The sequence below is a fragment of the Neofelis nebulosa genome, chromosome 13, assembly GCF_028018385.1.
Source record: "Neofelis nebulosa isolate mNeoNeb1 chromosome 13, mNeoNeb1.pri, whole genome shotgun sequence".
Classification (NCBI taxonomy): domain Eukaryota; kingdom Metazoa; phylum Chordata; class Mammalia; order Carnivora; family Felidae; genus Neofelis; species Neofelis nebulosa.
The window spans coordinates 23,328,391-23,472,569 of record NC_080794.1 but is presented as its reverse complement, the minus strand read 5'-3'; the positions used below and the strand labels follow the sequence as shown (position 1 = coordinate 23,472,569).

Genomic DNA, 144,179 nt, shown 5'->3' with positions numbered 1-144,179 from the left:
AAAGTGGCTGGTGGAGGAAAACCTGGGGTCACCTGGCATCACAGCGAGGGCCTTGGCACACGTGGTCCGATGGCAGGTGAAGGCCAGAGGGACGTATAGGAGTGCTTCCCGGTCAGTTGGGCAGGAGGTGGTGCAGACACGCTGGATGACAGCTTGACTGGGGGCAGGCGCTGCTCCACCTCGGGGACGTCTGGGCCGCGGGGATGCGTTGCACCTGCTGGGCCCGGGAGACCCTGTCTCCACAGGACCCGGCTAGCGGGCTTGCACTGGAGCCAGGGGCAAGGATGCCTTCCTTGGAGACCTTTTTCTGTGACCTCATTTTCCTAATTGACGGGTTTTGGCCTGGCTGACAAAGTCCCCTTTTCTTTAGATAACAACCTCGGTGTGTGTGTGCGTGTTTGTTGATTGTTTCCCTCCGTATTTCAGGCGGACGCACGTCAGCAGCATCCCAGCTTCCAGGTTCCGTCTGGCGGACAGCCCCACGGATGCCAGCAGCAGCAGCAGCAGCAGCGCGGTGTTGCAGCGCCGCCGGAAAGGCCGTGTGGCCCGTCTGCGACATGAGCCTTCCAAGGCAAGGACCTCCATCCTCTGGGGGCTCTCGTGGGACCCACCTGCCAGCTCCAATGTCACCTGCCTTTTCCTGTCTGTGAGGCTCTTCTGGAACTAAAGGACTGATAGGCTGCTTTCTCCTTGCTACTTCCCCCATTCTTCTTTTGCTGCCTTAGAATTTACTTTTGAGAGCTTTTGTTCTTTCTTTGTATCAAGTAGCAATGTGGATTAAGATAGGACCTAGTGTTAAGTACAGCACAATGCAAATTAGTAAGGGTTTGAAACGCTAATGAAGGTTAAATGAACACGTGTATTCATCCTTAAACAACAAAGAATTCACCTTTGGAGTCTAAGTACTTTTGTCCTTTGTCTCTTCGGCTGCGTATATTTTTATATATTTGTGTAAGTTGTGAGCACCTGTAGTCATGGAACAAGTTTGGTGCAGACATCGTCCCAGAGCTAGGGTGCAGCATGACTGAAAAACCCAGATGAGGGGCGTCGGGTGGCTCAGTCGGTCAAGCGTCCGACTGCTGATTTCTGCTCATGTCACGATCTTTGGGTTTGTGAGATCGAGCCCCAGAGCCCCGCAGCCCCGCATGGGGCTCTGCGCTGACCGCGCCTAGAGCCTGCTTGGGATTCTCTCTCTCTCCCTCTCTCTGCCCGTCCCCCACTTGAAATAAAACAAAGAAAGCAATAAATAGATAAAAAGTCAGAGGAGAGGCCTGCACCCCTATGTGTGCACAGTGTAGTGAGAAGAGACCAGCAGCGAAAGGGAAGTAAGGCGATATGTGTGTTAGTAATCTATTTCTGTTTGACAGATGATTGACAAGTCCCTAGGTGGGCACCTGTGGATAGCCCCAGAGTCCAAGGGTGGCTCTCTGGGCACTGCCCAGTGTGGCAGTGGAGAGAGACACAGAACTGGCAGAGACCAAGCGGTCACGACAAGGTGGAAGGAGCTCAGTGAGCCAGGTGCTCAGGGAAAGGGAGAGCGGTGGCCTGGTCGTGCTGGGTGGGGCCAGGCAAGGTGGAGGCCGAGGAGCACGGTGGTCTGGTCCAGGAGCCCTTGCGCTAAAACCCACTCGCCAGAGTTCCAGAGTCTGTGTAGACACAGTAGGTGCAGCTTTCTGGAGGACTTGAACTCTGGTTGGGAGCAGAGACGCAGTGCTAGCTGGAAGGAGACACAGGGTAAAAGTTCTGTGGTTTGTGTTTTGTCAGTTTGCTGTTTTGCCATGGAGCGTCTGTGGTCAGTCGTGGCTGGCTCGTGTTGTTTCTCCTGTATCTTCATTTGTCAGTAGATAGTCGGGTTTTGCCCCAATAGTGATAAATTGTCATTAGCGTATCACTGTATAGTACAGGTGGATACGGGTTTGATCTAGGTAATAATCTGTAAACGAAGTGTTTCTTCAAAAGACATAAGGCACTGAGCATAGCTGAACGGAAGCTCGATACAGACAGTACGCTTTGCGGAGCCGACGCTCGTGTTCAGGACTCCAAATCTCATGGGCTTACTGAGCACAAGTACTGCCTTCTACACTGAAACTCAGGACTCCTACAAGTGAAGCTGTCACCTGCCCCTAAGCCCGTTTTTATCACGTACCTGCCCAGGGCACCCTCCTGTAACCAGCACAGTGATTTGTGAGAGGTTGTCACTCAAATTCTAGGTCAGGATTTCACATTCATGTCCAGCAGGGCATTAACAGAGTGGGTTTCTTTGGTGTTATACAAGGTGTTGCGGGAACTTCGGCATCCCCTAGGGTGATACTGTAAAGGTGTAACTTGGTTTTCAACAAGGAGAACAGTTACAGGAAAGTTTAGAATAGGCACCTGTTAGATGTCTTTGTTCGGCAGGATGCCATGTTTTAATGAGTTGTGTATGTTGTAATGGAGTTTTACGTCCCTGAGTGATAATTGGTAGCGTCTCTGGTAAACACACGTTTACATGTGTGGTGGCACAAAGTTCTGCTTCCAGTCGTGGTTGTTTCTAAATCTTCTCTCAATTATATCCATCCTGTTGTTCTCTTTAAAATATGTTTGCTCGTTTTGTCTTGGAAATTTTAACTTCCTAGTGTGCAGTAAATCTGATTTCTCTTCCTTTCTTTGCATGCCTCTGTCAGCCTAGTGATGTAAGGAAGCATCGGAGGAAGCGAAAGGGTTTCGTAGTGTAACCTAGCCGTGTTTGTCTGTGGTGTGGGGGAGAGTGCCCGTCTCTTCACAGTGAGCACCACAGCTGGGTAAGGACGAGCGGCTGGCGTGTGCGGGGAAGTACAGGAGCCACTGGGGACTCGAGCGTGGCGGCCGGTTTCCACGGTACCTGCGACGGCCACCAGAGCTCGCCGTTGTCTCTCGTTTGTGTCTTGCTCGCTGCGCTGCGTACTTAGTTCCATGAGACATAGAAGTTTCTAGGAAGAGAAATTACTGAAGCAGAGCCATAGAGTTTCGACTTCGGGATAACCGCTTTTGACAGCCGTAGCCGGTAGCATTCAATGAGCTCTTCGGGTTCGCCACCTGGTGTGTGCAGTGGTTTAGGATCCTGTTACCTGGCCCTCACAGACATCCTCGCGAGCCACAGCTTGTGTGGTTAGCCCATTTCCAGATGTGCAACCAGAGCCCGAGAGCCCGGGTCCTGTGCATGAGGACACTTTGCAGGGCAAACACTGGCCAAGAAACCACTCTGCCACATACCCCACCTTTGCTCGGGCACCCTTCTCCCATTTACAGTGCCCCTCACTGGGACAGGACACCTCCTGTGTCCAGGGGACAATGATGTGGGTGTGCCCATTCTCAGGGGAAGCGCCGTGCCTCGGGTCGGAACCCTCGACCAGAGAGTCCGCATCATAACTGGGATGCCTTGCTTCCTGGATCGTACCCCCATCCCAGACCTTCCCAGCCATGTGCTGACAGGGCCGTGCCTCTGATACAGAGCTGGGCGGCAGCTGGGGGAGCCCCTCCACTGCAGAGATGGTGTGTCCGTTCAGTTGAATTCTCGCGTTCAAGTGCCAGTTCGGTCACTGGTGGTTTTGTGACCGGGGTGTATTAATCACCGTCTTTTTCTCCTGCCTTGCCTTCCTGGTAAGTGAGGACAGCGAAAGAATCATGGCCCTTGGGGTGTCCACACACTGCCCATCGGTGCACGGTCCTCAGAGATCAGGAGCTCACATCGGCGACGGGGCACAGGGCACGCCCTGCGTTCTGCTGGCTCGTGCTGCCTTTTCCTCTGTGGCAAGCCTTTCTCAAGGAACAGAGGGTCGTGTGATGAACACCCAGGCAGGACGGCCTGCTCCCCCAGCTCACTGATGGCTACTTGGAGGGCTCTTTGGAGGTTTTGGGGGATGAAGTCTAGGTGTATGTGCAGTGGGAGTCAGGTCCATGCGGACAGGGCCAGCACGGGCATTGCACTTCCCAGCTTTGCAGGAGTCTCCCGTTTTGGCTGAGACTGAATTGGCCCATAGGCACAAGTCTGGCAGGACCCAGTGCTGGGCGGGGGCCTGTGTGTGGACTGCGCTGCGACACAGGGGAGGGTGTGCTCCCGGAACCCTCCGTCTCTGCTCACCTCATAGCCTGGTCGCTAGTGTGGCTGCCTGTACTGTTCCGTTTTGGCGTTTGTTTTCTCCATATACTTGCTTCCACCTGGGTATGAAATCTACTTGCGTGAAGCAAGTAGCAAGCAAACCCTGTTTGGATTTCTGTGGATAATTTGTAGCCTGTTAAGGTAGCCTTTTGTTGTCTGATGATTCTCATGGAAATCAGGAGAGGAGGCAGGTGTCTGTAATTGTTGGTTATGCTTGTGTCTTCCCTGAGCTCAGCTCCACTTGGTGCTGACCGCCATGGGTGTCCCGAGCCCCATGCAGCTTCGGAGGTCCTGGTACAAACCCAGTTGGCTGTGCCTGTCTCGCCTGTCCTACACGTGTGTCTCATGAGATCCGGCCCTGCCTCACCACCAGGACCTGTCAAGGGTCATAACGCTGGCGGGTCCGTGGCCCCACGGTCCTTTCCAGGGCCCACAGCCACATAGCCGCAGACCCACAACCTGTGACAGAAGGAAAAATGGAGTCAGAAGGGGTTCATTTGTCGTGACGGCAGCCAAGGGACACTGTGTCTCCACCGTGTCGAGCAGACTGTCTGTAAGCTGCCGATGAGTCCGTCAGTTTGTAACCTCAACCGAAATGTCCCCGAGAAGCAGAAGTCAGACCCGAGTGTGGGGTCAGGGGGTTGGGTGCCTTGTCATTTTACACACGTCCCTGTAGATTCCAGCCTTGCATCGCTACCAGAAGTGACAGTGGATTAGGCCACAAGCTCGCTCCATTTCCCCCAAACAAAGAGCTTTGCACAATCGTGCATGGGAGGGCTCCGTGCTCACCAGGGTTTGCCCTGAATGGTGTCAGGAAACAAGCACCTTCCTTCTCAGCTGGCCGTGGTGTATGGTGACATGGTCTGGGTCTCCGCCTCTACCTTCTGTGGCCGGGCTCCTGGTGGTTGGAGGTCCTGGGGAGGGTACACCCCTCGGTGCAGATGGGCTGGGGGTCTCAGTGGGCCCACTGCCCGGACGCGAAACCACCCTTTCCCTGGCGTTAGGCCGATCCTAGGAAGTCGTTTTGGACGCTGCACAAAGCACAGCTCATAGCTTTTCAAATGAGTTGCTGGCTGTCATTTCAGGGTCGTGTGCTCCTCTGTCTGGGTGCACGGTGAACTCATGTCAATCTCCTCTCCACCCCACAGTTGCTGCCTTTGGAGGAAGAGTCACAAGATAGTGTGGCAAGGACATGATGTGAACCATCAGCTCCTTCTTCCCAGAGGTCCCTGAGCTTGGACAGGCTGCAGCAAGGGGCACTGCCCAAGGCCAGCCACGAGGACATCAGGGACGCCACAAAGTAAGGGGCACAGGCATCGTAGGAGATATGCCTGTGGGCTGGTTTTCAGCTCTGAGAACCCTTTGATCTCTCCATGGGGGAGAAAGGGTCGGAACAGCGATTCCAAAGAAAGGCCAATGAACTGAGTTTACGTGCACGGTGTTCTTGGGATACCTGCCTGGGTGCCCTGGGTGTGGCCAGCAGGGCAAAAGGCAGGTGGGAAAGACCAGAGTCTTGTGATGCTGGTGGCTGTAGGGCAACCTCGTTTGCTCAGATCCTACACACCAGCAGTCCTGAGACCTGCCTTTTCCTCCCGGTGGATCCTGGGTGACATGCTCCCTAGGGCTCCTCTCCTGGGCTGCACTGTGCCCTGTGGGGTTGTCAGGAGCCATGCTCTCTTCCCCCCACCCCCACCAGGCAGCTTCAGCAGCCTCTCTGTTACTCGCACCATGTCCTGGGGTGGCTCAGGTGTGCATGTCCTCCGTGCTCCCGGGTAACGGCCAGGGAGGGGTGCTGAGCGTTCTCCACCCAAGGTGCTTGGACTCCAGATATACTTGGGAGGGAGACAGTGTCAGCTCCCAGGGCGCAGCCCTCCCTAGAAGCTGGGGGATTGTGCTTCTAATCACGTGGGGCGGTTGTCGTGCGACGAGCACACGTGGAAGATGCTCTCCTGTGCGTCCCCCAGATCCACAGCCTCTCAGGATGGCCCCTTGAGCAACCTCAGCAACACTAGGAATAACGAGGACTCACTGAACAACGCCCCCAAGAAGAAGGGCGTGTTTGCAGCGTGTGGGTGGTCTTACTGGCCTCATTCCTCTAGATCCGTGGTGTCTCTGCCTGCAGACCCCTCCCCGTGTCGGGAGACCTCCCGTGGCCGTTGACACCCCCCACCTCCCATTTCATCACTCTGCTTCCCCACAGCCACTGAATTGGAGCCACTGAATTGAAAACCCTCCCAAGGTGCCCTGGGACTCAGAAAATTGGGCAGACAAGCTGAAAAACACCAAAAACTTTAAAAAATAAGCATTGTGTTTCTTGTCACCTTGCTGAGCACTTTTCAGCTGTACCTGTTTTGAAAGCAGTAGCTGTTTGTTTGCTCAATATAGTCTATAGCTGCCAAGCAGTATTATGTCCTCCACGCTGAACCTGAGGCTCCTCTGAAACTGTGGGTCCTGGAGGACGTAGAGCACGTATGAAATCTTGAAGGGTCTCGCATGGATTCCCAGTGTACCTTGAGAAGTTGTGCAGGGAGGATATGTTGTGGCTCACGTGAGGGTGTGGCCCCAGAGCACTTGAGTCTGAGCCTGGCTCCTGCACAGTTGGGTTTGGGGCTCTGGGGAAAGTCCAGATTAGCATTCCTGTGCTTCCGTTTTCTCACCTGTAACTCGGAACAGTGGGAGCACCTCCGTCACATGGCTTTCAGGAGTGTCTGCATCTAAATATCCACGAGATACTTGCAACACAGAAGCTGCATCACATTATGTGTAACTGCAGCCCCTGTGAGGACCTGGTCACCAGCATTCAGAACCTGTCCTTCATGCTGGTGACCTCTCTGGCGCACTCACTAGGCTGCCCCTGTGTTTCCTTCCCCTGTAGTGTTTGAGTTTCTCTTAAATAGACTCTGACCTTTGCAGTCTAATCAGTACATCTTATTTTCAACTGGTCTCGATTCTGACAACGAGTAACAGCAGTGGGTTTCATTTGCTACCAAGCAGCTGAGGCGCTGTGATGCCCGGGATGGGGGCCCAGAGGAGTGGTGCGGGCATATCTCTCTGGGACTTTCCACTGCAGATCATGTCACACGTGGGTTGACCGTGTCCCAGAGCTGAGTTAAGTGGGTGAAGGAGGCAGGTTGAAACCATATCCCAGTGATCTGACAACTGATAAATAAAAGTGAGCTCTTTTCAACAGAAGAGGTGGTTTGCAGGCTAGCGGGGTGGAGCAGGAGGTGGGCCAAGGGGGCACATTGGGGATGGTGGGACGACGGGACGGGGCCTTGAGCCAGGGCTGAAGTCAGTGGGCTCTGTGATACACCGGACATTAGGCAAGGCGTGTGGCCACTCTTCAATGCCCTGAGAGCCTGCGAGGTCTGGAGTGGGGTGCCTCAAGTCCACACTGGGCCCACAGAGCCCCTCCCCGTAGAGGCCGTTTCCGCTTCAGCCCCCGGACATGTCCGTTGGTTTCTTTCCGTCTGCCTCAATGTAGTCTCCTTCTCAGAACTCATAATAAGGATCATGACCGGCACGCTGTCAGTTGTAGTTCAGGTGAATTGCCGTTATTTCTGTTATTGCTCACAATTCCGTAGGAACCCTCAGGCTTTTGGTTCCCTGGGAATGGAAATTTGTAGAAACTGTTTAACAGTGGTCTGATTTGAATGTCCCTATGTTTGAAGTGTATAAAAGTGTTTTACACTAACTTGGATAGTTGCCACCTGGCTGTATGCAATTTGATACTGAAAGTAGACCTTTTGCTCCTAGAACCATGCTGGGAAAATTCTGTCCCTTAGATGTTGCTGATGTGTTTTCTTTCACATCCTTATATTTTCTGTAATGAAAACACTAATATTTGTGGTAGTGCCTTCTGGTTCTCCCACCCCAGTGCTCCCCGAAATGTGTATTTTTGTAAGTTCAGAGGTAACAAAAAGTGTGGGTTGGCTGCTTTCTGCGTGGAGCCTGCTTTGCGTCGTCATCCTCCTTTCTCTCTGCCCCTTTCTCCTCATACACACTTGTTCTCTCTCTCTGTCTCTCAAACTCTAAAAACAGGGGCGACTGGGTGGCTCAGTCAGTGAGGCATGTGAGTCTTGGTTTCGGCACAGGCCGTGTTCTCACACTTGGTGAATTTGAGCCTCGCGTTGGGCGCAGTGCTGACAGTGGGGAGTTTGCTTAGGATTCTCTCTCCCCCTCTCTCTCTGCCCCTGCTCCACTCTTGCTGTTTCTGTCTCTTTCAAAAATGAAAAAAGAACTATAAAAAAATAAATAAACCAATTAGCTATTGAGACACCAATAGTTTCACAGAGATGAGGAGTTTGGTTTCTTTCATTTTTGCTATTTGACACGGATAGTCTTCAGAAATGTTTTTGACATAACACGTTGGCTGCAGCCTGGGAATAGAGCCTGTAAGTTGTGTTTTGGGGGTAGCCGGATATCTCACTGCAATCCAGGGCCCTGTGCTCTGGAGGAATGTTTCAGTTAATTATTTGAAACGACGCAAAACGTTGCATTCTCCTTCTACAAAACCAGGACTGATTTACTCCCACACCACTACTTAAGACTGTCGTGGTTGCCATAAGAATGAACACATGCTTGTGAGGAGAACAGGGCAAGGGAAAGGGTGCTGTGGGACTGTCCCAGCGTGTGGCACAGTCTGCAGCTTAAAGACTATTTGGAAAGCGAAAAGGTAGTCTCTTCTATGGCAGGAAGGTGATTTCACATAGACAGTGGAGCAGGCCCAGGCAGCCCAGGACTCTGTTGACTTGTGCCCGGTCAGGGTCCTGGCACAAGTGTGGTGGCCCTGTCTCCCTTTACCCCCTGGGACTGCCTTCTGGGCAGGGGGCCCGATGGCTGTCAGGAATGTGGGTAAATACCTGTAAACAAAATTGCAGAGCGAGGTCATTTTAAAGGGCTGGTAACTTTAGTATACACTTTTGTTTTTTAATTTCCAATCAGTCTTGATTTCTGGAGGATGACAAAACTTTAGGAAGGCACCTTCTTGGAGAAAACAGTGTAGACCCAAGGACATTTGTGACTTAGCTGCTGGGTCAGCAGAGACTCTCCCTGCAGACTTCTGGGCCACTTCCTCTCTGTCCTCTATGCAGCCAAAGAAGATGCAGCTGGTCGTCGGTCCGTGACATGCTGACCTGCCCCAGCCCCTCGGCGACGGCGCCACGGGAGGCTCTTTGACTGGAATGTGAACAATGGTGGAGAATGGCCGACTTCGTATGTAACAAGGCTGTGGCGCGCTCAGACTTCAATGATCTATGATGACTCCTAACTTCTGCTTATCTGCTTGAATATTAGTGTGCTCTTCCACCTACTACAGCTAGGCATCGTGGGTGTCCTCAGTGCGTTGGCTCTATCAGAGCCTAGTCCTGGGGGCCTGGGCAGCTTGCCTGGAGTGACCCGCAGAACCTGGGAGCTGATGCTGCGGCAAGCCTGTGCGGGGGGGGACCTGGGCCAGTCCTCCCCCCACCCCTGCCCCACGCCCACCCTGAGCTCCCTGGCACCACAACTCTCAGAAGACCAATCAGGAAGCACTGGGCTCCCACCGCGGGGCAGAGTGCTGGGTGTGCACCCAGGAGGAAGACGCGAGACCCTGGAAATAATGTAGTGCAACTCTAATAAAGGTCTTACAGTTCTTACGGAAATCAACTTTTTACATTTGTTTGTGAACAAGCTTAAAGAGTGGACCTCATTCCCCATTTGTAGATTTTCCTTACGTTTTTTATGTTTATTTATTATTGAGAGACAGAGAGACAGAGCATGAGCATGGGAGGGGCAGAGACAGGAGAAGACACAGATTCCGAAGCAGCCCTCACGAGGCCAACTCAGGAGGCTGTGGCACAAGATCCCTCATAGCTCAGGCGACTCTGGGATGGTTCCTTCCCTCCCCGCCACAGAGAGCTTATGGCCATTGGGTCAAGGGATGGTCGCCCTGACCCGTGGGCCTTGTGTGGAGGGCACAGCTGACAATCGCTGGGATTTCCTCTTCCTGTACTGTCTCTCCCGCCAGGGCCGATCGTTTACTAACTGTGAAGGACACATAGTTACTTTCTGTGGTGTAAGACTTCCCTTCTCCTTTCTGTCAGGGCATAGTTAGGTCATTCTGTGTCTTCCTGTTGAGAACCTTTGCTGGCTGATCGTTAGTTTCTGCACTTCCTGGTCCTTAGTGTTAAGTGTGAGGTTTGGAACAAGAAAGTGCTTCCCTGCGTTTTCCATCTAAGCTTCTGTTTTTTTCCCCACCAAAGCTGGGCAAGCCTTCGGCATCTGCGAGTTTCCGGAAACAGACCAATTCCCCACAGGTACATTAGGTTGCACGCGGTTATTAAAACTTGATTTGGTGAATCCAATGATGCTGAAAAAAGAAATGTCAGTTGAGAAACACACCAAGCACCGAGCAGATGTCCGAGGGGTGTGGCCTCTCTGAGAACACGCGTTAGCCATCCTTGGCTGTGCTCGCCCCATACTGAATGTTCCAGGGCTTGCAGGCCTTTCCACAGACCCGCCAGGTCCCACCGAATACCCTTGACTCTCCTACCGCTACACACTCCTCCTTGAGGCCTCTCTACCCTCATCACTGCTGCCCCTAAGGTCCTTTCTTGTGTGTCACGTCGAGTGTTCCGAATGCAATTGTGACTTCACACTTTCCTCCTCGCCTTTTGTTGGCCGAGTCCTGCTACCTCCCAGGTGGGTGTTCCGTGGTACCGGGAGGGGTCTGTCCCCATGGCCTCTGCAGAGGGGCAGCAGGCGCATGCTCAAGAGGGATTGTTGCCTCCTTCCTGATGATGTGGCTTCACTTGATGGTGTTTCTCAACATCCCTGACGTTCTGCTTTCTCTTACCCCCCTGTCGCTTGAGTCCTCGGTGGGAAGAAGTGGCGTGGATTCTTCTGATTCTCCTCCTTGTCTTCCTGTGGCACCTTTCCCCGTCCTGACTTGAGGCCAGCGCTGTGTCCACACCACCGGGTGCATGGGCAGATTTCAGCGGGAGCAGGGAGGCTCCACCCTGCCCGGCTTTGGTGCTTGCTGGGCCCCATGCCCTGTCCCTTCTCGGTGGATCTTACCTGACTCCTCTTTTAAGAACATTCATCCGTGTACTCCCCAGGCCCCTCCCCAGGGAGTCCAGGGTGGTCTCCAGGTCCTCCACGTAGCTGCACTTACAAAGCCTGCTTTTCCAAATAAAGTCACGTGCACAGGTTCCAGAGATTTGGACATAGAGGGACCATCTCCCCAGTCCACCCGTTTCTGGAGAAGGCCTGCTCTGCCTAGTCCTACCGCGGAGGCATCAGGGTGGAGAGGACGGGCCCAACCCTCCCACGGGGAAGAGGACTCTCGGGTCACATGACAGGCCCTAGACTATCCAGGAAGAAAGCGGAAGATGGAAAATGGTCAAGAGGACCTCTGGCGTGCATCAGGATTACTGCCGGTTGATCTTCTCACTCGAGTGTGGTGTGCCTCTCCTAGCCACGAGCGTGCATGTGCCTGGTGGGGGTGAGTGTTCTCTGCTTTGGTAGAAGGCACTTTCAGGGACCCCTGGACAGGAACCACTCTGGAAAGGCACTAGGACGTGCGGGGGAGACAGTGATGCAGGAGCAAACCATCCTGCCCACACGTGAGAGGAAGCAGCATCAGGCCTGGACGCCAGGATGCCAGCCAGGCTGGGCTGTGGTGAGGGCCAGGTGCAGGGAGGCCTGTGTCCCACTGTGCCGCCTCCAAGGCCCCCGTCCGCTGTGAGCCATGGGCATGGTGGCCGCCCACAGGGTTTCAGGGCACACACACCAGAGCACATCCAGCAGTTAGAGGGTAGGTCAGCCTCGCCTGTGCAACCGGTGGCTGCTGTCCCGCTTGCTTGGATTGTTTTCAGTGCGTCCGGCCAGCCATCCTTAGAGGAGGCGAACAGAACCTTTCTCCCCTGGTGCTGAGGGGAGGCCCACAGCCTAGTCTCTGTGCTTCAGGGCCATGGCTCTGGTTTTCAGGCCAGGATGCTCTCGGAAGCTTAAGTTAAAGCTATTTGTAAACATTTTCAGGAGAATAAAATAATGTCCATTAATTTAAAATTTTTTAATTAGGGTAGCCTGGGTGGCTCAGTTGGTTGAGCGTCTGACTCTTGACCTCGGCTCAGGTCACGATCTCACGGTTTATGGGTTTGAGGCCCGCCTCGAGCCCTGGGCTGACAGCACAGACCCTGCTTGGGATTCTCTCTCTCCCCTCCCCCACTCATGCATGTGCTCTGTCTCCAAGTTATAAAAATAAAGTTACAAAAATTAAAAAAATGTTTCAGTTGTAATTAAAGCAGTGAGTAAGGCATTGTCACATAGCAAAAATAGAGGGCTAAGGTTGTCTTAGTCTCCAACATCTTATTTTCTTTTTTATTCATGTTAATTTTTAAATTTCAAAAATGATTTCTTTTGAGAGAGAGGAGAGGGGAGGAGGGTCAGAGAGAGGGAGAGAGAGTCCCAAGCAGGGCCTCCAATGTCAGCACAAACCTGATATGGGAACTTTTTCACCAACAGAGAGATCATGATCTGAGCTGAAATCAAGAGTCAGGTGCTTAATTGACTGAGCCACCCAGGTACTCCTACTTTCGACTTATTTTTAAAGATGTTAAGTAACTTCTGCACAGACCCACGACCCAGGTATCAAGAGTTGTATACTCCCCTGACTGTGGCAGCTGAGTGACCCTGGTTTTTGTTTCTTTTACATTTTTTAATGGTTATTTATTTTTGACAGGGAGAGAGAGACACACACAGAGCGCAACTGGGGGAGGGGAAGAGAGTCAGGGAGACACAGAATCCGAAAAAGGCTCCATGCTCTGAGCTGTCACCAAACAGCCCGACCTAGGGCTTGAACTCATGAATCGTGAGATCATGACCTGAGTCGAAGTTGGACACTCAGCCAAGGGAGCCACCGAGGTGCCCCTGTTTTTCATGTTTTGCTCAAAGTGCCACCACACACATCATTTCAAGGAAAACTGTGGCCGAATTGCCCCCACCCTGGTTCTTACTCCCCTCCCTTCCCCATGCGATAGTATTCTAACCGTTTTGTCCCCTTACTTACCTGCTAACTCATGTGTGCTCAGTGTGAGCCCTGGCACATCCACTTCAGATTTACCCAGTGGCATCTAGGTACTAAAGCGATATTTATTGCTCAGCCACGTGGATTGCAAGGAGGACAACACAAAGGGCTCACGGTGCCACCTTATGCTCCGGGATTGACACGTGAACTCACCCACCCTCTGGGAATTCTACGCCCTGGGTTAGGTCAGGGTATGCATCAATGATTAAGTGACCATGTGGGTTGATACTGGTGGAAGATGGGTGATGCATTCATGAGGGTTTACTGTACATCTTCCTTTGGCATTTGTGCAGAAGTTTCTAGAATAGAAAACGTTAGTAGCTGTTCAGGGATCCCCTCCATGCGATAGATGGTCTCAGCCTGGCCCTCACTTTGGATGCTCCCTGGCCCTCACTTTGGAACGTAAGGTAGCCCGGGTTCAAACTTTGAGCTGCACCGGCAGCGGAGACACGTCTCCCATCACAAATCAGCGTGCAAGTCCTACACGTCACGATTCCACCTTGACCTTGCTTTCACATTTTGATTCGTGTGACATCAGGATGCTTCCTACAAGTGGTGATGTCTTAGACCTGCTGAAACGTGGCCTATGATGACATCAAAGTCACGATGGGAGGTAGTTGCTTGTCTCCAACTCCCTTTGAGAGGTGGAGTCTAAGGCCTCCCCTTGAGCCTGGGCCGGCCTCAGTGACATGCTTGACCAAATGGATGTGTAGATGGGATGCTCCGGGAACCTGTGGTTCTTGAGTGTGACAGAGTTGCTCACAGATGGAAGCGGTGCGTGCTTGGCACTGGCTTGTTTCTAGGGGAAGAGAGGACTTGATTTCTCTACTCTGTAATTCCTAACAATGCAGTGCCTGTCGAGGTTGGTGTATCATTTGTGGGAGTCGGTGGCTTGATGAATTGGTGTCTTGGTCTCTCTGCAGTCGCAGTGACCGTTCATGAGAAGTGCAGCTGGCTTCTCCCTTGTTCCCCGAGTCACCCTGCTCTAATCCAGACAGCAGTCCCTGTGCTGTGCTTGTCTCTCAGCTTCATCACAGTCCCTTCAGAGAGGTTTCCTTGGGTTATTTATATATTTTTTCATGTCTATTTATTTTTGAGAGAGGGAGATAGGATGTGAGAAGGGGAGGAGCAGAGAGAGAGGGAGACACAGAATCAGAAGCAGGCTTCAGGCTCCCGGCTTACAGCCCAGAGGTGGACGCAGGGCTCGAACCCACAAACCTCGAGATCATGACCTGAGTCGAAAGTTGGACGCTTAATCTGGTTAGTCACGCAGGTGGCCCTTTTGTGTGTGTTTGGGCGGGGGGTGGGGTGGGTGGGTGTGTGTGGATGTGTGTGTTTGCGAGTGTGAGTATGTGTTTAACTTACAGTAATAGATTTTTTTCACTTGTAGCAAAGTCCTCATTTACAAGGAACAAACATTGGAGGCCATGAGAAGATGTATGCTGGCAGGTTGCAGTAATGATTTCTGTTGGCACGAAGAGAAAACTTTATGCAGCTATAAATCTTTGGAAGCTTGTTATTTTCTGTATTTTCTCAATGTGTCTGAAAACCAGTTGAGCTATTTCGTTAGCCAAATGCACTTCCTCCTTCCCTCCTTCGGATTTCTTCACAAAGCCGTGTGAAGTGTGAAAGGATGTCCTGGAGTCCTGGAAAGGTCTGCACGCCTGACGACTTGCCCTGGCGGCAGACGTCCTCCTGACGTTTTTACTCTTCATCGTGTTACACACGGATCCCTCCAGATGCCTGGGAGTTCCTCAGTGGATCGCTGGGTTTCAGAGAGAGACCTGTGAGCAGCCTCTCACCTTCCGCCGGGAAGAAAGGTCTGTGCCTTATCAAAATGAATCAAATCTTGCCATTTGCAGTTACATGCATGGAACTGGAGGATATTATGCTAAGTGAAATTAGTCAGAGAAAGACAAAAATCATATGACTTCACTCATATGAGGACTTCAAGAGACAAAAGGGATGAACATAAGGGAAGGGAGACAAAACTAATATAAAAACAGGGAGGGGGACAAAACAGAAGAGACTCATAAATATGGAGAACACACTGAGGGATACTGGAGGGGTTGTGAGGGGGGGATGGGCTAAATGGGTAAAGGGCACTAAGGAATGTACTCCTGAAATCATTGTTGCAGTATATGCTAACCAATTTGGAGGTAAATTATAAAACAAAACAAAACAAAACAAAAACAGAAAATTAAAACAAAAAAGAAAAGTCTGTGCCTTGTCACCATGGTATTCCTTCCCCTCAGACCACAGCAGTGAGTCCCTGGGCAAGGATGGGGAGGGGATTCTCCCTTTGGGTGTGCGGAGATCAGATCAGGATAGAAATTTTTTCTGGGAGGATATTTTGTTGTTTATAAGGTAAAGTCAAGAGGGCGCCTGGCTGGCTCTGTTGGACCAGCATGTGACTCTTGATCTCGGGGTCACAGGGTCGTGAGATTGAGTCCCACGTTAGGTGTAGAGATTACCTATCAATCAATCAATCAATCAATCAATCAATATAAATAAATGACATTTAAAAAATCCAGCTCCGTTTCCTCTGTTGCCTGTGGTTTTCAAAGAGAACTCAGGAGCTGGGGAGCAGGAGCATATGGACTGTGGGCATGGCTGCCAGGAAGGATGTGAGGAATCAGGCACAGGTGCTCACCCTGCCCTCTGATGAGGCTGGCTTCCAGAAGGGCCAGGAATGGTGTGGCCTTGCCGAGATTTCCTCATGAGTCTAGAACAACAGGCAAAGCCCTCTTTCACCTTTACCCTCCGGGAGATTTAGCCTCACCGGCCCTCCCCAGAGACCCTGTCCTTTTGTGTGACAGTTTCCCCTGGTCCGAACTGCAGGCAGCTTAAGTCGTGCATGCAGTTGGGTGGCCTCTTCCCAGCTCGGGGCCATGGGGCACACTTGACTGGAGAGGCAGAGACTGTGTACAAATCACACAACTTCCGGTCTGCCATTGTTTCGTTTGTGAATGGGCGCCCCGGCGAGACACTGCCTGGTTTCCCCTCCCAGGACTGAGATTTGAGTCTGATGTTTAAAACCGCGTCCACAGTAGATTGCATCTGGGAAATTCGTGCCAGGCTTAGGATACCTAGAGAGACGGGAGCGAGATTTGAGGTGGCCTTGAAGGGACAGTGTGGATCCTGCCTTACCTGCTAGCAAACTGTTGCCCTTTCAGGGCACAGTGACAGGGGTCGCATCTGGGCACTTGAGAGCTGTGCCCTGATTTGCCCCTCGCTGCCATCCCGGATTTGGACTTGAGACCCAGTAGAGCTGGAGGGGGCGGGTCCACACAGGCTTTTGTTCTGGCTGAATTCAAGCCCCAGGAGCACCCCAGTGTGGCACCCCAAAAAGCACCCACTGGGTGTCCCCAGTTGAGACACATGGGTGTAGTTTCCCCTTGATCGACTTAAAATAGTGTTTCATTTGCTTCCTGGCCCAGGTGAAGTCTTACTAGTACTGGTGTGGAAAACGAGTCGGTTCTCATACATAGTTTCTCTTGAAACCCGTGAAAGTTCGATTTTACATTTGCGGGTGGGAAGAGTCTTGTCCTGTTCAGGTGTGAGTCTGCTGTCCTTGGTCTCGGTGCCAGATGGACCCTTCTAGCACTCATGTGCTGGAGGTGGAGGGGACAGCACATCCTCTGAGATTCCCAGTAGGAGAAAAGTCCACATTGTACCAGCCAGATATTTCCCCCGCGAGGTGTGAAGCAGCCCTCCAAGAAATCACTTGAAAAAACGGACACGATTGTCAGAGCCTGAGTTAGGGATGTCACTATTACCCTTCCAGGAAGTACTTGAAATCAAAATGATTCCTGTTGTTTCTTTGAAGTGAGAAAGTCCATGGAACCGAGGAATCGCTCACGTTGTTGGGCTCCTTCATGTTTGGACAACACTATTGTCATGACTTAGTGAAGGCATGTTTTCTTTCTTACTTGCTTGCTTTCTTTACTTTATTGATGTTTATTAATGAGAGAGAGAGAGAGAGAGAGAGAGAGAGCCACAACGGGGGAGGGGCAGGGAGCGAGGGAGACAGAGGATCCAAAGTGGGTTCTGCACTGACAGCGCAGACCCAATGTGGGGCTGGGACTCATGAGTGGCAATATAATGACCTCAGCCAAAGTCGGATGCTTAACAGACTGAGGCCCCCAGGTGCCCCTGGATGGGTGCATTCTTAATGGATGACTTAACTGCATGGGTGACTTTTTGTTTTCCAGAACATTTTCTTAACTGAATTGAAGCCGGAATGTTTCTGATGGTCTCAGATGCCCTTTGAAAGCAGTGTTAGAAATGCCACATGATGTTTCTTTTGTGTCTGATGTAGTCATTCCTGCACGGGGTTGTGGGTGGGCATTTGGTGGCCCGGCTGCCCAGCCCCCCCAAGCTTAGAGCTGTCACACTGTGGCCAGAGAGCTTGTTGTGGCCTCTGAGAGCCGTTCTCCCAGGTGTCCCTGACCCCGGGCCCTGCTCTTTCAGATGTGGAATCTTAGGAAGGCCACACCATGTCCATTCCCCAGGGAGAGGGGGTGCTGATGAGACCCATGGGAGACTGACCCTATTTTGTGCTATGAGTCACCAGTGTCCTTCTGTCTCCTTTTTCCCAAAGGTGATTTTCCTCTTGTTTTCATTTGGGTTTTGTGTTTCTTACAATCCCCTGTGTGGGCTTCACTCCTCATTGACTACACTTTTCTGAATGATGTAAGTGGAAAGGAGCAGAGATGGGGGCCAAGACCGTGAAAGTTTCTGGGCACCATGAGCACATCAAGGAAGAGACTATCTTAATGCTGGTGTGAAATTGGTCTTTTGAAAGGCAGAGACACAGACCAGGGGGACACAGCTTTCCTGTGAACCCACACTGGCACGACTTGGTCTGTCTTGGGAGCTGATGTTCCCACAACACATGACTCTGTGCTTCTATACATGTGTTCGCGTAGGTACGTGGTGGCTTAGAATCTCCCATCACAAACAATATTGATGATTCCAGCATCTTGTCTTCAAGAGGGGAGATTTCATCAAGGACTCGTTCACCTACGCTCTCTGCAAGTGGGTGTTCCTGCCACACACCATGTCTTTGAATACTTTCGAAGTTAAACTCCCCTCCACGACTCTAATTTTCCTGCTTTGTCACTGCACGTGGGGTATACTGGGGAGCTGCTTTCTAAGTCCCATATTCTCATGAGAGGCCCCAAATAGGAGAGCCGAGGGATTGTCCCATGGGAGAGCGGGCCCTGCACCTGACTCGGCATGGCCTTACGCTGCCACCTCTCCCGGTGGTGTTTCCTAGTCAGGAAGTGTAGGTAAAAGGAACCTTGAAACTGTGCTCAGACTTTTCTTTAGGCTGCACCGACTTCCGATTGGACCTTCCCGTCCCTACTGTGAGGGACCATCCCTCTGATCTGTTTGGTCACCTGTGGTGCTTGACTTCCTTGGCCCCAATATCTTTCAGGAAAATGAAGCTGTTCTTGGCTGAGGCAGAGCCAGGAAATCATCCACAAAAGAGTGCGAAGTCTGTCGTGTGGGTATTTTAGACACAAGTGTAGGTTCCTCCCTGACTTGCTGAGCCCACACCTCCACAGAAGCCACGTGAGAATGTGGAGGCCTTGGGAGCTGACTCCCGAGCCGGTGAAGTCACCATTGCTCTCATCGTCATTTCTGTTCCCGTGGCTTTGAAACATGCTGGATGTTGGGAGAACCCCTGGGACAGTTGTGGGCACCCTGTGGCCGTTCCAGGTGTTGGAGCCGGTTCTACCCCCATCACCATTCCCAAGGACACTGGGCAGTGGCCAGGGCTCGTTTGCTTTTTCGCTATACCCTGGGATTGCCATCCAGATGTGTGGACGTGGTGACCCCTGGACAGCCCTGTGGGGTGGTCTTTGTGCCATTTTGTGGTCCCCTGATTGTGACAGCTCTAAAGGCTTCTTGACATGCCATATTTTGACCACAGCTTGGGATCTGCTTCACTATTCCCAGTGTTAAATGTAGAAAGGGGCTTTAGATGATAAATTCTGATAGTCTCTTAGGTCACCTTCGAATATGTAAGAATATGTAAACCCAGTAGTACTTCAAGTAAAGAGATGCTGTCTAAACATTTTGCCTCACTGTCTTTGACTAGTGTCCTCAGAGTCTCTGCGATGTGGGATTGTTGACTTGCTTTCCCCCTCTGCTATGAGCTGAGGCTTGCAAAGTGCTTCTCCTAATCCCGCTACCTGATGAAAGAGAACCTTTTCTCCATAAGAATATAGAAAATTCCCATTTTAGTACAGCTACTCTTGGATTTGGGATGACTCCCTCTGTGCTCCGGGCGGAGCACATTAGTTTCTGTTTTCCCTGTAAACTTGCCTCTGAGTCCTACTGACAAGATGGGCCTGGCAGACTAAGGGGAGACTGGCAAAGGCAGGGACTGGGGGTGTGGAGGAATGGGGCCTAGTGGTGTAGAGATCCCACCACGTGACCTCACGTGTCATCTTAGAAGGCACCGACAGCCTCCCACCTTCCCAGTTCTGTCTCTTCTCTTCTCTTCTTCTCTCTTCTCTTCTCTTCTCTTCCCTTCCCTTCCCTTCCCTTCCCTTCCCTTCCCTTCCCTTCCCTTCTCTTCTCTTCTCTTCCCTTCCCTTCCCTTCCCTTCCCTTCCCTTCCCTTCCCTTCCCTTCCTTCCCTTCAAGCATACAGAAGTTGAGAGAGAATGATTTTTAAGAACACCAGACCCTCAAGGAAAAGAGCTTGAAAGAGGAACAAAAGCCTCTCATGGTTATGGCAGGAAGTTCGGCATGTGGCAGGACTGGATGGACAAGGTCAGTGTTGGCATCATGTGCCTTTTCACTGCGGGCACAGAGTTGGCGAAGTGGGGGCTCAGACTTCTTGCAGAAGAGCGTTGAGTCCATGCGCTGAAGGTGAGATCCTCCTCTGTTGACTGACCTTTCTCATGAGGTGTTCCTGCATTTTAGAAGCTCTTTTAGGATTCTCATGTGTGCCGGGGTGTGGGCAATGTGGCAGAAGGCCTTACTGGGGGGTGGTGGGGGGGCTCTGGGTGGAGGACAGAAGCCCAGAAGCATCTTGAGTGTGGGTGTTGGTGTCACTGCTGCCCCCAGTTCACCACGAGCCTAATCTGTGCCAGTCTGTAGACCAGAACCAGATCAGAGACTCTCCTTCACGGCATAGGAGAGCCTTCAGCCAGCTGGTGCCAGAACCAGACCTGGGGCTGTCCTTCAGTGTGCGGGCGAGGCTTCAGCCAGCAGGTGCTTTGCTGTCCTTCAGGCAGTGACGACCTTGACAGAACAGTCTAACCTGGCCCTCTGTGTAGAGTCACTTCCCGTGAGTCCAGGAGAGAGCACTCACTGAGGACAGTGGGCGAGCCTCCTCTGCCATCCAGCTATAGGGCTCAGCATGGTTGACTGCACACATCAGCCTTTGGTGGCACTTTGCATCCTCTGTCCTGAGACACCCGGAGTTCGTCCGCTCTATTCCACGCCACATGCAAGAGACTACGGTGTAGCGGGGTGATGTGTTACATGTTTCTCCAGGGAGGTACCTGTATACATTTGCAGACCTCCCTGTAGATGTGAATTTCCCAGTTTGAGCAGTGTCTCTTATTCGGACCCAAGAGATGTCTGCCTCTGTTATGCATAGAAGGGAAGCCATCAGCTGATACGGAAGTTCTGGTCTATAATTCTCACCTATCCCTTGTAATTCCAGATGCTGCTCAGATTGGACTCAGTGTTGAGCCAAGTGCAGAACTGCACCACTGGGTCACAGTGAGCCACGCTGAACTGTGTTCACACAGAGCAGATATTTAGGGGGTCCTAAGGGCACCGAACACCAGGTCTGGAATTTGCCTACGCTGGGGTTGGACCAAGAGTGAGCTACAGGAAACAGACAGGGACGTTTCCTGGTGTGACTGTCATTCCCGGAGATACCTAGACAGGCAGAGTGGGGAGTGGAATCATCTTTGGATTCTACAAAGTTGCCTGGTTGCCTTTTGCAGTACAAACAGACAACCCGTCACCGCCCGTGTGCTTGGGACAGTGAGAGAAACAGGTAGAGGCCTTTCCTTCCTGAAACAAAGCCTGTGCCCATGGGGTTGTAGGGATTTGAAACGGAGAGAAATTCATGGTCTGTCTGGGTCTCTAGCTCTGGGTTGGCAAAATGACACATTGGGGCAAACAATGAATCTATCAAGGAGAAGCTTGATGGCAGTAACAACAAAGCTGTCACTGCTGGCTTCTCTGCTTCTGTTGTCCTCTCAACACCTTGGGCTCTGTCCTTACTGGGCCCCGAAGCTTCCCTGAGGAGCCCTCCTTCCCGCCAGCCTGTCTCCAGCTGCCTTTCCCCCGTGTCTTCTGCCTGTGGTCCTTCACTCACCCTGGACATTACTGTATTTCCGTGGAGGCTCTCTGGGGCTGGGGCCTGTCCTCCTTACCTCGTGCCTGGCCTGGCACCGTGCAGGCGCTCAGCGATATCTCATGAGTTACCAGCCGCTTCGGTGATGGTACCCAGACAGCTGACGGAACTGCCCAGGTGTCTACACCTGGTATAGTGGGGAGACTGCCCTTACAGATGAATTTGGTGGGGTGCTGCCATGGGCTCACAGCCCCTCTCTCCGTGCCTCCCTGCACCTGTAGGCAAGTTGGCTTCCAGCTCTTCCAGATTGGACCAGCTTGTCAGAAATCTAGGTGGCTCAGTCTATTATGTGTCTGACTCCCGGTTTCGGCTCAGGTCATGATCTCACGGTTCCTGGGTTTGAGCACTGCATCGGGCTGTCTCCTGTCAGTGCAGAGCCTCCTAGGGATTCTCTCTCTCTCAATATCTCTGCACTCCCTGAAATGCTGTGTCTTTGTCTCAGTCAAAATAAAAAATAAAGTTTAAAAAATGAGATTCAAAAACACATATCTCTGAAGTTCTTTGTAACCTGTCCTCTCTGAGTTGGAAAGAGCCCTGAGATCCCTGTGTTAAGATTTGAGGAGAATGTGATGGAGTCTTGGAGAGGAAAACTCTGCTCAGGCAGGCACTGTTCGCACGAGTGTGGCCTGGGCAGGTGTGGCAGCCGCCAGGCCCAGTGTGCACTGCTGTCTGGCATCCTACCCTTGTCTGCGGGTGAGCCAGTGAGGTGGACCTCATTCCTGCTCTCGCTCCTCGGCTCGTTCCTGGCCTCAGCCAAACCTGCTGCCTGGGCCATGAGACTAGGCTTCCAGACCACGCCCTCCCTGGTGCTGATGCCTAGTTATAGGCATGATTTTCTCAGTTGGATCAACCTGTTTTGATTAAAGAAAAAACTTGGAAAAATTGCCACTCTGCCTGTCTGGCAGTACTCTTAGAAAAGCTCTCTTACAGCTCCTTTCTGGTAAGTTTTGTGCTGGGGAGTCCCTTCCGCAGGCTGTCCTCCAGGAGAGCTTTGTCAGCACTTTTGAGTAGAAACCCAGAGGCTGTGGGAGGCCAGTGTGCCTCAGGTCTCCAGGCAGGATGGACATCAGAGCAGAGCCGGGGAGGGGAGAGAGTGGCAGGGCTCCGAAGTTTGGAATAAACCTCGCCACTCTCTCCCTTGAACTGTGCTGAGAAGGGCCTCTTGATTTCCTCTTCACCCCGGCCTCTCCTGACCCAGGTATCTTGTACAGCCCTGGAGAGACCAGGTGGAGGGGTGTGTATGTGCCGTGTCCCAGGCAGTAAGAGGGAAGGTTCAGATGCCCGCACTGGGTCACACGTCTGGGCCGTCCACACTGGGGACAGAGCCTGGTGTTGGGAGGCCAGGCAGGGCCGGGGGCTGCCTGGGAGCTCGGTAGTCCATATTTTCAGCTTTGGAGGATGTGGGACATCTGGCATTTACTGAATTTGGTGGGCAGATCTCAGAAACGGGCTTGTATATAAATGCTCGGTGGGGGCTGCATTCCAGAAGCTTTGTTTGCAAAGTGCTGTGATGCCCGGGTAGCTGGTCCCACCGAGGCCAGAGTGGCGGGAAGCCTAGACTTTCCTGCGTGGCAGACCCTGTATGTGGATAGAGCAGGCGTTGCAATTGCAGTTTCTCTGTAGAGTGGTGGAGTGCATGGTGTCACCAAGAGCGTGAGTCTGTCTCCGCCTGTCGCCGCAAATCTCTGGTCCTCATTCCTATGCCACACGGTGGCCAAGTGCCTCGCTTTACAGAGCTAGCGATTGTATCGCCATCTGTGGGTGCCAGGTGTCAGACTCAGCTGGGGAGGGTCCCGGCCTCGTGGCCCTTTCCCCACGCCCCTCAGATCACAATCCCCCCCTGGTAGGGTCTTGGCTGGCTTCGGGGATCCTTCCTCCACCAGCTTGCACACAGAGCCTGTTCCCAGGAGGAGCCCTGGTGTGGACAAAGGTGGGGGCCTGTTCCCCGAGGACCATGCCCGGGGGTGTCTGATACAGCTGCTATGCCCGGCAGCTGACACCTTTGCTCTGTGACCTGTTTCAGTCAGCTGTCGGCCACGAGTATCAGTCGAAGCTCTCCAAGCACTCGTCCCAGGTCCAGTCCATCAGGGGCATTGGAGGCAAGTTTGGTGTCCAGGTGGGCAGAGTTGACCAGGTGAGTGAGGCGTCATGGGAACCAGAGTGCAGGTGACGGAGCCCCTCCCTCTAGACCAGGGAATGCACTGGGCCTCTCGAGATAGCACCTCGACTCAGGCCTGTGGGGTGCCGTCCAGGTGCAGAGCTTCTAGAAGCCCCCCGCCCCAGTCCCTGACTCAGATGATGTTCCAGGTTAACAAGTGAGAAGAGGAACACTGTTTCTTGTAAAAATCCCCCACATTGGTATCTACAGATCACATAGACCAGGGACAGACAGCCTTCCACTGCCTAAGACCGTGCCCGTGGGGACCATTTCTAACCAGGCTCCCTGCATGGGTATCACTGTGACCCGGTGGTGTTCAGGGCAGACATGGCAGAGTGCCGCACACATGCCCGTTTCCAGGGCTAAGGCCCGGTGTCCTGGCGCCTCTGGGCCTCAGTCTCTCAGTCTCTGACTGAGGGCCGTGTATACCCTGTTTTACATCACAGCAGTTGGGTTTTGGAGTTAACCCTCTGTCTGCATTCAGGCTTTACCACATGTCAGCTGCGGTTCTGCGTTACCTGCCTGTAAAACGGGGCGACGGGGATTCATGTCTCCTAGGGCCGTGTGCGCAGATGCCCCCCCACCATGCCCGTTGTGGTTACTGATGATAGTATTGTTCTTGGAAGAGCTCATGGAAAAGCAGGTGTGCTTGTGGCGGGAGGGGGTCGCCGAGGGTTGGCATTGCGGGGCTGAAGTCCACGAGCACAACTTGCCGTGCAGGGCCTGCAGGTGGCTACCGGTCCACCCGCACTGCCTACTGGGCGTTGCAGAATGTTTCCTGGCCGAAAGTTTCCATCCCCAGAGCTTTGCGCGTGAGGTAGGCCTGCCCATGTCTTAGGAAGGCAGAGGTCAAAAAATAACACGGTTTGTGGTTTCAAACCTTTCACACGCATTCTGGGATCAGATGACCTGTTTTGGAGACCTCTAAAAACGTGTTTCCCTTCTTGTGGTAATTGCACTCTGTTGTGGGTTTTGAATACCAGGGGAAAACTGAGAAACACGCCTCTCAGAAAGCTAAGGCCTGAGGCCAGTCGAGCAGGGGGAGAAGCCAATGTCCCCGGAGGTGGTTTCCTGGGGAGTGCGGTGTCTCCTCTGGGGGAGACTGTGCTCTCCGGGTGCGTGGGTCCTGTGTCACCGCCACGGAAGCTGTCTTTCTGAGCAGTGTTCCCTGGACAGTCGGCTCTGGGGCCTGGTCAGTGAAGAGCTATCTTCTCCCCTAACAGTGTAAACCCGAGCCTTTCAATTAATGATGGTTCACTTTTACTGGACACGGGTGCTCTCGAATACGTCACTGGCTGACCTTTCAGTTGTGCCCATGTTGTAGAACCTTTTTTACCAATGAAAGAGTGTCACCTTCTCAGAGGACTTGATGTGTCTTGAGCAAGCCGGTTTCTTCCGCCTCTTGCTTGTCATCAGATGAGCCAGGGCGCGGGTGCTGTGGCCAGGTGTGGGCATTTCCTGTCCCTTTGGAAAGGGATGGTAAGTGAGTAGCTTCCAAAGGGTTAGTTTCCCGAGTGGGAACGCGGCTCGTTTCTGCCCCAAGAAGCAGGTACCCATCACAGGCTTGGGGTCCTCGCTGCCCAGGGCACAAGTTGTAGGCCGAGGCCGGCTCACTGATGTGTGACCGTGGGTGGTGTTTTCATACGTGTGCGTCATGTCCTGGTGACTCCTAATTCCGGAATGTTGCTGTCGTGAGTGATAGACGAGAGACCAGTCCATCGTCGGTCTTTGTCCCCGACCCCTGTCCAGTCCCCTCAAATTACTCGAGCGACTTTGGCATCAAGTACAGCCTCAAGGCAAAGCACGTGGACAAGAGTGTCGTGGACTTCAATTTCCAGGGCATGACCGAGAGACACGAGTCACAGAAAGGTCAGCCTATGGCAGCACGTCCTCACTGCTTGGGGCCCCGTCGTGTGGGACGCCTCCTGCGTCCCCAGAATAGGACCCGGGGAGACAGGCCCACATTACACTCCCAGCCTTTTTACCTGAACATGTGAGAGCACTCCTGTCTCTTCCATGGGTTTAGGGGGATTGTCGTCCTTCGGATGCCAGCTCAACCCCAGTCCCGTGAAGGGCCCAAGTCTCCCAAGCTACTTCCTTCTTCTCTGGACCATGGGATCCAGGCGCTATGCAGTTTTTGAAGTTAAAAACCTTGTTCTCTTGTGTCATAGACATTAGTGATTATTAAGAAGCGTAAATTCCTAGAAAAGGAACTGCCGGGTCACGGAAGGTGGAATGTAAAATTTTGGTGGATGCTGCCAGATTGTCCCTGCAGGCCCTGCTGGTTTTCCTGTCCCTCGTTAAAATCCCTGCCAGGCATCAGTTATACACTGATGTGTGCATGCGGGGTGTGTTAGAGACGCAGTACCCTCCCGCAGAGGCTGCAGATTGTTGGCTCTTTTGCAATGTTTTATTTCGCGTGCATGTTACAAATGTTCATAAAGATTTTATCTTTTTGAAGTCATCCGTACACACGTGTGCTGCTCAAACATACAACCCCTATATCACAAGTCAATAGCTCGCACACCTGAGTCACCAGGAGTTCATGCACGTTTAAATTTTTGTGTGATTTTCTTCATTTATTTCTTTCTTTGTTTGTTTATTTATTCATTTATGTATGTGTGTATGTGTGTATTCATGCATGTATTTATTTATTTATTTATTTATTTATTTATAATAAACTGGGAAGCGGCAGAGAGAGGGAGAGAGAGATTTCCAAGGAGGCTCCACACTGTCAGTGCAGAGCCTGACGTGGTGCTTAAACTCACAAGCCACGAGATCATGACTTGAGTGAAACCAGGAGTCTGATGCTTCACCAAATGACCCACCCAGGTGCCCGTGCACGTTTCAGATTTTGAAAATCATTGCCAACCGTTAACAATAGAGAGCTCACGTATGAATTAAAAACCCAGAGATCTTTAAAAGATGAATTAAACCCCACGACTGGAAACACCACCAGCTCGGCATTTGCCCAGGGAAGCTGCTGGTGCTCCCGCGGGACACTTCCTGTCACTGGCCTGCCCGTCTGTCGTGAGGCGGTGGACTTGGCCCTGGAGTGCGCACCCCCTGCCTGCTACCCACGCCCCTCTGCCCGCCGTGCACCCTGCTGATCAGGGCCTTGTCTTGGATCTTCTTCAGTGCTGTTCAGACTCTCTCCCCGACGCGGCATGTAGGAGCAGAAACCGCCTGTGTAAAATACACCACACCATGTCACTGCATTGTTTCTGACAATGAGTGGAAGCTGGGCTTGCTGCCTTGGTTGGCTAGACTGTTCTGTGGCAGACAGTCATTCGAAAGACACGGCAATAGCAGCATCAAAGGTCTGTAGGGCAGGAACCACACAAGCTGCCTGAACCTCGTGGGCACAGACGGCACACTGGGCTGGAGTCAAAATGAGGCTCATGAGAGAGCCCCAGTCCGGGCCACGTGGAGTAAGTAGCACGAGTATTTTTTAAAAGTGCCCGTGGTAAAAGGGCTGTGATGGACATGCAGCTGAACTGATTGTTGCCATTCTTTTCCTATCGGAAAGAGCAGGCCTTCACGGACCTATTGCCCATGTTGCTTGACGACGGAAACAGCTGGAATTGACCAGCCTTATGGGGTTCCTTCGTGCGTTCTCTTCTGCATGGGGGCGAGGACTTTGTCAGAACTGCTCGGTGAGGTTTTTAGAGGCTCCACATCCTCCCACCCTTTGAGGGAGGGAGAGTGTCTCTTGTCTGCAAAGGCACCAAAGGCACAGGCTGACTGTCCAAAAGCTCAGGTCTTTCCTCTATTCGGGGTAATTTGACATCTGTATAGACATCCTGTGAACGCAAGGGGAGGGGTCAGTGTCAACAATGGACCAAGCGAGGATGACCTCAGGGGGAATGTTACCCCCTCAGAATGCCCAGCTTTAAATGTTTTCCCTACTTGTTCCCAATTGTTAAGACCACAAGTTCCTTGTGTGGGGAACCAAGGGCAGTATTGCTGGGTAATCATTAATGATTCCAGGATTGCTTTCTGATTGGGGATAGTGTTGGCCACATTTTCCAATGTCTGTAAAATACGAATGAATTGTTTCTGTTGTGGGGAGAGACAGTTTCCGTAATGAATTTCTCAAAAGTCCGTGGCAGTGAATCCTAATAGAGTTTCAATTTATCCCTTACCTTTTCCCTGTGCTTCTTTGTTTCTTCAGTTCTACATATGAGTGGAAGTATTGCATGGGATTTGTCTTTTTCTCACAGACTTATTTCGCTTAGCAGAATACTAACTACTTCAAACATGTCCCTGCAAATGGAAAGTATTCATTCCTTGTTTTTGCTGATATATATACATATATATGTATATATATGTATATATATCACTGATATACATGGATATATATATATCACTGATATATATGGATATATATATATATCACTGATATACATGTATATATATACATGGATATGGATATATGGATATATATATGGATATATATGATTGATATATATATATTCATATATATGTCTGTATATATCCATATACATGTACTTATATATATATATATCAAAATATATATCCATATGTGTATTCATTTATATCCAAACATATGTGTATATATATATTTATATATCCACATATACCCATATACGTCTTTACATATTTATATACATAATTACATACCTATACATATATATCCATGAATATATCCATGAATGTATCTACATCTCTATATGTTTATATGAATCTATAGATATATAGATATATGTAAACATATACATTTATTCATATATCAATATATATCGATTATATAGATATAGATATAGATTTAGATATTGATATAGATATACATCCAACTATAGGACCCAGATGGAGGTAGAGAATATGATGGTATGGGAAAGAAGTCAACCAGAAAAAGGCAAGTACCATCCAGTAATTTTACTCATATGTTTAATTGAAGTAACAGACAAGCAAACGGAAACACTGAGAGACAGAGTGAGACAGAGAGAGAGAGAACAGACAATGAAGAAACAGACTCTTAAGATTAGAGAACAATCTGATAGTACCATAGGGGTGGTGGGATGCACTGGGGGGTGGTGAAATCGGTGATGGTGTTTGAACGGTGTCCTTGTCATGATGAACACAGAGTGATCTATGGAATAGTTGACCTGAAAGTAATATAACTCTTCATATTCACTAACTGGCATTAAAGAAACAAAAACAGAAAAGACACTGTGAAAAAGCAAGACAATTAAATGAGGACCTATCCACTCATTGACTAGGTGAATTACATGAGATCTTAGCTATGGCACTCTTGCCATGCCTGCCGTGGCCTAAGACTAACTTGGAGGAAGTGACAGTGTCTTCTAAGGCACATAGGGCTTTGACACTGCTATTGTGGTGTCTTTGGAATGACCGTCGGCTACAGGGCAGTATTCCCAACCAAGGCAGCAAGGCCAGCTTCCAATGATTGTCAATAAATCCATGCACTGAAATTGGGCGGTGTATTTTCCACAGGCCATCCACGATATAGGGACTCTGACTCTCTCTCTCACTGTTTCTCCCTATACACTCTGCTTACTGTACCTATATGTGTGGGCTTCTCTCTCATTCATTCCCTGGATTAAGAACTAGGATGATGAGAGCAAATGGTCTCTGGCTACTCTACCTCCGGATGAAGATTTGAAGGAAACTTCCCAAGCTGCTGCCGAAACCCCTTTTGTTTCAGGGATCTTCCCTGTCTTCTCTGGCCTGACATGGACTGCCTAATTTGCCTTTTGGAAAACCAAACCAAGCCAAACAAAAAAACAAAACATGGTGTCTGCTCATCTAACTGAGCTGACACGCTTTAGAACCACGTGAACTCTTTTCTCTGCCCTCTGTGCCTCTGTTGGCCTTCAGGCAGACACCTCACCTTTTCTGCCTTCTCTTTCCCCCTCCTCCTGTTTCTGCACCACCTGGGGTGCAGCCTGCCCTGCAAACCAGCCTGCAAACCAGCCCTGGCCACTGCCCAGTGTCCTTGGGAATGGTGCTGGGGGTAGAATCGGCTCCAACACCTGGAACGGCCACAGGGTGCCCACAACTGTCCCAGGGGTTCTCCCAACATCCAGCATGTTTCAAAGCCACGGGAACAGAAACGACGATGAGGGCAACGGTGACTTCACCAGCTCGGGAGTCGGCTCCCAGGGCCTCGACATCCTCACGTGGCTTCTGTGGAAGGTGTGGGCTCAGCAAGTCAGGGAGGAACCTACACTTGTGTCTAAAATACCCACACGACAGACTTCACCCTCTTTTGGGGATGATTTCCTGGCACTGCCTCAGCCAAGAACAGCTTCATTTTCCTGAAAGATATTGGGGCCAAGGAAGACAAGCACCGCAGGTGACCCAACAGGTCAGAGGGATAGTCCTTCACAGTAGGGACGGGAGGCAAAAAACGGGAGCTGGTGCGGCCTAAATAAAATTCTGAGCACACTTTCAGGGTTCCTTTTACCTACACTTCCTGACTAGGAGACACCACCGGGAGAGGTGGCAGCGTAAGGCCATGCCGAGTCAGGAGCAGGGCCCGCTCTCCCAGGGGACAATCCCTCGGCTCTCCTATTTGGGGCTTTTCATGAGAACACAGTACGTAGAACCCAGCTCTCCAGTATACCCCATGCTCAGTGACAAAGCGGGAAAATTAGAGTCGTGGAGGGGTGTTTAAGTTCGAAGATATTCAGAAACATCGTGTGTGGCAGGAGCCCCCGTTGCAGAGAGCATAGGTGACCACGTCCCTCGATGCAATCTCCACCATTGAAGACAAGATGCTAGAATCGTCAATACAGGAACTGTTTGTGATGGGAGATTCTAAGCCTCCACGTACCTATGCAAACACACGTATAGAAGCACGGAGTCGCGTGTTGTGGGAACATGAGCTCCCAAGACAGACCAAGTCGTGCCCGTGTGGGTTCACAGGAAAGCTCTGTCCCCCCTGGTCTGTCTCTGCCCTTCAAAAGACCAATTTCACACCAACATTAAGAGATGTGCTTCTGGTGCCCAGAAACTTTCACGGTCTTGGCCCCCATCTCTGCTCTTTTCCACTTACATCATTCAGAAAAGTGTAGCCAATGAGGAGTGAAGCCCACACAGGGGACTGTAAGAAACACAGACAACCCAAATGAAAACAAAAGGAAAATCACCTTTGGGAAAAGGGAGACAGAAGGACACTGGTGACTCATACCACAAAATCGGGTTGGTCTCCCAGAGGTCTCATCGGCATATCCATCATCCTGGGGTTTGGACACGGTTTGGCCTGCCAAAGCTTTCCACATCTGAAAGAGCAGGGCCCAGGGTCAGGGACGCCTGGGAGAAGGGCTCTCAGAGGCCACCCAACAAGCTCTCTGGCCACAGCTTGTCAGCTCTAAGCTCGGGGGGCTGGGCAGCCGGGCCAGCAAATGCACACGCACAACCCTGTGTGGGAATGACTACATCAGACACAAAAGCAACATCATGTGGGATTTCTAATACTGCTCTCAAAGGGCATCTGAGACCATCAGAAACATTCCAGTTTCAATTCGAGTGGGAAAGTGTTCTGGAGAACAAAGAGTCACCCGTGCATTTAAGTCATCCATTAAGAATACGTCCCTCCGGGGGAACCTGTGAGGCTTGCTCTGTTAAGCGTCCAACTTGGGCTCAGGTCATTATCTCGCCAATCGTGAGTCCTAAGCCCCCATCGGGCTCTGTGCTATCAGTGCAGAACCCACTTCAGAGCCTCTGTCTCCCTCTCTCTCTGCCCCTCCACCGTGTGGTGCTCTCTCTCTCTCTTTCTCTGTCTCTCTTTCAAAAATAAATATTCAAAAAGAAAGGAAAGCAAGAAATCAGCAAGGAAGAAAGCAAGCAAGAAAGCAAGAAAGCAAGAAAGCAAGCTAGCAGGAAAGAATTCACGCCTTCACTATGTCCTAACAACAGTGTTACCCAAACAGGAAGGAGCCCAACAACATGAGGGAATGCCAAATTACATGGCCTTTCTCACTTCAGAGAAACAACAGGACCCATTTTGATTTCAAGTACTTCCTGGAAGGGTAATAGTGACGTCCATAACTCGGGCTCTGGCACCTCCATTGTTTCAAGTGATTTATTGGAGGGCTGCTTCAACACCTCTGGGGAAATATCGGGCTCGTACAATGCAGACTTTTCTCCTACTGGGTAGCTCAGAGGATGGTCTGTCCGCTCTCCGACCAGCACATCAGAGCTGGAAGGGTCCATCTGGCACAGAGACAAGGGACAGCCGCCTCACACCTAAACAGGACAAGACTTTTCCCACGCGCAAATGTAATATCGAACTTTTAAGGGTATCAAGAGAAGCCTATGTATGAGAACCGACTCGTCTTCCACACCAGTGCTGGTAAAATTCCACCGGGGCCAGGAAGCAACTGAAAGTCTATTTGAAGTCGATCAAGCTGAAGCTCCACCCACGTGTCTGATCCGGGGACACCAGTAGGTGCTTTCTGGGGTGCCACACCTGTGCTCTGGTAGTTTGAATTCAGCCAGAACAACAGCCCGTCTGGACCCACCCCCTCCAGCTCCACTGGGTTTCCAAGTCCAAATCCGGGATGGCAGCGAGGGGCAAATCAGGGCTCAGCTGTCAAGTGTCCTGGTGGGACGTCTGTCACTGTCCCCTGAACGGGCAACAGTTTGCCAGCAGGTAAGACAGGATCCACACTGTCCCTTCAAAGCCACCACTTCAATGCTCCACTCTGTCCAGGTGCCCCAAGACCAGCAAGAATTTCCCAGATGTAATCTGCTCTTGCCGCCTTTTAGACAGCCAACAGACTCAACTCTCAGCCCTGGGAGGGGAACCCAGACAGTGTCGTCCCAGGGAGCCCGTTCGCGAATGAAAGAACGGCTAACCGAAAGTTGTGTGATTTGCCCACAGTCTCTGCCTCTCCAGTCAAGTGGGTCCCACGGCCCTGAGCTGGACAGAGGCCACCCAACTGCAGGAATTCAGCCACCTGCAGTTCGGGCCGGAGGAAACGGTCACACGAATGGACAGGGGGAGCACCTGTGCCTCCTTCCTCACACCCGGCCTGGCAGCCCTGCCCACCGTCCACATGCTTCCTGCTCCCCAGCTCCAGAGTTCTCTTTGGAAACTACAGGCAACACTGGAAACCGGGCTGGATTTTTTAAATGTGATTTAATTAATTAATCATTTGTTTTATTTATTTATTTACTAAATTCATACGTAATCTCTACACCTAACGTGGGGCTCAAACTCACGACCGTATGACCCCCAAATCAAGAGTCAAGGCTGTTCCAGCAGAGCCAGCCAGGCGCCCTCTTGATTATACCTTCCAAACAACAAAATGTCCTCCCAGAAAATTTCTGTCCTGATCTGATCTTCGCACACCCAAAGGGAGAATCCCCTCCCTTTCCTTGCTCAGGGACTCACTCCTGTGTTCTGGGTGGAGGGAACACAATGGTGACAAGGGACATACCTTTCTGTTTTCTTTTTTGTTATAATTTTATTTTTTTTATTTTTGAAAATTTACGTCCAAATTGGTTAGCATATACTGCAACAATGATTTCAGGAGTACATTCCTTAGTGCCCTTTACCCATTTAGACCATCCCCCCCCTCACAACCCCTCCAGTATCCCTGTTTGTTCTCCATATTTATGAGTCTCTTCTGTTTTGTCCCCCTCCCTGTTTTTATATTATTTTTGTTTCCCTTCCCTTATGTTCATCCCTTTTGTCTCTTGAAGTCCTCATATGAGTGAAGTCATATGATTTTTTTCTTTCTCTGACGAATTTCACTTAGCATAATATCCTCCAGTTCCATCCATGTAGCTGCACATGGCAAGATTTCATTCATTTTGATAAGGCACAGACCTTTCTTCCAGGCGGAAGGTGAGGCTGTTCACAGGTCTCTCTCTGAAACCCAGCGATCCACTGAGGAAATCCCAGGCATCTGGAGGGATCCGTGTGTAACACGATGAAGAGTAAAAACGTCAGGATGACGTCTGCCGCCAGGGCAAGTCGTCAGGCGTGCAGAACTTTTCAGGACTCCAGGACATCCTCCCACACTTCACACGGCTTTGTGAAGACATCCGAAGGAGGGAAGGAGGAAGTGCATTTGACTAACGAAATGGCTCAACTGGTTTTCAGACACATTGAGAAAATACAGAAAATGACACGTTTCCAAAGATTTGTAGCTGCATAACGTTTTCTCTTCCTGCAAACAGAAATCATTGCTGCAACCTGCCAGCATACATCTCCTCATGGCCTCCAGTCTTTGTTCCTTGTAAATGAGGACTTTGCTACAAGTGATAAAATTCTATTACTGTGAGTTAAACACATACTCACACACGCAAACACACACACACACACACGCACACACACACGCACCCACACACACACAAAAGGGCCACCAGGGTGGCACAGTAGGTTAAGCGTCTGACTTCGACTCAGGTCACGATCTCGAGCCCTTCGTCCAGCTCTGTGCTGTAAGCTAGGAGCCTGGAGCCTGCTTCTGATTCTGTGTCTCCCTCTCTCTCTGCTCCGCCACTGCTCACACCCCATCTTCCTCTCTAAAAAAGGAACAAACATTAATAAATAAATGAATAAATAAATAAATAAATAATTACATAACCCAAGGAAACCTCTCTGAAGGGACCGTGTTGCAGCTGGGAGACAACCTAGCACAGGGAATGCTGTCTGCATGAAAAGCAGGGAGCTTCTGGGAGCAAAGGGAGAGGCCGGCTGCAATTCTAATGAATAGTAATGGTTACTGCCCAGAGATCAAGACACCAATCCGTCAAGCCACCGACTCCCCACCAACTCCCAGAAATGATACAGCAGCCTCGACAGGCACCCCACGGTTAGACATTACAGAGCAGAGAAATAAAGTGCCCTCTTTGCCTAGAAACAAGCCAGTCTCAAGCATATGCCACTTACATCCACGAACCACTCTGTCACACACAAGAACCCCAGGGTCCCCGGCATCCCATCTACACATCCATGTCGACAAGCACATCACTGACGCTGACCCAGGCTCAAGGGGAGGCCTTAGACTCCACCTCTCAAAGGGAGTAGTAGCGAAGCCCCTACCTCCCATCGCGACGTTGATGTCATCATAGGCCACCTCTCAGCAAGTCTACCATGTCACCACTTGTAGGACGCATCCTGATGTCACAGGAATCAAAATGTGAAAGCAGCGTCAAGATGGAATCGGCACTTGCACGCCGGTTTGTGATGGGAGACGTGTCTCCGCTGCCGGTGCAGCTCAAAGTTTGAACCCGGGCTACTTTACGTTCCAAAGTGAGGGCCAGGGAGCAGTCATTCCAGGCTGAGACCATCTATCGCACGGAGGGGATCCCTAAACAACCACTAACGTTTTCTATTCTAGAAACTTCTGCACAAATGCCAAAGGAAGATGTACAGTAAACCCTCATGAATGCATCACCCATCTTCCACCAGTATCAACCCACAGGGTCACTTAATCATTGATGCATACCCTGACCTAACCCAGGGCGTCGCATTCCCAGAGGGTGGGTGAGGTCACGTGTAAATACTGGGACATACGGTGGCACCGTGAGCCCTTTGTGTTGTCCTCCTTGCAATCCACGTGGCTGAGCAATACATATCGCTTCTTTACCTAGATGCCACCGGGTAAATCTGAAGTGGATGTGCCAGGGCTCACACTGGCCACAAATGAGTTTCTAGGGAAGCAAGGGGAGGAAACGGTTAGAATACTATCACATGGGGTAGGGAGGGGAGTAAAAACCAAGGTGGGGGCAGCCACAGTTTCTCTGGAAATAATGAGTGTGGTGGCACTTTGGGCAAAACGTTAAAAACAGGGGCCCCTGGGTGGCTCAGCTAGTTGAGTGTCCAACTTCCGTTCAGGTCATGATCTCACCATTGGTGAGTTCAAGCCCTGCGTCAGGCTCTGTACTGAAAGCCAAGAGCATGGAGCCTTTTTTGGATTCTATATCTCCCTCTATCTCTGCCCCTCCCCCAGTCGCATTCTGTGGGTGTGTCTCTCTCTCCCTCTCAAAAATAAACAAACATTAAAACATTTGAAAAAGTAAGAAAACCAGGGTCACTCAGCTGCCACTCAGGGGAGTATACAACTCTTGTAGGAGGGTCATGGGTCTGTGCAGACGTTGCTTCAAATCTTAAAAAATAAATCGAAATTAGGGGCACCTGGGTGGCTCAGTCTGTTTAGCTTCTGACTCTTGATTTCAGCTCACATCATGATCTTTTTTGTTGGTGAGAGTTGTGTCCCATGTCGGGTTTGTGCTGACAGTGAGGAACCCGCTTGGGATTCTCTCTCCCTCTGTCTCTGCCCCTCCTCTCTCTCTCTCTGTCCCTCTCAAAATGAACACAACTTTTACAAAATTTAAAGGTAACATAAAAAAGAAAATAAGGTGTTGGAGATGAAGACATCCTCAACCCTCTATTTGTGCAATGTGACAATCCTTTAGTCACTGCTTTAATTACAAGTTAAATTTTTTTATTTTTTTACGTTCATTTTGAGAGCAAGTACTTGCGTGAGCGGGGGAGGGGAGAGAGAGAATGCCAAGCAGGGTCCGTGCTGTCAGCGCAAAGACCGATGCCATGCTCAAACCCCACAAACCATGAGACTATGACCTGAGCCGAGATCAAGAGGCAGATGCTCAACCAACTGAGCCACACCGGCACCCCTAGTTAATGATTTTTAAAGCAACTTCCATTATTTAGTTCTCATTATAAGTTTAAAAATAGCTTTTACTTAATTTTCCAAGAGCATCCTGGCCTGGAAACCAGAGCCATGGCTCTGAGGCCTGGAGGCTAGGCTGTGGGCCGCCCCTCAGCATCAGTGGAGAAAGGTTCTGTTCGCCTCCTCTGAGGATGGCTGGCCGGACACACCAAAGACACTCCAAGCCAGTGGGACGGTGGCCACCGGTTGCACAGGAGAGGCCAACGTACCCTCTAACTGCTGGATGTGCCCCGGTGCGTGTCTCCGAAACCCCGTGTGCAGCCTCTCCGTGGCGGGGAGGGAAGGAACCGTCCCAGGGTCGCCTGAGCGACAGGGATCTTGTGCCAGAGCCTCTTGAGTTGGCCTGGTGGTGGCTGCCAGCCCCCAGTGCGGGCAGACCCTCCCGCCTGCCACACTGGCTGGTATAAGACTCAGCACTGGGTCTGAGCTTCGGGAGAAGCAGCCTAGTGGGTTCCAGGGGCTGAGACGATGGGGAAGGATGCAGCCCTGGGCACTTCTTGGGACCTTGAGAGGACAGCAGCAGGACAGGAAAGCCCACACAGAGGGTGGAAGAGGAGTGGAGACTGGGCGGAAAGCACGCGCCTGTACACACATGCGCACACGCACACACTCCAGTCTCCTGGGGTCCTGGAGGAAGAGCAGCCTCAGCTGGCCCTGACCGTGGAAGAGTCGCCCTGCCCTGTTGGCCTATTGCCTGGGCCCCCGGCTGCACTGATTCCGGGGCCGCTACCCTGGGGTCTGGACACTTGGCCCTCCTGTGGAGGACACCCCTGTCCTGAACTGCCACTTCCAGCTGTGGTATTCTATCAGCTGGTTTCCACACTACTACTTCCACGTGGCAGAAGTGCCTTCATGGCCCCGAGCACCAGAGAAAACCACGGCAGCCACTTCTCAAGTCAATGGCAGCTTATTCTCACTAGTCTTTATTGGCAGTGAGAAACGCTCCACTACTGCCTTGAAAGCCAGCAATAAATAATGCCGTGATAAAAATAGTTCAAAGTAGACGGTACCTACTCTGTCATACAATCAGGAAGTTCACCAAAGATGAATAGAAAACACAGGGAAACTGTCAAACGTCCAATGAAAAGCAGAAACGACATGTAAAGAGACGTGTCGTTTCTATCTCTGTCCCAGCTGCATAAGAAATAAGGCTCCATGATCTGAGCACATTCCTTGGTGGCTTTTTTATATGCCACCTCAAAATTATAAGTTACGTTGGCTACTCTAACCTGAAATGGCTGTCTCCTCAAAATCTACACATGGAGATGGGGCGCCTGGGTGGCTCAGTCACTTACGCGTCCGACTTCAGCTCAGGTCATGATCTCACAGTTCGTGAGTTCGAGCCCCACGCCCGGCCCCGTGCTGACAGACAGCTCAGAGCCTGGAGCCTGCTTCGGATTGTGTGTCTTCTCCTGTCTCTGCGGCATCCATGCTCATGCTCTGTCTCTCTCTCTGTCTTTCAATAATAAAGAAACATAAAAAAAATTAAATAAAATCTACAAATGGAGAATGAGGTCCACTCCTTAAACTTGTTTACAAACAAATCTAAACAGCTGATTTCCGTAAGAACAATAAGGCCTTTATTAGAGTTGCACTCCATTGTTTCCAGGATCTTGCATCTTGCTCTGTGCTGAGCACCCAGCGCCCTGGCCCGAGGTGGGAGACCAGTGCACCCTGATTGGTCCTCTGAGAGTTCTGCTGCCAGGGGTCTAAGGTTCGGGCTGGGGGAGAGAAGGGGGTGGGCAGGGTTCCGGGGAAGAGGTGGCCAGGTTGCCCCACCCAGGCTTTCTGGGGCCTCGGCTCCCAGGTTGTGCGGGTCACTCCAGGCAAACCGCCCAGGCCCCCAGGGACCAGGCTCAGAAAGAGCATACCGGCCCTGGGAGATTTTCACAGTGTTTCAATCAGCTTTCCACTCCAAGTTTCTTTAGCTGATAGTCAACACCAGATATTTTTAATCTCTTCACACTGCACAAGAAAGCATTTCTTGCTAGAAAAAGTGTAGTTAAGGTGAGTCGTTAAAATACAGCGACAATTGCTGCAAATTAAGTCTGCTTATATCAAAACCATGGTTGTAGAGCTAAGGGACATTCGTAAAGGATAATGCAGGCTGTGTCACGGTGATTTTACAAACATGGTAAAATCCTTTTCTCTGTCAGGGTTTCTTAACAAACAATTAAACAATGATAATTACAATACATGCACAGGTTATAAAAGACCGTATTTGTCGTAGGATTCATACATACAGCCATGACAGTACATTCATTTGAAAGACTAAACTGAGATATAAGAACATCAATTGATTCCAAAGGATATTTATAGCCCGGATATACATGAAAGTCAGGAACTCTCTATAGGGAGTGACAAATTTACAGAAATGTACGAAACATTAAATGCTAAATGAGTTTCTCTATCCTATTCACGAATTTTTCAGTAATCAAACACTGTAATAAAATATCTCAGGGTCCATATAACAAGGATTAACAGATGAAAGATCTGGTTGAAGTTTCAAATGTAGTCACTGCTGGGCTCAGCGTGCTGCAAGACCATCGGGAGAAGCAGTGTGGGTAAACTGCAAGATAAAAGGAAAGAATCAGTCTTAAGACAGCCCGAAAAGCACCTTCCGGGGCCCCAGGTGGGGCCTAGCGCGTGTCCCCCCTCCCCAAAGACCTTCCTGGCTGAAGAGATTTGAGAATCTAGAGAAAATATGAAGCATTTTGCATTATCAATGAGAATTATTCGATTGAGTTCCTACTGGCTTAAGACTGAAAGTTCCCAAATTAAAAAAAACAAGATGAAGGAATCAATCAACTATTCTTTTATTTTGTCAGGATTTTAAGTAATCTCCACTCCAAAATGGGGCTCAAACTCACTACCCTAAGTTCAAGTGTCATAGGCTCCACCTGGCCTCCAGCCAGGAGCTCCCAACAATCAAACACTGTGGCTGAGACAGGAAAACAGGATGAGAGCAGAACAAAGCCCACCCCTGGAGGTCCTCAGAGCAGGGAGAAGAGGGCCGGGCTCCGGGGCCCACACCCGAAATCTCCATGTTCAAACTCAGCGCCTCAGAGGGCAATGTGCTTCCGCTTTCAAAAGCTAATCTCTCAACTGAGAGGCCACCAGTGTCACTCATGTGAGGACGAGAATCCTCTTGGGCCTGGTCCATTCAAGAAGGTGTGCGTAAAACAAGCCAGCCAGGGCCTGTTGACCCGGGAGCTCCACCAGACCAGGCAAAGGCCAGTGCCACTTGCTCCCGAACGACCGGGAAGGTCAGCTCAGACCTGGAAAATTTCCTACTGCTCCAACAGCAATCCTGCCTCCCTACCAAAAAAGACATTAGCAGACACTGAACCCAAACTTCTTTTTTTACGAAAAGAGTGGAAATACAGTTTTCTCTGGAAAAACTGAGAACACACCAACCTCTTTAAGTGTAAGCACACAAACACCAGAATCCTCTTAGCAGGTGTAGAGAAGCTCGTGTGTGTGTGTGTGTGTGTGTGTGTGTGCGTGTGTGTGCGTGTGTGTATGTGTGTGTGTTTGTGAGTCTATGTGCGTCTGCGTGTCTGTGTATTTCTGAAAGTCCCTAAGTGAGCCTGCTGCGGCTCTCCTGGCTCACATGGACATTGCGCAGACAGGACACAGGGTGTCCGACTGTGGCCTGCACGGACTGTGCCCTCTACTCACCAACAGGAGGCGTCGGCAGGATTAAGACACGACTGGCTGAATCCAGCCTCTGTGGTGCAGATACTATGCCTGCTCCAAGCAACACAAGGGGCAGCGTGCAAACGCAGCATGCGGTTAGTCTTAAAATAGCACATGAGGGCACAAATATAGCCCCACACATTCTAAACCACAGCAGCAACCACTGAGGGCTCCCGGGGCACTTCTGAGTGGGGTTCTCTCCACCCGCAAGCAGCCGGGGGAGTCCCCGGGAGTTCACTCTCAAATAGCAAAGGGGCAGTAGAGGCCATGAAAACACTTTCGCCGTGTCCATCTGCCATCTTGTGAAAGAGGGGCCAGGGCTGCCCATCACATACGTAGCTCTGCAAGTGACGCTCTGAGGCTGGTCCAAAGCTCTGAGGACACCCACGATGCCTAGTTGTAGTAGTGGAGAGAATACGCTAATATTCCATCAGATAGAAATGTTAACAAAATCTCAATCACTGTGAAACTTTGATAAGCAGAAGTCAGGAGTAATCTTAGATCATCCGAGCCTGAGCATGCCACAGCATCTGAACGCCTTGTTACATATTAAGTCGGCCATTCTCCATCAGTGTTCACATTCCAACCCAAGAGCCTCCCATACCTCCGCCAAGAGGCTGGGGCAGAGCAGCACGTCACATACAGACCGGCAGCATCTTCTTTGGCTGCATAGAGGACAGAGAGGAAGTGACCCAGAAGTCTGCAGGGAGAGTCTCTGCTGACTCAGCAGGTAAGTCAAGAGTGTCTTGATCTACATTGCTATCTCTAAGAAGGTGCCCTCCTGAAGCTTCTATCATCATCCTGGGAAATTACAGGACACATTGTGAAATAAAAACCAAAACTATATAGTAAGGTTACCAGCCCTTTAAAATGACCGCACTCTGCAAGTTTGTTTACAGCTGTTTACCCCCATTCCTGACAGCCATTGGGGGCCCCCTGCCCAGATGGCTGCCCCAGGCGGTAAAGGGAGGCAGGGCCGTATTTGTGCCAGGACACTGACTGGGCACAAGTCAGGACACTCCTGGGCTGACTGGACCTGCCGCACTGTCTTTGTGAAATCACCTTCCTGCTATAGAAGATACTACCTTTTGGTTTTCAAAACAGTCTTTAAGCTGCGGACAGTGCTACACGCTAGGACGGTCCCACCACACCCTTTCACATGTCCTATTCTCGTCACACTTGAGTGTTCTTATGGCAATGAAGACAGTCTTAAGTAGTGGTGTGGGAGTAAATCAGTCCTGCTGTTGTATAAGGAGAAATCAACACTTCGTGTCTTTTTAAATAAACGACTGTAACCTTCCCCCAGAGCACAGGGCCCTGGACTGCAGAGAGACCTCCGGCCGCCCCCAAACACAACTTACAGGCTCTATTGCCAGGCTGCCATCAACGTGTTATGATGTGAAAAATATTTCTCAAGACTATCAAAAGTCAAATATCAAAAGGAAAGAAACCAAACTCCTCACTTCTGTTAAAATATTGGTTTCTCAATAGCTCATTGGTTTGGTAGTTTTTTAAGTTTTTGTAGGTACATTTATTTATTTTTGAAAGAGACAGAAACAGTATGAGTTGCGGAAGGGCAGAGAGCTAGGGAGAGAGAGAATCCGAAGCAGAATCGCCATTGTCACCGCTGAGCCCAATGGGAGGCTCAAACTCACGAAGTGTGAGATCCCGACCTGAGCTGAAAGCAAGACTCAGATGCTTAAATGATTGAGCTACCAGGCGCCCCTGTTTGTTAGATTTTCAGAGAGAGAGGGAGAGAGAAAGAGAGAACGATTGTGTGTGAGCGAGAGAGGGGCCGATGGAAAGGGTGACAGAGGACCCAAAGCAGGCTCCACGCAGACAGCAGCCAGCCCAATGCTGGCCTCAGACTCACAAGCAGTGTGATCCTGACCTGAGCCAAAGTCAGACACTCAACCAACTGAGCCACACAGGCGCCCCAAAGCTCATTTGTTAATAAATTAAGAGTGAAGCTTAACTTGTAAGGTAAAATTATCTCCACATTTGGAAGAGTAGTCTGGTACATGATTCCTACAAACATAATAATCTACGTTCCTTTTTTTTTTTTTTTTTTTTTAAGATTTTACTTTCAGGAAATCTCTACCCCCAACACAGGGCTCAAAGTGACAACCTAGAGATTATGAGTCACGCTGTCCTCCGACTCAGCCAGCCAGGCACCCCCAAATATAATACTTAACAGTTAACGCAAATTTAGATATCATTAGGCCGAAAACTTATTTCACCGACCCTTTGGTCAGTCCCCATGACCAAAAGGTGGTTCAACTCCCATTCCAAGATAGCACGAGCCTGAAATCGCGAGCAAACACCCCAAAAGTTATGTCAATCTAAAGGATGACGACATATTGCACTTGCGTTGAAACCAAGACTTCAAACTCAAAACAATATCCATTGAATCCTAATAGTGTATTTTCAATCAGAGATGTTAACGTGGAGTCCATTAATGGGCTTGATTTACTTATCTTTGAGAGGCAGAGAGACAGCACGAGCAGGGGAGGGGCAGCGAGAGATGGAGAGAGAGAATCCCAAACAGACTCCACGTTGTCGGCACGGAGCCCGACTTGGGGCTCGACGCCACCAACTATGAGATCATGACCTGAGCCCAAAGCAAGGGTCGAGCGCCGAATCATCTGAGCCCCCCAGGAAGCCCACAGGAATGGGCCTTTGGGGAGAGGGGTCCATGCTCTCCGGGAAATTAGACAAGGGTGCCGTGGAGGGGGATTTGCACTGGGGACACTGAGGGCATTCCCAAAGGTGTTCAGTGTTCTGTAGAAGGATCAAAAGATTCCTGATTCTCCATTGAGCCCATGAGTCAAACAGAATTCCACTGGGAAATCAGAAACAGAAGCCATGAAACTTCCACGTGGCACACAAAGTAAGAGTGTTTCTCTCTCCACATAAGAGCTAAATGCACGCCAGTCTCACGAGCCTGTGAGGGGAAGGGACAGGCAGAGCTCAGGCAGGAGGAGGCAGCACCGAGGACTCCGTGCCACACAGCACAGACCGGGCCTGGGGAGAGAGGACTAGCTGTGCGGTGAAGCTACGCGCTGCCTTGCTACAATACAGGTTGCAGGGTCTCCAGCAAGAGAGCAGTGGGCGGGTGCGGACGGCCAGGTGTCACCTGTGTGTTCTGGGTCGGGTTCTGCACCAGAAGCGCCAGGGCGGTGACATCCAAGGTCCCATCTGAGGCCATCAACGTGCCGTGAACTCCACTGTCTACGCGATTGTTGGCATCCGCTTTAAGGCCAATCGATAGGACCCAGCGAATCACTGGGTCCTTCCTCCAAACCAGCACCTCTGCCGACAGTCAACACCCATGGCCACGGTGGCTGCCGAAAGCTCTCTCCATCACAACCACACCCTGTAATGCAGGACAAGGATCTCTGCTGTGTGCCCCAAGCCTATGCTTCAGCTGCACACTCCGGGTGTTCTGGAAAACCTTCCTCCCGTCAGACAACACTGTTGGCCCCGTGCCTGGGCACCTTGTCACTTCAACACAAACGTCTCAGTTCTAATCGCAAAGCCCGCTTTGTGGACTCAGTTGAAAATCAGAGAGACCTGAAAAGACTCCCCAGCATATTAAGAGACTGTGACGGGATACCTCACGTTCATGCAAAGTAACAAAGATTGCATTTGCTTTAGGAGACATGGAAAAATCACCAGATGATTCACTAGTTACTTCTGGTGAAAGACTGCTTCTGTCAACTGTGAAGAGATTTAAAAGGAAGTACACACTACAGGAAACACATTTACCCAATTCATTTCCAAGGTCTTTCACTAGGTAAAATAGCAGTTGTTCAAACGCATGGACACGCTTCAAACACTTGCAGATCCTTATTACATTTCTCTGTTACATACCTTATAATTAAATTATGTATATACACAACGTGTATCACAAAGGTTGGCTTCTGGCTTTTCTTGTGATTCACAATAACTCAATCACAGCTAGGCTATCCTTCAACTGGGCCATCCCCGCTGCCCCTTTTTCTCAAGTTTATTGATTTTTGAGAGAGACACAGACAGAGACAGAGACAGAGACAGAGACACAGCAAGAAAGTGGGGGAGTGGCAGACGAAGGGAGGGAGGGACAGGATCCAACCTAGGCTCCACACTGTCAGCGCAGAACACGACAAAGGGCTCGAACCCACGGACCGTGACATCATGAGCTGAGCTGAAGTCGGAGCCTTAACCGGACGAGCCCTCCAGACGCCCCTCGCTTCTGGATTTTCAATCGGCCCCCAGCACCGAACTCTGTGCTGAGGAACCAGAGTTACAAGCCCACATCCTGGAGGCATGGAAGACTCGTCTGCCTTTTGTGGTTAGTTACTTCCTTCCTCAGCTTTCAGACACCCAATTCCTTGCTGTGGCTGCGCCCCTCCCGGTTACAGAACTCTGCCTCCTCCGTGCGGTAAGATGGACGAGCACTGTGGCCGCCAGGGACCAGGCCTACTGAACAGGGTCCCGATTTCCCTCAAGGACTCAATTCTCGACACCACACAAGATTTTCCAATCACCTGCTCCAATGGAAACCTCAGGTGAGTGCTTCCCAGCCTTACAGTTAGAGCCCACTCAAAGACATTGAGAAATCTGCGGAATTCTACAGGGAGTAGGCACACGTATGAGGTCTCCTAACCTGTGACTGACAACACGCATCTCACAGTTAGGACGTAAACGAAGCAGTGAGGTGGTCGTTCGTAACAAGAATCGTGCCATCAAATACGACGTGACCACGGCCGTGACTGAGACTCATTCTCCCAGGCGGACATTGTCAACACTAGGCACCTTTCGTGGAGCCTTATGGGGCTCTACCTCACCGCCACCTCCCTGAGAACTTCACTCCTCATAGCCCACTGTACCCAGAAGCCTTACCAGAAACAGTCGGTTAACACATATTTTATAAGTGACGTGTATATGCTACATTCCTTCATAAAACAAGGTAAATGTGATTAAGAAAACCATAAAGAAAATACATTTACATCACTCTACTGGATGGAAACACATAACTTGCCTATAAGTGGACCTGATCTTCAAACCCTGGCTGTTCAAGGGTCAACCGTATGTTTCTGGGACTGGCCATGCGTGTCCACAGAGACCACAGTATGATCCACTCTCAGACACTGCGTTATACCTATGATAACACAGAACCCAAGTGAGCAATTTGAACATCTCAGCCCCGGAGAAAGTCACTTACACACACTCTGTGAAACTGAATCAAATGCTGCGGCAAACAACTCAATAAACGCTGTCCTCGTATGACCAAGTACTTAACCCATACCTCCTGAAGATGACAAAATAAACGCAGGAAACACAGTGAAATGTTTTGGCCAATTTTTGTGACCTCTGGACTTACAAGACATACACATTTCTGGGAGCAGTGGGTGTGAGAGCCAGACGGCACTACCACGAATCTTAATGTTTTCATTACAGAAAGTATAAGGATGTGGAAGAAAACACACTGGCAACATCCAAGGGACCGAATTTTCCCAGCATGGTTCCAGGAGCAAAAGGCCCTGGAGGCCTTTTTATGTCCGTGGAGGACATAATACTGCTTTGCAGCTATAGACTATATTGAGCAAACGAACAGCTACTGCTTTCAAAACAGGTACAGCTGAAAAGTGCTCAGCAAGGTGACAAGAAACACAATGCTTATTTTTTAAAGTTTTGGTGTTTTTCAGCTTGTCCACCCAATTTGCTGAGTCCCAGGGCACCTTGGGAAGGGTTTTCAATTCAGTGGCTCCAATTCAGTGGCTGTGGGGAAGCAGAGTGATGAAAGGGGAGGTGGGGGGTGTCAACGGCCACGGGAGGTCTCCCGACACGGGGAGGGGTCTGCAGGCAGAGACACCACGGATCTAGAGGAATGAGGCCAGTAAGACCACTCACACGCTGCAAACACGCAGGGGACACCAACCTGGTCATGCAGGCTCGTCGCTAGCGTGGCTGGGGTGGACCTTTTGTTTTCTGGTGAGCAACCAGCGGATGGATTTTGTGATGCCCTTCTTCTTGGGGGCATTGTTCAGTGAGTCCTGGTTATTGCTAGTGTTGCTGAGGTTGCTCAAGGGGCCATCCTGAGAGGCTGTGGATCTGGGGGACGCACAGGAGAGCATCTTCCACGCGTGCTCGTCGCACGACACACCGCCCCACGTGATTAAAAGCACAATCCCCCAGCTTCTAGGGAGGGCTGCGCCCTGGGAGCTGACACTGTCTCCCTCCCAAGTATATCTGGAGTCCAAGCACCTTGGGTGGAGAACGCTCAGCACCCCTCCCTGGCCGTGACCCGGGAGCACGGAGGACATGCACACCTGAGCCACCCCAGGACATGGTGCGAGTAACAGAGAGGCTGCTGAAGCTGCCTGGTGGGGGTGGGGGGAAGAGAGCATGGCTCCTGACAACCCCACAGGGCACAGTGCAGCCCAGGAGAGGAGCCCTAGGGAGCATGTCACCCAGGATCCACCGGGAGGAAAAGGCAGGTCTCAGGACTGCTGGTGTGTAGGATCTGAGCAAACGAGGTTGCCCTACAGCCACCAGCATCACAAGACTCTGGTCTTTCCCACCTGCCTTTTGCCCTGCTGGCCACACCCAGGGCACCCAGGCAGGTATCCCAAGAACACCGTGCACGTAAACTCAGTTCATTGGCCTTTCTTTGGAATCGCTGTTCCGACCCTTTCTCCCCCATGGAGAGATCAAAGGGTTCTCAGAGCTGAAAACCAGCCCACAGGCATATCTCCTACGATGCCTGTGCCCCTTACTTTGTGGCGTCCCTGATGTCCTCGTGGCTGGCCTTGGGCAGTGCCCCTTGCTGCAGCCTGTCCAAGCTCAGGGACCTCTGGGAAGAAGGAGCTGATGGTACACATCGTGTCCTTGCCACACTATCTTGTGACTCTTCCTCCAAAGGCAGCAACTGTGGGGTGGAGAGGAGAGTGACATGAGTTCACCGTGCACCCAGACAGAGGAGCACAGCCCTGAAATGACAGCCAGCAACTCATTTGAAAAGCTATGAGCTGTGCTTTGTGCAGCGTCCAAAACGACTTCCTAGGATCGACATAACACCAGGCGAAAGGGTGGATTCGCGTCCGGGCAGTGGGCCCACTGAGACCCCCAGCCCATCTGCACCGAGGGGTGTACCCTCCCCAGGACCTCGCACCACCAGGAGCCCGGCCACAGAAGGTAGAGGCGGAGACCCAGACCATGTCACCATACACCACGGCCAGCTGAGAAGGAAGGTGCTTGTTTCCTGACGCCATTCAGGGCAAACCCTGGTGAGCACGGAGCCCTCCCATGCACGATTGTGCAAAGCTCTTTGTTTGGGGGAAATGGAGCGAGCTTGTGGCCTAATCCACTGTCACTTCTGGTAGCGATGCAAGGCTGGAATCTACAGGGACGTGTGTAAAATGACAAGGCACCCAACCCCCTGACCCCACACTCGGGTCTGACTTCTGCTTCTCGGGGACATTTCGGTTGAGGTTACAAACTGACGGACTCATCGGCAGCTTACAGACAGTCTGCTCGACACGGTGGAGACACAGTGTCCCTTGGCTGCCGTCACGACAAATGAACCCCTTCTGACTCCATTTTTCCTTCTGTCACAGGTTGTGGGTCTGCGGCTATGTGGCTGTGGGCCCTGGAAAGGACCGTGGGGCCACGGACCCGCCAGCGTTATGACCCTTGGCAGGTCCTGGTGGTGAGGCAGGGCCGGATCTCATGAGACACACGTGTAGGACGGGCGAGACAGGCACAGCCAACTGGGTTTGTACCAGGACCTCCGAAGCTGCATGGGGCTCGGGACACCCATGGCGGTCAGCACCAAGTGGAGCTGAGCTCAGGGAAGACACAAGCATAACCAACAATTACAGACACCTGCCTCCTCTCCTGATTTCCATGACAATCATCAGACAACAAAAGGCTACCTTAACAGGCTACAAATTATCCACAGAAATCCAAACAAGGTTTGCTTGCTACTTGCTTCACGCAAGTAGATTTCATACCCAGGTGGAAGCAAGTATATGGAGAAAACAAACGCCAAAACGGAACAGGACAGGCAGCCACACTAGCGACCAGGCTATGAAGTGAGCAGAGACGGAGGGTTCCGGGAGCACACCCTCCCCTGTGTCGCAGCGCAGTCCACACACAGGCCCCCGCCCAGCACTGGGTCCTGCCAGACTTGTGCCTATGGGCCAATTCAGTCTCAGCCAAAACGGGAGACTCCCGCAAGGCTGGGAAGTGCAATGTCCGTGCTGGCCCTGTCCGCATGGACCTGACACCCACTGCACATACACCTAGACTTCATCCCCCAAAACCTCCAAAGAGCCCTCCAAGTAGCCATCAGTGAGCTGGGGGAGCAGGCCGTCCTGCCTGGGTGTTCATCACACGACTCTCTGTTCCTTGAGAAAGGCTTGCCACAGAGGAAAAGGCAGCACGAGCCAGCAGAACGCAGGGCGTGCCCTGTGCCCCGTCGCCGATGTGAGCTCCTGATCTCTGAGGACCGTGCACCGATGGGCAGTGTGTGGACACCCCAAGGGCCATGATTCTTTCGCTGTCCTCACTTACCAGGAGGGCAAGGCAGGAGAAAAAGACGGTGATTAATACACCCCGGTCACAAAACAACCAGTGACCGAACTGGCACTTGAACGCGAGAATTCAACTGAACGGACACACCATCTCTGCAGTGGAGGGGCTCCCCCAGCTGCCGCCCAGCTCTGTATCAGAGGCACGGCCCTGTCAGCACATGGCTGGGAAGGTCTGGGATGGGGGTACGATCCAGGAAGCAAGGCATCCCAGTTATGAGGCGGACTCTCTGGTCGAGGGTTCCGACCCGAGGCACGGCGCTTCCCCTGAGAATGGGCACACCCACATCATTGTCCCCTGGACACAGGAGGTGTCCTGTCCCAGTGAGGGGCACTGTAAATGGGAGAAGGGCGCCCGAGCAAAGGTGGGGTATGTGGCAGAGTGGTTTCTTGGCCAGTGTTTGCCCTGCAAAGTGTCCTCATGCACAGGACCCCGGCTCTCGGGCTCTGGTTGCACATCTGGAAATGGGCTAACCACACAAGCTGTGGCTCGCGGGGATGTCTGTGAGGGCCAGGTAACAGGATCCTAAACCACTGCACACACCAGGTGGCGAACCCGAAGAGCTCATTGAATGCTACTGGCTACGGCTGTCAAAAGTGGTTATCCCGAAATCGAAAGTCTATGGCTCTGCTTCAGTAATTTCTCTTCCTAGAAACTTCTATGTCTCATGGAACTAAGTACGCAGCGCAGCGAGCAAGACACAAACGAGAGACAACGGCGAGCTCTGGTGGCCGTCGCAGGTACCGTGGAAACCGGCCGCCACACTCGAGTCCCCAGTGGCTCCTGTACTTCCCCGCACACGCCAGCCGCTCGTCCTTACCCAGCTGTGGTGCTCACTGTGAAGAGACGGGCACTCTCCCCCACACCACAGACAAACACGGCTAGGTTACACTACGAAACCCTTTCGCTTCCTCCGATGCTTCCTTACATCACTAGGCTGACAGAGGCATGCAAAGAAAGGAAGAGAAATCAGATTTACTGCACACTAGGAAGTTAAAATTTCCAAGACAAAACGAGCAAACATATTTTAAAGAGAACAACAGGATGGATATAATTGAGAGAAGATTTAGAAACAACCACGACTGGAAGCAGAACTTTGTGCCACCACACATGTAAACGTGTGTTTACCAGAGACGCTACCAATTATCACTCAGGGACGTAAAACTCCATTACAACATACACAACTCATTAAAACATGGCATCCTGCCGAACAAAGACATCTAACAGGTGCCCATTCTAAACTTTCCTGTAACTGTTCTCCTTGTTGAAAACCAAGTTACACCTTTACAGTATCACCCTAGGGGATGCCGAAGTTCCCGCAACACCTTGTATAACTCCAAACAAACCCACTCTGTTAATGCCCTGCTGGACGTGAATGTGAAATCCTGACCTAGAATTTGAGTGACAACCTCTCACAAATCACTGTGCTGGTTACAGGAGGGTGCCCTGGGCAGGTACGTGATAAAAACGGGCTTAGGGGCAGGTGACAGCTTCACTTGTAGGAGTCCTGAGTTTCAGTGTAGAAGGCAGTACTTGTGCTCAGTAAGCCCATGAGATTTGGAGTCCTGAACACGAGCGTCGGCTCCGCAAAGCGTGCTGTCTGTATCGAGCTTCCGTTCAGCTATGCTCAGTGCCTTATGTCTTTTGAAGAAACACTTCGTTTACAAATTATTATCTAGATCAAACCCGTATCCACCTGTACTATACAGTGATACGCTAACGACAATTTATCACTATTGGGGCAAAACCCCACTATCTACTGACAAATGAAGATGCAGGAGAAACAACACGAGCCAGCCACGACTGACCACAGACGCTCCAGGGCAAAACAGCAAACTGACAAAACACAAACCACAGAACTTTTACCCTGTGTCTCCTTCCAGCTAGCACTGCGTCTCTGCTCCCAACCAGAGTTCAAGTCCTCCAGAAAGCTGCCCCTACTGTGTCTACACAGACTCTGGAACTCTGGTGAGTGGGCTTTAGCGCAAGGGCTCCTGGACCAGACCACCGTGCTCCTCGGCCTCCACCTTGCCTGGCCCCACCCAGCACGACCAGGCCACCGCTCTCCCTTTCCCTGAACACCTGGCTCACTGAGCTCCTTCCACCTTCGTGACCGTTTGGTCTCTGCCAGTTCTGTATCTCTCTCTCCACTGCCACACTGGGCAGTGCCCAGAGACCCACCCTTGGACTCTGGGGCTATCCACAGGTGCCCACCTAGGGACTTGTCAATCATCTGTCAAACAGAAATAGATTACTAACACACATATCGCTTTTTACTTCCCTTTCGCTGCTGGTCTCTTCTCACTACACTGTGCACACATAGGGGTGCAGGCCTATCCTCTGACTTTTTATCTATTTATTGCTTTCTTTGTTTTATTTCAAGTGGGGGACGAGCAGAGAGAGGGAGAGAGAGAGAATCCCAAGCAGGCTCTAGGCGCGGTCAGCGCAGAGCCCCATGCGGGACTGCGGGGCTCCGGGGCTCGATCTCACAAACCCAGAGATCGTGACATGAGCAGAAATCAGCAGTCGGACGCTTGACCGACTGAGCCACCCGGCGCCCCTCATCTGGGTTTTTCAGTCATGCTGCACCCTAGCTCTGGGACGATGTCTGCACCAAACTTGTTCCATGACTACAGGTGCTCAAAACTTACACAAATATATAAAAATATACGCAGCCGAAGAGACAAAGGACAAAAGTACTTAGACTCCAAAGGTGAATTCTTTGTTGTTTAAGGATGAATACACGTGTTCATTTAACCTTCATTAGCGTTTCAAACCCTTACTAATTTGCATTGTGCTGTACTTAACACTAGGTCCTATCTTAATCCACATTGCTACTTGATACAAAGAAAGAACAAAAGCTCTCAAAAGTAAATTCTAAGGCAGCAAAAGAAGAATGGGGGAAGCGGCAAGGAGAAAGCAGCCTATCAGTCCTTTAGTTCCAGAAGAGCCTCACAGACAGGAAAAGGCACGTGACATTGGAGCTGGCAGGTGGGTCCCACGAGAGCCCCCAGAGGATGGAGATCCTTGCCTTGGAAGGCTCATGTCGCAGACGGGCCACACGGCCTTTCCGGCGGCGCTGCAACACCGCGCTGCTGCTGCTGCTGCTGCTGCTGGCATCCGTGGGGCTGTCCGCCAGACGGAACCTGGAAGCTGGGATGCTGCTGACGTGCGTCCGCCTGAAATACGGAGGGAAACAATCAACAAACACGCACACACACACCAAGGTTGTTATCTAAAGAAAAGGGGACTTTGTCAGCCAGGCCAAAACCCGTCAATTAGGAAAATGAGGTCACAGAAAAAGGTCTCCAAGGAAGGCATCCTTGCCCCTGGCTCCAGTGCAAGCCCGCTAGCCGGGTCCTGTGGAGACAGGGTCTCCCGGGCCCAGCAGGTGCAACGCATCCCCGCGGCCCAGACGTCCCCGAGGTGGAGCAGCGCCTGCCCCCAGTCAAGCTGTCATCCAGCGTGTCTGCACCACCTCCTGCCCAACTGACCGGGAAGCACTCCTATACGTCCCTCTGGCCTTCACCTGCCATCGGCCCACGTGTGCCAAGGCCCTCGCTGTGATGCCAGGTGACCCCAGGTTTTCCTCCACCAGCCACTTTCGGGCGCCCCAGGGGCATCCGCGGCAGGATCCTTGGGAACCACACCTCGCAGCTCCCGTACACAGGAGGCAAAAGCGTCTCTGGCCTCTGTGCAGTTAGACTAACAGACAAATGTCCCCCTTGGCCACAGAAGTCTCCAGAAAAGTTCCATGGAGCCCCGAGCCCCTAGGGTGGAGTCACTTAATTGGGCTGTCAGCTGCTCCCCTCAGCAAAGGCTCTGGGCACGAAGCGGTCAGCAGCTGTGAAGGAGCACCCGCCAGCCCACGTGCCCGGCCTCAGCCACGGGTTCACCCTCCACACTTGAACCCTGCACGGGAGTCCAGTGGCTCCTTGCTCTCTGGAAAAGAAGAGAAGCTGACTTCCGTTGCACAAATCCCAGTGCGGCCTGAGTGGGCCTGCTTTTGGAGCAGGAGCCTGCACCTAAGGGGGCCCAGTCAGCTACTCGAGGCACTGTCACACCAGAATGACTCTCACCTGGTACCTATTTCTTACAAAGAAGCAAACAAACCTTTTAATACCTGCTGACAATTACTGTCTGCAGGACGCAGCTCACAAGCCGGCTGACCCGCTCCCTCACAGGCGACTCACCAATGTCCCAACAGACTTAAAGCGATTACATGTCATTCTCCACTCTTTTCAAAAAGCTAAGAAACTGGGAGCACTGCGCTAACCCCACCAATGTGAAGGTGACCTTCACAACCATGGCCACGTGTCCACTCCCATGGTGACCCCACTGGTGTTACCGAAGGGACCACAGCTTCCGGGGACGCTGGGTCCGAATCTGGCACGCTGGACCCCTCCTAGCCCCACCCCATCACTGCCACACTCGGTGGAGGGAGGCCGCAAATAAACCCACCCAAACACGAACAGAACTTTCCCTAACTTCCACGCCTCCTCCCATGGCTGTGAGCTCTGTCATGCCTCCCGGTCTCCTGAGATTCCAAACCTAACCTCTGCAATGAGGTTTCACTTCTCCCTCTTGCCAACTACGAAGCTACCGGCTCCCTGAGCTACATCCAGTCACTCTGCCCATTCGGCCAAAGGATTCCTCTGGAAGATACACAGCAGGTGCTAACATATGTGTTTGTGAGGTGGTTCATGTTAGGCACGGTGAAGGGCAGTGTCCCCCCCAGCCCCGCCCCATCATCAGTTAGGTGGTACCTGGAAAATGGATCGCATCAGACTACAACACGCTCAGGGTTATTGTGTGTAACTCTGATCCGGTTCGGGTCATACCATAGCACACCCACGGTTCTACATTGGAACCATGAGCTGGTTCAGGTCATACTGGTGACAGAGGGAAGCCGTCCCCAGCCGCATCTCAAACACATCTGTGACCCGGGAAATGTCATACCCGTGGTGAAGCGAAGAGCCTCTCAGTCTTGCCCGCTTTAATTCAGCCCTCAGTGCTTCCATGCTCTGTAGAAGCCGATCCTGCAAAGCAGCAAATGACAACGACACTCACTGCAAGCAAGGTTAACGATTCTTTGCCTCAAGAGTCCGTTCAACACGGAGCACAAACTGGTAGTGGCCAGAGGAGAGGAGAGTAGGGGCGGTGGGCAAAAGAGGTGATGCTGATTAGGAGGCATAAGCATCCAGATATCAAATAAGGCCGTCTCGGGGATGAAAAGCACCGTACAGGGAATACGGTCCGTGATACCCTAAGGACTCTGTATGGTGACACACGGTGACCACAGTGATGGTGGTGAGCACAGAGTTACGCGTGCAATTGGTGAAACGGTATGCTGTCTACTTGAAACTGATACAACACTGTAGGTTCATTACACGATGGGGAAATTCAGCAGTTACAAACCCCAAGACCATTGTCTCCAAGAGTCCTCCAGTAAACACCCGGATCACCAAGTGAACGTCCTAAACCCTACTGAACAGTTAGGTCACAGGCCTAACAAGGTTACAGAGGAGAAACACCGAGCCACTAACACTTGTTCCTAATTATGTAGAGAGGAGCAGGACTTTGTGGGCGGTGGGGGAATAGCCCTTCTGTGCAATAGGCACGTGCTCCTTCGTGGACCCTCTGCAGCCCAGACTCACGTCTGCACACGCAGCACCAGGGAGCAAAACCGAAGAGGACCTTCGGTCACACAACAACGCCCTAGGCAGTGCCGTCCCAGGCAGCAGACACCGCCGCACGTGGCTAACTGAGTGCCCAAAGTGGGGCTGGTCCCGACCACAGGGGATGGAACTGTGAGACGGCCCGTGGGTTGCAAGGACTGAATGTGGAAAAACATTGTAGAGTAGCTCCTTCATGTCTATACTATTTACATGATACAATAACATGTTGCCTGCATCGGGCTACATGAAAACTAACATCACCCGTCTGTTTGACCATTTCCAATGCAGCCGCGAGAATCCTTGGGATGACACCCGTGTCACCTGTTACCTTCCTGCTGGGCAACGCTGCACTCAACGAAAGGTTTGCGTGAACATTTTAGCTTTCGAGCGGACCCCCGAAGGGACTCAGAAATCTGAACCCCATAGGCTGCACAGCTCCAACTCCGCCACATGCGTGCCATTCAGACTTGCCAGCGTGGGGCCCCTCGAAAGCACAGTGGTGGCTCGCCTTGGAGGAAGTGTCAGCCCCAGAGGTCACCTGCTCCTTTCCAGTCTCAAGGGATCACTGAATGATTGAGAGATGGAAATACCTTCTCACGTTGCGTTTCTTGTAACTGTTTTTTCAGATTGCCCACTTCTCCTAACGGAGACTTCTGAGAAAGGTACAGTCCTTTAGTGTTGATTCTTTCAAACGTTCCACATGCTAGAGCACGCCTACGTTTCTCTTTACAATAACGCAGCACCACAGAAAAGTCATGGAGTGGATGGCCATACCAACGAACAGGGTCACATGACCACAGAGTGAAATGCTGTCTGTGAAACTGCAGTAACAGCCTTTCCTCATGCTTTGTCCATGTACAATTTCTTCACGGATCACTGTCTGACTGTAAGTATGACAAGTTCCTAAGTTTACTTGCAGCAGGTACACTGGTTCGTACTAGCTTTTAGGGTCTGTGATGCCTCAGTCACTTGGGAAACCTGACCTAAGTTTCGTACATAGAATTCCAATCTCACATACAACTATTCTACCTAAAGGCTGGCCCCAGTGATCAAGGTAGAACCTCACGTGGGGTATAATAACGCACCTCATAATGGGTTTTACCCAAAACAAGTGTGTCGTGTAATTAGCATTGCTCACTGGTGTCTCCAAGTGCCCATCTTAGGGAAGATTCTGGGCTCATCTACAGGGACACAGGTGTCACCAGAACCGGTAGTATCAGGTCCGCACCCAACTGTCACCACCAGAGCTTCTCTCACAGAGATCCTATGATACTGCTTCCCTCCCGTTACACCTCAAGTGTATCCGTTATGATGGTGTAAGAGTCCAGGCTTAGACTCTTTCCAACCCAGATGAAAAGAGGGAAGGCAGGAGATGGAACAGGAGAAACTCTGTTTTCAGCTGCTTAAATGCTTGACAGAACTGCGCACTCCTACCGGTCCGTCTGGACAAAAGAGGTACAAATTAGCTCCCCAGACAAGAACCAGGCTGAAGGTTCCAGCACAGGGGTGGCCAACGAGGGCCTGCTGACCACATCCAGCCACTGCCGGGTCCTATCAACAAAGGGTTATCGACACACGGCTCCTCCCCTTAGTTATATACTGCCTATGGCTGTTTCTGGGCCCATCTTTGATTAGCATGAAGCTAGCTTACTCCTTACCTCTCAGTTAGTAAAAGCCTAACATACTTACTCTCGGGCCCTCCCCAGATCATACTCCTCTTCTAGACAGTAAGACGCACCTTCCCGCACACATACGTCGGGCAGGGACAGGACACTGGGAACTTAACACAGACAGTGGGTAACAGCCTGCAGTTTTCCGCGTGAAAGAATCATTTCTACTTTCTACAGTGGCTGTTAGCCTCTGCTCCACGCTGCTCCTCAGGATCACAACGTGAGCGTCTCCTCTGTGAGGACGGGGGCACTCAGCCGCTGTCTCTCATGTCCTACCTTATCTTCCACAGCAGCCATTCTCTCCTTAAGATGACGCTGAAGACGCTCGTCAGATTCGGAAAGGAGCTGGTCAATAGTGCCCGACAGACATTTATTAGTCTCTTCATTCATTTTTTCTCTCTGCCTTACCTGAAAGAGAAGACGCAGGCTTGAAGCAAAAGTGCGAACATCGGCTCAGACGTGCGAATGACCAGCGGTGCGACCCACACGCACGCCATCCTCGGCTGCCCCTTCCCACGGCACTCTTGGGCGTGCTTGTGCCTCACTGCCAGCACCGACCTCCCGGGACACAGAAACGCAGGAACCTGCTTCCCAGGGGTCATCACTTAGCAGGTGCCTTTGTTTCTGGGAAACAAAACACACATGGGCCCTCACGAATGTCCTCATTATTAGCTCTCAGATGGGCTCAGGAGGCAGATGTACATGCAGGAAAGAGCATATTCTTTTTTTAATTTTTTTTAACGTTTTTTAATTTATTTTTGGGACAGAGAGAGACAGAGCATGAACGGGGGAGGGGCAGAGAGAGAGGGAGACACAGAATCGGAAACAGGCTCCAGGCTCCGAGCCATCAGCCCAGAGCCTGACGCGGGGCTCGAACTCACGGACCGCGAGATCGTGACCTGGCTGAAGTCGGACGCTTAACCGACTGCGCCACCCAGGCGCCCCTAAAGAGCATATTCTTAAGGGGATCAGCTTATCTACACACAGGAGGAGGAATATTCCGGGGCGGAAACAGAAGCTCGGATCTGGCCTCAGGGGGAAAGAAATGAATCCATTGACAAAACCGAAAGATAAAAAAAATCCACTTTGGGAAAGATTCAGTGGTGAGAAAGACTTTCACCTGTTTTTCGTGAAATTCCCACATCTCCTGAACGTTTTGTAATGGAACTTGTATTAGAAATTCATAACAAATTACCTCAAGTAATTTCCGAACGTAACCGCAAAGTTCACGGGTCTGTGTTATATACAACTCTCATCAATCGTCTGGTTTAAAAACTCGTTTCTGCCGCATCTCCTGAATTAACCCAAAACAGAAGCGCCGAGGACAGGCCGGCAGGATTCAGGGGCTCCTGCCGGGCGGAGGGCCGTGGGGTACGGACTACACATGTGCCCTGCAGTCGGGGGGCCCAGGGAGGAGGAAGAGCCCACAGGACACACCCGCAGGCTAGGCAATGGACAGTCCCTCCATGCTCGGGCTTCCTCATCTCTAAGCCACACCTGCTGGCACCTCTTTCCTTGGGAGCAGGCAACAGAAAGCACGACCACCTCACCTAACACGCAGCAACGGCCATCACTTGGAAAAGACCCTGGTCACCCCACAAGAAGGGATCAGCACCCAAGTATTTTTCAAGCAAAACAGCTTAAAAGTGTCCTTGGAATTGTCTCAGTTATAATAGAATCCTTATCTCAACACCTGTCCCTCCAAACTACCATACAGTCCTAAAGGCAATGAAGTGCTTCTCTAAGTAGGTGAGGTCGAATTCTCGGCCCAAGAGGCTAGCGTCTGGTTGTGCTCGCTTGTGTGCATGTGTCATGGCAGGCTGGGGTCGGCCAACACGAGCCCTCACGCTGGCATCAGAAGCTTCACTCCGCGAGAACTCATGTTTTATTCTCTGACCCTGAGGGCCAAGCACACGAGTTTCTGGTGTAAGTTAAGGGTGAGTGTTTCGAGTTTTCTGGTGAAAACAAAACCTGATGGCCTTGGATGGACGTCCCAAGATGGGGAGGCCGCTGCCTGCTCTGTCTCCTGGGTGTTTCACGTTGACGTCTGACCAGCTACCGCAGGGAAAAATCTCAGGGGATTCAAGGGACACGGGCCTCCCTTTCGTCAAGGCTCGATTACGCTATTCTTCTTCTTAGGAACATCTACCCTGACCTGTGCCTTTCATCTCAAGTAGAAATTCAGGATGTGGGGACCAAGGTCAGGCCCGTGACCTGATTTCAGGACCTCAGTGTCATGTCCTAAGGAAGGAGACCCCTCCTCTAGGCTGCCCTACCCCAGGCCAGTACCTCCGCTTTGGCCAAGGGACACCCACGAGGTCCCGCGTCAACCGTGAGTAGCTGCTAATGAGCTGGTGGGCACAGTGGGCTGTGCGGGTGCCTCCACCCCTAGGCAGCACTGCCTCCGGGGCCCTAGCGTCCAGAGAACATTGTCCACATGCTAGGAGTGTTCAGTAGCATCCAACTCGCACAAGAGTCCACTGTACCCCTGATGGGACCGAGAAGGGGCCTGGCGTCCACATGGGGAGAAGTGGGAAACAAGGGACCACTCCCTACCCCCACACCCCCAGCCTGTGCCTCATCCTCAACCACTGCCAGGTGCATGGCTGCTCTGCTCGCACACGTACCTGCTGCAGTTCTTGGTTCTTTTCCTCCAGCTGGGCCTCCATCTGGCGCAGCCTTTCCTCGATGTTGCCACGCCTCTGCTCGGCCTGTGGGCGACAGCGGGGTCAGAAGAGCTGGCGGCCCCACACCACACGCTGTGCCTACGCACGACATGCTGTGAGCGGCCTTCCGCCTGCTCACAGTCCCTACAGGCCTCATGCGTGCCAGTGGGAAGCAGTGGGCTGCCATGCTGGTGACCGGGGGTAGGCAACGGTCTCGTCCCCACCCCGGGTCCCGGATCCTTGGACAGTGCCTCGTCCCCCGGGAGACACCCCTGGCCACTCAGCACGGACAGGAGGAAGCAGCAAGCAGAAAGAGCAAACAGGCGTGCTAGCTTCCTAAGCTGGGAAGTCACTTCCAACAATTTAGCTTCCTCAGCAGCAGAGTGTCCAAAGACAAACAGTCGGGCTACACGGCTGACCAGGGACAGGAGAGAGGACAGGCGAGAAAACAAACGGAGACTTGACATGCAGATCACAAAGGAGGAGAGGCTCTGTTGGAGCCTGGGCTTATGGGTGCCCAATGCCGCCTGCCCGACTTGATGGCAGCCTTGAGGGTCAGCATCCCGTGATGACACCACCCCCTTCCCACTGGGACCCTCACTGCACTGGAACCGGTGACACAGAAGCACCGACAGGCTCCCTGCTACAGGTTCCCTCAGCCCAGGTTCCGGAAGGACGGACTGGCTGCCCAGTCATGTGCTCCCTCGTCCTGTGTGCATCACTCGATCCCAGCACCGACCACATCATGTCTGGAAACTACCTCTTCAACTGCTGCCTTCCTCTGTGGGTGGTGAGGGCTATGAGAGCTGGGAGGGCAGGGACTGTGTCTGGCACGTTCCTCGACTCTATTTGTTGAACCTCCGAGTGAATTCCTTAAAGATTTATTTCTTACAGGGGTGTCTGGGTGGCTCAGTCAGTCGGGTTCTGACTCTTGGCTTCAGCTCAGGTCATGAACTCAAGGTTTGGGCGTTCGAGCCCTGTGTCACACTCTGTGCTGATAGCATGGAGCCTACTTGGCATTCTATCTCCTTCTTTCTGCCCCTCCCCTGCTCATGTATGTGCCCATGCTCGCTCTCTCTGTCTGTCTCAAAATAAATGAACATTTAAGAATTTTTTAAATAAAAACGATTGTGTTGAAAAGAGGATAGGATTTTCTCATTTCTCGGAAAAATTCTATGCTTTTTTGGTTTCTTTTTTTCCTTCAGTAAGCTCTACACCAAACGGGGTCTCAGACTCATGACCCTGAGATCAAGAGTCCCAAGCTCCACTGACTCAGCCAGCCAGGCACCCCTGTCCTTCTCTTACCCAAGGCTACTACCTTGAGCTTTGAGTCGCTGACTTAACTCTGAAAAGCAGTGAGTCTTAGATGCAGCCAACGGCACACAGCACACATCGGACAAAACCGGAGGGAACAAAACTGAGGATGATGCCTGCCATTTGAAAAGCATTCCGATCTCAGACATAGTAACACTGAAAACAGATCTCAGCTGGGTCGCGGAATTTGGCACGCCGACGTTGCCGGTGAGAAATGAGATACAAGAACGGACCGCCATGAAAATGACATTCCCACCATGGGACCCAGAAGGAAAGGCAGGCCCCACCTTGCAGAGGGTGGCCACCCTCTGGGCCGGCTCGGCTTCCACCTCGGGCAGCGACTTGGCCTTCCTCGGGGTCTGCTGCAGCTTCCGCTCCGCCACCTCCAGGCGCTCTTGCAACTGGCGGTTTTGATCCGCAGTCTAGGAAATGAAGGCAAAGCATCAAAGTGTAGCAAGTCTTCTCTCCGTTTCCATTTTTAATAAAGTGAAACAAAAGCTAAATGCAGAGATCTACTGTTCGTTCTGACTGAAGCCAACAGTTTGGGAGGTGCTTCAGAGTAAACCTTTCCTGTCTGCAAGGAGTCACCCACTGCCTTGGTCCTCGTTTCACTACGCAAAACATGTCTTGCCAAACTCTTTGCTCTTCTTCAGTATCTTCAAAGAAGTCTTTCAAAAGACAAAGTTCCCACACATTAAAGAAAACCCATCTTCTGGAGGAGCTTGCTCGTTCTTCCTGACAAGTTAAGGAGGGAAGGGTTCGGTCCTAACCCTTCGTGAACATATTTATACTGTGGTCCGAGGGCTCGCTCCATAGGACATTCTGATGTGGGCACATCAGCCAGCACAGAGCTTCTGAGAGCCTGCTTGATGCCAGTTGAGTTCTTTTTGGAAGTGTACCATTATTCAACAAAAGCACTCTCCCTCTTGACCAAAAACGTGGAAAACTTCAACGTGGAAAACTTAGACACGAGATTTTTTGTTAAAGGACTTTTAGGGAAGCCGAGGTGGCTCAGTCGGTTAAGCGGCCAATTCGGCTCAGGTCATGATCTCATAGCTCATGGGGTCAACCCCGCCTCGTGCTCTGTGCTGACAGCTCAGAGCCTGGAGCCTGCTTGGGATTCTGTGTCTCCCTGTCTCCCTCTCTGGCCCTCCACTGCTCATGCTCACTCTCTCTCTCTCTCTCTCTCTCTCTCTCTCACTCTGGCTCCCTTTCTCAAAAATAAATAAGCATTAAAAACATATAAAGTCATTTTAAAAATCATGTATAAGGTGAGGTTTTTGCCAGGTTAACGTTTGTTCCCACAGACTCCTTCCATCTTCTGAGTGCATATAGCTCTGTGTGTATATACAGACTGCGTCTCATGCTTTAAAACCCTCAGAATATAAATCACATGCTGTACACAAAGTATTTCACGATCTGCCTTTTACACTCATGATTTGGAACATCTTACGTGCCATCAAACAGCATTCCTCAATGTCATTTTCATGGCTTCCTAGTCTTTCACTTTGATTATCATTTTGGGTCGACTGACACATTTGACAAACACACCAGGCAAACTCACTCTGTTTCCAAGAAGCTGGATGCGGTGTTCCTGTTCAATGCCGGATGACCTGAGACAACCAAGGAAGAGCCGTGCGGCTTCCCAAAACACAGGGTCTCACATCCTCACACCAGACTGTGCTTCTGCACCTGCCATCCCCCCGATCTCAAGTACTAACCAAAATGGCCAGTGCCTACACATTCCCGGCTACTCCCTGCTCCGTTGGAAACAGTGCTAACGGGCAACAGAATAACGTGCATTTAAGACAAGACAAGGAAGGAACCAAGGAGGGTAGCCCCATAACATGCTTCCATAAAATTCGAAAGAATTAAACCCTGGACGTTGAAGTAACCCCGCTGGTCAACACAAGATTCTAAGATCCTAAAACCTTGACATTGACACTTGGTCCTTAACCTGACTTGTAATTAATAAAAGTGGAATGAAGTTCAACGAAACCAACGACCTGTCGATGCAGAGAGTCCTTCTTTGCGATCTCGTTTTCAAGTTTATCCTTGAGGTCGTGCAGAGAGGTGGCTTCCTGCTGTGCCCTGAGGCAGCGCTTCTCAAGGGTAGTGATCCTCTCTTGCATGTCTTCCTTCTGGGCCATGGCCTACAGCAGGTATTTCAGAGGGAAAACAGGGAAAGAATCAGCGTACGACACATTAACACACTCCAGACACAAAAACTGGGCGAAATTCTCATTTCCCAAACAAACAGAAAAGTAGCATCCTGGGGGCACCTGGGTGGCTCAGCCGGTGACGCTTTGTGAGTTGGCGCCCCGCGTCAGGCTCTGTGCCGACAGTGCGGAGGCTGCTCGGGATTCTGGCCAGGTACCCAGGCTTATTCTTTCCCATGTGTTCAAAGACAAATGGATAATAAAATCTCCCGGAAGTCACAACCTCGGTTGCCTCCGGACACCGTTGAGCTTTCCACAGAACAGCGACTTGCCTCTGGAGGCACGCACCATGAGACACCATCCCCTCTCCGGGGAAAAGGTGGGGGAAATCTCATCCAATTCCCACAAAGTTGAAGCAGCAGTGTTAACAAAAGGAAGCCAAACTCCACCTTGCATATAACTGGAAGTCATCTTCTATAGCCTAACCCTGTAACAACATTGTATCCCATGGTATCTGACACTGCAAATGAAACCAGACCGTCCTGCCCTGCCTTTCTTGTCCACCACCCGAGAGATTCCTCTTCCAGCCCTCTGTGTTTACTAAGCAATTTATGTCAGCAGTCTCAAGAGTGAAAGTGATGAGTCCTAAGAAATGATTTTCTAAACTCTCTGCATATTGAACTCTGCTGCGGGGTCTCCCCCCACCTTTGCCAAACAACAACTTCACTGAATGGGTTATATAATTTCTGCAAATACTTTTGTTTTAAATTCGGACACGGCCTCACCCACACTAAGGTACTAAACAGACTGCTCGTGCACGTACACGTGGGTCTGACAGGGTCTGAAAGGGTCTTCCCGAGGTGGCATTGACGGGCTGGGGGTGGGGTGTGCGGGGACTGTCCACAAAGGGCAGCTCACAGGGACAGGAGGAGGCACAGAGCAACCATCCCACCCTTACCAGTTTCTGTGACAAGGATCAGATTCCCATCCACGACGACCACACGTGCAGAAGCGGCCGCACTCCTCCATGACCTTACACCGGGACCAGCGGGCTGCCCCTCGCTCACTCTGACCGCCACGACCAGGAGCACGGAACCCCTGGCAGGAGGGCAGGGCGGCAGAGGCGGCCGTGACGGCCCCTCGGGAGAGCCGCCCTCGCACGGTCGTGCCCCCGGCAGCGACCTGGCAGCACCACGCTGGTTCCCACGTGCCGAGTGTGTTCCCAAAACGGACCGAGAGCATGGCATGGGCCAAGCTCAGGTGGCCCACACTCCACACCCGAGGGCACTCCGCCACCTGCCCGCCAGGCCTCGGCAGGGGAGAGCCCAGGGAGGACAGATTCCACCGCGCAGACGGGGAGGCAGCCCGCCCAGGCCCCGGAGTCACGTCCCGTTCTGCTGCTACTTCTACCCAACTCCAAACGTTCAAAACCCGTGGGAGACGAAGGACACACTGGGCAAGGCCGAACCAAACACCCCACGTTTGGCTAGACGACGGCGTGGCCATTTCAACGACACTCACTTCACGGACATCTCTTTGTAATATGCTGTTCATTGCTTCAGAACGGATGAGGTCTTTCCTTGATATGGCTAGGTCCTCTTCCAGCTTGGCCATGAGAGTGCACAGGGTAGCCAGGAGCTCTTTCATCTGGCTCTGCACCTTGGAAACTCAGAAAGGGAAGCAACATGTGAGGGCCCCCACTGCTAGTCTTCATATGTTGTTTTAAAAACAATGCATAAAAAGGAAACCCCCTCCAATCAAATCCTGTGATGATGTCTGGAGCTGAACTCTGCGTGTGGCCCCTAATTCTTCTTCTACGAAACTACACCCCTCCAGTGCCACACGTAACTGCTCTCTCACCTGGAAACAAAGGGATTGAGTTTGTACACAGAGGTGTTTCATTAGTCCTTACTATACAGTTACCCTAACATCCCCTTCGCCTCAAATAACATGACAGAATGCTGGTAAGGTTTTTCACGGATGCTCCTGTTCACAAACTTGCTTGTTAACAGCTTTCCATTTTACATTGGAGACAAATCTTCCCCAAAATAAATCACATTATGCAATTTGTACTAGCCAATCGATACACACAACATTTCCACCAACTACTGCTTTTTAACCATACAGACCTGTCTTCTCACAAGAATTCAAGAAGATGAAAAGGAAACTCCAGTCACACAAACACACAAAGCGTGCGTATAACACACAGCATGTGCACAAATTGAGAACCACCGTGGCTAGGCACACCGTTTCATCCTCCGTTTGGTCGTTGTCCAATATGGACTTGAGGACCTTGAGCACCTCCACCTCACTGGACACACCGGCCTGAGTCTTTGCCTGTCGCCTCACCAATGTTCTCCTGAGAGATCTCTCGTGTCTGCAGATTAGGAACTCCAAGTGTTCCAGGAGCACCTAGCGGGAGAGGCAAAAGGAAAAGCGTGTTTCAAGAACAACTTCAATTCCGGGCCTCAAGTTCACCAAATGCAAAACCAAGTCTGAATCCCTTCAATTCAGTGCCCAGGTAGGGAGCCATCCCCTCGAATGTGTTAAAATAGCCTCACTCCTCCTCACGGATCAAACAAGGTTTGAGAACAATAGGTCCCAGCCAACTCCATGGGGACATGTGGACAAGGGGAGTGAATGGTGTCCTGTGTTGAAAGACCCTGGCAGTGCGCCTACTGACCCTGGTGTTGTTTCTCTCTGCCTTCAGGTTGGCGATCTCCTCCTCTCTCTGCACGAGCTGCTCCCTGCAGGTGTGGAGCTCTGCAGCGAGAGCTGCACACTCCTGGGGTCGGAGAGGGGACAAAAGTGGAGAGACACAGGGGGTCTTTACCAGAGCACACCAGGCCTCCGTGGCCCTCCAGAGTCCCAGCACCCACCACCCTCAAGTAGCATCACACACACCAGTCCCCTCCTCACCACCCACAGGAGTCCCGGGGATTTTCGGAGGGACCGACACTCAAGGGGACAGACGTTTGCAGGTGCCTGGCAGGTCTAGGACTCAGGAGCTCTGCTGACTCGGGAGCAACAGGCCGAGAAGCCTGCTGCCCATCCCCAGCCTCTGGCCTCGTCTGGCAAGCAGGCTTGTGGAGCGGCAGCGGGGAAAGGCTGACGGTAGTCAAAAGCTGCTGTCTTAGCCTGAACACCTGGCTCAATCAGACTCAACCATACCCAATGGACTTTTCAAAAATGATGGTAGGACTCTTGACGAAAGGGCGAGTTTACGGCTTATTTCCTTAGTCGAGCAGGAAATATTATGGATGAAGGGTCTCTGAGGAGAGTGATGCCAGGGCCCACCACCCCGCGTGGGGCTTCTCTCCCGCCAATACTGAGCGCCCGCCCAGGACATGGGGTACAGGTGGGCTCCAAGGAGGTGGACGCACACTCTCCAGTCAGTCGAGCGCAGAGCCCGGTGCAGGGCTCAGTCCCTGAACCATGACATCATGACCTGAGCTGAAACCAAGAGTCAGACGCTTAACGCCCTGAGATACCCAGGCGCCCCAGAGCTTTTGTCTCTGTAGGACAAACGAAGGGATAAACGTTAACTTAACAACTGACATTCCAAAGAGAGAGTGGTTGATTTCAGCCATTCTAGAAAATCCAAGGACAAACTGGTGACATACTTCAAGTTCCTTCATAAATTAACCCGTTCCAAATCAACGGGAATGTTACCACAGAACTGACCACGTTCCTTGCAATCTGACTTGACAAGGTGAACCCACAGAAGCCTATCTGATCCTTGATGTAGGACTGTGCAGGCCCATTTCTATGTGGGGATTTTTGTTCCAATAAATACATTGGAAACTTTTCTGGAGATGTGTGACTTTTGGAAAGACTGGCAGATGAGCTGAGCAGCTACGAAGTATCAAAACTAGTAAGTAAAAGGGAGGCCACGGGTGCATGAAATAAACGCAGATACTAGGCTATTATAGCATTTCCTATCCGAAAACATACACAAACCGACTTTAACAAGATAAAACGTATCATTTTGCACACAGAAACTGACCGTACCTACATGGTGCCATTTGCAGTCAAGAGAAAGGCAAACAAATGTGGAGACGCAGGATTAGTCCTAACCGCATAACACGAACTGTAGCAGACGCTGTCCTCTGGGGGAAGTGTGCACCACCTCCTGCTGCTATTGAGGTCCCCTCAAGTGTTGCACGAATCCACGAATCTGCTACTCAGCTCTTGGTAAGCACTTCCTTTCTCCAGTAAATCAAGCACCACAGGAGAAGTGATTTCTCAGGGTTCCTGCGTCATTTTCACCATGTTAGGGGCAATACCATGAACCTTAATTACAGCCTGGGACCCGTTTGAAGTGTCCCCAGGGATGCTGGACGTGCTCCCGCGATGCAGAGAAGACTCACGGTATGACAAGAAAAGGCTGAATGGCCTGACATGTACTGAGGTCCACAGCTGCAGCTGCCAGCCGGCCTGCGTGAGGACCATGGAGGCACAAGGAAAGGGAAATTCTCGAAGCTCTCGCTGCGGCTACCCCAGCACATGCAAAAACCTGGTGCTCTTTGTGAGACATCTTTGTGTCTCGTGTGGAAGATGTGGCATCTCTGTGGATGTAGGACTGCTGTGAGACGGGCACACCTGCAGACTCAACTCAAACTGCAAGACAAGTGAAGACCTGACATCACGACGTAAGGCAGAAGGAAGGGAAGGATCAAAAACTGGCACATTTCAATGCAGGCACAGGATAGCTTGGTGATTTTAGAAAGGGGTTTGGCTTTTCAAATGGTCCAGACGGTAGGAGAAGCAGCTTCTACCACAAAGAGGAAGCACACGGTTTCCCAGACGCCCCAGAGAAGATTGCAGAGAAGCAGGAACCACCATCCACCGCATGTCAACCACTCCAACACAAAGAGTGAAAACCCAAGAAAATCAGGTGAGGAGACCATGGCTGCCTGCACAGGTTTTCATGCAGAAGGAGATGCCCTGTCGGGGGGAAAATGCCACAAACGACATTTATTCACGAGAAAGACAAGTGAGCACCAAGATGTTGGGTAGGAAGGGGTGAAGAAGCTACCGACTGAGCGGATACAGGTGAGGGTGTGATCAGGGAGGCTGGCCCTGTGTAGGAAGCTCACCCCAGGGTCCTGAAGGCAACAAGAGCCAGTGGCCAGTGGTCTGGCTGCACAACCAGAGCCCTTGCCCTAGACAAGTTCCATCCCGGCTCTGTCCCTCAACTCAGGAAGTATGCTGAAACCAAGGGACTGTCCTCTAAAGTTCTTCTAACATTGGACAATGTCGTGGCCACCCAGAACCCCACAGGTCACCACCAAACGTGTCTTGGCGGCTCACTCGCTCCGGAACGCAGCGGGTCTAAGTCTGCCTGCGGACCAGGGGCCACGAGGATCTGTGAGGCTCATGACACAGGCACTTTACAAGAAGGACAGTCAATGAGGGGCGCCTGGGTGGCTCAGTCGGTTAAGCGTCCGACTTCAGCCAGGTCACGATCTCGCGGTCCGTGAGGTCGAGCCCCGCGTCAGGCTCTGGGCTGATGGCTCGGAGCCTGGAGCCTGTTTCCAATTCTGTGTCTCCCTCTCTCTCTGACCCTCCCCTGTTCATGCTCTGTCTCTCTGTGTCCCAAAAATAAATAAATAAAAAAAAAAACGTTGAAAAAAAAAAAGAAGGACAGTCAATGCTACCAAAGAGAACCACCACAGAGGGAACATTATGAAAGTCACGAAGATGCCAAGGGACGTTACAAAAAACTCTGGGAAAACCATCAAGCCCAACACAATCAAGAAATCCCTGCTAGAGATGACTGTCCATACGACGTGCGTGATTTCCAGGACCTATGACACAGCCAATCAGGAAACTCATGAATGAGACTCTGCATATGGCAAAAAGAAACAAAAGAAAAAGAAAAAGAGTTGGGGGATGCAGGGATTCAAAATGCGTAACCTACAGAAGGTCAAGAGCACAGAGAAAAGCCCAGAGGAGGTCACAGAAGAAGACAGCACAGAGAGGAGATCTGGTGAAGCAGACGGATGGCGAGGAAGGCGGCATGGAAGTGGCATCGCTGGAAAGCACGCTGCCACCAGGACTGATCCGCCAGCGTCTCGGCTCCTTTCCCACATGGACCCTTCCATGACAAGGGCGCTGGGACTAAAGCCAGCCAGCCGTCTATGGAAACATTGGCCAGGAACAGAAAGGCCCTTCTGGAAAGCTGCACAGACAGTGCCCACCTCCACCCCCATACCGCCAGGCCCCAAGGCCCAAGACTGCCCCAACTAGCGGGTCCCCCCGACCCCATGCAGGTCTGCATATCAGCACATTTGTGAGGACCCACCCCCACTTTCCAGACAGCAAATCCTCACCAAGGTGCTCAGTGAACCACTTCGCCTGCCATGCACAGGTCTCTGCGTGAAAATCGAGGGAGCGTGCAGCCAGGCCGCCCGGGGCGCATGTGTGTCACCACCACCTAAGCGGTCATCAGGAGGAACGTCGTGTGGGAGAATTGTGTGCACTTGGACGGCCTATCCTCACACGGGCATAAGGGCAGTAAGATCTGATATACAACGAATAACGTGTTGTTCCATAACCTGGCTTTCAAAAAATGACATTACCTTCTGGCAGGCCTCTCTCTGTCCCCGCCCAGAGAAAATGCCTCCCAGCCTACTATCACAGGCCGTTTTTGTAATGTAAGAATGTGTCCAGACTGTATGAGGAATATGGCTGTAAACCTGCAGGCTAGAAAAGCTTTGTAACCATTCATTCACCCGTGTATCTCCTAGGCCATGACGAAGCAATCGTACTGATTACACCAGGCCATCATGAAGCATTCACCCTTCATTGGTAATGCATGAAATGTGACATCCGTAAATACACAGGAATCTTTCCAGTTCCTCCCATTTCTTTTTTTTTTTTTTTTTTTTCAACGTTTTTTATTTATTTTTGGGACAGAGAGAAACAGAGCATGAACGGGGGAGGGGCAGAGAGAGAGGGAGACACAGAATCGGAAACAGGCTCCAGGCTCCGAGCCATCAGCCCCGAGCCTGACGCGGAGCTCGAACTCACGGACCGCGAGATCGTGACCTGGCTGAAGTTGGACGCTTAACCGACTGCGCCACCCAGGCGCCCCTGGTTCCTCCCATTTCTGATGCACAGTGCTAATGATACACGTAACAACAGCGTAGTGTGTCACCTAAGTCAGGAATGATGTGGGTTCTGATAGACAATTCATTCTAGTAACAAACAGAGAATAAACTTAGGGATCAATACAGCGCAGAGCTGTGCATCTATTTCCCTGTGACGTAAAACTGTTTCTCTAGCTTACTTGACTCGAAGAATATAGCATATAACACACACAAGATCCAAGTGCTAATGCACTGTTTGTGTTTCTAGTAAGGTTTCTGGACAACAGGAGAGTTTGAACAGTTAAGTGTTCTGGGGACGCAAAAGTTATACATGGATTTTCAATTGTGGGCAGGGTGGAACCCCGAACACCAAGTTGTTCTACGGTCAGCTGTACTCATCCTTGGGGAAGAACGAAGCAAGCATGACCTTTGTGAACAACAGAAGAGAGTAAAATAGAAAGGGATTTCCTGTTTTAATTTTTTAATGTCATTCTTTATTTCTTAGAGACGGAGAGCAGCAGAGGAGGGGCAGAGTGAGAGGGAGACAAGGAATTGAAAGGAGACTCCAGGCTCTGGGCTGTCAGCTCAGAGCCCGTCTCGGGGGTTAGCTCGCCAAGAAAGAGTTCATGACGGGGCCAAAGTCAGCCGCTTAACTGACTGAGCAACCTGGGGGCAGAAAAGGAGCAGTTTAGACGGTCCTTGTACACAAGGCATACGTGTTTCCCCAAAGGAGTTAGTGACCAAGTTGCTCAGCAACATCCAGCACTGAGGGCCAGCAGACAGGACACAGATTCAGAAAGAAAGGCCGTCTTCTCAGAGAGCGAGGTGTATTGTACACGGACGGGGCAGGACACCAGCATCTCTGCACAGCAGGAGGCGCCCTCCGCCCCACAGCCAAGCTGCTGCGAGGTGAGTGGGGCCGGAGCAGGGAAGACCGCAGGACTCGGCCCCTCCCTGAGTCCACCCAAGTGAAGACAGGGTACAGATCTCCAGAGACCTCACAGATGGCCTCTGAGACAGGCAAGGTCCACGCCACAGGACCCACGGACCAGCAGGGAGAGGGAAGAGCAGGAAAGAGGCAAAGCCATCTCCCTGGCTTCTGACCACCGGACCAGGGAGCAAGCTGCTCTCTTCCCAGGAGGAGGCACAGGTGTGGGGAGGAGGGTGGTGGCCGGTGTGGAACTCAAAGAGCCCACAGTCCGCCCAGATGGAGCTTCACTAACGAGGTGCTTGGAAAGGTGTCCGGGAGACAGAGTGGGGTGCATGAAGGAGAACACGGGGCAGCCGAACCTCCCAAGGAAAACCGCCTCCCCGAGTCTGTCCCACGCCGACCCATGGGACAAAACGGCCATCCTGCAGCCACCCTGTGCACATGTTCCTCCTATTCCACCGAACCACACACTCCCATGCCCTTCTATTGCTCTCCGTAAAACCGCCTAGGTCTCTGGGTGAGGTAACTGCAGCACATAGTGTTCAGCACCTAGTACAGTGCCTGCCAGGCACTCCAGAAAAGGTGAATACTTTAGTGTATGCCTTGTAACCGCACACGTAAATATTACACACGCTGCTTTTAAACATTACGTAGTTCGGTATAGGATATAAAGACGCACACTGTCCTGTGCTTTATGTGATGGGTGGTGTGAGGGGCTTGTACCTGTTGCCTAAAGAACGAGTCTTAGAACTCAACCCACACATTAGAAGGAGCCACTCTACCCAATGACGTCTACACTGCATCCAATCTTGTCTCCTCCCCAACCCACTATCCACACATTACCAGCACCAGCTTTCAAAAACTTCAACAACATGATGCCAGTCCTTCCCCCTGAGGACACAATGACCCCAGGCCCTTATCTGAAAACCCAACTCCTCACGGGGTAGGTTCTGTCCCAACACCAGCTCCCTGGTGCCTCACCCGGCTCCGCTTCCGCTTCCATCGCTCACAACAAAGCCAAGCTCCTCCTTGACCCCGGCCTTTGGCCTCGGAGTCAGACTGCTGGGAGAGTGCTCGGTCAGCCTCAGCTCCCGAGCCACCTCTCCGGAAAAGGCCGTTCCGGAACCACAGTGCGCAAGTAAGCGACATTTCCTCCTGACCCCTCCACTCGTCCACATACGCTCTTCTCAGATGGGCCTCCACCACTGTCTCGGAGGAGCACAGCAGCCAGAGCCTGGCGACCACAATGGTGCAGAGTCACAAAAGGGCTCAACAAGGGTAGGTGGTTGTGTCTCTGTAGATGATTCGGGCGCACCAAGACAGAAGCCCTTTTTGTGGGGGCTACGCCGTACACATACAGACATCACAATGACTCTAAACCCGTATCTTTCTGTAATAACACTCAATGTAAATGGACCAAATGCGCAAACCAAAAGACATAGGGTATCAGAATGGATAAAAAAATAAGACCCATCTATTTGCTGTCTACAAGAGACTCAATTTAGCCCTGAGGACACCTTTAGATTGAGAGTGAGGGGATGGAGAACTATTTATCATGCTACTGGAAGCCAAAAGAAAGCTGGAGTAGCCATACTTCTATCAGACAAACTAGACTTTCAAGCAAAGGCTGTAACAAGAGATGAAGAAGGGCATTTTATCATAATTACAGGGCCTATCCGTCAGGAAGAGCTAACAATTATAAATGTCTATGCGCCAAATACAGGAGCCCCCAAATATATAAAACCATTCCTCATAAACATGAGGAACCTTATTGATAAGAATGTGGTCATTGCAGGGGACTTTAACACTCCACTTACAGAAATGGATAGATCATCTAGACACACGGTCAATAAAGAAACAAGGGCCCTGAATGATACATTGGATCAGATGGACTGGACACATATATTTACAACTCTGCATCCCAAAGCAACAGAATATACTTTCTTCCCCAGTGCACATGGAACCTTCTCCAAGATAGGTCATATCCTGGTCACAAAACAGCCCTTCGTAAGTATACAAGAATTGAAATTATACCATGCATACTTTCAGACCACAAGGCTATATGAAGCTTGAAATCAACCACAGGAAAAAGCCTGGAAAACCTCCCAAAGCATGGAGGTTAAAGAACACCCTACTAAAGAATGAGTGGGTCAACCAGGCAATTAGAGAAGAAATTTAAAAATACATGGAAACAAACGAAAATGAAAATGCAACAATGCAGCGAAGGCAGTCCAGAGAGGAAAATACATTGCAATCCAGGCCTATCTCCAGAAACAAGAAAAATCCCAAATACAAAATCTAACAGCACACCTAAAGGAAATAGAAGCAGAACAGCAAAGGCAGCCTAAACGCAGCAGAAGAGGAGACATAAGAAAGATCAGAGCAGAAATAAACAATATAGAATCTAAAAAAAAACCGTAGAGCACAACAACGAAACCAAGAGTTGGTTTTTTGAAAAGATAAACAAAATTGACAAGCCTCTAGCCAGGCTTCTCAAAAAGAAAAGGGAGATGACCCAAATAGATAAAATCATGAATGAAAACGGAATTATTACAACCAATCCCTCAGGATACAAACAATTCTCAGGGAATACTATGAAAAATTATATGCCAACAAATTGGACAACCTGGAAGAAATGGACAAATTCCTAAACACGCACACTCTTCCAAAACTCAATCAGGAGGAAATAGAAAGCTTGAACAGACCCATCACCAGCGAAGAAATTGAATCGGTTATCAAAAATCTCCCAACAAATAAGAGTCCAGGACCAGATGGCTTCCCAGGGGAGTTCTACCAGACGTGTAAAGCAGAGATAATACCTATCCTTCTCAAGATAGGGAGCTGGGAGGCTGACACCATCACCACTCCATGGACGCTGGCTGAGCATGCGCAAACTGGATGGTCATTTTAGAAGAACGACGGGTACTAGGCAAGGACTACTGGGTTTCGTTTTCTCCTGTAACAAATGCTGATGACCAAAATGTTTACTATGACTTCTCAGTCTTCCCTGGCTTACTCTTATACATGTGAGTAGCCTGTTAATCAACACATCATGAACTAGGAAAGATGAATTCAATTTGAAGCATGTTTGAAGGCATCAAGGAGACCCTGAGGCAGTCACAACTGGAAGGACTGAGACCCCAACAAAAGGGAAGCCCGCTGAGCCAACTCTAATGTTCAGAGTCCTCTCTCTCCCTCAAGACATGTGAGGATTCTGAATTTCCTCAGGGATTGCAGGCAATATACCAACGAGCTGCAAAGGAAACCTAACAGAAAGGCAAGCAGAAAGTCGCAGCTAACCGAGCTCTGGACAGCACAGGGAGGCACAGAAAATGAGCCCGGCACTCGGCAAGCACGCCTGAGAAGCTGACTCTTCCATCATCTCATTGTGCTGTGGAGAAAATAACTGGGCTTTGGGACCTAGCATCAAGGACGGGTCCTCAGAAATACTCCAGCCTCCAAATGGAGATCCTGGAGGTCTACACGGGGGTGGGGGACAGCGTTAGCCCAGCTCACACTGCACCTTACAAAGACTGAGCCCCAGTCTCAACTCACTCACCCCTGAGTGGGCCCAATAACCGCCGCACTCGGGGTGTGTGGGATGAAATGCTGAAGGAATATAAGCACACGAAGAGCCTCTATGCTTCTCCATACAGTCCAGCACAAAAATAAAAACAAAGAAGAAATGAAAAGACAAGATAAGACAAGACAAAAAAAAAGACAGAAAAGAAAAGAAAAGAAAAGAAAAGAAAAGAAAAGAAAAGAAAAGAAAAAAACAAGAGAAAAGAGGAGAAAAGAAAAGAAAAGAAAAGAAAAGAAAAAAATGAAAAGGAAACGAAATGAAGGGAAACGAAAGGAAAGGAAAGGAAAGGAAAGGAAAGGAAAGGAAAGGAAAGGCAAGGAAAGGAAAGGCAAAGCAAGGCAAGGAAATGAAAGGAATGCCTGGGTGGCTCAGTCGGGGAAGCATCCCACTTTGGTTCATGTCATGATGTGACGCTTTATGGTTTGAGTCCCACGTCGGGCTCTGTGGTGACAGTGAAGAGCCTGGAGCCTGCTTTGGATTATGTGTCTCCCACTTTGTCTCCCCCTCCCCTGCTCAAGTTTTGTCTCTACCTCTCTCTCTCTCTCAAAAGTAAATTATATTAACAAAAAAAATTCTTTTAATAAGAAAAGGAAAGAAACAAACAAGAAAACAAAAAAAGAGAGGCACCTGGATAGCTCAGCCTACTCGTTTAAGTGACCAACACTTGGGTTCGGCTCACGTTTGTGAGTTTGAGCCCTGGGTTGGGCTCTCTACTGACAGAAAAGAGCCTCTCCTCAACAGTGTCTCTCTCTCCCCCGTCCTCTACCCCCACCGCTGCTCTCACTTTCTTTCTCCCTCAAAATAAATAGATAAACATAAAAAAAAAAAAGTTTTACATCATATCGACCCAAAGAAGAAAGAAGAGAAACAGACCAAGAGGAGACACATAGACTGGAGTGATTGGATGCAAAAGTCAACTGTCCAAAAACCATTCTTGACAAATGGGAAATTTTCAGAGACTCAAAACAGATTCTCAAACTGCAAATTATCAGAGCTAAAATTAAGATCTCCAGGTGCCTGAGTGGCTCAGTGACTCACTCCAGGTGCCTGAGTGGCTCCAGGTGCCTGAGTGGCTCAGTGGCTCAGCATCTGACTTTAGCTCGGGTCATGATCTCGTGATTCGGGAGTTTGAGCCCTGCGTTGGGCTCCGTATTGACAGTGCAGAGCCTATAGCCTGCTTTGGCATCTATGTCTCCCTCTCTCTCTATTCTTCCCTTACTCCCACTGTCTAGCTCTCCAACATAATTAAAAGACTAAAAAATCTTGTCAATGGCATTAAGAACTCAGTCCGTGGGCTTCACATCAGACTAGACACAGGTGAATAGCCTCAGTGAACTGAAAGATGGGTAGGTAAAAATATATCTAGACCATACACAGAGGAAACGTCAAGAAAATACACAAGCCCAAAAGACACAGAAGATATGGTACAAAGGTCCAATAGGAACCCACAAAGTAGAGGAAACACAGAATGGGTAGTACCACTTCACTACAAAGACAAGAATCAAAACTGATAAAAGAACCATGAGAGTGACTCCACAAGGAACACCTCAGGCAAAAAGATGTTAACAGTCATGAGAGGACAAAGAGACCGCCTTCCATGGGACAACAACAACAACACTACCAGCTGACTCTTCAAGAAAAGCAAATGAAGCCAGATGATGGATTGGCATGTATGAAAGGTGAACTAAAATAGCCACCAACCTGGAAGTCTTTACCTAACAGAAACATTCTTCACAGTGAAGGCAAAGTAAAGATGTTTTTCAGGCAAAACAGAAGCAAAAACAAAAATAAAAACTGAACAACAAACAAAAACAACACACACACACACACACACACTCACACACACAAACCATGACTACACATCAACTACAGACACAAACTAAAATCAATATTAAAGCAGCTTGTTGCAGAAAAGAAATGTAGTCTCTGAAAGAAATATAAAAAAACAAGGCTTGCAGAACAACGTGACAACAGAAAGGGTAACTATGAGAACAAACCTTAACAAGTATTAAGTGCACGAAAGAATGACAACCAGGGGAAAATCCATCTAAAACGTAAAAATATTAGCCAACGAAAGGTGAAGAGGAGTTCAGTGTGGTTCAAGTGTCAAAGAAAAGAGCAGGGGCGCCTGGGTAGCTCAGTCAGTTGAGTGTCCGACTTTGACTCAGGTCAAGATCTCACGGTTTGTGAGAAGGAGACCCGCATCAGACTGTGTGCTGATGACTCAGAGCATGGAGCCTGCTTCAGATTCTGGGTCTCCCTTTCTGCTCTGCCCCTCACCCGATTATATTATGTCTCCCTCAAAAAACAAATAAATCTTAAAACAAAGAAAAGATAAAAGGAGAGAGCAGTGTCAGGGAAGCAGTACAAGTCCTGAATCAGGCAGGGGTCAGTTTAAAATGCACTTGCCTCTAGAAATAGATATATTCCAATTACCTAACAACTCAGTGTACAGATAAAAACTCCCTCCTACTTCTAAAGGAAGGCTAGAGACCAAAAGAACACAGAACAGCTGGGACAAAGAAGAAACTAATAATACGGTACGTGTAAACTAACATATCAGTCATTACATGTGCACAAATACTGCAAGCAAAAGGTTGACTCTCAAATGCGTTAGAAGGAAACTAAGCCTACGCTGGTCACAAAGGTACACCTTAAAACGTAAGATCACAGACAGGTGGAAGTAAAAGATCCCCAGGCAAACCCTACCGAACAGAAAACTGATGTGGCCGCTAGGACCCTCCAATAAAGTAACCTCTATAGCAAAAAGCTCTACTAGAGACAAAGAGGAACATTTCGCGATGGAAGTTCCATCTACCAAGAGAACAAGACTTCTAAACTTGCATATAATAACGCAATCTCAAAATACAGAAAAGTTGACAAACATAGAAAAGGAAAAAGAGCCACATCCATAAGCACGATGGGAGACTTGACGATACATCTCTCAGTATCTGACAGAACTGACGACAACAGAAAACTCAAGGCAGTGTGACGGGGCTGTCCAATATGGGGTCACGTGCTTTACTGCAAGTACTTGAACCGCGCGCGGCTCCTCAAAGTGTGACGTGTGCAAAGTATAAAATGCACACCACATTTTAAAGACAACGTGATAAAAGAGAATGCAAAATCATTCATAATTTTTTCTCACGCCGGCTATACACTGAAATGATATTTTGGATATGCCTGTTAGTTATATTATTAAACTCATTCTCGCCTATTCCTTACTTGGTTTCAAGTGGTTACTAAAATCTGAATTCTGTCATTAACAAACTTCATCTAACCTATAAATAGAGACTACTGCATTCCCCCAATACACATTATTTTCACGTGCCCGAGGAACAGTTCATGAAAACGAACATATGCCAGGCCATTAGGAAAGTCAGCTCATCTCAGAGGACTGAAATACTGCAGGGCATATTGACAGATTGCATTAGATTCACAGTTCAATTCCCCCAACAATTTATCACGCCCAAAATGATGGGATGAAGACAGGGAGACTTCTGGTAATGACCAGTCATGGGCGGCTGAGAGAGCACCGTCACCCCTGCCACCACAGGAGGACAGGGAGAAGCAGGCTGTCGATGAACCAGGAAGCTGACTCTCACCTGACTCGGAATCTGCAGATGCCTTGATCTTGAGAACTTCCCAGTCTCCTCAACTATAGGAAAGAAGTTTCTGTTTCTTATTAGGCAGCCAGTCTATGGTATTTTGTTACAACCACCCCAAAACACTGAGACAGATACCTTCATGGAATTAAGCTAGAAATCTGCACAAAGAGAACGAGAAAATCCCCCGAAACATCAAGATGTGTTATGCTCCTAAACATTGTGATGAATTAAGAAAAAGATGCCACAATGAAAGTTAGGAAATAGTTTCACATAAAGATAATAAACATTTGGCTTATCAAAACTTGTGAGATCAGGAAAGGTGTGCTTAAAGGGAGACTCATAGCTTTAGAATACATATATCATAGGATAGCTCAGTTGCTTGGTGACCAACTCTTGATTTTGGCTCAGGGTATGATCCCACGGCCACAAGATCGATCCCCAGCCTGGCTCCACACGGAGTGAGGAGCCTGCTCGAGACTCTCTCTCTTTCTCTCTCTCTCTCTCTCTCTGTCTCTCTCTCTCTCTCTCTCTCTCTCTCTCTCTCTCTCTCTCCCTCTGACCCTCTGCCCTGCTCATGCTCTCCTTCTGAAATGAATCAACACACTAATAAGCAAGTAAATACAATACACATACTGGAAAGGAACAAAGGCTAAAAATCAAATGAAGGATTTAGTTCAAGAACTACCAGATGGGACAGCAAACAATCACCAAGTAGATGGAAACAAAAGGGCAGAAATCAGTGCTGCAGGAAACAAATAGTAAATCACAGAAATCAAAAAAGCCCAAGTTGGTTCTATGAAAAAGAAACAAAGCACAAAGTACCAATATCAAGAAGTTCTAAAGCAACTATCACACCAGATGCTGCAGATAGGAGGGATATTAGAAACCAGTTGACACTTACTCCTTGGAAAGTTTGGGAGGTCAGAGCAAACTCCTAGAAAACAAAATGCCTTATCTAAATAGACACAAGAAGATATGGGAAATCAGAAAAATCCTATTTCCCCTTAAGAAAGGAATCTGCAATGAAAACCCTTCTCACAAGGAAAACCTTACACCAGCTGTTGGCCTAGCACTTCTTCCCAAAAGAAAAGAACACACACAAAAACTTTTCTGGGAAAGCACAAGATGTGCTTCTTCCTACGTTGTTTTAGGAGGCCAGCACGACCTTAAACCCAAACCCCAGCAAGGACGGCACAAGAGGGTGCAAGGGAACACCCACCTCTCTCTTGAATACACATGCAAGAATGTAAAGCACACTTTTTACAAATGGAATCCAGTGCAAAGAGAATGCATAGACATCAGGTTTGGATTAATCTAGAAGGCAAAAGTTGTTTTAAGTTAAACCACAACATTACACAAATCACTTGTCCCCAAAGATGCACAAAACACATTTCAGAAAATTTAGTATTATTCTTTCTTTGATGATTGTTAAAATATCAGAGCAAACTAAAAATAGAGGAGAATTTTCATGTTTTGACACAACTATCTACGAGTAACGCCACGGCAAGTGTCATATGTACTGGTAAAATACTGAACTCTTTTTTTTTTTTTTTTTTTTTTAATTTTTTTTTTTAATGTTTATTTATTTTTGGGACAGAGAGAGACAGAGCATGAACGGGGGAGGGGCAGAGAGAGAGGGGGACACAGAATCGGAAACAGGCTCCAGGCTCCAAGCTATCAGCCCAGAGCCTGACGCGGGGCTCGAACTCACGGACCGTGAGATCGTGACCTGGCTGAAGTCGGACGCTTAACCTTAAGACTGCGCCACCCAGGCGCCCCAAATACTGAACTCTTTGGGACACCTGCGTGGCTTCTAGTCGGTGAAGCGTCTGACTCTTGATTTCAGCTTAGGCCATGATCTCACGGTTCATGAGTTCAAGCCTGGCATCAGACTCTGTGCTGACAGTGTGGGGTCTGCTTGGGATCCACTCTCTTTCCCGCCTCGCACTCCCCTTCCCATGCATGCTCTCTAAATCAATAAAGAAACAAACAAACTTTAAAAAATATTAAGTATACAGAAAATTATGAAACCCTTCTCTCTCGTATCTGGAAGGAGACAAGGACACCTACTCTCACCACTTCCCTTCAACACAGTACTGGAGGCCCTAGCCAATCCAAGGCAAGAAACATACAAATGGTTATACTATTGGATAGAAACCAAAGAAACTTACCACAAGGCAACACAGAGAACGTAAGGCAGACATACACAAGAATGTGAAAAGCTCTGCCATTCACAGATGTGTTCCACACACATAGAAAGAACTCATTCAAATCAACAGAAAACAAAACACACAACCTAATCACAAAGTGGCTTCCAAAAGGCAATTATTTCTCAAAAGAAACATGTAAGTGGCCAAGACACACACAGGGGCGGGTCCCACGATTACACCATACCTCCCAGCACCTGAGCCCCAGCAACCAGGTAACACACGAGAAGAGGCAATACCAGGCATCGGCCAGCCCCGAGCTCCCGCACGCTGTTGCTCGTGGGGAACAGACACGTGCCGCCACTCACGCCCTGCTCCTCCAAGGCAACCCAATACGATGCATGTGGATCTGCAGGCAGCCTCTGCACAAACCGGAGCAGCCACAGCAGAAACAATAAACCGTGCTGTGCTCACACACTGGGCCTTCGACAGCAGGGGAGGACCAGCACAGCCACACAAGGAAAGCAGGTGCATTGCGCACACACAGCGCTCAAGGGTTGGCTCAACATGAGGCGAAGAACAAGCCAAAGCAATCGCCGGTGAAAGTCAAGACCGTGGTTGCCTTTGGGGGACGTTCGGTGGGAGTCAGTAGGAGGTAGGAAGCACGGTAAGGTTCCATTTCTTCATCCAGGTGGTGGTTCCAAGAATGTGTTCGCTGAGTGAAAAATATGGAAGATCAGCTGAAAGTAGTGGCCTAGGATGTTCCAAACGTCCACCGCGTGCCACACAACTAGGCCGCTCTGTGCGGGCAGCTAACCCCCAAGAGAAGCAAGGAAGCCCCACCCATCTGAGTGCAGAGTCAGGAAGGGGCATCCAGACACCCGAGGAGCTACTGCCACACCCTACTCGCCGCCAGCTGTTCCTCTGGGGGAGTCCACATCGCCTTCCTAAACATCATTGGCCACAAGACACTGAATGCAGAAGCAGCTGGAAGAATAAACATCTTGCACTAAGCCAATGCCAATGCCAATGCCACGCTTCTACACAGTGTTGTTCTGAAAATGTACGTATTTTTTGCACGAAAGGTATGAGTACATTAATCTGCCCTAATTTATTGTCTTTAAGTGAATTCATCACATCTGAGATGCTCGGATTTGGTTTGGTTTCCTTAATGTTTGTTTTTGAGAGAGAGACACAGGGCATGTGAGGGGAGGGGCAGAGGGAGAGGGACACAGAGAGTCTGAGACAAGTCCAGGCTGGCAGCTGGCAGCACAGAGCCCCGCATGGGGCTCTAAACTATTAACTGTGAGATCACCACCTGAGCCAGAGTCGGACCCTTAACACAGAGAGCCACCCAGGCGCCCGCTTCAATTCTCGGTTTAACCTCACCACAGTAGAGATCCAGAGACACAACCCCCACACACGAAGGCTCTCTGGGGCCCTCAATAATCCCCTGATGTCCAAGTGTCCCGACACCACCGAGTCTGAGAAACACTGACCCAGGGAACAAAGGACACTCTCCCCTTCTTCTCGTCAACTTCCCAATTTCGATAGGGTTTCGCCAGCTCACCAGACTCTCTAAGGCCTGGCCCACAGGACGCAAGGGCCTAAGGCGGCCTCTGTTCGTGGCAGCCGCCTCGGGGGACAGAACGTGTGCAGCCTGTGCGGGGTCAGGGGACGGACAAGGCGGGAAGGTCTCCGACAGCCTCTGCGAGGGCGGGCGGCACACTCCTTACACGACAGCTGCGGTTGAGGCAGGCACCCGGAGAACCTCCCAGAAGCCACTACCTGCAGTGAGAAGGGCCCTTACTGCCTGCCAAGCGGTTAAGCCAGCACTGCCACGGGAGGCGCCCCCACACACACCCCGCCGCCACAGAGCGGCCACCACGACTGACTCACGTGAGCCTGCGGGCCTCCACACAGACAGGACGGCCTTCCTCCCGAGGGTGGCCAATTGCTGTCCCCCAAGTGAGCAGAACCAGGGCGCCCCGAGCCACCCGGCCTCTCACGGCTGGCACTGTGGCCTCTGCGGGAGTCCGAGCGGCGCTGGGTCCACCAGAACTCACCTGCCTCAAACAGGAAGGTCTTCGGAGAAACAGGGACCCCAGGGCGACATCCTTGTAGGTGGAAGACTTCTAGCAAGGGAGAAGCCGGATGCTCAGAAGAGCACATCCCTCGCCCTCCACAGCACCTGCGGGCTCCTACCGCCTTCAAGAACCCGCCGGCCTCCTGCCCACCTCTCCGCCTGGCAAATGCACTGTGGCGCCAGCACCAAGAACCATGTGTAAGAACCATGTGTGGGCTAGGACCAAGGGAAACCTCCTGCAGTGTTTCTCCAGAAAGGGGTGAAAAGTTCCTGGCACTGGCTTTTGTTGCCCTGTCCTTTGAAGCCAGTAGTGACACCTAGTTAACCGATTCTGACTTGCGGCCAACCCTCAGGTATTTGGAGAATGGCTCTACTGCACCAGTCCTTGAGTGGGCTCGGTCCAGCACGTAGCAGATCCTGAAGAATATTGCCAATGGATGAAGTGTCTGCTCTGCATGGTGAAGGCATCTGTATCCTCCAGTGGTTGGAGTTCTGCTGACGAACCGATGAAGATTGGGGGCGATGGTGGGGGTGGTCCAGAGCCCAAGACCAAGAAAGATCTCCTGAAGACATCTTTCATACAAAAAAGGTGATTTTATTAAACGATGGGGACAGAAACCACATGCAAGAAAATCTGCACCGGGGTCCTGACGGGTAACTCATTATTACACACCATCAGGTTGGCAGGGTGTCAAGGATAGGGTTAGGGTTAGGGGGAAGCAAGTTTTCAGCGCCTTGAGGGACTAGGTGTGGCTAGGGAAATGGCCTTCATTACCACATAATAAAACCCAAGTCATGACACCCATTCAATGTATATGGGCGGGTGCATAAGCTTGGAGGAATACTGCCAGCATATGCCTTCGGGCAGTTGAAATAAAAGAAGTTGACTGGAATGTTTTCAAGGTTGGGATAATGTTAGGCTTAGGTTGTGTTTTGCCCCTAGCAAAGGGTCATCACCATCACCGAGCAGCTAAACTCCTAGAGGGATGTCACTCTATCCGTTTCAGGGATTGTCAGTGGGCTATAATCAGTAAGGGAATTTAATTTTCATTTGCCGTAGCATCACACATTACCATGACAAGCGCTTAAGGCCCTTCTCTCTGTACTCAGGTGGTCAAGACTGTCCAAGGTATAACAATCATATCCCACCCAGGGTGGGAGGAGGGGCTAGCTTGTGCTTTACCCCTCAGCCTGCCTTATGCTCCCTCATCATATCCTCCCTGAAAAATGTCAAATTTGAAACCTTGAAGATGGATGAAGGTGGAAGGTCTCAACTTCTGTAGCTTCTTTGTGCTGAGTAGGGACATAGAGTCATCCCTACCTATATGGATCCTTATTGGTCTCTTGGGCAACGTACAGAGGAGTTACAAAAGGCAGTGGCGGCTGGATCCAAGGTGGGCCTTCTTGAGTAGAAAGGCTCATCATTTGGCTTCAATCAAGTGTAGTGATGGAGTCGGCAACAGGCAGGGAGCGTGGGACATCAGGCCGGTGGAGCCTTCCGGGCCCTCCCAGCCGGGTTCTATGGGACTCCTCGGCAGCCTTAGGGTGAGCGAATCCAGCCACCCGGCCCTTCCATCCCGACCGCCCCACCTGGTGGAATCCCGCAGCGGAGAGCCCAGCGCCCGCGGGGAACATCTCCAGCCCGAGCCCGCTGCCCTAGCTGGGCGTCGGGAAATGCCAGGGGCCCTGGGGCTGAGGGCTCCTGGGAGGGAAGAGGTCCAGGACCCAGGGAGCCCAGACCTATGGCGGAGTCGGAGTCTGGGGTCTCGCTGCCCCGGCCGCCTGCCCACACTCTCCTGGGTTCTCTTATCCACCCACCCAGCCCCACCCTCCAGCCCTCAGGTGCCAGCCCCCGTCCCGCCCTCACCGTTGCCCCCCTCCGTGCGGGTGCGGGTGTCGGTGGTGTGTCAGGAAAGTTGCAAAGCTGTGGGTGGGTTCCAGCCGATGCAGTGGGATTTGGCCGGGTGCGGGGAGCGGGGAGCGTGCCCCTTGTGAAGTGGCCTGGGGTGTGTGGGCCCGGGATCCAGGTGGGGCAGGGAGGGGCCGAACCGGGCCTGTTGGCTTTCTTGGCTCTGGAGGGGCCTAAGGAGCAGTGCCTGGGGTGTCTTTGGCCCCAGGCGCCGCCCTCCCTGGAGAGAGAGGGACACAGGCAGGGAGGGGGGACATGCGGCAGGAGCCAAAGGAGAGGTGAAGGAAGCCAAAGGCAAAAGCCAATGGCACATGGTAATCCCAGGCGCTCTCCCATCCAAGTTCTAACCAGGCCGACACCGCTCAGCTTCTGAGAGAAGACTGGGGTCGGTCACTTTCATGCTGGTATGGCCATAGACGCCAGTGGCTGGCGCTGGGTGCCTCAAGAGCCTGCTCCCCGCCACCCAAGCCCAGCGTTTGCCGCGCTTCCCCATGCACCTTGCATCCTGCCTGCCTGCCTGCCTCCGCCCTCCGCCTCGGGTGCCTGGAGGGAGGCGGAGGCCGCACAAGAAGACCCTGGCAATGAGCTGTGGCGCAAGCCCCGTCGTTCTCCCATCCTGGGACTCTTGCAGGATGCTCCCGGCCTGGCCCCAAGCCCGCCACCTCTTCCATCCCGCACCGCACGGCACCGCACCGCCCCTCGCAGCCCCGCACCACACCGCACCGCACCACACCAAGATGGGCTGCTCAGTGGGAAGAGGGTGGAAGCTAGCGTGGGGCATCAGGCCGGTCGAGCCTTCCAGGCCCGCCCAGCCGGGTTCTAAGGGCCTCCTCCGCAGCCTTAGGGCCAGCGCATCCAGCCACCCGGCCTTTCCCTCCCGACTGCTCCACCTGGTGCAATCCCACAGCGGAGTGCCCAGCGCACCCGGGGAACATCACCAGCCCCAGCCCGCTGCCCTAGCTGGGCGTCTTGAAACGCCAGGGGGCTGGGGATGAGGGCTCCAGGGAGGGAAGAGGTCCAGGACCCAGGGAACCCAGGCCTGTGGCGGAGTCGGAGTCTTCGGTGTCGCTGCCCTGGCCGCCTGCCCGCAGTCTCCTGGGTTCTCTTATCCACCCACCCAGCCCCCACCCTCCAGCCCTCAGGTGCCAGCCCCCGGTCCCGCCCTCAGCGCTGCCCCCCTCCGTGTGGGTGCAGGTGTGGGTTGTGTGTGAGGAAAGTTGCAAGGCTGTGGGTGGGTTCCAGCCAGTGCAGTGTGATTTGGCTGGGTGCGGGGAGCGGGGAGCGTGCCCCTTGTGAAGTGGGCTGGGGTGTGTGGGCCCGGGGTCGGGGCGGGGTGGGGCGGGGCGGGGCCGGACCAGGCGTGGTGGCTCTCTTGGCCTGGGTGGGGGCTAAGGAGCAGTGGCTGGGTGTGTCTGGTCCCAGGCGCAGCCCTCCCTGGGGAGAGGACACAGGCAGGGAGGGGGGAGATGCGGCAGGAGCCAAAGGAGAGGTGAAGGAAGCCAAAGGCAAAAGCCAATGGCACATGGTAATCCCAGGCGCTCTCCCATCCAAGTTCTAACCAGGCCGACACCGCTCAGCTTCTGAGAGAAGACTGGGGTCGGTCACATTCATGCTGGTATGGCCATAGACGCCAGCGGCTGGCACTGGGTGTCTCAAGAACCTGCTCCATGCCACACAAGCCCAGCGGTTGCCGCGCTTCCCCATGCACCTGGCATCCTGCCTGCCAGCCTGCCTGCCTGCCTGCCTGCCTGCCTCCGCCCTCCGCCGCGGGTCCCGGGAGGGAGGCGGAGGGGGCGCAAGAGGACCCTGGCAAGGCGCTGTGGCCCAAGCCCCGTCGTTCTCCACTGCAGGGACTCTTGCAGGATGCTGCCTGCTTGGCCCCATGCCCGCCACCTCTTCCATCCCGCACCGCACCGCACCGCCCCTCGCAGCCCCGCACCACACCGCACCGCACCACACCACGATGGGCTGCTCAGTGGGAAGAGGGTGGAAACGAGCGTGGGGCTTCGGGCCGGTTACCACACCACGATGGGCTGCTCAGTGGGAAGAGGGTGGAAGTGAGCATGGGGCATTGGGCCGGTCGAGCCTTCCGGGCCCGCCCAGCCGGGTTCTAAGGGCCTCCTCCGCAGCCTTAGGGCCAGCGCATCCAGCCACCCGGCCTTTCCCTCCCGACTGCTCCACCTGGTGCAATTCCACAGCGGAGTGCCCAGCGCCCCCGGGGAACATCACCAGCCCCAGCCCGCTGCCCTAGCTGGGCGTCTGGAAATGACAGGGGCCTGGGGATGAGGGCTCCCTGGAGGGAAGAGGTCCAGGACCCAGGGAGCCCAGGCCTGTGGCGGAGTCGGTGTCTGGGGTGTCGTTGCCCCGGCCGCCAGCCACCTGCCCGCGGTCTCCTGGGTTCTCGCATCCACCCACCCAGCCCCCACCCTCCAGCCCTCAGGTGCCAGCCCCGGTCCCTCAGTCGGGCTGCTCACTGGCAAGAGGGTGGAAGCGAGCATGGGGCATCCGGCCGGCCGTGCCTTCCCGGCCAGCCCTGCTGGGTTCTCATCGCCTCCTCCTTAGCCCTTGGGCGAGCGAAGCCAGCCACCAGGCCTTTCCCTCCTGTCTGCCCCACCTGTTGCAAACCCACCCCGCAGCCCCCAGCGCCCCCAGAGGACATCACCAGCCCCAGTCCGCTGCCCTATCTGGGCCTCGTGAAATGCCAGGGGCCCTGGGGATGAGGGCTCGAGGAGGGAAGAGGCCTATTTCCCAGGCAGCCCAGGCCTGTGGCACAGTCGGAGTGTGGTATCTCTGTGTCCCTCCCGCCCCTTTTTTGTCCCCACATCCATGCACCCCAGCTCCAAGCCTCCATCATGGCCCACCCCCCACCCTCCAGCTCCTAACTCCAGGACCCCGGACTCCGGATCCCGGACTCCGGACCCCGGACTCCGGAACCCGGCTCTGCCTGCAGTCTGTGCTGGTGTATGTAGTATTTCAGGGAATGTACAAAGCTGGGGTGTGGCTTCAAACCCATGCAGTGGGATTGGGCCTGGTGTGGGGAGTCGTGAATGGGGAGCGGCCCCTTGTGACATGCAGTGGGGTGTGCAAGGCAGGCCAGGCCATTGGGCTGAACTGGGAAGTGCTGAGGGAGCACTGGCTGGCTTGAGTTTGGCCCCAGGAGCGCCTCTCCTGGTCAGGGAGGGAGGGGGGTGGGCTGGCACCATAGAAGAGGTCAAGTAGGTCAAAGGCAAAAGGGAAAATCCTACAGCACCCGGTGTTCCCAGACGGTCTCCCATCCAAGTACTAACGAGGCCCGACCCTACATAGCTTCCAACACAAGAGGAGATCCGGCGTGTTCTGGTTAGTTTGTCCCCAAATGCTACCTGCTGCAGTTGGGCTCCAAAAGATCCCTGTCCTCGCCTCCCAAGCCCCGGGCATATCCCATTCACCCGTGAACCTGCCTGCCACCTTGCCTGCCTTCTTGACTGGCTGCCTCCCGCTGCCGACCTCCGAGGGCCCCGGGTCGGTGGCGAGGGCCACGCAACAGGCCCCGGGCACCCCGGAGTGGCGCAAGCCCTGGTGTTCTCTGATCCCGGTACTCTTGCAGGCTGCTCCGGCTTGCTCCCACGCCAACCTCCCCCTCCATCCCACAGGTCACGGCACCGCATGGCACCGCACATCGCAGCATCTCTGCACACCACACTACACCACCACTTACCACACCACACCACACCACACCACACCAAACCACACCACAGCACAGCACACCATTCCAGGTCCCGCTGCTCACTGCGAAATGGGTGGGAGCGAACAGCAGCATCCGACAGGCCAGGCCTTAGGGGCCCCCTGGATTCTTAGCGCCTCCTCCCCACCCTCGGGCAGCCCCCACCTGGCCATTCCCTCCCATCTGCGCCAACTGGCTCAAACGCAAACCGGAGCCCCCAGCGTCCCCAGAGAACATCACCAACCAAAGCCCGCTGCCCTAGCTGGACCTTGTGAATTGCCAGGGGCTCTGGGGATGAGGGCTCCGAGGGAGGGAAGAGGTCCAGACCCAGGCAGCCCTGGCCTGTGGCATAGTTGTAGTGTGGGGTCTCTCTGTCCCTACCGCCCCTCCTTTGTCCTTGTATCCAGGCACTCCAGCCCACACTCTCCACCGCAGCCCCTAGCTACCACTCTCCAGCCCCACGCTCCCATCCCCCAGCCTCCAGCCCTAGTCCCCAGCCACCGGTCCCGGCCGCACTTTCCCTCTGTGCAGGTGTGGGTGGCGTGTTTCTGTGACTGACTGATTTCTCTCAGCTTACCCCCTTCCTGTTCCATCCACATTGCTGCCAATGACACGATTGCGTTCTTTCTCATTGCACATAGGGCCCATTAACTCCCAGTGAGCATACGTGAAGGTTGTTTTCAACCCCCACCGACAACTAATTTCTGATGTCAACGAAAACGTGTTGTGCTCCTCAAAACCTGGGGCATTGAAGTCTCTTGTTTGTGCAGTGACTATTACTGTGCTCTTTGCCCCCGCCACAGACTGCCTCAGCATCCTGCTTTCGGAGACTCTCAGGGATATTGCATGCCCAGTCGTTTCGCCAGCAGGTGAAGCCAAAGAAACGACTCAAAAAAAACTACACAGAATCAGAACCCAGTCCTACACACTTGGGCATCAGCTCGTATGGGGACTCTGCCCTCCAGATCAACAATGTTTTACCTACGGACAGGAAAAGCTGCAAAGATGGCAAGTGCTCCCACCCCCCTACAGTGTGTGATGACAGATGTAGGGTTTCTTTTGGTACATTCAGGCTCCTAGGTGTAGCTAAAATATGTTCCATTTCTCTATAACCCACAGATTTTCCATAGTCATAGGACACCAAGCTTCCCTGGGGAATCGTGCTCCCACTCTCCTCCCATGCTACCTGAAAGCAATCATTGGCTGATTTACCAAAGGATCCATTGACCTCCTGTCACTTATCACTCGGGGCTCAAAAGGCTGCAGTTGGCATGGTAAGAGTCATGACGAGGGAGCATGAGCCAGGCTGAGGCTAAAGCGCAAGTTAGAACCCCCCTTGCCACCCCACGGTGGGTCTGAGGGATATCCCCTGGGCACCACTGCTACTCAAGAACAAAGGAAAGGGGCTTAAGCCCTTGCCGTGCTAATGTGGGAAACTCAGGCACAGGAAAAATTAAATTCCCTTAATGCCTATAGGCCATCGACAACTCCTTGAAACCAGCACAATGACCTCCCTCTAAGAGCTCAGCTGCCTAGATGATGGCTCTTTGCTGGGGGCAAAAGAGAACTGTAGCTTAACATTACCCCAACCTCCAGGACCCTGTAAGTCCACTTCCTTTGTCTCAGTTTCGCCGAGATATATGCGGGCAATCATCCTCCAAGCTTATGGCCCCTGATCTACATTTAAAGGATCTCATGACTCGTGTTTTATTAAGGGGTCATAAATAGTGTTTCCCTAGTGACAGTTAGCCCCTGAAGGTGCTGGAAACCTTGCTTCCACAATTCCTTAGAGACTTATTCCATCCCTGACCTCCTGCCAACCTGAGGGAATATAACGATGAGTTAGTTGTAGGACCCCAGCACAGCTCCTCCAGGCATTAAGAAAACCACCTTTTTGCACCAAAGACGTCTTCCAGAATTCTGTGTTGGTCATCAGCTGTGGACCAGTCCACCATCATTCCCAAACATCATCATTTTGGCGTCCCAATGTGGGGCTTCGAATCTTCTCACCTTGACTCTGTGCTTCAGTGTCAATTTGGTGAGTATGTTTTCTCTTTCCTCATTTACTCTCATTTCAGGGGATTTTTGAGAAGTAGGGTCTTATGGGAACACTTTTGTGGGGATTGCTCTGGCTGCAATCCTCTAGGCTGTGGCGACTCTACGGGGAGGAGAAAGCCTGCCTTTTGGTTGGAAGTTAGGACCTTGGGCAGAATGGCAGTGAGATGCAGAAACTTGACGCCCTCTCTTTATTCCTTTCCGTGTCTACAGTTGTCTGTCTTGGGCAGTGGACAGCCACCTAAGTGACTACCATGTCTGCCAATCTTAAGACTCCCGTGTGTGAGGATTCCTCCTCATTGGTCGAATGTGACCCCCTCCATATCTCTGGGCTAGCCTCTTCTGCATGCCAGATCTCCACTGAGAGCTGACCGAAACCAGTACCTGACTGAATTAAAACCCAACAGGGCGCCATTTCCTAGGGAGGTTCGCTGTGAAGACTACGCGGGTCGAAATGCCACTTATATCATGATGGATTTCTCTTCTGTTTTCCCTCAATGTCCTCTACTAACTACTACTTAAAATTGGGTCATTTCCCCTTGTCAAACTCTTCTAGTATTTTCCATGGGTTGAAAATGGCAGTTCCTTCTCTGCCTTCTCAGCAAGGGAGACGCAGGTCTGTAAGTCAGGCACCCATCTGTTGTCTAGAATGCAATGGGGAAGCCGGTAGGGGTGGACAGGCTAGCATCCCTCCTTCAGGAGCCCTTCCCCACCTGGTTGGCACTCATAGTGATTTCGTTCAAGGGATACCTCGGGTCACTTTGACATCTCGGGAACCCCTGACATATCCTGTGTGGGGGATGCTACTGGGGAGTCGGGATGGATTCTAGGGGTAATGGACCTTCTCTCTCTCTCTCCTTTTCTCTCTAGGTGGAACGTGGGAGTTCCTCTTTGGTCCGCAAGGATTCTCTCTTAGGATGCCTTTTGAACCCACTGGAAACAATTGGGTTTGAAAAATGTGGAAAGGACTGATCCTGTAACACTGCATGGCCTTACTAAACAGGGCACATGGACGGCTGTTAGCCTAGGTTCAGCCCGTCAGGGCTAACCAGGCCCAAGGGCCTCTTGCAGGATGTGTTTGGTCAGTAACCAGGCCGGTGAGCTCCCCGTGGATATGTTGATGACAAATGTCTAAACAGGCCTCCTCCTGAGAAAACTCAGGCACTGAAGGAAACACAGGCCATCCCTGAAAAGGGAACGCTGACTCTTCCTCCCTGTTCCTCTGCCTGATAGATGTGAGAGCCTCTCCCTCATTCTTTTCGTGGGTTAAGGGCTACAACTGGAGGCAACTGTGCTCAGGTTACCTCAGGATGGAGACTTTAAGGAAAATTCCCAAGCAGCTGCCGAGCAGGGACTGGGGCGGGGGGCTTCTGGAAGCTCTGCACCTGGACGGCCACCCCTCAGGCCTGAGTCAAGGTGCTATCTCGAGAGGCCCAGTGCATACCCTGCTCTAGAGGGAGGGGCTCCATCACCTGCACTCTGGTTCCCATGACACCTCACTCACCTGGTCAACTCTGCCCACCTGGACACCAAACTTGCCTCCAATGCCCCTGATGGACTGGACCTGGGACGAGTGCTTGGAGAGCTTCGACTGATACTCGTGGCCGACAGCTGATTGAAACAGGTCACAGAGCAAAGGTGTCAGCTGCCGGGCATAGCAGCTGTATCACACACCCCCGGGCATGGTCCTCGGGGAACAGGCCCCACCTTTGTCCACACCAGGGCTCCTCCTGGGAACAGGCTCTGTGTGCAAGCTGGTGGAGGAGGGATCCCTGAAGCCACCCAAGACCCTACCAGGTGGGGCTTGTGATCTGAGGGGCGTGGGGAAAGGGCCACGAGGCCGGGACCATCCACAGCCGAGTCTGACACCTGGCACCCACAGATGGCGATACAATCACTAGCTCTGTAAAGCGAGGCACTTGCCTACCGTGTGGCGTAGGAATGAGGACCAGAGATTTGCGGCGACAGGCGGAGACAGACTCACGCTCTTGGTGACACCATGCACTCCACCACTCTACCCAGAAACTGCAATTGCAACGCCTGCTCTATCCACATACATGGTCTGCCACGCAGGAAAGTCTAGGCTTCCCGCCACTCTGGCCTCGGCGGGGTCGGCCACCCATAGCCTCCATGCCACACCGGGCACCACAGCACTTTGTAAACAAAGCTTCTGGAATACAGCCCCCACCGAGCATTTATATATAAGCCCGTTTCTGAGATCTGCCCACCAAATTCAGTAAATGCCAGATGTCCCACATCCTCCAAAGCTGAAAATATGGACTACCGAGCTCCCAGGATAGCCCCCGGCCCTGCCTGGCCTCCCAGCACCAGGCTCTGTCCCCAGTGTGGACGGCCCAGACATGTGACCCAGTGCGGGCATCTGAACCTTCCCTCTTACTGCCTGGGACACGGCACATACACACCCCTCCACCTGGTCTCTCCAGGGCCTTACAAGATACCTGGGTCAGGAGAGGCCGGGGTGAAGAGGAAATCAAGAGGCCCTTCTCAGCACAGTTCAAGGGAGAGAGCGGCGAGGTTTATTCCAAACTTCGGAGCCATGCCACTCTCTCCCCTGCATGGCTCTGCTATGATGTCCATCCTGCCTGGAGACCTGAGGCACCCTGGACTCCCACAGCCTCCAGGCTTCTACTCAAAAGTGCTGACAAAGCTCCCCTGGAGGACAGCCTGCGGAAGGGACTCCCCAGCACAAAACTTAGCAGAAAGAAGTTGTAAGAGAGCTTTTCTAAGAGTACTGCCAGAGATGCAGAGTGGCAATTTTACCAAGTTTTTTCTTTAATCAAAACAGGTTGATCCAACTGAGAAAATCATGCCTATAACTAGGCATCAGCACCAGGGAGGGCGTGGTCTGGAAGCCTAGTTTCATGGTCCAGGCAGGGGGTTGGCCCAAGGCCAGGAAGGAGCCCAGGAGCGAGAGCAGGAATGAGGTCCGCCTCACTGGCACACCCGCAGACAAGGGCAGGATACCAGACATCAGTGCACACTGGGGACTGATGGCTGCCACACCTACCCAGGCCACACTCATGCAAACACGTGCCTGCCTGAGCAGAGTTTTCCTCTCCAAGACTCCATCACATTCTCCTCAAATCTTAACACAGGGATCTCAGGGCTCTTTCCAACTCAGAGAGGACAGGTTACAAAGAACTTCAGAGGTACGTATTTTTGAGTCTCATTTTTTCATCTTTATTTTTTTGTGTGTGTGAGACAAAGAGCATTTCAGGGAGGGCAGAGATATTGAGAGAGAGAGAATCCCTAGGAGGCTCTGCACTGACAGGAGACAGCCCGATGCAGTGCTCAAACCCAGGAACCGTGAGATCATGACCTGAGCCGAAACCGGGAGTCAGACACATAATAGACTGAGCCACCTAGATTTCTGACAAGTTGGTCCAATCTGGAAGAGCTGGAAGCCAAGCTTGCCTACAGGTGCAGGGAGGCACGGAGAGAGGGGCTGTGAGCCCATGGCAGCACCCCACCAAATTCATCTGTAAGGGCAGTCTCCCCACTATACCAGGTGTAGACACCTGGGCATTTCCGTCAGCTGTCTGGGTACCATCACCGCAGCGGCTGGTAACTCATGAGATATCGCTGAGCGCCTGCACGGTGCCAGGCCAGGCACGAGGTAAGGAGGACAGGTCCCAGCCCCAGAGAGCCTCCACGGATATACAGTAATGTCCAGGGTGAGTGAAGGACCACAGGCAGAAGACACGGGGGAAAGGCAGCAGCAGACAGGCTGGCGGGAAGGAGGGCTCCTCAGGGAAGCTTCGGGGCCTAGTAAGGCCAGAGCTCAAGGTGTTGAGAGGACAACAGAAGCAGAGAAGCCAGCAGTGACAGCTTTGTTGTTACTGCCATCAAGCTTCTCCTTGACAGATTCATTGTTTGCCCCAATGTGTCATTTTGCCAACCCAGAGCTAGAGACCCAGACAGAGCATGAATTTCTCTCCGTTTCAAATCCCTACAACCCCATGGGCACAGGCTTTGTTTCAGGAAGGAAAGGCCTCTACCTGTTTCTCTCACTGTCCCAAGCACGCGGGGGTGACGGGTTGTCTGTACTGCAAAAGGCAACCAGGCAACTTTGTAGAATCCAAAGATGATTCCACTCCCCACTCTGCATGTCTAGATATCTCCGGGAATGACAGTCACACCAGGAAACGTCCCTGTCTGTTTCCTGTAGCTCACTCTTGGTCCAACCCCAGCGTAGGCAAATTCCAGACCTGGTGTGCGGTGCCCCTAGGACGCCCCAAATATCTGCTCTGTGTGAACACAGTTCAGCGTGGCTCACTGTGACCCAGTGGTGCAGTTCTGCACTTGGCTCAACACTGAGTCCGATCTGAGCAGCATCTGGAATTACAAGGGACAGGTTAGAATTATAGACCAGAAATTCCATATCAGCTGATGGCTTTCCTTCTATGCACAACAGAGGCAGACATCTCTTGGGTCCGAATAAGAGACACTGCTCAAACTGGGAAATTCACATCTACAGGGAGGTCTGCAGAATGTATATAGGTACCTCGCTGGAGAAACATGTAACACCACCCCGCTACACCTGAGTCTCTTGCATGGGGCGTGGAATAGAGCAGAAGAGCTCCGGGTGTCTCAGGACAGAGGATTCAAAGTGCCACCAAACGCTGATGTGTGCAGTCAACCATGCTGAGCCCTATAGCTGGATGGCAGAGGAGGCTCGCCCACTGTCCTCAGTGAGTGCTCTCTCCCGGACTCACAGGAAGTGACTACACAGAGGGCCAGGTCGTCAATGCCTGAAGGACAGCAAAGCACCTGCTGGCTGAAGCCTTGCCCGCACACTGAAGGACAGCCTCAGGTCTGGTTCTGGCACCAGCTGGCTGAAGTCTCGCCTACGCCGTGAAGGAGAGTCTCTGATCTGGTTCTGGTCTACACACTGGCCCAGATTAGGCTCGTGGTGAACTGGGGGCAGCAGTGACACCAACACCCACACTCAAGATGCTTCTGGGCTTCCGTCCTCCACCCAGAGCCCCCCCACCCACCCCCCAGTAAGGCCTTCTGCCACATTGCCCACACCCCGGCACACATGAGAATCCTAAAAGAGCTTCTAAAATGCAGGAACACCTCATGAGAAAGGTCAGTCAACAGAGGAGGATCTCACCTTCAGCGCATGGACTCAAAGCTCTTCTGCAAGAAGTCTGAGCCCCTACTTCGCCAACTCTGTGCCCGAAGTGAAACGGCACATGCTGCCAACACTGAACTTCTCCATCCAGTCCTGCCACGTGCCGAACTTCCTGCCATAACCATGAGAGGCTTTTGTTCCTCTTTCAAGCTCTTTTCCTTGAGGGTCTGGTGTTCTTAAAACTCATTCTCTCTCAACTTCTGTATGCTTGAAGGGAAGGAGGGGAAGGGAAGTTAAGGGAAGTTAAGGGAAGGGAAGGGAAGGGAAGGGAAGGGAAGAGAAAGAACTGGGAATTGTGGGAGGGTGCCGGTGCCTTGTAAGGTGACACGTGAGGTCACCTGGTGGGATCTCTACACCACTAGGCCCCATTCCTCCACACCCCCAGTCCCTGCCTTTGCCAGTCTCCCCTTAGTCTGCCAGGCGCATCTTCTCAGTAGGGCTCAGAGTCAAGTTTACAGGGAAAACAGAAACTAATGTGCTCCGGGCCAGTGAGTCATCCCAAATCCAACAGTAGGTGTACGAAACTTGGAATTTTCTATATTCATATGGTGAAAAGGTTCTCTTTCATCAGGTAGCGGGATTAGGAGAAGCACTTTCCAAGCCTCAGCTCATAGCAGAGGGGGAAAGCAAGTCAACAATCCCACATCCCAGAGACTCTGAGGACGCTAGTCAAAGACAGTGAGGCAAAATGTTTAGACAGCATCTCTTTACTTGAAGTACTACTGGGTTTACATATTCTTACATACTCGAAGGTGACCTAAGAGACTATCAGAATTTATCATCTAAAGCCCCTTTCTACATTTAACACCGGGAATAGTGAAGCAGATCCCAAGCTGTGGTCAAAATATGGCAGGTCAAGAAGCCTTTAGAGCTGTCACAATCAGGGGACCACAAAATGGTACAAAGGCCACTCCACAGGGCTGTCCAGGGGTCACCACGTCCACACATCTGGATGACAATCCCAGAGTATACCGAAAAAGCAAACCGGCCCTGGCCACTGCCCAGTGTCCTTGGGAATGGTGATGGGGGTAGAACCGGCTCCAACACCTGGAGCCAGCCACAGGGTGCCCACAACTGTCCCAGGGGTTCTCCCAACATCCAGCATGTTTCAAAGCCACGGGAACAGAAACGACGATGAGAGCAATGGTGACTTCACCGGCTCGGGAGTCGGCTCCCAGGGCCTCGACATCCTCACGTGGCTTCTGTGGAAGGTGTGGGCTCAGCAAGTCAGGGAGGAACCTACACTTGTGTCTAAAATACCCACACGACAGACTTCACCCTCTTTTGGGAATGATTTCCTGGCTCTGCCTCAGCCAAGAACAGCTTCATTTTCCTGAAAGATATTGGGGCCAAGGAAGTCGAGCACCGCAGGTGACCAAACAGATCAGAGGGATGGTCCCTCACAGTAGGGACGGGAAGGTCCAATCGGAAGCCGGTGAAGCCTAAAGAAAACTCTGAGCACAGTTTCAAGGTTCCTTTTACCTACACTTCCTGACTAGGAAACACCACCGGGAGAAGTGGCAGTGTAAGGCCATGCCGAGTCAGGTGCAGGGCCCGCTCTCCCACGGGACAATCCCTCGGCTCTCCTATTTGGGGCCTCTCATGAGAATATGGGACTTAGAAAACAGCTCCCCAGTATATCCCACGCGCAGTGACAGAGCAGGAAAATTAGAGTCGTGGAGGGGAGTTTAAGGTCAAAAGTATTCCAAGACATGGTGTGTGGCAGGAACGCCCACTAGCAGAGAGCATAGGTGACCAAGCCCCTGATGAAATCTCTGCTCTTGAAGACAAGATGCTAGAATCATCAATACAGGAACTGTTTGTGATGGGAGATTCTAAGCCCCCACGTACCTACGCGAACAGATGTATAGAAGCACAGGGTCACGTGTTGTGGGAACATCAGCTCCCAAGACAGACCAAATCGTGCCAGTGTGGGTTCACAGGAAAGCTGTGTCCCCCTGGTCTGTGTCTCTGCCTTTCAAAAGACCAATTTCACACCAGCATTAAGATAGTCTCTTCCTTGGTGTGCTCATGGTGCCCAGAAACTTTCACGGTCTTGGCCCCCATCTCTGCTCCTTTCCACTTATATCATTCAGAAAGGTGTGGTCAATGAGGAGTGAAGCCCACACAGGGGATTGTAAGAAACACAGACAACCCAAATGAAAACAAGAGGAAAATCACCTTTGGGGAAAAGGGAGACAGAAGGACACTGGTGACTCATAGCACAAAATAGGGTCAGTTTCCCATGGATCTCATCAGCACCCCCTCTTCCTTGGGAATGGGCATGGTGTGGCCTTCCTAAGATTCCACATCTGAAAGAGCAGGGCCCCGGGTTGGGGATGCCTGGGAGAACGGCTCTCAGAGGCCACCAACAAGCTCTCTGGCCACAGTGTGACAGCTCTAAGTTGGGGGCTGGGCAGCTGGGCCACCAAGTGCACACCCACAGCCCCGTGGGTTTAAAAATTAACATGAATAAAAAAGAAAATAAGATGTTGGAGACCAAGACAACCTTAGCCCTCTATTTTTGCAATGTGACGATGCCTTACTCACTGCTTTAAATACAAGTGAAATTTTTTTTTGTTTTTGTTAACTTTATTTTGAGACAGAGCACATGCATGAGTGGGGGAGAGAAGAGAGAGAATCCCAAGCAGGGTCTGTGCTGTCAGCCCAGGGCTCGATGCGGGCCTCAAACCCATAAACCATGAGATCGTGACCTGAGCCGAGGACAAGAGTCAGACGCTCAACCAACTGAGCCACCCAGGCGACCTTAATTAAACAATTTTCAATTAATGGACACTATTTTATTCTCCTGAAAATGTTTACAAATAGCTTTTACTTAATATTCCGAGAGCATCCTGGCCTGAAAACCAGAGCCATGGCCCTGAAGCACGGAGGCCAGGCTGTGGGCCTCCCCTCAGCACCAGTGGAGAAAGGTTCTGTTCGCCTCCTCTTAGGATGGCTGGCCGGATGCACTGAAAACAATCCAAGCAAGCGGGACGGCAGCCACCGGTTGCGCAGGAGAGGCTGACCTACTCTCTAACTGCTGGATGTGCTCTGGTGTGTGTGCCCCGAAACCCTGTAGGCGGCCACCATGCCCATGGCTCACAGCGGACGGAGGCCTTGGAGGCGGCACAGTGGGACACAGGCCTCCCTGCACCTGGCCCTCACCACAGCCCAGCCTGGCTGGCATCCTGGCGTCCAGGCCTGATGCTGCTTCCTCTCACGTGTGGGCAGGATGGTTTGCTCCTGGATCACTGTCTCCCCCGCACGTCCTAGTGCCTTTCCAGAGTGGTTCCTGTCTCACGGGTCCCTGAAAGTGCCTTCTACCAAAGCAGAGAACACTCACCCCCACCAGGCACACGCACGCTCGTGGCTAGGAGAGGTCCAGCACACTCGAGTGAGAAGATCAACCGGCAGTAATCCTGATGCACACCAGAGGTCCTCTTGACAATTTTCCATCTTCTGCTTTCTGCCTGGACAGTCTAGGGCCTGTCATGTGACCCGAGAGTCCTCTTCCCCATGGGAGGGTTGGGCCCGTCCTCCCCACCCTGCTGCCTCCGCGGTAGGACTAGGCAGAGCAGGCCTTCTCCAGAAACAGGTGGACTGGGGAGGTGGTCCCATCTATGTCCAAATCTCTGGAACCTGTGCATGTGACTTTATTTGGAAAAGCAGGCTTTGTAAGTGCAGCTACGTGGAGGACCTGGAGACCACCCTGGACTCCCTGGGGAGGGGGCTGGGGAGTACACGGATGAATGTTCTTAAAAGAGGAGTCAGGTAAGATCCACCGAGAAGGGACAGGGGGCATGGGGCCCAGCAAGCACCGAAGCCGGGCAGGATGGAGCCTCCCTGCTCCCGCTGAAATCTGCCCATGCACCCGGTGGTGTGGACACAGCGCTGGCCTCAAGTCAGGACGGGGAAAGGTGCCACAGGAAGACAAGGAGGAGAATCAGAAGAATCCACGCCACTTCTTCCCACCGAGGACTCAAGCGACAGGGGGGTAAGAGAAAGCAGAACGTCAGAGATGTTGAGAAACACCATCAAGTGAAGCCACATCATCAGGAAGGAGGCAACAACCCCTCTTGGGCATGCGCCTGCTGCCCCTCTGCAGAGGCCATGGGGACAGACCCCTCCCGGTACCGCGGAGCACCCACCTGGGAGGTGGCAGGACTCGACCAGCAAAAGGCGAGGAGGAAAGTGTGAAGTCACAATTGCATTCAGAACACTCGACGTGACCCACAAGAAAGGACCTTAGGGGCAGCAGTGATGAGTATACAGTGGCCTCAAGGAGGAGTGTGTAGCGGGAGGAGAGTCAAGGGTATTCGGTGGGACCTGGCGGGTCTGTGGAAAGGTCTGCAAGCCCCGGAACATTCAGTATGGGGCGAGCACAGCCAAGGATGGCTAACGGGTGTTCTCAGAGAGGCCACACCCCTCGGACATCTGCTTGGTGCTTGGTCTGTTTCTCAACTGACATTTCTTTTTTAAGCATCATTGGATTCACCAAATCAAGTTTTAATAAACCGTGTGCAACCGAATATACCTATGGGGAATTGGTCTGTTTGCAGAAACTCTCAGATGCCTAACGCTTACCCAGCTTTGGTGGGGAAAAAAACAATCTTAGATGTAAAACGCAGGGAAGCACTTTGTTGTTCCAAACCTCACACTTAACACTAAGGACCAGGAAGTGCAGAAACTAACGATCAGCCAGCAAAGGTTCTCAACAGGAAGACACAGAATGACCTAACTATGCCCTGACAGAAAGGAGAAGGGAAGTCTTACTCCACAGAAAGTAACTATGTGTCCTTCACAGTTAGTAAACGATCGGCCCTGGCGGGAGAGACAGTACAGGAAGAGGAAATCCCAGCGATTGTCAGCTGTGCCCTCCACACAAGGCCCACGGGTCAGGGCGTCCATCCCTTGAGCCAATGGCCATAAGCTCTCTGTGGCGGGGAGGGAAGGAACCATCCCAGAGTCGCCTGAGCTATGAGGGATCTTGTGCCACAGCCTCCTGAGTTGGCCTCGTGAGGGCTGCTTCGGAATCTGTGTCTTCTCCTGTCTCTGCCCCTCCCATGCTCATGCTCTGTCTCTCTGTCTCTCAATAATAAATAAACATAAAAAACGTAAGGAAAATCTACAAATGGGGAATGAGGTCCACTCTTTAAACTTGTTCACAAACAAATGTAAAAGTTGATTTCCGTAAGAACAGTAAGACCTTTATTAGAGTTGCACTACATTATTTCCAGGGTCTCGCGTCTTCCTCCTGGGTGCACACCCAGCACTCTGCCCCGCGGTGGGAGCCCAGTGCTTCCTGATTGGTCTTCTGAGAGTTGTGGTGCCAGGGAGCTCAGGGTGGGCGTGGGGCAGGGGTGGGGGGAGGACTGGCCCAGGTCCCCCCCCCGCCCAGGCTTGCCGCAGCCTCAGCTCCCAGGTTCTGTGGGTCACTCCAGGCAAGCTGCCCAGGCCCCCAGGACTAGGCTCTGATAGAGCCAACGCACTGAGGACACCCACGATGCCTAGCTGTAGTAGGTGGAAGAGCACACTAATATTCAAGCAGATAAGCAGAAGTTAGGAGTCATCATAGATCATTGAAGTCTGAGCGCGCCACAGCCTTGTTACATACGAAGTCGGCCATTCTCCACCATTGTTCACATTCCAGTCAAAGAGCCTCCCGTGGCGCCGTCGCCGAGGGGCTGGGGCAGGTCAGCATGTCACGGACCGACGACCAGCTGCATCTTCTTTGGCTGCATAGAGGACAGAGAGGAAGTGACCCAGAAGTCTGCAGGGAGAGTCTCTGCTGACACAGCAGCTAAGTCACAAATGTCCTTGGGTCTACACTGTTTTCTCCAAGAAGGTGCCTTCCTAAAGTTTTGTCATCCTCCAGAAATCAAGACTGATTGGAAATTAAAAAACAAAAGTGTATACTAAAGTTACCAGCCCTTTAAAATGACCTCGCTCTGCAATTTTGTTTACAGGTATTTACCCACATTCCTGACAGCCATTGGGCCCCCTGCCCAGAAGGCAGTCCCAGGGGGTAAAGGGAGACAGGGCCACACTTGTGCCAGGACCCCGACCGGGCACAAGTCAGCAGAGTCCTGGGCTGCCTGGGCCTGCTCCACTGTCTATGTGAAATCACCTTCCTGCCATAGAAGAGACTACCTTTTCGCTTTCCAAATAGTCTTTAAGCTGCAGACTGTGCCACACGCTGGAACAGTCCCACAGCACCCTTTCCCTTGCCCTGTTCTCCTCACAAGCATGTGTTCATTCTTATGGCAATCACGACAGTCTTAAGTAGTGGTGTGGGAGTAAATCAGTCCTGGTTTTGTAGAAGGAGAATACAACGTTTTGTGTCTTTTCTAATAAATAACTGAAACATTCCTCCAGAGCACAAGGCCCTGGATTGCAGTGAGATATCCGGCTACCCCCAAAACACAACTTACAGGCTCTATTCCCAGGCTGCAGCCAACGTGTTATGTCAAAAACATTTCTGAAGACTATCCGTGTCAAATAGCAAAAATGAAAGAAACCAAACTCCTCATCTCTGTGAAACTATTGGTGTCTCAATAGCTAATTGGTTTATTTATTTTCTTATAGTTTTCTTTTTTCATTTTTGAAAGAGACAGAAACAGCAAGAGTGGAGCAGGGGCAGAGAGAGAGGGGGAGAGAGAATCCTAAGCAAACTCCCCACTGTCAGCACTGCGTCCAATGCGAGGCTCAAATTCACCAAGTGTGAGAACATGACCTGTGCCAAAACCAAGACTCAGATGCTTCACTGACTGAGCCACCCAGTTGCCCCTGTTTTACAGTTTGAGAGACAGAGAGAGAGAACGAGTGTGTATGAGGACAAAGGGGCAGAGAGAAAGGAGGATGACGACGCAAAGCAGGCTCCACGCAGAAAGCAGCCAACCCACACTTTTTGTTACCTCTGAACTTACAAAAATACACATTTCGGGGAGCGGTGGGGTGGGAGAACCAGAAGGCACTACCACGAATCTTAGTGTTTTCATTACAGAAAGTATAAGGATGTGAACGAAAACACATCAGCAACATCTAAGGGACAGAATTTTCCCAGCATGGTTCCAGGAGCAAGAGGTCTACTTTCAGTATCAAATTGCATACAGTCAGGTGGCAACTATCCAAGTTAGTGTAAAACACTTTTATACACTTCAAACATAGGGACATTCAAATCAGACCACTGTTAAACAGTTTCTACAAATTTCCATTCCCAGGGAACCAAAAGCCTGAGGGTTCCTACGGAATTGTGAGCAGTAACAGAAATAACGGCAATTCACCTGAACTACAACTGACAGCGTGCCGGTCATGATCGTTATTATGAGTTCTGAGAAGGAGACTACATTGAGGCAGACAGAAAGAGAAACCAACGGACAAGTCCGGGGACTGAAGGGGAAACGGCCTGTAGCGGGAAGGTGCCCAGTGGGCCCAGTGCGGACATGAGGCACCCCACTCCAGACCTCGCAGGCACTCGGGGCACTGAAGAGTGGCCACATGAGTTGCCTGCTGTCCAGTATCGCAGAGCCCACTGAGTTCTTCCCCGCCTCAAGGCCCCGTACCGTCATCCCACCATCTCCAATGTCCCCACTTGGCCCACCTCCTGCTCCACCCTGCTAGACTGCAAACCACCTCTTCTGTTGAAGAGGGCTCACTTTTATTTTTCAGTTGTCGGATCACTGGGATGTGGTCTCAACCTGCCTCCTTCATCCACTTAATTCAGCTCTGGGACACGCTCAACCCACATGCGATCTGCTCTGCAGTGGAAAGTCCCAGAGAGATATGCCCGCACCACTCCCGTGGGCCCCCATCCCGGGCATCACAGTGCCTCAGCTGCTTCGTAGGAAACGAAACCCACTGCTGTTACTCGTTGTCAGAATCAAGACCAGTTAAAAATAAGAGGTACTGAATAGATTGCAAAGGTCAGAGTCTATTTAAGAGAAACTCAAAAACTACAGGGGAAGGAAAAAGGAGGGCAACCTAGTGAGTACGCCAGAGAGACCACCAGATGAATGACAGTTTCTGAATGCTGCTGACCATGTCCTCACAGGGGCTGCAGTTACACATAATGAGATGGAGCTTCTGTGATCATAGTATCTCGTGGATATTTAGATGCAGACACTCTTAAAAGCCACGAGACTGCAGTGCTCCCACTGTTCCCATTTACAAGTGATTAAAAGGAAGCACAGGAATGCTACTACGTAGCTACCCCAGAGTCCCAAACTCATCTGTGCAGGAGCCAGGCTCAGAGTCAAGTGCTCTGGGGTCACGCCCTCCCTGCACAACTTCTCAAGGTGGACTGGGAATCCTCGGGGGTCCTTTCCAGATTTCATACATGCTCTACGTCCTCTAGGGACCATAGTTGAATACGGGCCTCAGGTTCACTGTGGAGGAGATATAACCTATTTGCAGCGATATAGAACACTGAACAAACAACCACTGCTTCAAAAGCAGGACAGCTGAGAACTGCTCAGCAAGATGACAAATAACACAACGCTTATTTTTTAAAATTTATTGTGTTTATCAGCTTGTCCACCCAATTTGCTGAGTCCCAGGGCACCCTGGGAAGAAGGGTTTTCAACCTCCAATTCAGCGGCTGTGGGGAAGCAGAGTGATGAAATGGGAGGCGGGGGGTGTCAACAGCCACGTGAAGGTCTCCCGACGGGGAGGGGTCTGCAGGTCGAGTGACTGCGGATCTAGAGGAACGATGCCAGTAAGACCTCCCGCATGCGGGAGCCATGCAAAGGACACCAACCTGTTCAGGTGGTCTTGTCACTAGCGTGGCCGGGGTGGACCTTTTGTTTCTTGCCTAGCAAGCAGCGCACTGAAGACTGATGACCTTCTTTTTGGGGGCATCGTACAGCGAGTCCTGGCTACTGCTAATGCTGCTGAGGTTGCTCAAGGGGCCATCCTGAGAGCCTGTCGATCTGGGTGACGCACGGAAGAGCATCTTCCACGTGTGCTCGGCATAGGACACACCGCCCCACGCGAGTGAGAAGCACAGGCCGGCAGCTGCTGGGGAGGGCTGCCCCCAGGGAGCTGACACTCTCTCCCTCCCAAGCAGATCTGGACTCTAAGTGCCCTGGGTGGAGAACGTTCGGCAGCCCTTTCAGGCCGTGACACGGGAGCATAGAGCACACGCACAACCAGAGCCAGCCCAGGACACAGTGCCAGTAACACAGGTGCCACCACAGTGGTTCGTACGTGCTGAGTGTGTTACCAGAACGGACCGTGAGCACGGCGTGGGACGAGCTCAGATGGCACGCACTCCACACCTGAGGGCACAACGCCGCCTACCCACCAGGCCTCGGTAGGGGAGAGCCCAGGGAGGACAGATTCCACCATACAGATGGGGAGGCAGCCGCCAGGCCCTGGAATAACGTTCCGTTCTGCAGCTACTTCTACCAAACTCCAAACGTTCAAAAAATGTAGGAGAGGAAGGACACAGTGGGCAAAGACCGAATCAAACACCCCACGTTTGACTTGAAGACAGCGAGGCCTTTTCAACCGCCTCTCGCTTCATGCACATCTCGTCGTAACATGGTGTTCATTACTTGTGAAATGATGACATCCTTCTGCGCGTTGTCTAGGTCTTCCTCCACCTTGGCCACGAGAGTGGAGAGGGCAGCTAGGCACTCCTTCATCTGGCTCTGCACCTTTGAAAGCCAGAAAGGGAAGCAACATGTGATGGCCCCCACTGCTGGTCTTCATATGTTTTGTTTTGTTTTTTTTAAAACAAGGGGTAAAAAGGAAACCCCCTCCATTCATATCCTGTGATGATGTCTGGAGCTGACCTCTTTGCATGTGGCCCCTGATTCTTCTTCGAAGAAACTATACCACTCCAGTGCCACACATAACTGCTCTCTCACCTGGAACCAAAGGGATTGAGTTTGTACGCAGAGGTGTTTCATTAATCCTTACTGTAAAGCCACCCTAAGGTCCCCTTCGCTTTAAATAACATGACAGAATGCTGGTAAGGTCTTTCACGGATGCTCATGTTCACAAACTTGCTTGTTAACAGCTTTCAATTTGACATTGGAGACAAATCTTCCCCGAAATAAATTACATTATGCAATTTGTACCAGCAAATCGATACACACAACATTTCCACCAACCACTGCTTTTTAACCAAACAGACCCGTCTTCTTACAAGAATTCAAGAAGCTTAAAAGGAAACTCCAGTCACACAAACACGCAATGTATGCCTGATAACACACAGCATGTGCACAGGTCGAGAACCGCTGTGGCTAGGCACACTGTTTCATCCTCCGTTTTGTCGTTCTCCATAATGGAGTTCAAGACCTTAAGCACCTCCGCCTCACTGGACACGCCGGCCTGAGTCTTCGCCTGTCGCCCTATGACTGTTTTCCGAAGAGATCTCTAGTGCCTGGAGATGAGGAATTCCAAATGTTCCAGCAGCAGCTGGCGGGAGAGGCAAAAGGAAAAGCGTGTTTCAAGAACACCTTCAATTCCAGGCCTCAAGTTCACCAAATGCGAAACCAAGTCTGAATCCCTTCAGTTCAGTCCCCAGTTAGGGAGCTGCCCCCACGAATGTGTTAAGAGAGCCTTACTTCTCCACACAGATCAAACGAGGTCTGAGAACAATGGGTCCCAGCCAACTCCATGGGGACATGTGGACAAGAGGAGTGAATGGTGTCGTGTGTTTAAAGACACTGGCAGTGCGCCTACTGACCCTGATGTTGTTTCTCTCCGCCTTCAGTTTGACGACCTCTTCCTCTGTCTGCAAGAGCTGCTCCTACAGCTGGTGAGCTCCGCAGTGAGTGCTGTACACTCCAGGGGTCGGAGAGGGGACAAAAGTGGAGAGTCACAGGGGGTCATGAGCCAGAGCACACCAGGCCTCCGTGGCTCTCCAGAGTCCACTCACCCCAGTCCACTCACCCACCAACCTCAAGTAGCAACACACACAAGTCCCCTCCTCACCACCCACAGGAATCCCGGGGATTTTCGGAGGGACCGACACTCAAGGGGACAGACATTTTCAGGTGCCTGGAAGGTCTAGGACTCAGGAACTCTGCTGACTCGGGAGCAACAGGCCGAGAAGGCTGCTGCCCATCCCCAGCCTCTGGCCTCGTCTGGCAAGCAGGCTTGTGGAGCGGCAGTGGGGAAAGGCTGACGGTACTCAAAGGCTGCCGTTGTAGCCTGAACACCCGGCTCGATAAAAGTCAACCATACCAAACGGGCTTTTCAAAAATGATGGTAGGACTCGACGAAAGGGAGAGTTTACGACTTATTTCCTTAGTCAAGCAGGAAATATTATGGAGGAAGGGTTTCTGAGGAGAGTGATGCCAGGGCCCACCACCCCGCGTGGGGTTTCTCTCCCGCCAATACCCAGCACCCACCCAGGACATGGTGTACAAGTGGGCTCCAAGGAGGTGGACGCACACTCTCCAGTCAGTCGAACGCAGAGCCCGGTGCAGGGCTCACTCTGTGAACCAGGACTTCATGACCTGAGCTGAAACCAAGAGTCAGACGCTTAACCCCCTGAGCCACCCAGGCGCCCTAGAGCTTTTGGCTCTGTAGGACAAATGAGGGGATAAGGTTCACTTATCAACTGACATTCCAAATAGCGAGAGTGGTTGATTCGTCAATTCTAGAAAATCATTGTACAAACAGGTGACATTCTTCAAGTTCCTTCATGAATTAACCCTTTCCTAATCAACGGGAACTTTACCACAGAACTACCCACGTTCCTCGCAATCTGACTTGACAAGGTGAACCCATAGAAGCCTATCTGATCCTTGATGTAGGACTGTGCAGGCCCATTTCTATGTGGGGATTTTCTTTTTTCCAATAAATACATCGGAAACTTTTCTGGAGATGTGTGACATTTGGAAAGACTGGCAGATGAGCTGAGCAGCTTTGAAATATCAAAAATAGTAAGTAAAAGGTAGGGCATGAGAGCATGAAATATAGGCAGATACTAGGCTATAATAGCATTTCCTACCCGAAAGCATACACAAATCTACTCTAACAAGGTAATACTCACAAAAATGTGCTCATGTAAACAGACCATACCTACATGGTGCCATTTGCAGTCAAGAGAAAGGCAAACAAATGTGGAGACGCAGGATTAAGTCCTAACCGCCCAACGTGAGCTTTAGCGGATGCTGTCCTCTGGGGGAAGTGTGCACCACCTCCTGTTGCTATTGAGGTCCCCTCAAGTGTTGCACGAATCTGCTGATCAGCAACCGGGAAGCAGTTCCTTTCTCCGGTAACTCAGGCACCACAGTAAAAGTGATTTCTCAGGGTTCCTGTGTATTTTTCAGTGTGTTAAGCGTTCGAGGGAGCATGCAGCCAGGCCTCCTGGGACCCATGTGTGTCACCACCACCTAAGCGGTCATCAGGAGGAACGTCGTGTGCGAGACTTGTGTGCACTTAAACAGCCTATCCTCACACGGGCATAAGGGCAGTAAGATCTGACATACAACGAATAACGTGTTGTTCCATAACCTGGCTTTCAAATAATGACATTACCTTGTAGCATGCCTCTCTCTGTCCCTGCCCAGAGAAAATCCCTCTCAGCCTACTACCACAGGCAGGTTTTGTAATGTAACAATGTGTTCAGACTGTATTAGGAATATGGCTGTAAAACTGCAGGCTAGAAAAGCTTTGTAACCATTCATTCACCCGTGTATCTCCTAGGCCATGACGAAGCAATCGTACTGATTACACCAGACCATCATGAAGTTTCACCCTTCATTGGTAATGCATGAATTGTTACATTCGTATATACACAGGAATCTTTCCAATTCCTCTCATTTCTGATGCATAGTGCTAATGATACACGTAACAGCGTAGTATGTCACCTAAGCCAGCACTGATGTGGATTCTGATAGACAATTCATTCTAGAAACAAACGGAGAATAAACTTAGGGATCAATACAGTGCCGAGCTGTGCACCTATTTCCCTGTAACTTAAAACTGTTTCTCTAGCTTACTTGACTCGAAGAATATAGTATATAACACACACAAGATACAAGTGCTAATGCACTGTTTGTGTTTCTACTAAGGTTTCTGGACAACAGGAGAGTTTGAACAGTTAAGTTTTCTGGGGACGCAAAAGTTTTACATGGATTTTCAATTGTGGGCAGGGTGGAACCCCAAATACCAAGTTGTTCTACGGTCAGCTGTACTCATCCGTGGGGAAGAACGAAGCAAGCAAGACCATTGTCAACAACAGAAAAGAGTAAAATAGAAATAGATTTTCTGTTTTAATTTTTTAATGTCATTCTTTATTTCTTAGAGACAGAGACAGAAAGCAGCAGGGGAAGGGCAGCGAGAGAGGGAGACAAGGAATTCAAAGGAGACTCCAGGCTCTGGGCTGTCAGCACAGAGCCCGATTTGGGGGTGACCTCTCCAACACAAAGATCATGACCCGAGCTGAAGTCGGTCACTTAACCGACTGAGCCACCCAGGAGCAGAATAGGAGCAGTTTGGAGGGTCCTTGTACACAGGGCAAACATGTTTCCCCAAACCACTTAGTTACCAAGGTGCTCAGCAACACCAAGCACTAAGGGTCAGCAGGCAGGACACAAGTTCAGGAAGAAAGGCCGGCTTCTCAGAGAGCGTGGCGTATTGTACACGGATGGGGCAGGGAGCCAGCATCTCTGCACAGCAGGAGGCACCCCCCCCCCCAGACAAGAGGCTGCCAGGCAATTGCGGCAGGAGCAGGGAAGACTGCAGTACTTGGCCCCTCCCTGAGTCCACCCGAGTGAAGATAGGGTATAGATCTCCAAGGACCTCACAGATGGCCTCTGAAACAGGCAAGGTCCACGCCACAGGACCCACAGACCAGCAGGGAGACGGAAGAGCAGGAAAGAGGAAAAGCCATCTCCCTGGCTTCTGACCACCGGACCAGGGAGCAAGCTGCCCTGTTCCCAGGAGGAGGCACAGGTGTGGGGAGGAGGGTGGTGGCCCGTGCGGAACTCAAAGAGCCCACAGTCCGCCCAGATGGAGCTTCACTACGAGGTGCTTAGAAAGGCGTCCGGGAGACAGAGTGGGGTGCATGAAGGAGAACACAGGGCAGCCGAACCTCCCAAGGAAAACCACCTCCCCAAGTCTGACCCACACCGACCCATGGGACAAAACGGCCATCCTGCAGCCACACTGTGCACACGTTCCCCCTATTCCACCGAACTACACACTCCCATGCCCTTCTACTGCTCTCCGTAAAACCACATACGTCTCTGGGCGAGGTACCTGCAGCACATACTCAGTGTTCAGCACCTAGTACAGTGCCTGCCACGCACTCCAGGAACAGGTGAATACTTTAGTGTACGCCTTATACCCACACACGTAAAATTACACGTTGCTTTTAAATATTACGTAGTTCTGTATAGGATATAAAGACGCACCCTGCCCTGTGCTTTATGTGATGGGTGATGGAGGGGCTTGTACCTGTTGCCTAAAGCACGAATCTTAGAGCTCAACCCACACGTTAGAAGGAGCCACTCTACCCAATGATGTCTACACTGCATCCATTCTTGTCTCCTCCCCCAGCCCATATCCACACATTACCAGCACCAGCTTTTAAAAAATTCAACAACATCATGCCAGTCCTTCCCCCTGAGGACACAATGACCCCAGGCCCTTATCTGAAAACCCAACTCCTCACGGGGTAGGTTCTGTCCCAACACCAGCTCCCTGGTGCCTCACCCGGCTCCGCTTCCGCTTCCGTCGCTCACAACAAAGCCAAGCTCCTCCTTGACCCCGGCCTTTGGCCTCGGAGTCAGACTGCTGGGAGAGTGCTCGGTCAGCCTCAGCTCCCGGGCGACCTCTCCGGAAAAGGCCTTTCCTGAACCACCGTGCGCAAGTAAGCAACACTTCCTCTTAACCCCTTCACTCTTTCAGACACTCTTTCAGATGTGCCTCCACCACCATCTCCGAGGAGCACAGAAGCCAGAGCCTGGCGACCACAATGGTGCAGAGTCACAAAGGGGAGCCACAAAGGTGGGTGTTTGTGTCTCTGCAGATGGTTCAGGTGCACCAGCACAGAAACCCTTGTTGTGGGGTTTGCACTGTACACTTGAGGTGCATCCCGTCCCCAGCCTGCTTCAGAGTCTGGGTCCCTCCATCTGCCCCTCCCCTGGCCACACTCTCTGTCTCTCTAAAAAGTAAATAAACATTACGAAAATTAGAAAATAATGAACACTGATGAAACACTCAAAGAATAAGTGTCAATTAAGCCATCCACTTCCTCTGCCTGCCCTGCCACAGCCAGCCCGTCACCACAAAGCCTGCCCTGGGCAGGCACCTGACAGGGGAGGAGGGCGGTGGTGTAGGGGGGTGGGGCTGGGATGCTGACACCATCACCACCCCATGGACGCTGGCTGAGCGTGGGCAAACTGGATGGTCATTTTAGAAGAACGATGGGTAGTAGGCAAGGACTAGTGGGTTTTGTTTTCTCCTGTAAATGCTGATGACCAAAATGTTCACTATGACTTCTCAGTCTTTTCCGGCTTGCTCTTATACGTGTGAGTAGTCAGTTAGCCAACCCATCCTGAACTAGGAAAAACGAGTTCAATTTTAAGCATATTTGAAGGCATCAAGGAGACACTGAGGCAGTCACAACTGGAAGGACTGAGACACCAACAAAAGGGAAGCCCGCTGAGCCAACTCTAATGTTCACAGTCCTCTCTCTCCCTCAAGGAATTTGAGGATTCTGAATTTCCTCAGGGATTGGAGGCAATATATACGAATGAGCTGCAAAGGAAACCTAACAGAAGGGCAAGCAGAAAGTTGCAGCTAACCGAGCTGTGGACAGCACAGGGAGGCACAGAAAATGAGCCTGGCACTCGACAAGCACTGCCTGAGAAGCTGACCCTTCAATAATCTCATTGTGTTACAGAGAAAATAACGGGGCTTTGGGACATAGCCCCAAGGAGGGGTCCTTGGAAATACTCCCGGCATCAAGATGGAGACACCGGAGGACTACACGGAGGTGGGGGACAGCGTGAGCCCAGCTCACACTGCACCTTACAAAGACTGAGCCCCAGTCTCAGGTCACTCACGCCTGACTGAGCCCAATAACCTCCGCACTCGGGGTGTGTGGGATGAAATGCTGAAGAAATACAACCACACGAAGAGCCTCTATGCTTCTACATAATGTCCAACACAAAATTAAAAACAAAGAAGCAAAGTAAAGAAAAAGAAAGAAAAGAAGAGTAGAGAAAAGAAAAGGAAATGAAAGGAAACAGAAGAAAAGAAAAGAAAAACAAAAGAAAAGAAGAAAAGAAAAGAAAAACAAAAGAAAAGAAAAGAAAAGAAAAGAAAAGAAAAGAAAAGAAAAGAAAAGAAAAGAAAAGGGATGTCTGGGTGACTCAGTCGGGTAAGCATCCCAATTTGGTTCAGGTCATGATCTCATGGTTTATGGTTTGAGTCCGGTGTCAGGCTCTGTGCTGACAGTGAAGAGCCTGGAGCCTGCTTTGGATTCTGTGTCTCCCACTTTGTCTCCCCCTCCCCTGCTCAAGAATTGTCTCTACCCCTCTCTCTTTCAAAAGTAAATAATATTAACACAAAAAATTCTTTTAATAAGAAAAGGAAAGAAACAAACAAGCAAACAAAAAAAGAGAGGCACCTGGATAGCTCAGTCTGCTCGTTGAAGTGACCAACACTTGGTTTCGGCTCACGTTTGTGAGTTTGAGCCCTGTGTTGGGCTCTCTACTGACAGAAAAGAGTGTCTGCTCAACAGTGTCTCTCTCTCCCCCATCCTCTACCCCCACCCCTGCTCTCACTTTCTTTCTCCCTCAAAATAAAAAAATATACATAAAAAAAAAACAGGTTTTGCATCATATCGACCCAAAGAAGAAAGAAGAGAAACAGACAAAGAGGAGACACATAGACTGGAATTACTGGATGCAAAAGTCAACTGTCCAAAAACCATTCTTGACAAATGGGAAATTTTCAGAGACTCAAAACAGACTCTCAAACTGCAAATTATCAGCGCTAAACTTATGGTCTCCAGGTGCCTGAGTGGCTCATTTGCTTAAGCATCTGACTTTAGCTCAGGTCATGATCTCGTGATTCGGGAGTTTGAACCCCGTGTTGGGCTCTGTGCTGACAGCGCAGAGCCGAGAGCCTGCTTCGGCATCTGTGTCTCCCTCTCTCCCTGTTCTTCCCTTACTCACAACCTGTCTAGCTCTCCAACATAAATAAAAGTGCAAAAAATCTTGTTAATAGCATTAAGAACTCAGTCTATGGGCTTCACATCAGACTAGACACAGGTGAATAGCCTCAGTGAATTGAAAGATAGGTAGGTAAAAATATATCTAGACCATACACAGAGAAAACGTCAAGAAAATACAGAAGCCCAAAAGACACAGAAGATATAGTAGAGACGTCCAATGGGAACCCTCAAAGTAGAGGAAACACAGAATGGATATTAACACATCCCTACAAAGATAAGAATCAAAACTATTCCAAAACTGATAAAAGAACCATGAGAGTGACTCCACAAGGAACACCTCAGGCAAAAAGATGTTAACAGTCATGAGAGGACAAAGAGACCGCCTTCCATGGGACAACAACAACAACACTACCAGCTGACTCTTCAAGAAAAGCAAATGAAGCCAGATGATGGATTGGCATGTATGAAAGGTGAACTAAAATAGCCACCAACCTGGAAGTCTTTACCTAACAGAAACAGTCTTCAAAGTGAAGGCAAAATAAAGATGATTTTCAGGCAAAACAGAAGCAAAAACAAAAACAGAAACAACAACAAACAACCACAAAATACACACACACAAAAACCATGACTACACATCAAGTACAGACAGGAACTAAAAGCAATATTAAAGCAGCTCGTTGCAGAAAAGAAACGTAGTCTCTGACAGAAATATGAAAAAACAAGGCTCACAGAACAACGTCACAACAGAAAGGGTAACTATGAGAACAAACTTTAACAAGCATTAAGTGCACGAAACAATGAAAACAACGCCAAAATCCATCTAAAACTTAAAAATATTAGCCAACAAAAGGTGAAGAGGATTTCAGTGTGGTTCAAGTGTCAAAGGAAAGAGCAGGGGCGCCTGGGTAGCTCAGTGAGTTGAGTGTCCGACATTGGCTCAGGTCAAGATCTCACGGTTTGTGAGTTGGAGCCCTGCGTCAGACTCTGTGCTGATGGCTGAGAGCCTGGGGCCTGCATCAGATTCTGTGTCTCCATTTCTTCTCTGCCCCTCACCCGATTGTATTATGTCTCTCTCAAAAAACAAATAAACTTTAAAACAAAGAAAAGATAAAAGGAGAGAGCAGTGTCAGGGAAGCAGTACAAGTCCTGAATCAGGCAAGAGTCAGTTTAAAATGTACCTGCCTCTAGAAATATATTCCAATTACCTAACAAGATCAGTGTACAATTAAAAACTCCTTCCTACTTCTAAAGGAAGGCTAGAGACAAAAACAGCTGGGACAAAGAAGAAAGTGGTAATACACTACATGTAAACTAACATACCAGTCATTACATGTGCACAAATACTGCAAGCAAAAGGTTGACTCTCAAATTCGTTAGAAGGAAACTAAGCCTACGCTGGTCACAAAGGTACACCTTAAAACGTAAGATCACAGACAGGTGGAAGTAAAAGATCCCCAGGCAAACCCTACCGAACAGAAAACTGATGTGGCCACTAGGACCGTCCAATAAAGTAACCTCTATAGCAAAAAGCTCTACTGGAGACAAAGAGGAACATTTCGCGATGGAAGTTCCATCTACCAAGAGAACAAGACTTCTAAACTTGCATAGACCTAATAACGCAATCTCGAAATACAGAAAAATTGACAAACATAGAAAAGGAAAAAGAGCCACATCCATAAGCATTATGGGAGACTTGAAGATATATCTCTCAGTATCTGACAGAACTGACGACAACAGAAAAATCAAGGCACTGGGACGGGGCTGTCCAGTATGCGGTCACGTGCTTTATTGCAAGTACTTGAACCGCGGATCCTCAAAGTGCGACGTGTGCAAAGTATAAAATGCACACCACATTTTAAAGACAACGTGATAAAAGAGAATGCAAAATCATTCATTAGTTTTTCTCAAGCTGGCTATACACTGAAATGATATTTTGGATATGCCTGTTAGTAATATTATTAAACTCATTCTCGCCTATTCCTGACTTGGTTTCAAGTGGTTAGTAAAATCTGAATTCTGTCATTAACAAACTTCATCTAACGTATAAATAGAGAATACTGCATTCCCCCCAGTACACATTATTTTCACGTGCCCAAGGAACAGTTCATGAAAACGAATATATGCCAGGCCATTAGGAAAGTCAGCTCATCTCAAAGGACTGAAATACTGCAGGGCATATTGACGGATTGCATTAGATTCACAGTTCATTTCCCCCAACAATTCATCACGCCCACAGTGATGGGATGAAGACAGGGAGACTTCCGGTGATGACCAGTCATGGGCGGCTGAGAGAGCACCGTCACCCCTGCCACCACAGGAGGACAGGGAGAAGCAGGCTGTCGATGAACCAAGAAGCTGACTCTCACCTGACCCTGAATCTGCAGATGCCTTGATCTTGAGAACTTCCCAGTCTCCTCAACTATACAAGAAGGTTCTGTGCTTATTAGGCAGCCAGTCGATGGAATTTTGTTACAATCACCCAAAAACACTGAGACAGATACCTTCATGGAATTAAGCTAGAAATCAGCACAAAGAGAACGAGAAAATCCCCCGAACATCAAGATGTGTTATGCTCCTAAAAATTGTGATGAATTAAGAAAAAGATACCACAATGAAAGTTAGAAAATAGTTTCACATAAAAGATCATAAACATTTGGCTTATCAAAACTTGCAAGATCGGGGCGCCTGGGTGGCTCAGTCAGTTAAGCATCTGACTTCAGCTCACGTCACGATCTCGTGGTCCGTGAGTTCGAGCCCTGCGTCAGGCTCTGGGCTGATGGCTCAGAGCCTGGAGTCTGCTTCTGATTCTGTCTCCCTCTCTCTCTGCCCCTCCCCCGTTCATGCTCTGTCTCTGTCTCAAAAATAAATAAACGTTAAAAAAAATTAAAAAAAAACTTGCAAGATCAGTAAAGGTGTGCTTAAAGGGAGACTCATACCTTTAGAATACATACATCATAGGGATAGCTCAGTTGCTCAGTGACCAACTCTTGATTTTGGCTCAGGGTATGATCCCACGGCCACAAATCCATCCCCAGCCAGGCTCCACACTGAGTGGGAACCTGCTTGAGATTCTCTCTCTCTCTGTCTGTCTCTCTCTCTCCCCCTCTGCCCCTCTGCCCTGCTCATGCTCTCATTCTAAAATGAATCAACACACTAATAAGCAAATAAATACAATACACATACTGGAAAGGAACAAAGGCTAAAAATCAAATGAAGGATTTAGTTCAAGAACTACCAGATGGGACAGCAAACAATCACCAAGTAGATGGAAAACAAAAGGGCAGAAATCAGTGCTGCAGGAAACAAATAGTAAATGACAGAAATCAAAAAAAAAAAAAAAAAAAAAAAGCCCAAGTAGGTTCTATGAAAAAGAAACAAAGCACAAAGTACCAATATCAAGAAATTCTAAAGCAAATACCACACCAGATGCTGCAGATAGGAGGGATATTATACACAAGTTGACACTTATGCCTTGGAAAGTTTGGGAGGTCTGGGCAAAGTCCTAGAAAACAAAATGCCTTATCTAAATAGACACAAGAAGATATGGGAAATCAGAAAAATCCTATTTCCCCTTAAGAAAGGAATCTGCAATGAAAACCCTTCTCACAAGGAAAACCCTACACCAGCTGTTGGCCTAGCACTTCTTCCCAAAAGTAAAGAACACACACAAAAACTCTTCTGGGAAAGCACAAGGAGTGCTTCTTCCTACGTTGTTTTAGGAGGCCAGCACGACCTTAAACCCAAACCCCAGCAAGGACAGCACAAGAGGGTGCAAGGGAACACCCACGTCTCTCTTGAATACACATGCAAGAATGTAAAGCACACTATTTACAAATGGAATCCAGTGCAAAGAGAATGCATAGACATCAGGTTTGGATTAATCTAGAAGGCAAAAGTTGTTTTAAGTTAAACCACAACATTACACAAATCACTTGTCCCCAAAGATGCACAAAACACATTTCAGAAAATTTAGTATTATTATTTCTTTGATGATTGTTAAAAAATCAGAGCAAAACTAAAAACAGAGGAGAATTTTCATGTTTTGATACAACTATCTACGAGTGACGCCACGGCAAGTGTCATATGTACTGGTAAAATGCTGAACTCTTTGGGGCACCTGAGTGGACGGCCTGCCGAGCGGTTAAGCCAGCACTGCCACGAGAGGCGCCCCCCACATCACCCCGCCGCCACACAGCGGCCACCACGACTGACTCACGGGAGCCTGCGGGCGTCCACACGGACAGGCCGGCCTTCCTCCCGAGGGTGGCCAAATGCTGTCCCCCAAGTGAGCAGAACCAGGGCGCCCCGAGCCACCCGGCCTCTCACGGCTGGCACTGTGGCCTCTGCGGAGTCCGAGCGGCGCTGGGTCCACCAGAACTCACCTGCCTCGATCGGGACGGTCTTCGGAGAAACAGGGGCCCCAGGGCGACATCTTCGTAGGTGGAAGACTTCTAGCAAGGGAGAACCCGGATGCTCAGAAGAGCACCTCCCTCGCCCTCCACAGCGCATGCGGGCTCCTACCGCCGTCAAGAGCCCGCTGGCCTCCCGCCCACCTCTCCGCCTGGCAAATGGGCTGTGGCGCCAGCACCAACGGAAACTACTGCGTCAGGGAGGAAACACTACCCGGTGGGACGCTGTACCGGCAGAGACTCCTCATCACGCACCCGCCGGAACGCACTCGGGTACAACGTCAGAGGCGAACCCGATCTCAGCTGCGGACCTTGGGCGATGGACACACATCAGCACAGGTTTGGGGCTGTGACAAAGGCATCGCCCTGGCGGCGGTTGGGGATACCTGCTCAGGGGAGAGGCTGTGCCTCAGTAAGAGCAGAAATGTGTGTGAAATCTCTGGAGGATCCTCTCACGTTTGCTAAAACTGCTCGAGAAAAGTAGCCAAGAAGCCAAAACCACCCCCAAAAATATGCATGGGCGGGCCTCCGTGCAATCATAACCCAACTCTGTGCTCTTTCCAAGCCCCTCCCCCACCCCCCTCCTCGGCCACCGACAGGGGCTCGGGAGCCTGTAAGAGCCCCGATGCCGCTGATGGGCCACGTTTGGGCCAGCTTCGGGACACCCTGGGCTACATTGGAGCCGCGCTGCTCCTGATTGTCCATGTTTCCCAAAGCGCGAGACCCCCCACCCCTTGTCGCTTTTGGAGGACACACTGTGTCCCAGCAAAGCAGCAGTGCTGACTGCCCACCCACAGGCACACTCTGATCCGTGTCAGGTGGCATCTCAGTGTGGTTTTGATTTGTAGTCCCCTGATGAGGAGTGACTTTGAGCATCTTTTCTTTTTTCTTGTATTCAATATAATTTATTGTCAAATTGGTTTCCATTCAACACCCAGTGCTCATCCCCACAGGTGCCCTGCTCAATGGCCATCACCCACTTTCCCCTCTCCCCCACCCCCCATCAACCCTCAGTTTGTTTTAGTATTTAAGAGTCTCTTCTGGTATGCCTCCTTCCCTCGCTGTAACTTTTTTCCAACTTTCCCCTCCCCTCTGGTCTCCTGTGAAGTTTCTCAGGATCCACATATGAATGAAAACATATGGTATCTGTCTTTCTCTGCCTGACTTATTTCACTTGGCAGAACACCCTGCAGTTCCTTCCACGTTGCTACCAATGGCCAGATTTCATCTTTTCTCATTGCCAAGTGGTATTCCATTGTATATAGAAACCTCATCTCCTTTATCCATTTGTCCATTGACGGGCATTTAGGCTCTTTCCATCATGTGGCTATTGTTGAAAATGCTGCTATAAACGTTGGGGTACGAGAGTCCCCTGTGCATCAGCACTCCTGAATCCCCTGAATTCTAGCAGTGCTATTGCTGCGTCATAGGGTGGATCTATTTTTAATGTGGTGAGGAAACTCCACACTGTTTCCAGAGTGGCTGCACCAGTTTTTCTTCCCACCAACAATGCCAGAGGGTTCCTGTTTCTCCCCATCCTCTTCAGCATCTATAGTGTCCTGATTTGTTCATTTCCGCCACTCTGACCGAGGTGAAGTGGAATCTCAGTGTGGTTTTGGTTTGTATTTCTCTGATGAGGAGTGACGTTGAGTATCTTGTCATATGTCTGTTGGCCATCTGGATGTCTTCTTTAGAAAAGGACCTATTCATTTCTTGTGCCCATTTCATCACCCGATTATTTGTTTTCAGGTGTGGGGTTTGATGACTTCTTTATAGGTGTTTGGATACTAGCCCTGTGTCTGATACGTCATTTGCAAATATCTTTTCCCATTTCATCTGTTGTCTTTTTGTTTTGTTGCTTGTTTCCTTTGCAGTGCAGAAGGTTTTTATCTTGATGAGGTCCCTACAGTTCATTTTTGCTTTTAATTCCCTTGCCGTTGGAGACGTGTCATGTAAGAAATTGCTACAGCTGAGGTCGGAGAGGTTTTGTCCTTCTTTCTCTTCTCGGGTTTTAAAGGTTTCGTGTCTCACATTCAGGTCCTTTATCCATTTTGAGTTTACTTTTGTGTATGCCTAAGAAAGTGATCTAGGTTCATTCTTCTGCATGTTGCTGTCCAGTTCTCCCAGCACCAGTGGTTAAAGAGTCTGGTTTTTTTCCATTGGATACTCTTTCGTGCTTTGTGGAAGATTAGTGGGCCCTACATTTGTGGGTCTGAATCTGGGTTCTCTATTCTGTTCCATTGGCCTATGTGTCTGTTTGTGTGCCCATTCCATACTGTCTTGATGATGACAGGTTTGTAGCAGAGGCTACATTCTGGGACTGTGATGCCTCCTGCTTTGGTTTTCTTCTTGAATATTACTTTGTATATTCGGGGTCTTTTGTGGTTCCATACACATGTTAGCATTATTTGTTCTAGCTTTGGAAAGAATGGTGGCACGATTTTGATGGGGATTGCATTGAAGGTGTAGATTGCTTTGGGTGGTATTGACATTTTAACAATATTCATTCTTCGAATCCATGAACATGGAATGTTTTCCCATTCTTTGTGTCTTCCTCAATTTACTTCATCAACCTTCTATAGTTTTAAGCGCACACATCTTTTATATCTTTGGATAGGTTCATTCATATTTTTAGGTTATTGATAGATATTTTATGGTCCTGGTGCAACTATGAACGTGATCAGTTTCTTTACTTCTCTTTTTGTTTGCTTTGGTATATTAAAATGCAATGGGTTTCTGTACATTGCTTTTGTACCCTGCGACTTTGCTGCAGTGATGTATCAGTTCGAGGAGACTTTTGGTGGATTCTGCCCGGTTTTCCAGGTAGAGTATCATGTGGTCTGTGCAGAGTGAACGTTTGACTTCATCTTTGCCATTGTGATGCCATTTATTTCCTTTTGTTGTCTGATTGCTGGTTCTAGGAATTGCAAAACAATGTTCAACAACAGTGGTGAGAATGGACATGCCTGTCATGTTCCTGATCTCAGGGGGAAAGGTTTCAGTTTATCCCCAGGAGAATTATATTAGCTGTGGGCTTGTATCATATGTGGCTTTTATGACGTTTACATATGTTCCTTCTATTCCGACTTTCTTGAGGGTTTTTATTAAGAAAGGATGCTGTGTTTTTTCAAATGCTTTCTCTGCCTGTATTGACAGGATCATGTGGTTCTTACCTGTGATTTTCGTAATGTGATATATCCTATTGATTGATTTGCAAATATTGAACCAGCCCTATAGCCCAGATAGGAATCCTACTTGATCATGGTGAAAAATTCTTTTCATATGTTGTGAATTTGATTTGCCAGTATCTTGTTGAGAATTTTTGTATTCTTATTCATCAGGCATATTGTCTTGTAGTCATCTTTTTTTTTTTTTTTTGCTGGATCTCTGTCTGGTTTGGGAATCATAGTAAAGCTGGCTTCGTAGAATGAGTCTGGAAGATTTCCTTCCATTTCTATTCTGTGGTACAGCTTGAGAAGCATAGATATTAACTGCTTTAGATGTCTGATGGAATTCCCCAGGGAAGCATGTGGTCCAGAAAATGAGATAAATCTTAGGATGCAATGACTAGGACAACTCCCTGGCAAGCTGATGGTCTCAGGAATAAGATACGGATAGATATGAAACACATATGAGTAGGGCAAAGGGAAGCCTCTGTCGTCTACCATGGGAACCCAAAGGCAAGATGCCTGTGTTCTTACTTCAGAAAGAGAGGGAAAGCTTCTGGAGTTCACTGTTTTCCCTTGCCATCCTATCAGTGGATAGAGAAGACAGTGATTCCAAGGTCTCAGGCTTGTGCTGCAGGCTAAGCTCAAATGTTTGGACCAGGGCTTGGATGCAGTAGTTCATGAATGGTCTCTTTCTCTGCTAAGCAGGTCCTCAAGAATACTGCCCATGGTGAACCAACTGTTCCTCAGAGTGAAAGCATCTTTAATGGCCAGGGAGGGAAACAAGTTGGCTAGCCATCATTTCTTCTACCAGCCACCCAAACACCAAGTGCTCTCAGGAAGGCAATCCTTCCTTTGGGATCTCAGAAACTGATTGGTCTTGGTTAGCACAGACCAGATTCAGAGCTGGTTAGGAGTGGCCGGCACTCACTATGCAGGGGACAGTCTCATTGTCCTTGCCTGAGACCAGAGACATGGTTATCATTATGGCCAGGGAAATCAGAATGGCTAGAAACAGGGCCAAAGTGTTTCAGTTCAGCAAATTATGAAATCAAGCTGGGACAGAAATGTCTACCTCCACATTCCTCTTATCCCAGAAGGGAGGATAGCTCCTTCCCAATATCCGTGACCCTGACTCCACATGACCATTGCTGCTGGGCACTTTGAAATGCCCTGGGCTTACCTTTGTCCACATAGTGCTGAAAGGCAATTGTTGAGGGACCCTGTGGCCCAAGGGATCCCACGGTGACAAGAAAATGGTCTGACACCCCAGTTAAAAGTAGAAAAAATGGCTCTGAGATACTGTCCCTGAGTGGACAACAGAGAGAACTTTGTTGGAAAAGAGCCACAGGATGGAGAATGATCCAGAGAAGGCCAAAGTTCTTTCTTAACAGGAGAGAATGCGATAAAGCAAACAATGATGCGACGAGCACAATCTCCTGATAGGATGGTTGTCTCAGGAGTAAGAATCATGTGTGGGCTAGGACCAAGGGAAACCTCCTGCAGTGTTTCTCCAGAAAGGGGTGAAAAGTTCCTGGCACTGGCTTTTGTTGCCCTGTCCTTTGAAGCCAGTAGTGACACCTAGTTAACCGATTCTGACTTGCGGCCAATCCTCAGGTATTTGGAGAATGGCTTTGCTGCACCAGTCCTTGAGTGGGCTCGGTCCAGCACGTAGCAGATCCTGAAGAATATTGCCAATGGATGAAGTGTCTGCTCTGCATGGTGAAGGCATCTGTATCCTCCAGTGGTTGGAGTTCTGCTGACGAACCGATGAAGATTGGGGGCGATGGTGGGGGTGATCCAGAGCCCAAGACCAAGAAAGATCTCCTGAAGACATCTTTCATACAAAAAAGGTGATTTTATTAAACGGTGGGGACAGAAACCACATGCAAGAAAATCTGCACAGGGGTCCTGACGGGTAACTGATTGTTACACACCATCAGGTTGGCAGGGTGTCAAGGATAGGGTTAGGGTTAGGGGGAAGCAAGTTTTCAGCACCTTGAGGGGCTAGGTGTGGCTAAGGAAATGCCCTTTATTACCACATAATAAAACCCAAGTCATGAGACCCATTCAATGTATATGGGCGGGTGCATAAGCTTGGAGGAATACTGCCAGCATATGCCTTCGGGCAGTTGAAATAAAAGAAGTTGACTGGAATGTTTTCAAGGTTGGGATAATGTTAGGCTTAGGTTGTGTTTTGCCCCTAGCAAAGGGTCATCACCATCACCGAGCAGCTAAGCTCCTAGAGGGGTGTCACTCTATCCGTTTCAGGGATTGTCAGTGGGCTATAAGCAGTAAGGGAATTTAATTTTCATTTGCCTTAGCATCACACATTACCATGACAAGCGCTTAAGGCCCTTTTCTCTGTACTTGGGTGGTCAAGACTGTCCAAGGAATAACAATCATATGCCACCCTTGGTGGGAAGAGGGGCTAGCTTGTGCTTTACCCCTCAGCCTGCCTTATGCTCCCTCACCATATCCTCCCAGAATAATGTCAACCCTGAAACCTTGAAGATGGATGAAGGTGGAAGGTCTCATCTTCTGTAGCTTCTTTGTGCTGAGTAGGGGCATAGAGTCGTCCCTACCTATATGGGTCCTTATTGGTCTCTTGGGCAACGTACAGAGGAGTTACAAAAGGCGGCGGCGGCTGGATCCAAGGTGGGCCTTCTTGAGTAGAAAGGCTCATCGTTTGGCTTCAGCAAGTGTAGTGATGGAGTCGGCACCAGGCAGAGAGGCATGGGAGAAACCAGCAAAACAGAGTTAGAAAAACAAGCTCGAAACCCCAAGTAAAGTCCTTTGGTAGTTGACAGACATGCTGCAGTCCAGGAGTGTAGCCAGTCACTAGAGGAAAGAGAGGCATTGTTGAAAGCGCCAATTGAAGTCTGCATGTCGCTCAGGAATCCCGAAATCTCTCGGTGGTAATCTGGAATGTATACACAGCATTTTGTCAGAGCACCTGCCAAAACCAGTGTCTGCCAGTGCTGCCAGTGAAGATTTTAGATGTGAGGCTTGAAGTATCCTCAGATGAAAGTGGGAACAGGCAGCAGGAATCCGATTGGTCTTTCCAGTTGGGAACTCAAATGTCTGCAGTGATCCTTTGAATGGCCCTTCTTAAGAAGGACCTGTTAGTATGAATTGAGAAAGGAAAGTGAAAAAGAAAGGTGAGACGATCCTAAGAGAGGCTTGAGGTCTCCTATAGGTTCCCCGGAATAAAAGGCACATTAGTTTGCCCACTGACTTCCTGTAAAGCAGGTAGAGGTTTTATTTCAATACGGTAGCCCATGAAAATTGCCCCTCTAAATGACTGCAGTAGGAAGACATAATATGATGCAGTAAGGGCCATTTATTTCAGGGTTAAATCCCCTGTTGCATGAGACTTTCCATCCTTTGAACAATTAGGTCTTGGGGGTTTATATGGGGTGAGTTTCGAGTAACTGTCAGATCAGGTGTAGGGAGGACATGGTTTGCATTCTTAGAGATTTATAAATTAACTCAGCTTCAAGTGGATACTACAGCACTGTCTATTGATAGGTCTAGAGTGAGAAAAGATCTTGTGTACAGTTGTTGGGGAAACCCATCCCATTTTCAAGCTGTTTAAAGATTATACCCAGGGGGTCCTATTACTATGCCCACAGGAGAACAACAAGGTTGTCCATACCTGTGCTATTGGGACAGGATCTCTCAAGGTTCCCTCACGTTGTCTAGTTTAGGCAAACATTTGAAGACAACTAGGATTTAACATTGATCATGTACATTGCTGAAATGTAGTTTTTCTCTCTAAAAACCCTCTTTGCCTGTGATACCCAAATCCAGACTAATTCATCTGCAAAGGAGGCCACTCTTGACAAACTTGGCCTCATTATTTCCATAAGCTCTGCAAGAAGACTCATTGATCCTAAGGATCTTTGAAAGCGTGCTTTACTTTACTGGAATCCCTTCTAAGGAATCTCCAGACCGAACCTAAGGATCTTTGAAAGCGTGCTTTACTTTACTGGAATGCCTTCTAAGGAATCTCCAGATTGAACTTTGGTAGCCTCTCCAGGCCAGAAGCCAAACCCAGGACTTCCTGTCAGATGGGCCTGTAATACCAGTGGAATTGGGCGAATTCCTCTTCACGAGGTCCCCAAGATATCCTAGGGTTCCTGTGCCTGCCAGGAAGGGACATTCTTTACTCGCCTGGTGAGGCTGCTGGGAACTCTGGGAACCAGGTATCCGGAAAACATTTCCAAGGGGCTTTAATGGCTCCATGTTACATCACGTCATCCTTAGTTCCTCGAAGCTGTAGTGTCATTTCTGAGTCTATGCATGTGTCTCAAATAGGACATTCCAGTCAAAGCCATAGGAAAGTAACCAGTATTTCCAATGGTGTCCTGTTACAAGCAAGAGATTCTTATTGCATGTAGGCAAATACCTGTAATGGCCACGAAAGGAAGAATACTCCCAGAGAGTGTTTGAATTTCAGAAGATTTAGGTACAGAGGGAAGGTCAAGGCTTCAGTTTACAAGTGAATAGTTGGTGACATCTCTGTATATTAGACATACCTGAAGAGCAGAGAACGTTTCGTTCATCTGGAACAGCAAACATTAGAGAAGCAGCAAGATTTCCAGCAAGACTCACAAAACTATAATCTTCCTCATTTCATTTAGTCCCCTCTTCCTAATTCTGGTTCAGTTTGAATACAGTTTTTGAGTTCTCAATATACTTACACTTTTTAGTAGTAATCTGAAAGATGGCAAATCCCTGTATTTCTCCTAAAAGTATTTATTTTGTGAATCTCCTACGATATGAAATAGGTTTCGTGAGAGAAGATTTTGTTATGTTTATCCTTTATGAAGAGAGAGAGAGAGAGAGAGAGAGAGAGAGAGAGAGAGAGAGAGAGAGAAGGAGTGGGGGAGGGGCACAGGAACCTCAGGATATCTTGGGGACCTCGTGAAGAGGAATTCACCCAATTCCACAGGTATTGCAGGCCCATCTGACAGGAAGTCCTTGGTTTGGCTTCCAGCCTGGAGAGGCTACCAAAGTTCAGTCTGGAGATTCCTTAGAAGGGATTCCAGTAAAGTAAAGCACGCTTTCAAAGATCCTTAGGATCAATGAGTCTTCTTGCAGAGCTTATGGAAATAATGAGGCCAAGTTTGTCAAGAGTGGCCTCGTTTGCAGATGAATTAGTCTGGATTTGGGTATCACAGGCAAAGAGGGTTTTTAGAGAGAAAAACTACATTTCAGCAATGCACATGATCGATGTTAAATCCTAGTTGTCTTCAAATGTTTGCCTAAACTAGGCAACGTGAGGGAACCTTGAGAGATCCTGTCCCAATAGCACAGGTATGGACAACCTTGTTGTTCTCCTGTGGGCATAGTAATAGGACCCCCTGGGTATAATCTTTAAACAGCTTGAAAATGGGATGGGTTTCCCCAACAACTGTACACAAGATCTTTTCTCACTCTAGACCTATCAATAGACAGTGCTGTAGTATCCACTTGAAGCTGAGTTAATTTATAAATCTCTAAGAATGCAAACCATGTCCTCCCTACACCTGATCTGACAGTTACTCGAAACTCACCCCATAAAACCCCCCAAGACCTAATTTATTCAAAGGATGGAAAGTCTCATGCAACAGGGGATTTAACTCTGAAATAAAAGGCCCTTACTGCATCGTATTATGTCTTCCTACTGCAGTCATTTAGAGGGGCAATCTTCATGGGTTCCCGTATCGAAATAAAACCTCTACCCACTTTACAGGAAGTCAGTGGGCAAACTAATGTGCCTTCTTATTCCGGGGAACCTGTACGAGACCTCAAACCTCTCTTAGGATGGTCGCACCTTTCTTTTTCACTTTCCTTTCTCAATTCATACTAACAGGTCCTTCTTAAGAAGGGCCATTCAAAGGATCACTGCAGACATTTGAGTTCCCAACTGGAAAGACCAATCGGATTCCTGCTGCCTGTTCCCACTTCCATCTGAGGATACTTCAAGCCTCACATCTAAAATCTTCACTGGCAGCACTGGCAGACACTGGTTTTGGCAGGTGCTCTGACAAAATGCTGTGTATACATTCCAGATTACCACCGAGAGATTTCGGGATTCCTGAGCGACATGCAGACTTCAATTGGCGCTTTCAACAATGCCTCTCTTTCCTCTAGTGACTGGCTACACTCCTGGACTGGAGCATGTCTGTCAACTGCCAAAGCACTTCTTTCTTGTTTTCCTCACTCTGTTGTGCTCGTTTCTCCCATGCCTCTCTGCCTGGTGCGGACTCCATCACTACACTTGCTTGAAGCCAAACGATGAGCCTTTCTACTCAAGAAGGCCCACCTTGGATCCAGCCGCCGCCGCCTTTTGTAACTCCTCTGTACGTTGCCCAAGAGACCAATAAGGACCCATATAGGTAGGGACGACTCTATGCCCCTACTCAGCACAAAGAAGCTACAGAAGATGAGACCTTCCACCTTCATCCATCTTCAAGGTTTCAGGGTTGACATTATTCTGGGAGGATATGATGAGGGAGCATAAGGCAGGCTGAGGGGTAAAGCACAAGCTAGCCCCTCCTCCCACCATGGGTGGCATATGATTGTTATTCCTTGGACAGTCTTGACCACCCAAGTACAGAGAAAAGGGCCTTAAGCGCTTGTCATGGTAATGTGTGATGCTAAGGCAAATGAAAATTAAATTCCCTTACTGCTTATAGCCCACTGACAATCCCTGAAACGGATAGAGTGACATCCCTCTAGGAGCTTAGCTGCTCGGTGATGGTGATGACCCTTTGCTAGGGGCAAAACACAACCTAAGCCTAACATTATCCCAACCTTGAAAACATTCCAGTCAACTTCTTTTATTTTAACTGCCCGAAGGCATATGCTGGCAGTATTCCTCCAAGCTTATGCACCCGTCCTTATACATTGAATGGGTCTTATGACTTGGGTTTCATTATGTGGTAATGAAGGCCATTTCCCTAGCCACACTTAGTCCCTCAAGGCGCTGAAAAATTGCTTCCAACACTGCTTAGAGACTTACCCTATCCTTGACACCCTGCCAACCTGATGGTGTGTAACAATCAGTTACCCGTCAGGACCCCTGTGCAGATTTTCTTGCATGTGGTTTCTGTCCCCACCGTTTAATAAAATCACCTTTTTTGTATGAAAGATGTCTTCAGGACATCTTCCTTGGTCTTGGGCTCTGGACCACCCCCACCATCGCCCCCAATCTTCATCGGTTCGTCAGCAGAACTCCAACCACTGGAGGATACAGATGCCTTCACCCTGCAGAGCAGACACTTCATCCATTGGCAGTATTCTTCAGGATCTGCTACGTGCTGGACCGAGCCCACTCAAGGACTGGTGCAGCAGAGCCATTCTCCAAATACCTGAGGGTTGGCCGCAAGTCAGAATCGGTTAACTAGGTGTCACTACTGGCTTCAAAGGACAGGGCAACAAAAGCCAGTGCCAGGAACTTTTCACCCCTTTCTGGAGAAACACTGCAGGAGGTTTCCCTTGGTCCTAGCCCACACACGGTTCTTACTCCTGAGACAACCATCCTGTCAGGAGATTGTGCTCGTCTCATCATTGTTTGCTTTATCGCATTCTCTCCTGTTAAGAAAGAACTTTGGCCTTCTCTGGATCATTCTCCATCCTGTTGCTCTTTTCCAACGAAGTTCTCTCTGTTGTCCACTCAGGGACAGTATCTCAGAGCCATTTTTTCTACTTTTAACCGGGGTGTCAGACCATATTCTTGTCACTGCGGGATCCCTTGGGGCACAGGGTCCGTCAACAATTGCCTTTCAGTACTATGTGGACAAAGGTAAGCCCAGGGCATTTCAAAGTGCCCAGCAGCAATGCTCATGTGGAGTCAGGGTCACCGATATTGGAAGGGAGCTATCCTCTCTTCTGGGATAAGAGTTACGTGGAGGTAGATATTTCCTTCTCAGCTTAATTCCAAAATTCGCTGAACTGAAACACTTTGGCCCTGTTTCTAGCTATTCTGATTTCCCTGGCCATAGTGATAACCATGTCGTGGGTCTCACCTAATGCAATGAGGCTGTCCCCTGCATAGTGAGTGCCGGCCACTCCTAACCAGCTCTAAATCTGGTCTGTGGTAACCAAGAGCAATCAGTTTCTGAGATCCCAAAGGAAGGATTGCCTTCCTGAGAGCACTTGGTGTTTGGGTGGCTGGTAGAAGAAATGATGGCTAGCCAACTTGTTTCCCTCCCTGGCCATTAAAGATGCTTTCACTCTGAGGAACAGTTGGTTCACCATGGGCAATATTCTCGAGGACCTGCTTGGCACAGAAAGAGACCATTCCTGAACTACTGCATCCAAGCCCTGTTCCAAACATTTGAGCTTAGCTTGCAGCACAAGCCTGTTACCTTGGAATCACTGTCTTCTCTATCCACTGATAGGATGGCAAGGGAAAACAGTGAACTCCAGAAGCTTTCCCTCATTTCTAAGGTAATAACACAGGCATCTTGCCTTTGGGTTCCCACGGTAGAGGACGGAGGCTTCCCTTTGCCGTACCCATATGTGTTTCATATCTATCCATATCTTATTCCTGAGACCATCAGCTTGCCAGGGAGTTGTCCTAGTCATTGCATCCTAAGATTTATCTCATTTTCTGGACCACATGCTTCCCTGGGGAATTCCATCAGACATCTAAAGCAGTTAATATCTATGCTTCTCAAGCTGTACCACAGAATAGAAATGGAAGGAAATCTTCCAGACTCATTCTACGAAGCCAGCTTTACTTTGATTCCCAAACCAGAGATCCAGCAAAAAAAAAAAAAAAAAAAAAAAAAAAAAGACAACTATAGGACAATATGCCTGATGAATGAGAATACAAAAATTCTCAACAAAATACTGGCAAAACAAACGCACAACATATGAAAAGAATTTTTCACCATGATCAAGTAGGATTCCTATCTGGGCTATAGGGCTGGTTCAATATTTGGAAATCAATCAATAGGATACATCACATTAAGAAAATCACAGGAAAGAACCTCATGATCCTGTCAATACAGGCGGAGAAAGCATTTGAAAAAAACACAGCATGCTTTCTTACTAAAAACCCTCAAGAAAGTCGGAATAGAAGGAGCATATGTAAACATCATAAAAGCCATGTATGATACAAGGCTACAGCTAATATAATTCTCCTGGGGATAAACTGAAAACTTTCCCCCTGAGATCAGGAACATGACAGGGATGTCCACTCTCACCACTGTTGTTGAACATTGTTTTGCAATTTTTAGCACCAGCAATCAGACAACAAAATGAAATAAATGGCATCACAATGGCAAAGATGAAGTCAAACGTTCACTCTTCCCAGACCACATCATACTCTACCTGGAAAACCGGACAGAATCCACCAAAAGTCTCCTCGAACTGATACATCAATACAGCAAACTCACAGGGTACAAAAGCAATGTACAGAAACCCATTGCATTTTAATATACCAATAACAATGAAACAGAAAGAGAAGTAAAGAAACTGATCACGTTCATAGTTGCACCAGGACATATTTGCAAATGACGTATCAGACACATGGCTAGTATCCAAACACCTATAAAGTACTCACCAAACTCCACACCTGAAAACAAATAATCGGGTGATGAAATGGGCACAAGAAATGAATAGGTACTTTTCTAAAGAAGACATCCAGATGGCCAACAGACACATGACAAGATACTCAACGTCACTCCTCATCAGAGAAATACAAACCAAAACCACACTGAGATTCCACTTCACATCGGTCAGAGTGGCAGAAATGAACAAATCAGGACACTATAGATGCTGAAGTGGATGGGGAGAAACAGGAACCCTCTGGCATTGTTGGTGGGAAGAAAAACTGGTGCAGCCACTCTGGGAACAGTGTGGAGGTTCCTCACCACATTAAAAAAAGATCTACCCTATGACGCAGCAATAGCACTGCTAGAATTCAGGGGATTCAGGAGTGCTGATGCACAGGCGACTCGTACCCCAACGTTTATAGCAGCATTTTCAACAATAGCCACATGATGGAAAGAGCCTAAATGCCGTCAATGGACAAATGGATAAAGGAGATGAGGTTTCTATATACAATGGAATACTACTTGGCAATGAGAAAAGATGAAATCTGGCCATTGGTAGCAACGTGGAGGGAACTGCAGGGTGTTCTGCCAAGTGAAATAAGTCAGGCAGAGAAAGACAGATACCATATGTTTTCATTCATATGTGGATCCTGAGAAACTTCACAGGAGACCAGAGGGGAGGGGAAAGGGGGAAACAAGTTGAAGAGAGGAAGCAGGCATACCATAAGGGACTCTTAAATACTGAGAACAAACTGAGGGTTGATGGGGGGTGGGGGAGAGGGGAAAGTGGGTGATGGCCATTGAGCAGGGCACCTGTGGGGATGAGCACTGGGTGTTGAATGGAAACCAATTTGACAATAAATTATATTGAATACAAGAAAAAAGAAAAGATGCTCAAAGTCACTCCTCATCAGGGGACTACAAATCAAAACCACACTGAGATGCCACCTGACACAGATCAGAGTGTGCCTGTGGGTGGGCAGTCAGCACTGCTGCTTTGCTGGGACACAGTGTGTCCTCCAAAAGCGACAAGGGGTGGGGGGTCTCGCGCTTTGGGAAACATGGACAATCAGGAGCAGCGCGGCTCCAACGTAGCCCAGGGTGTCCCGAAGCTGGCCCAAACGTGGCCCATCAGCGGCATCGGGGCTCTTACAGGCTCCTGAGCCCCTGTCGGTGGCTGAGGAGCGGGGTGGGGGAGGGGCTTGGAAAGAGCACAGACTTGGGTTATGATTGCATGGAGGCCCGCCCATGCATATTTTTGGGGGTGGTTTTGGCTTCTTGGCTACTTTTCTAGAGCAGTTTTAGCAAATGTGACGGGAAGCTCCAGAGATTTCACACACATTCCTGCCCTTACAACGGCACAGCCTCTCCCCTGAGCAGGTATCCGAAACCCCCACCAGGGCGAGGCCTTTGTCACAACCCCAAACCTGTGCTGATTTGTGTCCATAGCCCAAGGTCTGCAGCTGAGATCGGGTTCGCCTCTGACGTTGTATCCCAGTGCGTCTGGGCGGGTGCGTGATGAGGAGTCTCTGCCGGTGCAGCGTCCCACCGGGTAGTGTTTCCGCCCTGATGCAGTAGGTTCTGTTGTAGCTGGTGCCACAGCCCATTTGCCAGGCGGAGAGGTGGGCGGGAGGCCGGCGGGTTCTTGAAGGTGGTAGGAGCCCGCATGCGCTGTGGAGGGCGAGGGAGGTGCCCTTCTGAGCATCCGGCTTCTCCCTTGCTAGAAGTCTTCCAGCTACGAGGATGTCGCCCTGGGGCCCCTGTTTCTCCGAAGACCGTCCCTTTCGAGGCAGGTGAGTTCTGGTGGACCCAGCGCCGCTCGGACTCCCACAGAGGCCACAGTGCCAGCCGTGAGAGGCCGGGTGGCTCGGGGCGCCCTGGTTCTGCTCACTTGGGGGACAGCATTTGGCCACCCTCGGGAGCAAGGCCGGCCTGTCCGTGTGGACGCCCGCAGGCTCCCGTGACTCGTGGTGGCCGCTCTGTGGAGGTGAGGTGTGTGTGGGGGCGCCTCCCGTGGCAGTGCTGGCTTAACCGCTCGGCAGGCAGTAAGGGCCCTTCTCACTGCAGGTAGGGGCTTCTGGGAGGTTCTCTGGGTGCCCGCCTCAGCCGCGGCTGTCGTGTGAGGAGTGTGCCGCCCGCCCTCACAGAGGCTGTCGGAGACCTTCCCGCCTTGTCCGTCCCCTGACCCCGCCTCATAACTGGGATGCCTTGCTTCCTGGATCGTACCCCCATCCCAGACCTTCCCAGCCATGTGCTGACAGGGCCGTGCCTCTGATACAGAGCTGGGCGGCAGCTGGGGGAGGCCCTCCACTGCAGAGATGGTGTGTCCATTCAGTTGAATTCTCGCGTTCAAGTGCCAGTTCGGTCACTGGTTGTTTTGTGACCGGGGTGTATTAATCACCGTCTTTTTCTCCTGCCTTGCCCTCCTGGTAAGTGAGGACAGCGAAAGAATCATGGCCCTTGGGGTGCCCACACACTGCCCATCGGTGCACGGTCCTCAGAGATCAGGAGCTCACATCGGCGACGGGGCACAGGGCACGCCCTGCATTCTGCTGGCTCGCGCTGCCTTTTCCTCTGTGGCAAGCCTTTCTCAAGGAACAGAGGGTCGTGTGATGAACACCCAGGCAGGACGGCCTGCTCCCACAGCTCACTGATGGCTACTTGGAGGGCTCTTTGGAGGTTTTGGGGGATGAAGTCTAGGTGTATGTGCAGTGGGTGTCAGGTCCATGCGGACAGGGCCAGCACGGGCATTGCACTTCCCAGCCTTGCGGGAGTCTCCCGTTCTGGTTGAGACTGAAATGGCCCATAGGACCAAGTCTGGCAGGACCCAGTGCTGGGCGGGGGCCTGTGTGTGGACTGCGCTGCGACACGGGAGGGTGTGCTCCCGGAACCCTCCGTCTCTGCTCACCTCATGGCCTGGTCGCTAGTGTGGCTGCCTGTCCTGTTCCCTTTTGGCGTTTGTTTTCTCCATATCCTTGCTTCCACCTGGGTATGAAATCTACTTGCGTGAAGCAAGTCTAACCCTGTTTGGTTTTCTGTGGATAATTTGTAGCCTGTTAAGGTAGCTTTTGGTGTCTGATGATTGTCATGGAAATCAGGAGAGGAGGCAGGTGTCTGTAATTGTTGGTTATGCTTGTGTCTTCCCTGAGCTCAGCTCCACTTGGTGCTGACCGCCATGGGTGTCCCGAGCCCCATGCAGCTTCGGAGGTCCTGGTACAAACCCAGTTGGCTGTGCCTGTCTCGCCCGTCTTACACGTGTGTCTCATGAGATCCGGCCCTGCCTCACCACCAGGACCTGCCAAGGGTCATAACGCTGGCGGGTCCGTGGCCCCACGGTCCTTTCCAGGGCCCACAGCCACATAGCCGCAGACCCACAACCTGTGACAGAAGGAAAAATGGAGTCAGAAGGGGTTCATTTGTCGTGACAGCAGCCAAGGGACACTGTGTCTCCACCGTGTCGAGCAGACTGTCTGTAAGCTGCCGATGAGTCCGTCAGTTTGTAACCTCAACCGAAATGTCCCCGAGAAGCAGAAGTCAGACCCGAGTGTGGGGTCAGGGGGTTGGGTGCCTTGTCATTTTACACACGTCCCTGTAGATTCCAGCCTTGCATCGCTACCAGAAGTGACAGTGGATTAGGCCACAAGCTCGCTCCATTTCCCCCAAACAAAGAGCTTTGCACAATCGTGCATGGGAGGGCTCCGTGCTCACCAGGGTTTGCCCTGAATGGCGTCAGGAAACAAGCACCTTCCTTCTCAGCTGGCCGTGGTGTATGGTGACATGGTCTGGGTCTCCGCTTCTACCTTCTGTGGCCGGGCTCCTGGTGGTTGGAGGTCCTGGGGAGGGTACACCCCTCGGTGCAGATGGGCTGGGGGTCTCAGTAGGCCCACTGCCCGGACGCGAATCCACCCTTTCGCCTGGTGTTATGTCGATCCTAGGAAGTCGTTTTGGACGCTGCACAAAGCACAGCTCATAGCTTTTCAAATGAGTTGCTGGCTGTCATTTCAGGGCTGTGCTCCTCTGTCTGGGTGCACGGTGAACTCATGTCACTCTCCTCTCCACCCCACAGTTGCTGCCTTTGGAGGAAGAGTCACAAGATAGTGTGGCAAGGACACTATGTGTACCATCAGCTCCTTCTTCCCAGAGGTCCCTGAGCTTGGACAGGCTGCAGCAAGGGGCACTGCCCAAGGCCAGCCACGAGGACATCAGGGACGCCACAAAGTAAGGGGCACAGGCATCGTAGGAGATATGCCTGTGGGCTGGTTTTCAGCTCTGAGAACCCTTTGATCTCTCCATGGGGGAGAAAGGGTCGGAACAGCGATTCCAAAGAAAGGCCAATGAACTGAGTTTACGTGCACGGTGTTCTTGGGATACCTGCCTGGGTGCCCTGGGTGTGGCCAGCAGAGCAAAAGGCAGGTGGGAAAGACCAGAGTCTTGTGATGCTGGTGGCTGTAGGGCAACCTCGTTTGCTCAGATCCTACACACCAGCAGTCCTGAGACCTGCCTTTTCCTCCCGGTGGATCCTGGGTGACATGCTCCCTAGGGCTCCTCTCCTGGGCTGCACTGTGCCCTGTGGGGTTGTCAGGAGCCATGTTCTCTTCCCCCCACCCCCACCAGGCAGCTCCAGCAGCCTCTCTGTTACTCGCACCATGTCCTGGGGTGGCTCAGGTGTGCATGTCCTCCGTGCTCCCGGGTCACGGCCAGGGAGGGGTGCTGAGCGTTCTCCACCCAAGGTGCTTGGACTCCAGATATACTTGGGAGGGAGACAGTGTCAGCTCCCAGGGCGCAGCCCTCCCTAGAAGCTGGGGGATTGTGCTTCTAATCACGTGGGGCGGTGTGTCGTGCGACGAGCACGCGTGGAAGATGCTCTCCTGTGCGTCCCCCAGATCCACAGCCTCTCAGGATGGCCCCTTGAGCAACCTCAGCAACACTAGCAATAACGAGGACTCACTGAACAACGCCCCCAAGAAGAAGGGCATCACAAAATCCATCCGCTGGTTGCTCACCAGAAAACAAAAGGTCCACCCCAGCCACGCTAGCGACGAGCCTGCATGACCAGGTTGGTGTCCCCTGCCTGTTTGCGTGTGGGTGGTCTTACTGGCCTCATTCCTCTAGATTCGTGGTGTCTCTGCCTGCAGACCCCTCCCCGTGTCGGGAGACCTCACGTGGCCGTTGACACCCCCCACCTCCCCTTTCATCACTCTGCTTCCCCACAGCCACTGAATTGGAGCCACTGAATTGAAAACCCTTCCCAAGGTGCCCTGGGACTCAGCAAATTGGGTGGACAAGCTGAAAAACACCAAAACTTTAAAAAATAAGCATTGTGTTTCTTGTCACCTTGCTGAGCACTTTTCAGCTGTACGTGTTTTGAAAGCAGTAGCTGTTCGTTTGCTCAATATAGTCTATAGCTGCAAAGCAGTATTATGTCCTCCACGGACATAAAAAGGCCTCCAGGGCCTTTTGCTCCTGGAACCATGCTGGGAAAATTCGGTCCCTTGGATGTTGCCAGTGTGTTTTCTTCCACATCCTTATACTTTCTGTAATGAAAACATTAAGATTCGTGGTAGTGCCCTCTGGCTCTCACACCCACTGCTCCCAGAAATGTGTATGTCTTGTAAGTCCAGAGGTCACAAAAATTGGCCAAAACATTTCACTGTGTTTCCTCCGTTTATTTTGTCATCTTCAGGAGGTATGGGTTAAGTACTTGGTCATATGAGGACAGCGTTTATTGAGTTGTTTGCCCCAGCATTTGATTCAGTTTCACAGAGTGTGTGTAAGTGACTTTCTCCGGGCCTGAGATGTTCAAATTGCTCACTTGGGTTCTGTGTTATCATAGGTATAACGCAGTGTCTGAGAGTGGATCATACTGTGGTCTCTGTGGACACGCATGGCCAGTCCCAGAAACATACGGTTGACCCTTGAACAGCCAGGGTTTGAAGATCAGGTCCACTTATAGGCAAGTTATGTGTTTCCATCCAGTAGAGTGATGTAAATGTATTTTCTTTATGGTTTTCTTAATCACATTTACCTTGTTTTATGAAGGAATGTAGCATATACACGTCACTTATAAAATATGTGTTAACCGACTGTTTCTGGTAAGGCTTCTGGGTACAGTGGGCTATGAGGAGTGAAGTTCTCAGGGAGGTGGCGGTGAGGTAGAGCCCCATAAGGCTCCACGAAAGGTGCCTAGTGTTGACAATGTCCGCCTGGGAGAATGAGTCTCAGTCACGGCCGTGGTCACGTCGTATTTGATGGCACGATTCTTGTTACGAACGACCACCTCACTGCTTCGTTTACGTCCTAACTGTGAGATGCGTGTTGTCAGTCACAGGTTAGGAGACCTCATACGTGTGCCTACTCCCTGTAGAATTCCGCAGATTTCTCAATGTCTTTGAGTGGGCTCTAACTGTAAGGCTGGGAAGCACTCACCTGAGGTTTCCATTGGAGCAGGTGATTGGAAAATCTTGTGTGGTGTCGAGAATTGAGTCCTTGAGGGAAATCGGGACCCTGTTCAGTAGGCCTGGTCCCTGGCGGCCACAGTGCTCGTCCATCTTACCGCACGGAGGAGGCAGAGTTCTGTAACCGGGAGGGGCGCAGCCACAGCAAGGAATTGGGTGTCTGAAAGCTGAGGAAGGAAGTAACTAACCACAAAAGGCAGACGAGTCTTCCATGCCTCCAGGATGTGGGCTTGTAACTCTGGTTCCTCAGCGCAGAGTTCGGTGCTGGGGGCCGATTGAAAATCCAGAAGCGAGGGGCGTCTGGAGGGCTCGTCCGGTTAAGGCTCCGACTTCAGCTCAGCTCATGATGTCACGGTCCGTGGGTTCGAGCCCTTTGTCGTGTTCTGCGCTGACAGTGTGGAGCCTAGGTTGGATCCTGTCCCTCCCTCCCTTCGTCTGCCACTCCCCCACTTTCTTGCTGTGTCTCTGTCTCTGTCTCTGTCTCTGTCTGTGTCTCTCTCAAAAATCAATAAACTTGAGAAAAAGGGGCAGCGGGGATGGCCCAGTTGAAGGATAGCCTAGCTGTGATTGAGTTATTGTGAATCACAAGAAAAGCCAGAAGCCAACCTTTGTGATACATGTTGTGTATATACATAATTTAATTATAAGGTATGTAACAGAGAAATGTAATAAGGATCTGCAAGTGTTTGAAGCGTGTCCATGCGTTTGAACAACTGCTATTTTACCTAGTGAAAGACCTTGGAAATGAATTGGGTAAATGTGTTTCCTGTAGTGTGTACTTCCTTTTAAATCTCTTCACAGTTGACAGAAGCAGTCTTTCACCAGAAGTAACTAGTGAATCATCTGGTGATTTTTCCTTGTCTCCTAAAGCAAATGCAATCTTTGTTACTTTGCATGAACGTGAGGTATCCCGTCACAGTCTCTTAATATGCTGGGGAGTCTTTTCAGGTCTCTCTGATTTTCAACTGAGTCCACAAAGCGGGCTTTGCGATTAGAACTGAGACGTTTGTGTTGAAGTGACAAGGTGCCCAGGCACGGGGCCAACAGTGTTGTCTGACGGGAGGAAGGTTTTCCAGAACACCCGGAGTGTGCAGCTGAAGCATAGGCTTGGGGCACACAGCAGAGATCCTTGTCCTGCATTACAGGGTGTGGTTGTGATGGAGAGAGCTTTCGGCAGCCACCGTGGCCATGGGTGTTGACTGTCGGCAGAGGTGCTGGTTTGGAGGAAGGACCCAGTGATTCGCTGGGTCCTATCGATTGGCCTTAAAGCGGATGCCAAGAATCGCGTAGACAGTGGAGTTCACGGCACGTTGATGGCCTCAGATGGGACCTTCGATGTCACCGCCCTGGCGCTTCTGGTGCAGAACCCGACCCAGAACACACAGGTGACACCTGGCCGTCCGCACCCGCCCACTGCTCTCTTGCTGGAGACCCTGCAACCTGTATTGTAGCAAGGCAGCGCGTAGCTTCACCGCACAGCTAGTCCTCTCTCCCCAGGCCCGGTCTGTGCTGTGTGGCACGGAGTCCTCGGTGCTGCCTCCTCCTGCCTGAGCTCTGCCTGTCCCTTCCCCTCACAGGCTCGTGAGACTGGCGTGCATTTAGCTCTTATGTGGAGAGAGAAACACTCTTACTTTGTGTGCCACGTGGAAGTTTCATGGCTTCTGTTTCTGATTTCCCAGTGGAATTCTGTTTGACTCATGGGCTCAATGGAGAATCAGGAATCTTTTGATCCTTCTACAGAACACTGAACACCTTTGGGAATGCCCTCAGTGTCCCCAGTGCAAATCCCCCTCCACGGCACCCTTGTCTAATTTCCCGGAGAGCATGGACCCCTCTCCCCAAAGGCCCATTCCTGTGGGCTTCCTGGGGGGCTCAGATGATTCGGCGCTCGACCCTTGCTTTGGGCTCAGGTCATGATCTCATAGTTGGTGGCGTCGAGCCCCAAGTCGGGCTCCGTGCCGACAACGTGGAGTCTGTTTGGGATTCTCTCTCTCCATCTCTCGCTGCCCCTCCCCTGCTCGTGCTGTCTCTCTGCCTCTCAAAGATAAGTAAATCAAGCCCATTAGTGGACTCCACGTTAACATCTCTGATTGAAAATACACTATTAGGATTCAATGGATATTGTTTTGAGTTTGAAGTCTTGGTTTCAACGCAAGTGCAATATGTCGTCATCCTTTAGATTGACATAACTTTTGGGGTGTTGGCTCGTGATTTCAGGCTCGTGCTATCTTGGAATGGGAGTTGAACCACCTTTTGGTCATGGGGACTGACCAAAGGGTCGGTGAAATAAGTTTTCGGCCTAATGATATCTAAATTTGCGTTAACTGTTAAGTATTATATTTGGGGGTGCCTGGCTGGCTGAGTCGGAGGACAGCGTGACTCATAATCTCTAGGTTGTCACTTTGAGCCCTGTGTTGGGGGTAGAGATTTCCTGAAAGTAAAATCTTAAAAAAAAAAAAAAAGGAACGTAGATTATTATGTTTGTAGGAATCATGTACCAGACTACTCTTCCAAATGTGGAGATAATTTTACCTTACAAGTTAAGCTTCACTCTTAATTTATTAACAAATGAGCTTTGGGGCGCCTGTGTGGCTCAGTTGGTTGAGTGTCTGACTTTGGCTCAGGTCAGGATCACACTGCTTGTGAGTCTGAGGCCAGCATTGGGCTGGCTGCTGTCTGCGTGGAGCCTGCTTTGGGTCCTCTGTCACCCTTTCCATCGGCCCCTCTCTCGCTCACACACAATCGTTCTCTCTTTCTCTCTCCCTCTCTCTCTGAAAATCTAACAAACAGGGGCGCCTGGTAGCTCAATCATTTAAGCATCTGAGTCTTGCTTTCAGCTCAGGTCGGGATCTCACACTTCGTGAGTTTGAGCCTCCCATTGGGCTCAGCGGTGACAATGGCGATTCTGCTTCGGATTCTCTCTCTCCCTAGCTCTCTGCCCTTCCGCAACTCATACTGTTTCTGTCTCTTTCAAAAATAAATAAATGTACCTACAAAAACTTAAAAAACTACCAAACCAATGAGCTATTGAGAAACCAATATTTTAACAGAGGTGAGGAGTTTGGTTTCTTTCCTTTTGATATTTGACTTTTGATAGTCTTGAGAAATATTTTTCACATCATAACACGTTGATGGCAGCCTGGCAATAGAGCCTGTAAGTTGTGTTTGGGGGCGGCCGGAGGTCTCTCTGCAGTCCAGGGCCCTGTGCTCTGGGAGAAGGTTACAGTCGTTTATTTAAAAAGACACGAAGTGTTGATTTCTCCTTATACAACAGCAGGACTGATTTACTCCCACACCACTACTTAAGACTGTCTTCATTGCCATAAGAACACTCAAGTGTGACGAGAATAGGACATGTGAAAGGGTGTGGTGGGACCATCCTAGCGTGTAGCACTGTCCGCAGCTTAAAGACTGTTTTGAAAACCAAAAGGTAGTATCTTCTATAGCAGGAAGGTGATTTCACAAAGACAGTGCGGCAGGTCCAGTCAGCCCAGGAGTGTCCTGACTTGTGCCCAGTCAGTGTCCTGGCACAAATACGGCCCTGCCTCCCTTTACCGCCTGGGGCAGCCATCTGGGCAGGGGGCCCCCAATGGCTGTCAGGAATGGGGGTAAACAGCTGTAAACAAACTTGCAGAGTGCGGTCATTTTAAAGGGCTGGTAACCTTACTATATAGTTTTGGTTTTTATTTCACAATGTGTCCTGTAATTTCCCAGGATGATGATAGAAGCTTCAGGAGGGCACCTTCTTAGAGATAGCAATGTAGATCAAGACACTCTTGACTTACCTGCTGAGTCAGCAGAGACTCTCCCTGCAGACTTCTGGGTCACTTCCTCTCTGTCCTCTATGCAGCCAAAGAAGATGCTGCCGGTCTGTATGTGACGTGCTGCTCTGCCCCAGCCTCTTGGCGGAGGTATGGGAGGCTCTTGGGTTGGAATGTGAACACTGATGGAGAATGGCCGACTTAATATGTAACAAGGCGTTCAGATGCTGTGGCATGCTCAGGCTCGGATGATCTAAGATTACTCCTGACTTCTGCTTATCAAAGTTTCACAGTGATTGAGATTTTTTTAACATTTCTATCTGATGGAATATTAGCGTATTCTCTCCACTACTACAACTAGGCATCGTGGGTGTCCTCAGAGCTTTGGACCAGCCTCAGAGCGTCACTTGCAGAGCTACGTATGTGATGGGCAGCCCTGGCCCCTCTTTCACAAGATGGCAGATGGACACGGCGAAAGTGTTTTCATGGCCTCTACTGCCCCTTTGCTATTTGAGAGTGAACTCCCGGGGACTCCCCCGGCTGCTTGCGGGTGGAGAGAACCCCACTCAGAAGTGCCCCGGGAGCCCTCAGTGGTTGCTGCTGTGGTTTAGAATGTGTGGGGCTGTATTTGTGCCCTCATGTGCTATTTTAAGACTAACCGCATGCTGCGTTTGCACGCTGCCCCTTGTGTTGCTTGGAGCAGGCATAGTATCTGCACCACAGAGGCTGGATTCAGCCAGTCGTGTCTTAATCCTGCCGACGCCTCCTGTTGGTGAGTAGAGGGCACCGTCCGTGCAGGCCACAGTCGGACACCCTGTGTCCTGTCTGCGCAATGTCCATGTGAGCCAGGAGAGCCGCAGCAGGCTCACTTAGGGACTTTCAGAAATACACAGACACGCAGACGCACATAGACTCACAAACACACACACATACACACACGCACACACACGCACACACACGCACACACACACACACACGCACACACACACGAGCTTCTCTACACCTGCTAAGAGGATGCTGGTGTTTGTGTGCTTACACTTAAAGAGGTTGGTGTGTTCTCAGTTTTTCCAGAGAAAACTGTATTTCCACTCTTTTCGTAAAAAAAGAAGTTTGGGTTCAGTGTCTGCTAATGTCTTTTTTGGTAGGGAGGCAGGATTGCTGTTGGAGCAGTAGGAAATTTTCCAGGTCTGAGCTGACCTTCCCGGTCGTTCGGGAGCAAGTGGCACTGGCCTTTGCCTGGTCTGGTGGAGCTCCCGGGTCAACAGGCCCTGGCTGGCTTGTTTTACGCACACCTTCTTGAATGGACCAGGCCCAAGAGGATTCTCGTCCTCACATGAGTGACACTGGTGGCCTCTCAGTTGAGAGATTAGCTTTTGAAAGCGGAAGCACATTGCCCTCTGAGGCGCTGAGTTTGAACATGGAGATTTCGGGTGTGGGCCCCGGAGCCCGGCCCTCTTCTCCCTGCTCTGAGGACCTCCAGGGGTGGGCTTTGTTCTGCTCTCATCCTGTTTTCCTGTCTCAGCCACAGTGTTTGATTGTTGGGAGCTCCTGGCTGGAGGCCAGGTGGAGCCTATGACACTTGAACTTAGGGTAGTGAGTTTGAGCCCCATTTTGGAGTGGAGATTACTTAAAATCCTGACAAAATAAAAGAATAGTTGATTGATTCCTTCATCTTGTTTTTTTTAATTTGGGAACTTTCAGTCTTAAGCCAGTAGGAACTCAATCGAATAATTCTCATTGATAATGCAAAATGCTTCATATTTTCTCTAGATTCTCAAATCTCTTCAGCCAGGAAGGTCTTTGGGGAGGGGGGACACACGCTAGGCCCCACCTGGGGCCCCGGAAGGTGCTTTTCGGGCTGTCTTAAGACTGATTCTTTCCTTTTATCTTGCAGTTTACCCACACTGCTTCTCCCGATGGTCTTGCAGCACGCTGAGCCCAGCAGTGACTACATTTGAAACTTCAACCAGATCTTTCATCTGTTAATCCTTGTTATATGGACCCTGAGATATTGTATTACAGTGTTTGATTACTGAAAAATTCGTGAATAGGATAGAGAAACTCATTTAGCATTTAATGTTTCGTACATTTCTGTAAATTTGTCACTCCCTATAGAGAGTTCCTGACTTTCATGTATATCCGGGCTATAAATATCCTTTGGAATCAATTGATGTTCTTATATCTCAGTTTAGTCTTTCAAATGAATGTACTGTCATGGCTGTATGTATGAATCCTACGACAAATACGGTCTTTTATAACCTGTGCATGTATTGTAATTATCATTGTTTAATTGTTTGTTAAGAAACCCTGACAGAGAAAAGGATTTTACCATGTTTGTAAAATCACCGTGACACAGCCTGCATTATCCTTTACGAATGTCCCTTAGCTCTACAACCATGGTTTTGATATAAGCAGACTTAATTTGCAGCAATTGTCGCTGTATTTTAACGACTCACCTTAACTACACTTTTTCTAGCAAGAAATGCTTTCTTGTGCAGTGTGAAGAGATTAAAAATATCTGGTGTTGACTATCAGCTAAAGAAACTTGGAGTGGAAAGCTGATTGAAACACTGTGAAAATCTCCCAGGGCCGGTATGCTCTTTCTGAGCCTGGTCCCTGGGGGCCTGGGCGGTTTGCCTGGAGTGACCCGCACAACCTGGGAGCCGAGGCCCCAGAAAGCCTGGGTGGGGCAACCTGGCCACCTCTTCCCCGGAACCCTGCCCACCCCCTTCTCTCCCCCAACCCGAACCTTAGACCCCTGGCAGCAGAACTCTCAGAGGACCAATCAGGGTGCACTGGTCTCCCACCTCGGGCCAGGGCGCTGGGTGCTCAGCACAGAGCAAGATGCAAGATCCTGGAAACAATGGAGTGCAACTCTAATAAAGGCCTTATTGTTCTTACGGAAATCAGCTGTTTAGATTTGTTTGTAAACAAGTTTAAGGAGTGGACCTCATTCTCCATTTGTAGATTTTATTTAATTTTTTTTATGTTTCTTTATTATTGAAAGACAGAGAGAGAGACAGAGCATGAGCATGGATGCCGCAGAGACAGGAGAAGACACACAATCCGAAGCAGGCTCCAGGCTCTGAGCTGTCTGTCAGCACGGGGCCGGGCGTGGGGCTCGAACTCACGAACTGTGAGATCATGACCTGAGCTGAAGTCGGACGCGTAAGTGACTGAGCCACCCAGGCGCCCCATCTCCATGTGTAGATTTTGAGGAGACAGCCATTTCAGGTTAGAGTAGCCAACGTAACTTATAATTTTGAGGTGGCATATAAAAAAGCCACCAAGGAATGTGCTCAGATCATGGAGCCTTATTTCTTATGCAGCTGGGACAGAGATAGAAACGACACGTCTCTTTACATGTCGTTTCTGCTTTTCATTGGACGTTTGACAGTTTCCCTGTGTTTTCTATTCATCTTTGGTGAACTTCCTGATTGTATGACAGAGTAGGTACCGTCTACTTTGAACTATTTTTATCACGGCATTATTTATTGCTGGCTTTCAAGGCAGTAGTGGAGCGTTTCTCACTGCCAATAAAGACTAGTGAGAATAAGCTGCCATTGACTTGAGAAGTGGCTGCCGTGGTTTTCTCTGGTGCTCGGGGCCATGAAGGCACTTCTGCCACGTGGAAGTAGTAGTGTGGAAGCTGGAAGTGGCAGTTCAGGACAGGGGTGTCCTCCACAGGAGGGCCAAGTGTCCAGACCCCAGGGTAGCGGCCCCGGAATCAGTGCAGCCGGGGGCCCAGGCAATAGGCCAACAGGGCAGGGCGACTCTTCCACGGTCAGGGCCAGCTGAGGCTGCTCTTCCTCCAGGACCCCAGGAGACTGGAGTGTGTGCGTGTGCGCATGTGTGTACAGGCGCGTGCTTTCCGCCCAGTCTCCACTCCTCTTCCACCCTCTGTGTGGGCTTTCCTGTCCTGCTGCTGTCCTCTCAAGGTCCCAAGAAGTGCCCAGGGCTGCATCCTTCCCCATCGTCTCAGCCCCTGGAACCCACTAGGCTGCTTCTCCCGAAGCTCAGACCCAGTGCTGAGTCTTATACCAGCCAGTGTGGCAGGCGGGAGGGTCTGCCCGCACTGGGGGCTGGCAGCCACCACCAGGCCAACTCAAGAGGCTCTGGCACAAGATCCCTGTCGCTCAGGCGACCCTGGGACGGTTCCTTCCCTCCCCGCCACGGAGAGGCTGCACACGGGGTTTCGGAGACACGCACCGGGGCACATCCAGCAGTTAGAGGGTACGTTGGCCTCTCCTGTGCAACCGGTGGCCACCGTCCCACTGGCTTGGAGTGTCTTTGGTGTGTCCGGCCAACCATCCTCAGAGGAGGCGAACAGAACCTTTCTCCACTGATGCTGAGGGGCGGCCCACAGCCTAGCCTCCAGGCCTCAGAGCCATGGCTCTGGTTTCCAGGCCAGGATGCTCTTGGAAAATTAAGTAAAAGCTATTTTTAAACTTATAATGAGAACAAAATAATGGAAGTTGCTTTAAAAATCATTAACTAGGGGTGCCGGTGTGGCTCAGTTGGTTGAGCATCTGCCTCTTGATCTCGGCTCAGGTCATAGTCTCATGGTTTGTGGGGTTTGAGCATGGCATCGGTCTCTGCGCTGACAGCACGGACCCTGCTTGGCATTCTCTCTCTCCCCTCCCCCGCTCACGCAAGTGCTTGCTCTCAAAATGAACGTAAAAAAATAAAAAAATTTAACTTGTAATTAAAGCAGTGACTAAAGGATTGTCACATTGCACAAATAGAGGGTTGAGGATGTCTTCATCTCCAACACCTTATTTTCTTTTTTATGTTACCTTTAAATTTTGTAAAAGTTGTGTTCATTTTGAGAGGGACAGAGAGAGAGAGAGGAGGGGCAGAGACAGAGGGAGAGAGAATCCCAAGCGGGTTCCTCACTGTCAGCACAAACCCGACATGGGACACAACTCTCACCAACAAAAAAGATCATGATGTGAGCTGAAATCAAGAGTCAGAAGCTAAACAGACTGAGCCACCCAGGTGCCCCTAATTTCGATTTATTTTTTAAGATTTGAAGCAACGTCTGCACAGACCCATGACCCTCCTACAAGAGTTGTATACTCCCCTGAGTGGCAGCTGAGTGACCCTGGTTTTCTTACTTTTTCAAATGTTTTAATGTTTGTTTATTTTTGAGAGGGAGAGAGAGACACACCCACAGAATGCGACTGGGGGAGGGGCAGAGATAGAGGGAGATATAGAAT

The 144,179-nt window shown here is 50.6% G+C and overlaps 1 protein-coding gene and 2 long non-coding RNA genes across 3 annotated transcripts; 1 reads left to right on the top strand and 2 right to left on the bottom strand.

The window, feature by feature from the left end:
- Window positions 1–37,985: 37,985 nt before the first annotated feature.
- Window positions 37,986–47,036, bottom strand: LOC131492656 (uncharacterized). Its single transcript, XR_009252217.1, has 3 exons — window positions 46,889–47,036; window positions 46,051–46,223; window positions 37,986–38,997 (listed from the first exon to the last, which is right to left on the bottom strand). It is a non-coding gene; the product is annotated as an uncharacterized LOC131492656 (long non-coding RNA).
- Window positions 47,037–51,639: 4,603 nt separating this feature from the next.
- LOC131492404 (liprin-alpha-1-like) lies at window positions 51,640–92,299 on the bottom strand. Its single transcript, XM_058696032.1, is given in 13 exon segments — window positions 51,640–51,883; window positions 53,664–53,743; window positions 54,973–55,035; window positions 56,329–56,460; window positions 58,680–58,763; window positions 60,320–60,454; window positions 62,039–62,185; window positions 63,713–64,051; window positions 64,439–64,603; window positions 64,875–64,976; window positions 87,993–88,025; window positions 90,812–90,968; window positions 92,139–92,299. Coding segments are annotated over 13 exon segments (1,842 nt in total).
- Window positions 92,300–133,429: 41,130 nt separating this feature from the next.
- LOC131492653 (uncharacterized) lies at window positions 133,430–141,866 on the top strand. Its single transcript, XR_009252214.1, has 2 exons — window positions 133,430–133,800; window positions 140,855–141,866. It is a non-coding gene; the product is annotated as an uncharacterized LOC131492653 (long non-coding RNA).
- The last annotated feature ends 2,313 nt before the right edge of the window (window positions 141,867–144,179 follow it).